The 144179-nt window shown below is 43.5% G+C and overlaps 1 protein-coding gene across 1 annotated transcript; it reads right to left on the minus strand.

Annotated features, from left to right (window-relative positions):
* Positions 1 to 4962: 4962 nt before the first annotated feature.
* LOC106605067 (nuclear factor of activated T-cells, cytoplasmic 1) lies at positions 4963 to 67240 on the minus strand. The gene is made up of 10 exons (XM_045718333.2): positions 66656 to 67240; positions 61658 to 62774; positions 59578 to 59734; positions 49731 to 49933; positions 45141 to 45313; positions 43676 to 43816; positions 35693 to 35748; positions 33278 to 33410; positions 25407 to 26081; positions 4963 to 6578 (listed from the first exon to the last, which is right to left on the minus strand). Exons 1-10 carry the CDS (start codon positions 66786 to 66788, stop codon positions 6523 to 6525), a joined length of 2844 nt encoding a protein of 947 aa, XP_045574289.1. The 5' UTR covers positions 66789 to 67240; the 3' UTR covers positions 4963 to 6522.
* Between the last annotated feature and the right edge of the window lie 76939 nt (positions 67241 to 144179).

Below are 144179 nucleotides of genomic sequence, written 5' to 3' on the forward strand. Positions count from 1 at the left end.
TTGAATCCTTGCATGACATGTCACGCATCGCAAAAGAGAGAAAGAGTGAATCAAGTTGAATGATTGCAGATGAAGAAAAGATACGCACACAGTTTTTCCAGTCCATCTGGCTCTGTCTTTTCGAGTGTCTCTTTAAAGTCACTTTTAAAAGGGGATTCGTCTTTGTGACCGCAGTGATGTGACCGTGTCAGTGGGTCATCTGTTGCGCCTGTCACGTGTCCAGAGGGCCCATGTGGAGAGAGAGTGCACCTGTGGATTCCCCAGACACACACATGCACGCACACACACACACACACACACACACACACACACACACACACACACACACACACACACACACACACACACACACACACACACACACACACACACACACACACACACACACACACACACACACACACACACACACACACACACACACACAGAGAGACCCTATCAACCCTCAGCCCCTCCTTCTCCGCTCCCTATAAGGGGCAATATAATCATTCATTCTCTTCACGGGCAGTAGATGCTGATCAGAGACCAGCATTAATATCGTCACTATCCCGCTAAATCTGCATAACGACATACCCTTATGCCTCTGTGATCCCGGACAAAAATATCCATGCAGTTTTCTCCTTTACCCAAAATAGAAAAACATCATAAACATCTCTATTGCTTAGAATGACAGAATATCAAAGTCCAACCGTATGCATGGTCAAGCAATCATCTCTTAAAGCATCTCTTAAAGTCGCCCCCATGGCTCTCTCAACATGCCCTTCATAACAGAGGTAAGTTATATCCCGGATTTACGATCTGCAGATGGCTGGACTGGAGGAGAGGAGAAGAGAGGGCAAGAGCTGAACCACTGTGCCTAGCTATGCATTCACTTTATAAAAGCAGAAATCAAGGGCTCAGTGGGAATACAATGAGAGACGAAGCGGAGCCATAAAGAACCTGTAAATCTACCCTCTGAAACGACTTAGCCGTGCCCCGTGCCAGGTGAAGGGTGCATGAGCGCCCCAGGGACCAAATGGCACGAGCTAGAATCATTACGATTTTCACTGGGATCTTTTTTCACTTACAAAGGAAGCACATAGAATCAAGCCACATAGGTACACATGTTAAATCTGTCGATGTATCTCACGCTGTCTTAGGCCACTTCATCAATAAATGATAAATGCCCCTATAACATGAACATGATAGGACCATTGCTATTTGTTTGTCAGTTAGATTTTTCTTCTAAATCAACTATATGGGTCCTCTAATAAAATGATACCGGTTTCAATGATTACTCAACTGTGTCAAAGGGAAGCTGGCTCCGTCAGAGGAAGATCTAGGTGAGAGCGGGCGCCAGGAAAAAGAGGCGTGACCGCATCTGTAAATAGAGGGGCTATTTTGGGACTGCCGTGGGTGTACAGGGGAGCACCGCCCAGGCCTGCCCGCCTGATTTCTGTCACTATGACGATGGGCCATTCGGAACTTTGCTGCTAGATGGAAAAAGTCTGGAGGACTGGCAGGTGGTACACAGGAGCATGGTACAGCTCCCTTGGTGAGAAACACTATGCCACTCCCATAACCGCCCACTCCGCACATGCAAAACTGTACTGTAGGCTATACACGTCCTTGCAAAGACATGCACCTGAAGGAAATGCATGTTAAATCGAGTATAGCAGCTAGTCATGCTAGTCAGGTCAATCTGAATTACAGTTTTTTCCAACTGCTTACACACAAAATCTTTTCATGTCACACGATTTTTGAAACCTCTCACTCAAAGTGCAAAACTACACACCAAATATCCAAAACCATAAGCTATTTCTCAGCCTTTGACTCAGTTGTCAATTGCCTAAAACACTTTTTTCAAAACACTACACACAATTTTCTACCTAAAACACAAAAATCTAACAGGAAGTGACTTGCTTTCCTTTTCCAAACACAACCAATCAAAATGTTACACTTATTCACCAGGTCACACACACACTCCTCACATGTGCAAACACTAATTGCTTAACTGATCACTAACCAATCACTGCTTTACTGTAGTATAGGCTTATAAATAGGTCAAAGGTCAGATTACCTGTTTTGAACAATGGATGCCAACAATGGACAGAGAGCAAGAGGAGTAGGAGGGAGACGCAGGGGACAACAACGAGGACAAATTCAAAGACGAAGAGTTGGAAGAGGAGGAGGAAGAGGAAGAAGAGGATGAGGGCAAAGAAGAGAAGGAAGGAGAGCCATCTCTGATGAGATTAGGGCAACACTTGTTGATCATGTGATCAACCACGGTGTGACCATGAGAGAGGCTGGACTGAGAGTCCAGCCCAACTTGAGTCGATTTACAGTGGCGTCCATAATTCGAACCTTCAGAAATGAGAACAGGTATGCAACTATCTAATGACTATTTTAGCATTACAGTAATGTACTGTCAAATACGTATGACTGCATAGTACTGCATAAATATTTGTAACTCTAAGCCAGCCATTTACTGCACTGCATTGAATGAATGAGGTTGGTTATCATGCTGTACTACATTGTTTTGTACATTGTTTATGCTGAACACATAGTGTTTGAATTCTGTACAGAGTGGAAAGGCAAAGACATCATGGAGGACGAGGACGCTTGTTTACAGATGTACAAGAGACTGCAATTATAAATATGGTTTTGGCCAACAATGCAATTAGGATTCAAGAGATAAGAGAGCATATCTTGAATAATGACACCATATTTAACAACATCAATGCTGTAAGCCTGTCGACCATACAACGCATCCTCCAACGGCACCGAGTGACGATGAAACAACTTTACAAGGTGCCATTTGAGAGAAACTCTGACAGAGTCAAAAATATGCGACATGACTTTGTAGAGGTATGTATGCAACACTACTTCCAGTACTTCAGACATACCATATTTACTCATCTGTATATACTTTTGTCTGTTACAGAGAGTTTTGGAGCTGGATGCCCATGTAATTCGGCATTAATTTATTTATGTGGATGAGGTTGGCTTCAACCTCACCAAAACCAGGCACCGTGGAATTAATGTAATAGGACAGAGGGCAATTACCAATGTCCCTGGACAGCGTGGGGGTAATATAACTATGTGTGCTGCCGTCACTCAAAACGGGGTCCTCCATCACAATGCCACACTGGGTCCGTACAACACCGGCCATATGCTCACTTTTCTGGATGCAATTTACACAATGCTTGTCCCTGATCCAGATCAGGAGCCTGCTAGATTTGTGGTTTTATGGGACAATGTTAGTTTTCACCGGGCTGTTCTGGTCCAAAACTGGTTTGCCACCCATCCACAATTTGTAGTTTTGTACCTACCCCCATATTCACCTTTTCTAAATCCCATAGAGGAATTCTTCTCAGCCTGGCGCTGGAAAGTGTGTGATTGCCAACCCTATGCCCGCATGCCGCTTCTCCAGGCAATGGAGGACGCATGTGGGGACATAGAGGTTGCCTCTGTCCAAGTTGGATACGCCATGCTAGGAGATACTTCCCTCGATGTTTGGCAAGAGAAAATGTATCTTGTGATGTGGACGAAGTATTGTGGCCAGACCCAGCCCGGAGAAGAGATGAAGCGTAGCTTAGCACTGGTGACTGCCCCCCCCCCACCAATTCCTGGACTGCCCCCCCCGGGACCCCACACACACAATTTTGTTCTTTACTGTATTCTAAAGAATATACTTTTAGTTTACATATGTTTATGGTTTTGTTGTATGCTACTGTATACAACAGTAATGTTTGGCCTAATACATATTTTCTGTTTCTACATTGCATTGGTGTTTACAGTGTACTTGTTACCCCTCTCAGCAGATTACTTTCACTGTAGAACACTGTACTGAAATGTAGATATAAGCCTATGAAAGACCAAAGAGCTTTAGATTTAGAATGACAGTGTTTACATGGTATATCCAAAAATGTACTATTATGAAAGCAGTGTTTGCCATTTGATGCGAATGCTTCATTTTGACACGTGTTTATGGCATTTTGAATGCAGTGTTACATTTTGAAGGAGATGTGAGGAATTTTGCATTTTGTGTGTGCAGTTTAGGGAATTGTGTGTAGAGTTTTGAGAAAAAAAGGAGACAATTTTGAAAACGTGTGTAAGCAGTTGGAAAAAACTGTAATGTAAAGGCTTGGATGTATGCCTTGAATTGTAGAAGTATAATTATGACCAAACAATGCCTGCTATTTGCTGTTCATTTATGTAAATACCTTGTTGCATTTCCACCCCCCCCCCCCCCCCAAAAAAAAATAACTGCCAATCAAAAATGTCCATATATTTGAATTCTATTTCAACATTTTGTTAATAAATAGGCCATATATGTAGACTACTGTATTGTGCCTTGTAAGAGACCTTGGGGAAAAAAAGAGACCTTAGAGGAAATGAATTCATCAGAGTTTGCATAAAGCCATGGGAAGATAATTGAATTTGGCCCATACACGTCAAGGTCCTGCTGTGTCCATTTCAAGCTTTATTAGACATACGGGGACAGGTTAGAACCATCCAAGGTTTACCATGGTCAAATACTATAACACAAGAAAACCAAAAGCTGTTGAGTTATAGAGAAAGTCTTAAACTAAAGCATAGCCATATGGAGCATGGATGGATAAGGCAGAGAACGAGTTCAGTGTGCTTAGAGAGACGCATTTCGTAAGTAATTGATTCTGTATCGCTGTATGGAAAATACTGTTTCAGTGTTGAGGGTAAATTAGATATCTAAAAATGTTATGTCATTCCAGACAGTCGGAGGGATAAAACACCATATATGATTTCTGGTGATGATTTGTGCCAAAAGGAAAGGGTTTTTATAGCACACGCATAGATTCATGGACAATGCCATCTGGTAAAGACAGCAATACGAAACAGCTAGAGTATCACTGCATGTGTGTGCGTGTGTGTGTGTGTGTGTGTAAAATGCTCAACGTTAAAATCAAATTAAAATCCTAATAACAGCAATGCACATGTCAGTATTGTCATTATCATGTCATTTATTCATTCATTTTTTTTTTTATAGAACACATTGAGTGTACATAAAACACCATTTCAATTTCCATAAATATTTCATATTAAAGAGGAAATATGTTTCACCTTTGTGCCTGGATAGAAAATGATTAAGAGTTCCAATCATGTTGTAGCAGAGAGACAATAGAGAATAAGGCACAATACATCAATCTGTTACATAGAGCCATGCTATCATATAGTCCACATGTATTCATGAAGCTATTTAACGGTATAGTAAAGCTAAATCATATATATCATTAGTATTCTCCGCATGCTGAAGAAAGACATTGTACTTGACGACATAGAAAACGATTGCAGATCTGTCATCCTTTATAAGAAGAGACTCCGTAGCTCAGTAAGGGCTGTCTGTCCTATCATACTAAGTATATGAATCTAGATCCTATAACATTTGGTCACGACGGAGGAGAAACCTTGTGCCGTTACTATGGTAAAGTGCATTACATACTGTCTGAAGCCTACTGAGCCACTGTCTCTAACAGTAAAGAAGAAGCTTGAACAATAATCAGGTCAAATCCTTTCATATGCGGAAATCAATTATTGCCAAGCTGACGGCTCAACCCTTCTCTAGCTGTATTATACAGGACAGGGGAATAAGGTATGTGAATAAGATACGTGTAGTAGGCTCTTTCCTGATGGTCTAAGCATTTCTGAATATTTTCAAAAAAGAAGGGAAGAGGGAGAGGGAGGCCAGAGCGGAAGGATAGAAGAGGCACTAGGTGTCAAGACAGATGCTAGCAACGAGGTGGAGCACATTGGATCATTAGAAAAAGGAAGACACTGGAAGAAAAAAAACGAGGAGCTAAACCGCAAAACTGCATAATAGATTTAAGGCATACGCAAAGTACATTTCAAATACATGTTTATACAAAGAATATCATACACAACATTCAGTATAAATGGACAAGGACATAATTAAAAAAAACTGATACACAATTCTAACCTATACACATCTCTATTTATTTTCCAGACATTTTTTAGTTTCCCTGTAAACGAATGATTGAAGTGATCGAAATGATATTGCATTCTAGTCAGTGAGTGATGTTGTAAGGCACCGCCTGGGTTGCTGTGGTTTGCCAGGACGCTCTGACCAACATATGACACACCCATTGGCTTGTCCGTATATTAGAGTCCAACACACATAAAGAAGAGGTCATCAGTAAAGAAACGAGTATTCAGTCTTACTGAGCTGTTTGGTCCATGGAAGAGCAAGAGTCGTCATTTAAGGCAAGTGTAGTAATTGTCACAGTCCCTCCCATTATATCTAAGGCCATCTCACGTTATACTATAACATTCGTTCATATGGAGCTTTGCAGTTTCCTGTCAATGACCACCAGTCGGCCAATCGTTCTGCAGTGTAACGAGGGGCAAGCGAATCAGGCATCTGGGAAATGTAGCAATGAGGAAGTGGTAATGTGAAAGCTCTCTGTTAAGGGGTTCCTCATGTGGATATAGGAGCTTTGGTTTGTGGTCCCTTTGCCTCTGTCCCTTTTTGTATCTGCAGAGAGTTTATGTACTGAGATGCACTGAGATGCTGGACAGGTCGTTTCGGATGATCTCATTGACTGTGGAGACAAAAGGAGAGATATTGTTACTCGAAAACCCATCCAAAATATACTTCTCATTATAACATCATTGTCACAACATTCATCTTCGTCATCTTCACCATCATCATCACCATCATCATCACCATTTTCTGCGGCTGCACCTGTACCGCATGAGATTTGGTGGTTAAAAGTTTGTCACTGTGATTTCTGCGGATTCAAGTAAGAATAATATCTCCACTTTCTCAATAGCAGCACAATTGCAAAGTGAAAAATATGTAACTCATTCTAAATCTCTTTTGACACAGCAATAAAATTGCTTTTCTTTAAGAATTTTCAGTGAATCACCACTGTGGGATTTAGACACAATTACACACTCACACACACCCTTATTCTCTTTCTTGCCTTTCCTGTTCTAGATCCTGTGCCCGCGTGTTTCCCACAGTCAGGCAGACGGAGAGAAGTCCCCTCTCTTTATCTGCTGTGTGCTTTGGCACATTGGGGGGGAAGTGACTGACCCGGGCCCTAGGACTGGGAGCAAACAAGAGGCTCCTCAAGGCACTCTAATGTAAAGCAGAGGAACAGAGAGAGAAAGAGAGAGAGATAGAAAGACAGAGAGAGAGACAGAGAAAGAGAGAAGGGCCACTCAGTCTGGAACTCAGTGAGGTCACGATCCACATCACTGGAGGCGGGAAAGGAAGTCTGCACCCTCCTCATATCCACTCTGCACCCACAGACCAGGGCAGACTGGGCAGACTACTTTATCAGCTCCTGGTCCACTGGACAAACAGGCATACAATGGAGACAACCTACCCACACAGATATCGCAACCCCCCCCCCCCCCCCCCCTCCCCCAAACACACAGACACAGACATCACCACCCTACACACAGGGAGAGAGGAGGGGGGGACCAAATGAGGGCACCCTTTCATTTATTGTGGCAGTAGAAGTGTTTACATGATTAAATACTGTATTTTCCTGGTGTTTCTATGAATATGAATGTTTATGGATATGAGTTCTGATAAATGAGTTCAGTGTTTGAATTATGATCGACTGAAACAGCTTGGTAGAGGTAAAAAAAATGAAATAATTCTGAATATGAATGCACGGACGTATACACGCACGCACACGTGCGCACACACGCACACACACGCACACACACACACACACACACACACACACACACACACACACACACACACACACACACACACACACACACACACACACACACACACACACACACACACACACACACACACACACACACACACACACACACACAGAGTTGGGGCTCACCTCCCTCACCTCCCTTTCAACTCCCACTGGAAAAAGTCAACCTGAGCCGCTCGCTGGCTGTTTTTACCAGTAATTCCGCTCAAGGCTAAACAGGCTTTTACACGTTGCGGTTATTTTTAGTTACGCCTCCTCGGGACAAAAAAAAAAGGCACACAAGCGTGTTACAATTAAATGATCAAACTTTAATGCCAGTCTTCAATTCCATGGTTGTGAGAGAAACAAGAAAATAGCTTGGGGCAGAGAAGAATTGTCGAGGGAGGGAAAATCCAACACCTCAGCAGCGTATGCCACAAATGTACCTTTTCTCTGAGAGAAAAGCAGTAGCTTCCTCTCTTCTTGTCAGTCAGGATAAAAACACTGACATCTCAACACCCACGTAGTAACCACAGTGTTTTTTTTCTACGCTTTATCAACTAATATTTTCCACTTTCGAGGCACAGCGAAAAAAATAAAAACTGTACAGGTAGTTCAACTGAACTGCCCCTGACAGCCTCCTATCTGAGCCCTGTTGACCTTCAGAAAGCCACCGTAACAGGATGTGGCCAACTGTTACACCACACAACTATCACAAACAGTTATAACTAGCTAATGCCATCAGTTATCTGTATCTCAAGGGGAAAATAATAATTCTTCGGTAGGCCTCAAAATAATTGACTGACCAGGGACAAATTCGTTTGTATTCGTGTTTGGTGTTTTTCCTGTGCTTAGAGATCCCCATAAGATGTCATGTGAAACTTTATTGCATTATTCTAGGTCCACTCTATTATGAAGTCTGTCTCTAATTATATACACGTGTTACTAGGTATGGGCTGTCCTAAGTTGTAGGCTAGTATCAAGGCTAAGGCGTCAAGCCCTGGATCTTGTTCATGGTAATAGCTTTGGAAATGGTGATGGAAATGGTTTCAAATAATAATCTATGTTCCTCATTGGACAAGTAAAAGTAGTCCTTCCCTATTTCAGGCGGTTTTCTTCCATGTGGTACCTAATGGACATGATCCAGTTGTATTACTGTACCCTAGGCCACCCTGTCTAGTCCTTGAGGAGAAACACATTCTTCTGAGGCGAGGAAAGAAGGGAAACGGGGTCAGAGGTCAGCCTAGGTCCTCTCATTGCATTCTTCTTCCATGACGCAACACTAACCCAGATGACAGTGCTTTACTCACTTCACTCCCCACATCCACCTTACTTGCTCTCATATGAAGGAGGCAAGCATGAAAACACAGTAAAATGATGAGAAGTCCTATTTGAGGGCGAACATTGTGTTTGAAATGGAATTTTGCTATAAATCAAGGCAGTTCAAGGTGTTACACAACCTTGTGAGTTAGTGCAAGACTGCAATGTCTCCTCACAGACTGAGTAAGACCCTATCAAATATGCCCAACTGACAAAATAGAAACATGATGATACTTCATGCGTATGATAATGTGAATCTCTGGTAGATAGGCAGTCAGTATCAAATGTAGTTACATTATTTATAAAGTCATATTCATTTAGGTTCTGAAAATATTATTGCAACCACGACAGATGTTAATGTGTGACTCTCCTTTGGATCAAACTCTGATTGATGATGACACTACTATTGTCATTCCAACCTGCTTGACAAGCTTCTCAACAGCATCGGAAAGTTATTTCCTTTTCGGTTCCGGTTTGTCATGTATGGAAAGCTATAAGTGTGAGAAGTCCTTTGTTGAATAAACAAAAACAGTGGAAAATTCAACTGAACATATTCCACTCATGCAAAACAACACAATCCTCGCCCCCCCCAAAAAAGCGGCATCCTTTATTACCTTAAGTACCTCTAATCGCGTCCAAACCACAGCCATAGCTGTCAGCCTGTTTAGCAGCTCATTTTGGAAGTTGTGAGAGTGACAGAGGGCTGAATCTCAATTGTGATCTTTTGATTTCTCAACTCCTCGCCTCTTTCAGAGGGGAGAAAATGTTGATTTTCTCCTACAATCAGTATGGTTACATGCACACAATAACCTGATTATTGTGGCTAGTCAGATTAATATAATAGTTTGTTTAAAACATTGACACATTTTGCAAGAATAACGATTTCCCTAATAATCCTATTTACATGGACACATCTGAATTTAGGGGCACAGTGTAGAAAATCGGCAAATCAAAATAAACCTTTATACCACAGAGAAGCCTTTCTGATTCTGAGTTTCCCGACACATAAAGTTCTGTGAAAACTAAACTTCTAAGATTCATACTTTCAGTTTTTCCAAACTCACTCCACTCGCGCAAAAGAGGGAGGCTTGCGCTACAGCTGCTGGCACATGCAGATCAAATACACAGTTTGGAACCCTGATTAAGCTGTTTCTGTGTCCTAATAATTTGAAAGATTACTCAGAAAACCAGGTGTTTTAATCGGCGTGTGCTTAATTCGATTTTGACCGTACGCCGATGAAGGTAAGCAAAGTGTTTGCATGACTATTGCCATAATCAGCCTACTGCCATAATCCATTTTATATTCAAATGATTTACTGTGCATGCAAACGTACTTAATGTTTGGAGAAGGAGAGAAGGTAGTATGGAAATATAGTGTGTCAATGAAGCAGCCATCGCTCCTACCCACCTCTATAATTATCCTGCTGCAGTACTTTCTATGTGTTTGTGCGGTGGGGAGTACACGTCTAACCATGTTTCTACGGATGGACAGGCAAAAGATGGATGTATCTATGGGATTGGCTTGGGTTGGGCTTTCTAATCTCTCTGCTACAGTACATCAGGGAAGAAGCAGCTTTCCCTCCGGGGTGTGGCCCTACTGAACAAGTGTATAGAGCGCTCTCCAAGGTACTCTCTCTGTCGGCATAAACAGTCATTAAAAAGACTTCCCTCATCTCAAGGAGGAGCTACCAGGCACCTCTGAAAGGGCCCAAAGTGCACAGCAGAGGGACTGCAATGCCATATAATTAAATTTCAAGCTTTGACTAAACCATGTTTGTCAGTTGTACATGAAATTAGAACACAGCACCAAGTGAACCGAGAGGTTTAGATTACAGGCTGCTGTTAGGTTAAGCTACCGTAATGTGCCTGAAATGGCCACCAAGGCAGTAGGCACCCAAAAGGTTAACGAGCTTGTCAATGTTCAATTCTGATAAAGACTGATCCGAGACCAACAGCGAAGTCCATCGGAGCAGCAGTGGAGCAATTTGGCCCTATTTTGATTTAGTTATCCAGGCAGAAGCATTATGACTTCATTTGGGCGAGGAGAACGCGCCACCCGAGCTCCCCCAGCCAAACCTGACCTGCGCGGGGATTGAGTTAGCCGAGGTTAGCAGATAGCGTTGGCGTCGGGGTTCGATAACATCCAGGCTATCCTCTGAGAACAGAGGATAGCCATGCGGTTAGAGGAGACGGAGAGGAGAGCCTCCCGGGCCGCAAAAACACTCGGTGGTCCCTGCAAGCGTAACCCGATTCCCCCTTTACCCAATCAACGACTGGCAATGACCTGGCACTAGCGCTGACTTCACTTCACCTTCTTCCTGCTCAACTTTCTAAACATACCCTTTGAACTCTGAGTTGTAAGCGTTGTAAGAGAGGCATCCTGCTTGGGAGTTTCTATTCTCTCCGGTCTCCGGCTGCCCATGAAGGAAGGCATAGCTAACTTTCACAGGGTGGATAAACTACATTAACTCCAGTGGTGTTAGGGTTAGAAACCTCGGTGCTGTACATAGGCGTACTCTTCCTCTGCTTACACTTCTCCCGGGCCCTCGAGTGCCCCATCATGCCTTGTCAGAAAGCCAAGCACAAGCTTCCACCTATTGTGTTCTGGCTCCCTACTGCATATGAAGAAGCTGATCTGAATCATAATGGTCATTCACATCGACATGGACACACACCGGCATGCAGGCACACAAGCGCACCAACACATACAGACAGCATCCGTGAGTGCACGCACGCACACAGACACAAACAGGCACACACAAAGGAGCACGCATGCAGACACACATGCAAACCATGGCATGAAAATCCAGATGATTTAGGAACAATAGCGTAATGCAACAAAATGCATTACCCTTCTCTATTTCAAAATACTGTAATAGGCAGAAGAGGGGAGTACAGCCATTTGGACATCCACAAAACAAATGCTCAACCTCGTTTGAACTCAACGTGTATGTGAAATTGATTTGGTGAGGAAGCTGAACTGGAGTTTGAAGCTGCTAAAGAGAGACAATTGAATTTCCTGCTACATATTACTTTTGTTTCCCTACAATATCAAATCTGCTCTCGGTTTCAGCAGAAACGCTTAATGGACAATTTGCAGCCTCCCACGCAGGTTCGCAACAGCTAGAGGGAGAGGCTGGATGCACGTCACTCACTCCTCTTCTCCTAAGAATCTGTCAGAACCAGTGTTGTGAAAGGGTCAGAGCATGCAGACAGGTACACACATACCAATGCACGCATGCACGCACGCACGCACGCACAAACAGACAGACAGACAGACAGACAGACAGACAGACAGACAGACAGACAGACAGACAGACACATGCACTCGCAGCACACGCACACGCATATACAAACTCATCCCTATAGATAAACACAGTTGGACACAGAGAAATTACACTAAGCTAATTCTTCACCGTGATTGAACACTTCATAAATTCATCTCAGACTAGCAGGTAGACAACAGAGACTGATACCCTGGGAAGCCCTGTGGGTGTAATGATGTGATTATATGTGCAGATGGGGATATATCATCCCCACAACTCTGCTAATGTGTGAAGCCTGCCTTTCCCCATGTGGAAGCACTCAGCCTCACGACTGACCGGAGGAGACGAAAGAAAAAGTTAGTGTGTTGGAGAGAGAGAGAGAGAGAGTGAGAGAGTGGAGAGCGGGGGGGGGGGGGGTTGAAGCTGGAGTCGACTGTGAGGGTCTCTGCTCGAGTTTTACAACCCTTCCGGCAGCAGCTGGGCGCTGCGCAGACGTTGCTGTGTGCCCTGGGCCTCGGCCAATGCGCTTCCTCCACTGCCAAGGTGCACACTAATGGTAAGGGGGGGGAGAGGAGTAATGGTTAACAGAGGCTGAGCCACGCTGGCGGAGAGAGGGAGTCCTTGGATCTCCAGGAATACTTTCCTCTGATGGCTGCTACTGCTTGCAGGACCTCCGAGTATTGCTCCACGGTGGAGAGCAAGGAGTGGGGAGACAGCGAGATAAAGTGAAGTGCTGCTCTCATCTCATCTCCACCTGTGTCTTCCTACGTGAGTCTCCGATGTGCTCCTCATCTCAGACAGCTTGCTTTATTGGTCTCCGAAGTCAGATGAACCCCGCTCGTTGCCAGGCTAAACGGGTGGACCCCTAGAGAGCTAGCGAGCATCTGCTCTGTGCTCAGGCCAGACGGAAAACACCAGGCAGTAGCCAGAGGGCTGCAACCGCCGCCTCGCAGACCGAAACAGGCTGAAAAAACAATAGCCAGCCACCCCAAAATTACACAGCCAATCTAAAAACAACAGCTTTTTTTTTAACTGAAAACCGACCGACACTGATTTGCTTGTTTTGGCAAGGCACTTTCTCTTTGATCTTCCATGGTGTGTTGCTACTGCTGCCTCTCCTCCCTATCTTACTTCTCTGTGAGATGCCGCCGCCGCCGCCCGTTCCTCTCCTCCTCTCACTTCCTCTAAGGCCCTGGGGGCGGTGGGTGTGTTCGCTGGGGCCCGTCTCCGGGGACGAGGCCGGTGAGGTGTTTACATGGTTAGGGCTGCTCTCCTGTGAGCTCATCATTGATGGACTGAAATGAGTCACTTGATCGTCTTCGCTGTGTCCTCCCCCAGTTCCTCGACTACTAACAGTACAAAGTAAAGCAGCGGTACCAAGATTTCATGATATATTTGATAGACAAATTAAACAGGGGGCTTTAATCTCCTTCTGCATGCTATGGTAATGCGATATGTGTTTCTTTACATGTAAAGCTGCAATAAAGCGCAAGCCCAACCAAGCCCAACCAATCACAACGTCTACAAATATCTGAGTGAGAGAGTGAGTGAAACACACGTCTGCATGGTGGAGATATGAAAGGAGTCGGATTTAAAAAGTTCAGCATGCCTCATTGACTTAAAGTTTCATGCTAAAATAACGATGGCCATCAGATACGCCCGGTCTGATTGATGCCGAATTGGAAAGGCATGAGGCAACGGTGGCTAATGCACATGGATTGAGATCTCCCCTTTTTGAATATGGCGGAAAAAGCATTGACATATTGAAGCTATCATACTTTGCGAGATTACAGCCACCTGAGTGAGAATTTGGCCGTACACCTGCATATAATGGGATTTATGACATCAGCATTTGTATTCTGCCTCTTTAAATCACCTGTTCCCTGTCAGTTGTAAAGTGGGATTTTGGAATCCACGTTTTATATAGAAAACCACATTCCCTGCTTCCAAAAAGGCATACCTCAGTGCAAGTTTTATTAGACCCTATCTATCATAGACATGAGGCTTTGAGAGGTACCTTATCGTTTGAGTGTATGTGAGTGTGTGTGTGTGTGTGTGTGTGTGTGTGTGTGTGTGTGTGTGTGTGTGTGTGTGTGTGTGTGTGTGTGTGTGTGTGTGTGTGTGTGTGTGTGTGTGTGCGTGCGTGTGTGTGCATGTGTGTGTGCGTGTGCGTGCGTGTGCGTGTGTGTGTGTGCGTGTGTGTGCGTGTGTGCCTGTGTGTGCGTGTGCGTGTGCGTGCGTGTGTAGAGAGCCTGGCGCTTGGCCTTCGACTGGACCGTTGCTCTTTCCATCCCGGTGAAGAGGTATGAGCTCTTGTTCTTCACAATCTCTTTCATGCATTTACAAAAGGGAGCCTTTGAACTTTACAATATACTCCTGGAGCGACCCATCCCAATGCCAGCAGGGATACTGTCTCAATCTGCCTCGCAATGTTGGATATACAGCGAAGACCTTGCCATGAGGAACTTCCGGGAGTCACAGCACATCACAGCGCAGCACTAAAACTCAGACGGATGGACACTGAATCCACAAAAGGCTCAAGCAGTGCAGAGAAACTCCTCCTGTCTCCTGTCTCCAACACTCCTGCTGAGATCTCGCAGCTGACCTACAAGGTCAGACTTATATTTACTGTAAGTCTCAGATCTGATTCACTCCCAGTCCACTGACCTGGAATCTGCTCTGAGTCTACACTGTTTTAAATCTTCTCCCACCTACTATGATTGGTAGACTGAGAGGCAAAAGGGTCAAGTTAGGGTGACTCATGGACTTACTTACCTGGGCTAGGGTTAAAGGGAAGGGGGTGGGTTGGCTTGGCAAGTCCTCTCCTCACGTCAACCTCTTTTTTGATTTACCTAGTGTGCAGACAGACAACCTTCCTACATCTGGAGGTTCTGATCCATCCAGCCATCCTAGATACTATAACACTATAACATCTATAGGGATCCCAGGATATCTGTTCCAACTTCTTCCTACACACATCACAGCAACCATGCGCACACATGCTAACTAACAGACACAGACAGACACACACATGAACGCAAGCGCACACACACACATACAAACAAAAACCTATCTGAGCCGTCATTGGTTAATCATAGCTGGCGGTTTCACCTGATTATGGCCTATACGACTTCATCACCTGTAGATTTAATGCTTGCCATCGCTCGGGGAGTTCGCCACATGAACGTCTTAGCAGAGAGGGAGTCCCGCTCTTTCTCCTAAATACATTAAATCTTACTGATTCAATTAAAACATACGTGACATCGCCGCTCACCTGGAGCGTTAACAACTGACCTTATCTGACTCGAGGAACGTGTGAGCGGATTTGACATGAGGGATTCATAATACCTAACAGAGAGAATCACAATTTACCCCATCTGAAGAGATATAAACTAACCTTTTAAAGAGTGCAGCTTTGCAATCTCATATCACCTCCGAGTTTTAACCTGGACTCCCCTGACTAGCTAGGTCTTACCTCTTAGTGAGGTATGGCAGTAGACAGGGTCGGCTTAGCTTCCACCTTCTATCCATGTTAATGTCGAGATGAGAACTTAAAATTGTAGTATGAGAGAAAGAGGTCAGTCTGGGCAGTCAAGGGACTAATTGAGGTTTATATCCTCCACGGTTCATAAGCCAGCAATGGGACACTGAACGCTCACCGCTTCTGAACGATCCTTAAAAGCAAACCCATTGAACCTCAGCGTGGTAATTCTCTGCTCTACAGGTGCTCAGTGGGAAAATGAGAGAAATACACTCCTCCACTCTGAGCCGTGTTTTTCTTTCTTAGACTTCTATCGATTCAGTTAATAACAGCTTCAGCCCAGTCAGAAGCAAGTATGTTCGGTCTGCGTGTGAAGTACAGGGGATTTGGGAGAAACTGCCAGGGAATCTAACCAGAGATTGCATGCTTCTTGCTTCACCCTCACATTTTCCCCTCTCACTCTCAGTATGTCTGTCAGCCTTCTTGTGAGTCTGCCCTGTGCGTGTCTGACTGAATATCCCTGGATCTAAGCAGGTGTTGAGCGTGCCTGCAGCACATATACATGCCCGTCTGAAGTTTGCCAATGAACATCTGAATGATTCAGAGGACAACTGGGTGAAAGTGTTGTGGTCAGATGAGACCAAAATGGAGCTCTTTGGCATCAACTCAACTCGCCGTGTTTGGAGGAGGAGGAATGCTGCCTATGACCCCAAGAACACCATCCCCACCATCAAACATGGAGGTGGAAAAATTATGCTTTGGGGGTGTTTTTCTGCTAAGGGGACAGGACAACTTCACCGCATCAAAGGGACGATGGACGGGGCCATGTACCGTCAAATCTTGGGTGAGAACCTCCTTCCCTCAGCCAGGGCATTGAAAATGGGTCGTGGATGGGTATTCCAGCATGACAATGACCCAAAATACACGGCCAAGGCAACAAAGGAGTGGCTCAATAAGAAGCACATTACGGTCCTGGAGTGGCCTAGCCAGTATCCAGATCTTAATCCCATAGAAAATCTGTGGAGGGAGCTGAAGGTTTGAGTTGCCAAACATCAGCCTCGAAACCTTAATGACTTGGAGAAGATCTGCAAAGAGGAGTGGGACAAAATCCCTCCTGAGATGTGTGCAAACCTGGTGGCCAACTACAAGAAACGTCCGACCTCTGTGATTGCCAAGAAGGGTTTTGCCACCAAGTACCAAGTCATGTTTTGCAGAGGGGTCAAATACTTATTTCCCTCATTGAAATGCAAATTAATGTATAACATTTTTGATATGTGTTTTTGGGGATTTTTTTGTTGTTATTCTGTCTCTCACTGTTCAAATAAACCTACCATTCAAATTATAGACTGATAATTTCTTTGTCAGTGGGCAAACGTACAAAATCAGCAGGGGATCAAATACTTTTTTCCCTCACTATATTGTTGATTTCATGTTGGATTCACACTTAGTTCACAACCAAATGTAAATAAAAACTAGATGTTGAACTGAGGTCTGTGCCCAGTGGGTTACAGTCAAGCATGCACACACTACATTTCTCTCTCTCTCTCTCTCTCTCTGTCTCTGTCTCTCTCTGTCTCTCTCTGTCTCTTTCTTTATCTACGATTCCCATTCCACAAGAAGAATATATACTCTAAAGTAGAAAATATCTCCCGTGATCCTGACGCTAAAACTTGACATGATTACAGAAAGAAATACAGAAGTAATCGATAAATAACTGTACGATTATAAATGTGTATAAGAGAAAACTCCTTTTCACTCTGTTGAATCATCTCTGGAGAGGATGACTGGTGTAATGGCCTGCACCATTGAAACAGGGGGTGATGTGCAGTTAGTTTATAGGCCAGTGACAGAAGCTACTGGGGGACTACTCGTTCTTCCCCACTCTCTCTCTCCTCTCTGTCCCCATCTCCCGCTCGCTCCCTCTACTCTCTCCCTCTTCTCTCTCTCTCTCCCCATCTCTCTCTTTAACCCCCCTACTCCCTCCCCTCAGCAGAACACAATGGAGACAGGGTGATTTTCCAAGAGCAGCAAACCCCACGTCATTCCCCATCTTGCCTGGCTGGAACAGCCCTCTTCTGTTGACATCCGTCACTACAGGATACTATATCACTGAGCGAATACATTTCAGATGGGGCCTATTATTAACGAGTCTGAAATGAGAGATCTGTTTCTGTTTACCGATGCCACAGGTATTTACATTCCCCAACAAACTAACAACAACAACAAAAACACCGGTATGAAGAGTGTGAGAGTGAGGACTTACAGTGTGGCAGTGGCCGACCCGCTTTGTAAAGGGGGACTTAACACACAGGAATGTGTGTTTGTCTGCCTGTGTGTGTATCTACGCGTGGGCGTAGATTGTGTTGTGTGTGTGCCAGCATACAATCACAGCAGTGAGAAAAGATTTAGCGTGAATCCATTCAGAAGCCAATATGTCAGTGGTCTGGAGAAGAGGAAGCTACAATCATATCTAGAATAATGTCTTTGCCAGGCTACAGATAACCTCAACGGCTCACAGGCCAAAAGGGAGTCAAATGGGAGTCAATCAAAGAACAATATAGATCATCCTGTCAGTGTTGTAAACCGCATGCACATCAATCATCTTTAGATGCTGTGGAGAGAATGCATGGGGCTATGGGGCGCAGAGGTACCACCACCACCACCTCACCCAGATGCATGGCCCATCCCAGGCCAAGCCACAGGCCTCTCTTTGGGGCTTGACCCGCTGCGAATCGCGTGGCTCCGTGGCTTCTGAATGTGTACTCTCGGAGCCTCGGAATGCAAGCCACAGAAACCAGCCATCTAAACAGCTGCGTCAGGAGAATCTGCATAAACACACATCACATGCCCATCCAGGCAAGTACAAATGATAGAGTAATGAAAAGTCCTACCGACACACATACACACACACTCACACGCGCATCCGCACACGACACACACACCTTACTTTCATTAGATCAATTATGAGAAAGCACAGCTAGCCACAGTGTCAATTGGCCACTCTTCAAAGAAACGGAGCTTGTGATGCCATAGATTGGCGTCTACCTAAATCAGTTCATGTACTGTACCTAACCATGTGCACACAGCATGGAATAATTAGACAATAATCAGACACTCTCACAGTAGCAAATCGTCTAGAAGCATTCCTGACATCTGAGCATTCTTTCATAAACACAAAACCCATTAAAAAGGAAATCTGGTCTCGCATCTAATTACATCAGGCCTCTGACATGGAGAGACCCAATTTGTTTAGATATAGAACTGCAGTTAGGTGGTAGACGGATTCTTTCACAGTGACTGTGGATATTATGACGGAGCGGCCGAAAGACTACTGTGGTTAAGCTGCTGGGCCTGTAGGAACACATTTGAAAATACCCAGAGCCCAATGGAACTTAATAGGTTGACATTTAAAGAGAATAAACAGAACTTTTGTCTTTGGGGGTGCTCTTGAGACAAAAGAGGTCCCCTAAATATAAATATTGGCCAGAAATGACCTAATTGGACAGAAAGGGACACATATTCCCACACCCGTGAGCAAAAGCATACATTGTTAGCTTACAACTAAGGATTGTGTGGTTTTATAAAAAAAATGGATGAACGCTATATTAATGAATACAAAAAAATATATCTAACTTCCATATAGTATGTTTAAAGTTAGAGTCTTCATACAGCTCATCCCGCCAATCACCTTCCTTATGAGTTTACTGCAAGGATATTACAATTCAAAGCTTGATGGTGACAGCCTATCATACTTTCACCATTATATGTAACCACTTAAATAGGACTATTTCCCCTTTCCTCATTATCTTGGACCAGAGAGCCCATAACACCATGACATGTCATAATAGGGGGAAATGTGTAGAAAGCAGCTGATCCCAAACAGCAACCAGAGACCTTCTCAAGCCTGGCCAAGAGGACAGAGGTAAAAGCACACTGAGAGGAAACAGAACACAGTGCTAAAGGTAATCCAAAGTGCTTCACACACACGCACACACACACACACACACATACACACGCACACAGTGCAAAGGTAACCTATTCCTCAAAGCTTGATGGGATCTCGCTATGTCCATGAGATCATGGTATATTCTGATATCAGGGTTTCATTAAGTCCAGCATGCATTTATTATATTACAGAACATCAAATAGTTACATTAAAAGTGTAAGGAGTGAAGAGATCGCTCTGAAGGCTTTCCTTGCTTTGGACTTAATCCTATTTCTAAGTCATTGCATATCATATCCTACTATATGCATAAATAATGTGAAAAGCAAAGAAAGGATATTAATCGTGACTAGTAGTACATTGGGCCAGTCTATGATAACAATAGTAAAATGAGATAAATAATTGTTTAAATCGCGGGGTACAAGACATGGTTTTGATTCTACTAGGAGAAATTTGCAGTTGACACAATGTCCTAGTGATCTTCATCGTCTCTCTAACCACCTCCTAAGCCGTCAACGGCTCTCAGAGGCCTATCATACGGCCTTGTATTATTTTTTCCAACCATTATAAAACTTCCCAAAAGCCTACACCCTCCTTTATCCACCGTCAGTTCAAGGTCCTGCCAGGAAAACAAGATTCCTAACACGAAAACGCAGCAATAACAACAATATTAAAAAGTCCACATCCTCTCTGAAGTCATAAATAATAAAGAAGCCATCCCCCTTCTATTATACCTGTCAATAACATGAAGCATAAGCCGTGGGGATAGGAGGTCTTGACACTGCACTTAACCAACAGAGAGTGTTGCTCTCCCGCCTCTATTAGCCCAGGCTCCGCCCCCTCCCAGCAGAGCTGGGGGTCAAAGGGTGAGTGTTGTGAAAGCACAGGCTCTAACCACAAACGGCTGACCGTCAGATGGTCTACCTTTCCTCCTCACACACACACGCAGGCTCGCAGACACAGACACACACATACACGGAGGCAGGACGCACGCGTGCAAGCACACACACACACACACACACACACACACACACACACACACACACACACACACACACACACACACACACACACACACACACACACACACACACACGAGAGCAACTCAATAACAGCAGCTCATAGAGTCCGTCCCATTGGACAACCCTCACCCCAACCGCAGCTTCTTTAATGAACCCCCTCACCTCAACTCCGCGCCAGTCTCGCGACACACACTCCGATGTTAGAGACTCAGCATGTTTTCAGAGTGGTGTGGACACGCTCTCAATCATCATTAGGGGTTTTGCAGAGTCCTGGGGTCTGGGCACCTATCCAGGATGTGTAAAAGTTTCCATGAGAAAAGCTTGAGTTGCCGTTGGAGGGGAACGGTCGCGGACAAGGATCCTTAGAAATGTTAGAATTCTGTATTGTTGTTGGGGAATGGATTGAGGGAGAGAGAGAGAGAGAGAGAGAGAGGGAGAGAGAGAGAAAGAAAGAGAGCGAGGAAAGACGAGGTCTCTCTAGAAACCTGTTGCCACTGACGTCTGCCTCTCTGCCTCATGCAACACCAGGTCTGTCTTCAGTTTAGAAAAAAAAAGCGTTTCAATTGTACAAGATTTGAGTTGAGGAGGAAACAACAACTGGAAAGCTGACCCTGAAATATAAGGCAATCAGAATACACATGTCAAGTGTCAGAAATCAGCAGTGTACATTTGGTTGTGTTTTTCTCATGTGGGTGAATAAGGCCCCACTGTATTCAGCTGTAACCAGATGGTAAGAGTCTGGCTGGCTGATTAGCGTTAGCCCTGTGCTAGTTCAGCTGCGCTTCATTATATCACCCATCACACCAGAAGCTAATGAGAGAAGACACACAGCGGCAGCCTCGCTGGATCAGACAGATGTCCAAGCCAGTATACTATGACTGCATTACACACATGCGTGCACGCGCACACACACACACACACACACACAGACATGCACACACACACACACGCACACACACACACACACACGCACACACACAAGCGCACACACACGCACACACACACACAAGCGCGCGCACACACACACACACACACACACACACACACACACGCACACACACAAGCGCACACAAGTGCGCGCACACACACACACACACACACACACACACACACACACACACACCACACGCACACACACACACTAGCGCGCGCACACACACACACACACACACACACACACACACACACACACACACACACACACACACACAAAGAGGCCTTCACAAGCACCCTGGATCGAGTGCTGGGGGTGCGTAATGTGGCTCAAAGCCTTCAAATCTGCTGTGTAAACAGCAGCCAAGTCTAGGATCAAAGCGGATATGCGTGTGCGTGTGACAGGAGGGGGTAATGATGTCACCTCAACTGCAGCTCGGCTAGGACGTGTGACAAAACGTGGCGTCATCCCAGCCCCCTGTTTTATGGGCTAATTAGCCAGGCTAACAAGGTAAGCGTAAATATACTGCCCTCCTCATTCTTCATAACTTCTATTGTTTTTATTGATGTCGTTTGCATGACATTGTGCTCAATGCCATATGTATTGTAAATCGGCCCGGATTAGAGGGAGCGAGGCGTATGACTCAATGTGAAAGGTATTTTTTTTTTTACTTGAGAGACTTCTGTTTAATGTAAACCTCACATTAGATATGTATATATTGCGTTTGGCGTATGACAATGGGCCAGAAACAATACAAAGATCTCTAGGGCTAGCTTTTGAAAATTCACTTTAACATACATCTTGCTTCCATTCCCCCTAACCATCAATCCATGGACCTTGGTCCAGGTTTATTCGCTCACTCAACTCTTCTGGCTATCCTGAGACAGACAGACCCCTGCTGCAGTGAACCAATGGCAGCCGCAGGCCAGCAGTCCTAAATACATCCCCAGCACAAGCCAACAGATCATTCATCAATTTAAATACAATCGCAAATCCTGGACATTACCCAAAAAGCCTTGGGGCACCCTTTTACAGACAGACAGTGCGTAATGTCCTGCAGTTAGCTAGCCTCGAGGCTCCAATGCTCCATCACAGAAGTAGTGGATGAAGTGGTGCTAGCTGGGAGGGGGTAGGGGGTTAGGGGGTTGAAGGGCAGTTAGAGGGGCTTATGTTCAACTTGTCATCCCCTCCCCCTCTAGATCTCCTACATATCTACCCCACACTGACAACAGAGCTCCTTGCGGTACAGTAGCTCAGCCTGTTGATAGGTTGAGTGATTTCTCTGGGGCTGGGTTAGCAGTGCGAGCCAAAGGCCAGTGAGAGATATTTCCTCTGGCTGATGAGAGCCCGAGGCCTGAGCGTGGGAGGCGCTCCACTCTGGGGAAGCTCAAGTGTCGTCCCGCTGCAGAGCTCAAATCACTGGCTCCAAACCGGCCAGGCTGGGACTCTATGCTACGCGGCTAACGCTAAATCACCACCGCCCGCCCAACCGCCTGGTGAGGTCATCCCCTACCGTCGCCCCTCTAATGGAGCAACTCGCTAACATATGATAATAACGGACGGTAATGACTGTGGAAAGGGAGCTCGCCACTCACCGACTTCTCCCAGCTGTAATATTTTTTTTTTTAATCTCAGGCTCATTTGAGGGGTCTGGAATTGTCCGGAATGGGGCCGGTGGACCTGACCGGTACAGCATGCAGATGCCTTTGGAGTATGCTGTTACCACCACACACTTACCGGTACTCCAGGAGCACAGTTAGCCCACCACAGATGCTCATTCAAGACATTAGATGAGGCGAGATTGCAGCGGGCCAAGGTTTTACCAGGGACGCCTTGGTAGGCCTCTGCCAATCAATACGCATTCCTGTGAGTCTCTAATGCATCTGTAATCACAGGCCCAATAACATTTGGTCACTTGGTCCAGAGATATGGGCACCGCTAAAGTGACAGTGGATGGGGTGGTGTTGGCGGTGGTGAAGCATGAAGACATGGTTACTACCAAGGGTTCTAACTTTAGCAGAGGGCAAATGCTGAATATTTCCACACTGTACAAATGATGGCGTAAAATGACCCCCTAACGACCTTTTACCTAGCGCAAAATAAAGCTTGGGTTTCACTCTTACTCGATTAATTCTCATACTCTGGCTCCTTTGCCTGTCCATAACTACTGAGAATTTTGAAAAGGAATTAGACATGTACATGACAATGCTAATCGTATTTCCTTTGGATTTAGCGCCAGTGTTCTCTTGTTTCAATCTACAGTAAGGGGAAATACATCAGGAGCTGGCGCGGAGTCAGAAGATAAATGCTAGCTCTGGATGTGTGAAGTGACAAAGACTTGTAGAATGTCCTATTTGAGTGTTGCGCTCATTTTACGGAGTTGATAACAGACAGACGTCCTCACTTCTCGCTGTTTTCTGTTTACGAGGTGAGGACTAATGGGACTCATCAGGCTGGACAGATTTGCTGACAACCACGTTTCAACTCAATTACAGCACTGCTACTAAACCCCTCGGCCCCCAATGCCCATCACGCCTGTGCTCCCTTGGCTCTTGAGCACGCATGCAAACACACACACACACACACACACACACACACACACACACACACACACACACACACACACACACACACACACACACACACACACACACACACACACACACACACACACACACTAATGCACACACACAGTGCTATAGGTCTGCTGCGGTTTACAGTTGGAGTGAAACAAAAGGTGCACAGGAAGAGGGATGTTCCTGAGTTGAGTGGGGACTCGCCTTGTTCCCCCTGTTTGGATGCAAGGGGACTTTATCTCTTCTGGCATACCGCCACGTATGCTGCATACCGCACAATCAGAGCATAACAACAATGTGATGAGCAACCCCGACAGGGCCATAACAGGCTGGGAGTGACCAGAAGGAGGGATGATTCTGAGGAGGGGGGGGGGCACATGGAGAGTTAATAGTGGGTTTACACACAAACGCTGCGTTCCCCCATTCCCCTGGCTGTGTCTGGGCTCACATCCAGTGGGGCTCTGGTGACCCCCCCCCCCCCGGCCTCCCCAGCCTCCCTCGATGACGTCAGCTCCAACACTACACCCTCCGCAGGGAAAACACGGGAAAACAAAGCGCCTCCTGCCTCCTGACATCCCTCGCACCGAGGGGGGAAAAAAGCGTTGCAGCTCAGGAAACCCCTACCCATTGTTTTGCTTCCTTCATTAGTCCTTGTGTCAACAGTCGGGGCCGGCACGCGTGCGCCACTGTTTTTGTTCTCTTGCTCCCTGCCTGACCTCGTTGCTTCTGATGTTTTGACAGATTGTTTCGAAATCCCATCAAGGCCCAATTGACTGTTAAAATGAAGCCGTTACTAACTCAGACAACATACACGGTAGTTGCGAAAACAAAAAGAATATGTGATGTCTAAAATGAACAAATCTGACATAAACCCATGGTTGATAGCGCTGCAATTCGCCAGGAAAGAAGGAGAGGCGGGGGAAAGGGTGTGGGAGGGTGTGGGTGTGTAGATAAGCAAAGGTGTAAAGTTAACGTCATGTGCACTGTAAATGGAACGTTCTAGAGAGAAACGAGAATCGTGTTTTTTATGACCCTTTGTTTTCATAAGGAAAAACAACACCAATGTGATAATGACAATGATGATGTGATGTCACTAGCTAATGGAGAGCTCTGATTGACAGGTCTAGGTAGATAAACCTTGTTCTTGTGACTCACCATCGTCCAGGTACATCTGGTCCAGATCCTGGGGTTCCCGTTTGACGGTGACGGCTAGGGAGCGGGGGCTGGGATCCACCGGCAGCAGGCTGGGAGGGCTGCTCCTGGCCTGAGTCTGGCTCTGTCCCTGGGTGGGGCTGTAATCTGGTGCCAGGGCGAACGGGCTCTCTGCTGCCCCCCCTGGAGTGGAGGGGTGGGACCCTGGGGAGGTGGAGGGGCTGCTGTTGTGGTAGAGCGGGTGGAAGCCATGGGGACTGGGGTTACCAAGGTGATGTGGGCTGTTGCCCTGGGAGTGAAGCATGCCCAGTGGAGCTTGCTCGGGTGAGGAAGGGCAGACCAGCGGTGCTGGGCGCAGCCCTGGCGTCTCTTGGATGGCGGACACCAAGGGGCCATTGTGGGCGTGCGTAGGGCTGGTGGAGAGGCACTTGGGGTAAGCCACGGGGGACAGGTCGTGCAGTGTTGGGCTGGAACTGGGGGAGGAGGCGGGCATGCTGCCAATGCTGCCATGGCGAGGCGGGCAGGGAGAATAAACCCCGACTAGGCATGTGTCAGCGTCCCCCACAGGTATGATAGGAGTGAGCCTGGGTTGGCCATAGTAAGGCTTGGAATGAACAGACAGCCCCTGAGCCCCCAGATGCTCATATTCATCATTCGGTTCTGTCTTTATTATCGGGACTGGAAAAAGAGAGAGAGAGAGAGAGAGAGAGAGAGAGAGAGAGAGAGAGAGAGAGAGAGAGAGAGCGAGAGAGAGTGAGAGAAAGAGAGAGAAAAAAGACAGATTAGAAACGTGAGGTAGGTCCACGTGGCTGAACGAGCAACTGAGTGTATGAGTAAAGGAGTTGGTGTAGTGAGATGGATTGTGGGTAGGATACCCTCCAAAACCAAACAAACAACCAGCGATTAAAAGAGACACTGTGTCATTGGCTTGGCCTCTCAAACTCCAGCTCAGAACCCCCCCCCCCCCCCCAATAAAAATAGATGAGTCATCAAAGCAGAAAGCCACAGCTGGCTCTAATCATGAAACAACGCTATTTTCTTTGGACTCTCCTTCAGCTCTGATACCCTATGAAAGAGTGCTTTAAAGCGTCTGGGCTGCTGCTCCAAAAGCAATTGTTGCTCTCAGGACAAAAAGAGAGAGAGAGAGGGAGAGAGAGAGAGAGAGAGAGAGAGAGAGAGAGAAAAAGGATGATTTGATTGGGGTGGTCCGTGCTCCTTAAGAGAGCATGGTATGCCTGCGGTTTCAGGAGCTCTGACTTCAGCTAATGCAGGAGGAGAGTGCTATGACCCCACTTGCTCATGCCGCCGTCTTCCAACTCACTCAGAGTCCATTTGGGAGATGTTTCCGCCATTTCCTGATTAGTTTGGACTGACAATCATTGTACAGTAAGTTTCCTGGCTGTGTGATCAAGATCAGTTTTCATCTTTCAGAGACTGACCATGACGTGTGCACTATTTATTGAATATGTAAACATATCCTCCAGTTGCGCACACACACACACACACACACACACACACACACACACACACACACACACACACACACACACACACACACACACACACACACACACACACACAAAGAGCCTAAGGAAAAGATGAAAAGACCCAGTTGCTCTAAGAAAACCCTTTATAAACCCCCACATGCACCGATTCTGCCACGAGTACTGTGGCACAACTACTGTAGGCTTGAATTAAGACACCCAGATGAATAACAAAAAGCTTCTGAGTCACAATACATGCACTGTCTGTTGCTATTTCTGCACACAGTGAAATGTGTTAATGGGTGCGGTTAGTGTTTGATGCCAATCATAAGTGTTTTGGCAAAGTCTAAATCACTCTATATGTCTTCTGACACTATTCAGCTTACTAGATGTCTTCTGACACTCTATTCAGCCTACTAAATGTCTTCTGACACTATTCAGCTTACTAGATGTCTTCTGACACTCTATTCAGCCTACTAAATGTCTTCTGACACTCTATTCAGCCTACTAAATGTCTTCTGACACTATTCAGCTTACTAGATGTCTTCTGACACTCTATTCAGCCTACTAAATGTCTTCTGACACTCTATTCAGCCTACTAAATGTCTTCTGACACTCTATTCAGCCTACTAAATGTCTTCTGACACTCTATTCAGCCTACTAAATGTCTTCTGACATTCTATTCAGCCTACTAAATGTCTTCTGACACTCTATTCAGCCTACAAATAGGCCACCATAAGTGTATTTCTTAAAATAGTTAGTTTTTACTAACAAAGTAAGAATAAGGTAATCCTGATGAAATCATAATAATACTAATAAGCACTTCTACTTCCATTGTCTGAATAAATGATTGTTTTGATTAGATGAAAAACAGCCCTATCGTGATGTTATGATGTTATTATTGTTGGGACAGGACGTAACTGAGAGATTAACTTTCACACCCCCAGTCTCCTTTGGGGAGAGATGAGCTGGTGTGATTACCCAGTGGGAAGCTCATTTACGTCAGTCTTGTCAGAGCCACGGGGCCAGTCCATCTGTCTTAGAGGCTCCCTAGGTAAGGTCTGTATCCTTAAGAAAGTCCCAGGATGACACCTCCATACACTTACTAGGGAATATCATACTAAGCCTTGTAACAGGCTCTCCATAGTCCAGACCTGGGTTTACGCTAGGTCTAGTATTTCTTTTCTGTTCTCTATACTTTAGCTGCATTTAATTGAGCTTGCCTATTGCAATGGAACCAATGGAATAGTCCCAAAAGTGTAAACCCTACATACATAGCAATACATAGAATACTTAGCAATCTTATTTATTCTGTAAAGCTTCATAGTCTCCCACCATCTCCCACTTTCCCTGAGACTCAAACGCTCTGTCACACATTCCCCCTCTCCTACAGTATCTGCAGAACGAGATCCTTTGAGGGATCCTCCCTCGCCTCTCCTCCATCCAGCTCTATTTGTCTCCCCCACTCTAACCGATCATTCCTTAATATGTCTCCCCCCCGTCTCTCTGACCACTCCTTCCAGCTATCTGTGTGTGTCCCCCCCCCCCCTCCAAACACACACCCTCCCCCTTCTCAGTTCCATGAAAGCAGATTCACCCTGTGAGTCCCATCCCCAGCTGGCTTCTATTTCCTCCCAACCTGCGGGTTATGGCCCACATCTTTTTCTCCACGTCTCTGCCTGTCTGTGTCTGTCTGCTCGCATTAAAGTGATCAGGCCCGATCGGAGTATTTATTAGGAACTGGTTTCCTCCCAGGGATGGGGGTGATGGTTCGAGGATGGGTTTGCGGGGTGTTGAGCACAGAGGGCCTAGGCCCAGTAAGTTGTCGTGTGAAGGGAAGAGACAGCCGGGCAAGAGGGTTTTCTGGGATGCACTCTGATTCTCATTACGATTGGCTGCTCTGCTCTCAGAGTGGAACTATGGAGTGGATGATCTACTGTCTCCATAAAAGAGCTGGTTTGATTGCACTGTGGAAAGAGTGTGCACAATGCATTATACCTAGGGTCCTGAGTTTTTCCTGACCATGTGACCTGACTAGGCCCTAGTTTTAGCGACCAGGTGGTGCTTCATGGTGGTAGTCATCAACTCGCAGGTGTCTAATTCACTACGTCCCACTGTGGTCGCAATCTGGCTGACGGCTGGTGTCCTAGTCTACGTGTGTCTGCGTGTGTTTACGTGTGCGTGTCTGTCACGGCCCTAACTTGGAAACAAGGAAACGTCTCAGTCTCCAGTTTGGCTAAGTTCACGGCGTGCGGTTCGTTAAGTTTTCATGTATGTGTCTCTCTTGTTTCTTCTGAACATACCCCTCTCTCTCTCTCTCCTCCCTCCCACGTCTCAGACCACAAACCTACGGCCAGGAATCAGCAGCAGACCCGTTTGGTGTTAATAATAGAACCCGATCTACACGAGGAACCTCCAAACGGCTTGGGAAATGAAAGCCATTCCGAGAACTGACTTTGGTTGGGCTTTCGTCAGCGCCAGCACTTTTGGCGTTTGTTGTTTTATGTGGTTCCGTGAAACTGTTTCTTCTTTAAAGAGAAGAAATGGGCGGCGTGTCACGTCTTTACTCTCCAATGATTGGAAATGAGCTCGGAAAAGGAAAGTAACGCTCACTCACACACACTAGGAGGTAGACAAGGACACTTGTGCCGTATGTTCGTCGCTACATCGGATATGTGGTGATTTATACAAACCAGAACTGCTGCCAACAGCTCATTTTAGAGTCTACAAAAAAGAGTAACTTCAGAGTGACGTATTGCTTAGATTCTTGGATCTTTCTCCTCTGAAATTGTAACTCATGACAATGCACTTTCCGGACAAGCTTATTCAGCTTTAGTCATCAAATTCATTGGACTAACGTGACATTGTAAAGCAAATTGAGGACAAGGAAGAGCATTTTGAGAAACACAAAGACAAATGTAAAAAAAATTGTTTCATAAGACAATCTACATTCTATTCTTTGGCATCAATATGCAACGGCATTATTGCCACGCTAATTGCCAATTTGAAAAACTCCCTGTATGAAATTCGGGAAGAATATTACCGATAACATCTGGAAAAAGTAACGGTTCAAATCCGCTACTCCTTTCTTGCTTGTGTAGGACAAAACAGGCCTACGACAGGCTTGTCATTCATGCTTATCTTCACCTGTCAAACCTGGCAAAGACTCAATCGTTTCCAATCCTCCAGACTGCATCTGATACTAATATCCGTACTTGCTCTGAGGCGTGACTAAAATAAAAGGGGAGATACGAATCAGATGATGTTTCCACGACAGAAACAATGCCTCTCCCGTGAGATATGACTGAGCTATTTAGAGGACGGAGAGGAAACGATTCGAATACATATTATCTCTTGTTTCCTTACTTGGGCATTTAGCTGCTCCGTACAGGTTTGAGGTTCTACAGTGAAAGCTTTGGGCTGTCAACAAGTTCAATAAACCTTTTCACACACTTGTCTGATACCGTTTTGACATGAATGAGCAGAGAAAACATCACGTGACTACAGTGGGAAAATGCACGTTGTTTTCAATAGCCATCGGAGGACCGCAGATCGTTTGTTTCGTCCTTTCACTTTTACAAACTATTTTAAGTGCCGGTTTCTAGATGACTACAGAGACGAGCACACACCCGAGCGTGAATGAGAAGTTATTTTTAGAAAGCATAATTGACGACCACAACTGTGATTAAAGTGGGCCAGAGCACCGGAAGCCCCACTCAGATGGGTGAAGGAGGAAGTGATGAGAACGACACACACCACCACCACCCCCCTTACCTGGCCACAGTGTTCAAACACTCTCACACAGTGAAAGCCTCAAAAGCAAACAACCAGGTTTTCCTCTCCTTTGCTATTTATATATCACTGTTATAATTATCCTCATTGTGACTTAGAGATCTCTTTGCTTTGATGACATCCTGCATCTTATCTTGGACAGATATAATTAGGGCTTCTCTTTGACCTCAGCACAGTTGAAATGGCTCTGTTTGCTGAAGTCATATACAGTAGCGGCCAGTTTCACCCAGACACGTGCCCATGGGCAGACAGACATGGATTCAAACTAGATGAGTGGTAAACTCAGAGACTTTCAGGGACTACGGATGGAAATGAGCTCTGTAGCAAAATGCACCACTATTGCTACTCAGTATTGTCTGAGTTGTTTATTATTGCTTGTTGACTATTGTGTTGAATAAATTATATTGAAGTGTTAAGGCCCGAGGAGGTGTGGTATACAGCCAATATACCACGGCTAAGTTTATAATACCTTATTGCTATTAGAAACGTGTTACCAGTGTAATTAAAACTGTAAAAATGACTTTTTTTGTAATACCTGTGGTAGTTACATTTACATTACATTTAAGTCATTTAGCAGACGCTCTTATCCAGAGCGACTTACAAATTGGTGCATTCACCTTATGATATCCAGTGGAACAACCACTTTACAATAGTGCATCTAAGTCTTTTAAGGGGGGGGTTAGAAGGATTACTTTATCCTATCCTAGGTATTCCTTAAAGAGGTGGGGTTTCAGGTGTCTCCGGAAGGTGGTGATTGACTCCGCTGTCCTGGCGTCGTGAGGGAGCTTGTTCCACCATTGGGGTGCCAGAGCAGCGAACAGTTTTGACTGGGCTGAGCGGGAACTGTACTTCCTCAGCGGTAGGGAGGCGAGCAGGCCAGTTCACAGCTTTCAGCCAATCAGCATTCAGGGCTCAACCTACCCAGTTTATAATAGATGAATAAATATCAAAATAAGAAATAAGAAGATCTGGTGAACCACAGCAAGTGCCTTTGACTGTGACTCTAGTGGTACATTATGTTCCGTCGTAAAGACACTGCCCCTGCTTGTGTGGTCCTCACTGTAATTTAGTTTACTTGGCACCGTAATAGAGAGCACACCCCATTCATCTGTTAACTGGATCATGTTGACTCTCTGTGAAACTGACTTGAAGATGCAATTGGTCAAAGCGTGATAAGTCTTCTCCTTGTACAGCTTATCTCCTTGTCTGTCTCCCTGGTTCGTATGGGGCTGCCAAATATGGCCAGAGTTTGTCTGTCCTCCCACCAACGCTCGCTCTCTCTGCTAAGGTCAGTTACCCCAAAATGTCCTGTCTCTCCCTCTCTCCCTCTTTCCCTCCCCCTCTCTCTCCCTTCCCCCTCTCTCGCTGTACTCCCCCCTCCTCACCTCTCCCTTTCTCAATCTCTTTCTCACTCACTCTCTCGTTCACTCTCTTGCTCCCATCAACCATCTCCAAATAGGGCCCTCTGTTCGTTGTCAAGGTGGTGATGCGGTCTCTCTCTCAGAGTCCCGTCCAAAAGCCTGAATCATTGCTTCTTATCTCTTCTGGGCTACAATAGCGGCCGGTGATCATTGAATTGTTTAGGGAGTCTAAGAATCACATTTTGTCAGTTTAAAGGTGAAGGCTGCCTTAAAGCACTATTGGACCTGATTCTTAATTTAACATGGGATATAAAGAGAGAGAGACATTTGAAATGTCTTTATTCTTTTGGAACTTCTGTGAGTGTAATGTTTACAGTTAATTTTTATTGTTTATTTCACTTTTGTTTATTAACTACTTCACTTCCTTTGGCAATGTTAACTTATGTTTCCCATGCCAATAACGCCCTTACATTGAATTGACAGAGAGAGAAAGAGAGCGAGAGAGAGAGAGAGAGAGAGAGAGAGAGAGAGAGAGAGAGAGAGAGAGAGAGAGAGAGATGCAGCAAGCAGTGAATAATTAACAATGTTGTTTCTAGCAGCATCAATGGATTTCAATCAATATCAATGTGTCTATGCATGAAACTTGGATTTGGCCAATTTACTCTGAGCCCAGAATGAGAGGTATTTAGTTGGTGATGTAAGACTGTGAAATGACTCCTAATCCCAATAACGTCTTCACATTCCAATGTGTCAAGCCAACTATAAATGTGGAGACCAGGGAGCACGTGAGCGTGTAGTGCAGAACGTGAGTTGTGTGTGATGGATGTTCCCATGAGTTGTGTGTGAGGTCGACGGTCCAGGGATTGACTTCTGAAATTTAACGTCAACATTGCCCAGAGGCTCTGTCAGTCAACCCTTCACACCTCATCACTGGAGAACGCAAGCTCGCAACCAAATAAACACAAGTCACATCTTCTGCTTCACTTCTGCCCTCGCTCAACAGAGCCAGTGATGCAGCGGTGTAAGGCACTACCGAAGCTACAACAGATTGCGTGTGTTTTTGTGGAGCGAAATTGATTCAGGAGGAAACGCTGAACGGTACAATTGGGTAACATTGCAGGTATAATGCATGAGCATGTACGACCCCTTTATAATTTATCAAGCAACACTAGTAGGAAACATAAACCCCCAAACCACGTGTAAGTGAGGGGGTAAACCTGAAGGTTTGTGGGTTTACCATTTGGTGAGAGATAGGTGAAGCTCTGGTACTGGCTCCTCTTTCTCTTGCCATTGCAGACGTAGAAGTTGACCTGCACTGGGCTGGATATTCTCTGGTTCCTGTAGGGAGGGATCTCCACAACCAGCGCTGTCTACAACACACAGAAACAGCACAGAATGGATACACGTACAGTACAAACCCTCCAGCTGTCAAAAAACATGCATTACCTAAACATTATGAAATCAGACTAATTTGGCATGGTGAAGATTTTAGTTTGAACTTCCATCACTAGCTTAGGCCTACGACCCCTTTCAATGCTCTTCTAAGACACAAACAGAACTCCTACTGTACGTAAGTGTCAGCTCATGAATTAGCAGGTATGCTTGTTTTGCTTTCAGGGAACCCTGGAAGAGTGTTCTGAACAAGCTTTCTGAGCTGTCTTCGGCCCAATCTGGATGGGCTCAGCAGGAACCCCAGTGTGTGTACCACGCCCCTGTTTGTGTCTGTCTGAAGCCCTGAGGGCCTGGGGTTTGAACCCTATCCCTGGACTACTACAGGGGAGAGATGTGGGCCTTTGGCATTGTTTTCACAGCCCCTGACCAGTGTGTCGCTCCAGGCCCAGGGTGAGACCTAATCCTGGATGTGAACTTTGGAAGCTGCAGAGCAGGGATAGAGGTGCATGACAAAGGCACCGTTGGGACATGACTGAGTGTCTGCCTGCCTAGAGCCTGTCTGTCTCTCTCTCTCTCTCTCTCTCTCTCTCTCTCTCTCTCTGGGGGCCAGCTCAGGCCATATGGGGTGGTGGAGCAGAACAGGAAGCCATTCCCTGTTGCTCAGCATATTTTGTGGGGTCTGTCTACGTGTCTGTGTGTCTGTTTATAGGCCAGGTCTGCCCCGGACTGACGGGGTCAAAGACAGCGCAGACACAGGTGTCGATGACCTAACACCACCCCCCCCATCCTCCCACCCAGTGAGCAGAGCGATCCAAACAGGAATAATGAAAACATATGGCAGGCGGAGCATGGGTGACCTAACGGTGGCCGGTGGCAGCAGGGGAGAAAAGGCCAGCAACACTGTGGCTTGTTTGTCGGTACGCCAAATAAGCACACTGTACTATTTGTCTTTCACCTACCTAACCCAACCCCTCTCTGTAATTTTCCAACATGTGGGACTAGCCTTAACATCAGCCAGCCCTTAAGGCCAATTAAACATTGAAGCATCAGAGGGGAGGAGGCCGTATTCAACACCCCTGATGCAACAAAGCCAGTCACCTGAACGTGAAAACACATGACATCAAAAACATCATCACCATTGAAATGCCGCCGTATTTCAACACATGTTCCACGGGCGATGGTTTATTCTAGACCCCTGCAATTGTCAATGACAGCAGTTAGTTTACAGGGAGACAGAGGGATGGTGAGACCCGGCGGATGAAAGAGAAGAGAAAGGGAGGGGGCATGGATGATTCGAAACGCATTGTCATCCCACACCCTAATGTGCACCCGAAGACACAGACGCACACAGGCAAACACACACTCGCACAGACCTTACGAGTCTCTCCTCACCATAAGTACTTCTTAATTAACTCCAGAAGCACATGTAGCTTTTCTGTGGACACGTACAACATTTACCATCCCCTCTGACGAATCCCCTTTGCCTTGTTTTTATGAACAGAACGTAGGCCTAAATGTGTGACTGGGCATCAGTAGAAAGGTGCACTGGTTTATTTTCTCACTTCTCTTGTGAAAACAGCAGGTAAAAAGGGAAGGAGATAATCCACTCTTGGCCAGGCCTCAAGCGGAAGGCCGAGCTCAGACAAAGTGTTTAAGCGCTCCTCCTCCCTGAACCAGAAGTTGAACAGTGAACGAAATGTCTGGCTACGCTGGCTGAGGTGTTTGGTAGGGCAACTGGGCTTGCGTCAGTATTCATTAGGCAACAAACTGAAGAAAATGCACTGAAACTGGGAGGGACTACCTAAACTTGTCCATTGAGAAACATCCTTTTTCGTTTTCCATTACAAAATGGTTTGCGATGGTGTGCCCTAATGAACATGACCTACAGTAGCAGCGAGAAGGTGGTGGTGTGTGTGTTTATGGAGGGGTGCTTGTTGATGATGAAGCAAGATACTCTAGGCGCAATCACTCTGTTTACTGTGAGAGAGAAAAATGGGTGAAAATTCCATTCAGGATTGCATGGACTAATCAACACGACTAATCTCTCTCCTTGGTAATGTCTTAGCAAAGGTTACATCAGCAAAGTGAGTAAGGGGAAGTGAGGGAGGTGAGGGAAGGAAATACAGGGGGAGAGAGGGGGGAGAAAAAGAGAGAGAGAGCCAGAGAGAGCGAGAGAGAGAGAGAGAGAGAGAGAGAGAGAGAGAGAGGACTACAACTAATACAGTACTGTGTTTTACTGAAAACACTGAGGAATACTTACAGACTTGAAGGAGTCCTTGTCAACTTTGGCTTCTGTCTCCCATAGGTGGTGTCCATCTATAAAAAAAAAGGACAACAGAAAATATGAAACACTACATAATCACACGCAATATAATTGCTTAAACTAAACTTACGAACGGGAAGCATAGAAATAGCGCACATAGAACAGATCTACTGCTTCTTAGACTTTCTTTCCTATCATGCAATAAAAGCCCAGGGATCTGCAGCAGCTGCCGGGATTCTGTAGCTGTAGCAGTTCTCTCACATTCTTTGGGTCTCTCCGGGATTTCATGCCACACCTTCGCGAACAGACGCTCTTGTGCTCTGTTTATACAATCAGGCCCAAACCACAGCACATTTTCTTACAGCCTATGACTCTGTAAGTGGCTGTCAGAAATAGAAATGACAATATCCATCCTTTGTGTGTCTGTGTCACTGCCAGTGTCTGTGTGTATGGCACTGCCATGCTGGCTGGCAATGTAGTTTTGTCTGTGGCACTACCATGCAGTGTTGGCTGGCAATAGAGTTGTGCCAGTGTGTGTCTGTGGCACTGTCCTGATGTCTATGGCACTGGCTGACTATATCATTCTGTTGGTGGTCCTAATTTTACAAGGACTGTGAGATATGTGTGAAGTAACAAACACGAAATATGTTATGGCCATTGGGCAGCTGTACTAGTATAACTAAAGAGCCAAGTAATAAGATGTGGTCTCTACACCAAATTGTTCTCCCCAAAGTGTTCTTTTTTTCACAACGCAAAAAGAGAAGAAAAGATCCCCATCATGCTAGGTCTGCTATCACTCGTGAAGAAGGGTGGGAGCTGGGGTTGGGAGAGAGCTTCGGAGGATGGAAGTCACCATGTATCTATTTCCAAAAAGGCAATATTAAAAGTGAGGAAAAGAGAAGAACAGACATTGAAAAAGATCACAGACAGATGTCTTTATTTTGAGTTCAGGCAGAAGTGAGTAAATAGACAACTGTGATATTTCAGTAGGGTGACGAGTACGCCTATACGACCGTGTAACGCTATGTGCAGGTGATCATAATGTGCCATGGAACTGATATGCTCGTCAGGCTGTGAGATGGGAAGAGAGAGAGAGAAAGAGAGAGAGATGACAGGGAATGCTCATTCCTCATATTACATCTGGGGAACCAAGAGGGAATCTCGCCCACCCCGGCACTGGGACTCCCTCCAAGAGGGGAAACCTTAGACGTCAACCCTCCACAAGTAAACATGTTTTTCAGGCTTCTCTCTCTTTCTCTCTCTCTCTCTCTCTCTCTCTCTCTCTTATTTTCTTTCCCCATCTGTCTTCTTCTCCCTCTCTTTCCTACTCTTACTCGTCTCAATCCCGTTGACATTCTCTTTCGAATTCACCTCACTTTCACCCTCTGTCTGTTTGTCATCTACAGAAGCAGCAATTAAACAGACCCTCCTACTCTTTAAAAAAAGATGAAACAAGATGAAACAAAAAGAGTAAAAGCAGTCATTTCCCCCTCTTCTCTCTCCTTCACCTTCGCTGAATCGGGAGACAGCCACATATGTGGCATGCAAACCTTTTCAAGTCAGCGTGCCGGAGGACTGAACCGCAAAACGTTACGTTCTCTCTATCTCCCCCTCCCTCTCTCTCCCTCTCTCCTGCCCTCTCTCTCTCTCTCTCTCTCTCTCTCTCTCTCTCTGTGCAACATCTGCAAAACGCTTCTGTTCCGTCAACGGGACCGCCCCTCCCTACTTCGCAGAGCCCCCAACCACACACAACCCCTCCCTCCATCTCCATCTCTACCTCGGCCTCCTAAACTCTCCCTCTATCAGACTGCTCACAGCTCAGGGCAGTGGTAGTAGGAGGCATAGCAACTCCCTATACGGGTCAATAACAATTGCACTCAACACATTTACATCGAAAGATTTACACACACACACACACACACCACACACACACACACACACACACACACACACACACACACACACACACACACACACACACCACACACACACACACACACACACACACACACACACACCATTGTCTCAAGTAAAGTCCTTTGGGGAAAGATCAGCCAGCTGCCTTTTACTGTGTCTAAACTGGTGGGAAGAGTCCAAAAGACTCACATTGCACAGTAACACACACCAAAGGACCTACTGATGAATGAAGCATCATCAGGACACAGTTTAAACAGCCTAACCACAACTCAGTCAACTCCCAGGACTAAGTATTTCAAAGCAACAATACAGTCCCTATGTTAATTCTATGATTCATATAATACAGTGTATGCTGCCACATGACTACAATAACAATAACCTCCCACGTGTTTTCTTTCTCTACAGTAATTGCTTGGAGATTTGGTTAATGACAGGAGACACAATGTGGAACGCCAGACAGGATGGTGGGACCACTCTGGTATTTATTGAAGAACTCTTCTTATCAGGTCTCTCTTACACTTGTCCCTGCACTGACCTGTGGTTGGTTTACATCCAAATACAGAGAGAGAGACAGAGAGAGAGAGAGCGAGAGAGAGACAACTCTCACCCTACTAAAACATAGGGAAAGGTGCATACCAACAACAGAACAACTTCCACTGGCCTAAGAATGTTCACTTTGGTGGTTTTGGGAATGGAAAATATGATTCACCCCGACTTAATTGCAGAGGCACTCGTGAAACAAGCCATCCTTATTTTTCGACTTTCGTCCTTCCCAGAGATCATTTTGGGGGTGTCTTTTATCTCTCTCTATCCCTCTTTCCTGTTTATATAATACAGTCAGTTATCACATTTGTCAAAATTCTGCTGCCACCTGTCTGGCAAAAACTGTCAGGCAAAATCGCAGGCCAGACCAGGGGTTGGCTTCTGCTTCTCTAGGACACCTGGTACAGTACCTGCCAGTCCTTATACCGGTGAAACCTGACAAATCTGTCAACAGAGGTGGTAGGGTGGGAAAGTTAGAAGTGGGATCCAGGGTAGAGGTGCTGGGCTAGGGGTAGACCTGACTTCTCTTTCCCTGCTGTGGAGCTATATCTGTGCTGTATGCTCCAGACCTCCAGGCACAGCTCCAATCACACCAGATGTAAAAGCTATCCTGCTCACAAGGGAATTCCCTCCCTCCCCTCTGAGTCAGAGTGTAGGCTTTCCCCAGCACACCCTCCCTCCTCTCCTCCTTCCCCAACTCCCTCCATGCATGGAAATCAGGGCAAGCCAGAACACACACTCGATGAGGTGCACCAGGTATGCCTTTCTGCTCCCGTGCCAAAACGAGAGGGTTGAGCAAAGACAAAACTCACACACATGCATGCACATTCGCACACACGCATGCACACACACAAACACACACACACACGCACAAACACGCAACCCCCCCTCCCCCTACACACACACCGCCGTAATAAAAAATAACAGAGACATCATAGCTAATCCAACTGATCAGCAACACAAAACGAAATGGAAAGTCTCTGAGATATGGAAAGGAAAAATAATCACTCCGAACGCCTATAAAACAGTACTTACTGGTACTGAGCGTGAGACTCTCAAACACTGCAAAACAATTCTCCGTTAAACACATCAACTATGATCACTCTCAACCCACATGGGGCATGCAAAGGGTAGCATCATACTTATGAATCAACTGATAACTTCAAAAGTTCTCTCAACAAAACTTGGGTGAAATATCACAGATCGGTCTCAGAGCTTGGAGTGCAAAGATAATAGCCATCTTCAAAACGTTGTTGGAACTCATTCACTAAGCAGAGAGTCAGCAGGGAGAATCAACAGTGAGAGTCAACAATGTGAAACACACCCAAGGAACGGATGCAGGACATCCACTAGTGGACAATATCCGCCTCTCCTGCCCCTGGCTTTCCTGAACAGCACTTTGTCTCACCCTGCCTGTGCACCCTCCCCTCTTCTCCTCCTCCCTCCCTCCCTCCTCCCCCTCTGTTCTCGTCTGTTCCTCTTCGCCTTTCTTCAGGGAATCCTTCGCAGATGAGTCACTGAAAACACTTCCTACTGAACACACAAACAGGCCCGTAGGCTAGCTACCCTACCCCTCAGCGGCAGCACACACACAGACATGTACACACACACATGCACACACACACAAACATGCATATGCTGTTTGCATCAGTCATCCTGCGGGTCCTTGATACAGAGCAATGGGGACGGCCTTAGTATTTGAAAAGTAGAAGTAATTATTTTTCTGGGCGCATTAAACTCTCCCGCAGTGCCACCATCCATGAGCTTTGCTCTTTTGTTACCGAGAGGGAGTCTCAGCGGGATCGAGAAACAAGCAAAACAACACACGAGAGAGGAAGAGAGAGGGAGAGAGAGGGAGAGAGAGAGGAACAGAAAGATAGTCCATTATGAGCCTCTTAAATGGATACTGGTCGACTACAAATCTTAACCACTGTTATTGTAACAATAAATCAATCACTTTTTGTTGGAAAATGGACAATTCATTATCTAGTTGAAATCAAGCTTCTATACGTTTATTGCCAAATCAAACTATATCTCGGTACAGATAATGAAGTTTTAGTTTGAACAACAGATGCGGTAAAAAGGTCAATGGCACGCAGGATTCTGTGATATATCCGATTTGGATATATTTGGCTGTTTTCGCTGCATAACATTTCACAGTGGTCCCGTTTCAGGTTTAGAAGAAGTGACTGCTAACTCAAGTTCATATGAGCTGGTAGCATAGCTAGTGTACAGAAATCGGTGGTTGTAGCCGTGTTTAACTGTAACGCACTTGATTGGGGACGATGACATGAACATATATTGGGGTTGACATCCATCCAAGTATTTTACTACGATTTTAACCTTAACATATTGTGAAATACACCAATAAACGTAGATTTGATTTGATTTACAATACACATATGACTCATTTTGCTGGGGGGCAATATGTAGATTCGGGATCTTTCTCCCATGGCATCTTTCCCAACCCCACGTGTTACCATGGCAATTCCATTGTTTTGGTCGAGTTCCATTGACCTCTTTACCCCATCTATTGAACATCCTACCAATAAAGACTGTAGAGCACCAGGTAGAACTCTATAACCAAAGAAAATGGCAAAATATCAAATATGGGCATTGAAGTACAGCATGAAGGAGGTGCCCTCTCTGTGCAGCAATGGAATACAGTACCATTCCATAGTTTGGTATAGAAAGCTCAAGTTAGGTCAAGTTAAGTCCTGTCTATTGCTCTTTTGTAGCTCTTAAAGAATAGCTCTTTGGAATTTTCCGGGAGGTGTTTATTGGCACACATTCTAGAAAATGAGCAGCTCTCCTCACCTTTAATCACTGCAGCAGTAATGGATGTCACCACTGGAACACAAGCAGTGATGGCTATAGTGTGTGGTTGTGTCTGTGCGCATGTGTGTAATTAGTGTAATGCTATGAATTTTACTCATGAACTTTTTCCAGTGTAATATAAAACCTGATTTACGGCATACAACTTTAATATGAATATATTTCATTGGATAGCTTTTCAATGTCTTTCCTCTTTAGTCTTCCCGACCTAAATCAACAATAAGAGATTTTCCAAACTCAAAAACGTTTCTCAAACTGCAATATTATGTGATCAAAATGCCAAGATTTCATTCTATATAAAACATTTAAATAGAGCATAAGAACATTTCTACAGATGTATCAACTCCTGTGAAGTGACTATTATACAAAGGTTTGTGTTTGTGTTTGTGTTGTGTGTGTGTGTGTGTGTGTGTGTGTGTGTGTGTGTGTGTGTGTGTGTGTGTGTGTGTGTGTGTGTGTGTGTGTGTGTGTGTGTGTGTGTGTGTGTGTGTGTGTGTGTGTGTGTGTGCGTGTCGTACTGTGATAATGAGCTTTGAGCTGGGAGACCCTTGGAAGTACTGGGTCCTTTATTGCTTACATAAGAGCAGACAAAGCAGACAAGACACTGAGACAGGGTCAGGGAGAAGGAGGGGGCATGAAAAGAAATCCTTCACTTTGTGCACCTTCTCAGAAGTCTCACTCCCTGGACGCCACTGAGAAGGAAAACAAGCCACTGAAATTGTCGATAGCAGGCAGTCGTGTGGGGATCCCTGGAGCACAGAACTCCAAACCACATTGGCTAATTGCTTTAACGGGCTGACGAGTAGAGAGAAAGATAGTGAGGACAGGGCTGGGAGAGAGCAAGAGAGAACGAGAGAGCAGAAGGAGTAGGAGGGGAAAAAGGCATGGGGGATGAAAAGTGAAGGGGGTAAAAGGGGTTCTAGACTAGACAGGGCTTCCCTCTCTTCCCTCTCTTCAGGGATCCCCCTTCATGTGGAGTTAGTCCCAGCACATTAACAAGTCAATCTCTCCTCCTCCCCTCACCCCGGTGGGCTCTAAGGGGCTGAGGGGTGAGCCAGCCATCAGGGCGAGAGAGACACAATGACACAGCTGTGGAAGGGTAAGGGGTTGATAAAGGGGTTTCGGGGAGTGGGAGGGGATGGGGGAGAGGTTACTCTTGGCAGCAGGGGTGTTTTCATGACAGGGAGACTCCAAGGCCAATAATACCAGGCGTGGGGAAATCCTCTCCAAGAAACAGGAGCAAATACCTCGCTGAGAGCTGATCAAGCAGCTGCAGAGTGCCATCTTCACCCAATAGAAAACAGACACCCTCTCAGGACATAATGACGCGTCAGGGCTGATGCTTCAAGTCTGGTACCAGCCTACTGAGTTCTCCTGGAGTTGGAATGTACCTGTAGTCATCTTTCTGAATAGCCCCTCCTCTATAGCTTGTCTAGCAACTCCAAATCATTCCTACGAGGGTAAATGAAGATATTATGAAAAACTTCTAAAATATAACTTTCTCTTCTTACAGAACAAACGTCTTGAAACACGAGCAGCAAGTATCAGTTAACAAATGCCAAGAAACACCACAGACAGTATATCTATATAAACCTATAATGAAGAAAGGTAGGATTTTCCTCTTTCCTTGGAAAATGTCTACCACTATCCACTACCTCCTCATGATCATCATCATCAACATCATCACATGTGTTTACACAGGCCATACTTGGCCAGTACAGTTGCCTTTGATTCACTGGACCCAATCAAGGAAATGACTGTTTGTAAACTTGATCACCAGTGTCTTCACATAGTCATCTCTCCTCTCCCTCCCACACAAAGAGGAAATGAATGGGAAAAATATGAAATGTAAATAATAAGTAATAACAAATCACACCGCAGGAAGGGGGAGACGGTGTGTGTGTGCATGTGTATGTGGCAGCATGAGAGAGAGATAATGAGTGTGAGATAGAGAGCAAGAGAGGGAGAAAGAGAGAGAGAGTGTGTGAGAGAGAGAGAGAGAGAGAGAGAGAGAGAGAGAGAGCGAGATAGAGAGAGAGAGAGAGAGAATACAGGAGAAATGGTGGGACAGAGGTACAGATGCCATGTCTTCATTTGATCATCCTGTTGTTGCAGGAAATGCCCTTACAAAAAATGTATCAACCCCTACTAAAATGTAAATTAATTATAATCCTGTTGCTGCAGGATTATTTTCCTGTTGTAGCAAACTGTCTCAAATTAAGATCCTACATCTGTACGAAGGTAACTTGAAAGACTTGAAAGAGAGAGAGAGAGAGAGAGAGAGAGAGAGAGAGAGAGAGAGAGAGAGAGAGAGAGAGCGAGAGAGAGAGAGAGAAGCAAAACAAAGAAAGAGAGGTTGCACATGCCCCGCTTGTGATTCATTCCTTAACTTGTGGCGAGCGTCACTATACAGGCAATGGAAACTTCTACAAATGTAAATACGGTTTGGTTAAAAATATAGTTCCTTAATGCACACCACATGTGGCTCTCTGGCAGACCCTGCTCTATTTTGACGGGAGGAGACCGAGGGAACGCAATGAAGGGAGAGAGAGAGAGAGAGGCAGACAGAGGGATAAATTAAAAGTGAGATATTAAGGAAAAGTGTGAGAGAAAGACAGATATATAGAGAACGATACAGAGCGATAGTGATAGAGTGTGCAGCTGCTCTGTTGCGTCCTAACTTACCTTGGGCCTTCTCCACGAACACCACCTTAGAGTCTGGCAGAAAGTTGTGTCCACTCAGGAGGATCTTCTTTCCCCCCGTGGCGGGGTAGCTGTCCAGGCTCTGCTTCTCTATCAGGGGCAGCTCCTGGGCCGAGCGCTGGGCTGGAGGAGGGACAGACAGAGAAACAGACAGGCAGACAGACAGACAGACAGACACGAGGAGAGAGTGTTAATTCATATCCAACTTGGCACAATAGCTGGACAAAAAAAGAAAAACAGTGAGCGGATATACACTTTATACTACCTATACAACAGCACGCTATACTGCTAAAGCTTTCCTTACCCACTCCCCATCCGCCCCCGGTCCTCCAGATCCCCTACCTCCCCAACTCTGCCATGTCACAGCAGGAGTTGGTTAGCAACAGTCTTATCCGTTTTCAAATGGCTTTTAAACACCACTGGCAATTTTCAGATTTTCAGACAACAGATGTTTTTTTTTTAAAACATCAAATATATAAAAATGGATGAAAACAATTTTATCTGGTGACCCAATCAGCTTTTTTACTTTCTAGATTCATTATTTTTCATATTCACTCAGGGAGGAACAACCCAAATAACGAGCCATACTTTGGTCATGCTTTATCCACCACCTGTCTCTGCTTTTATCAATGTACCTCGGGGTTCTTGGTTATCAAGACTATGTTCACAGCCAGACACACAATGCTCCGTCATTACATCACTGTGAAATGTACTTGATTCATTAATCTGTAATAATGATCCATCAGACCATTGTAAAAAAATGTAGTAACCAATCAAAAATGTGTCATCATCAACCTTGGACTATAAACTACAAGACTGGCACATTCCTACCATCTACCACACATAGTCTATCTCCTCAGGATGGACATGACCACACACGCATGCGCGCACGCACACACACACACACACACACACACATGCACGCGCACACACAAACGCACAGACACACTCAACTGATTGACATAGTTAGTGGTTTCCATACACTCTTCCAACCCCGCCAGATCTAGGGCTGGGAAATGACCCTTCATAAACCTGGGATAATAGGATAGCCTCACCACAATAAGTTAGGCATAAAGTCATAAAATGCACTGAGGGGTAAATAACATATGTGCCTGACCTCACAGTTATCAATTAAAGTACAATGCATTCAATGACTTGGCAAATAGCTTTCATCATATAAAGATTTGAATTGGGTCCAAAAGGCCACCTCATACTGATTTCCATGCTAAGAGTGTTATTGGGTTTGTGTGTGTGCACCTGTGGATATGTGTGTTCATAAGGAACAGTCATTGTGTGTGTGTGTGTGTGTGTGTGTGTGTGTGTGTGTGTGTGTGTGTGTGTGTATGTGGCTGTGTTTGTGTGTGGGGGTGTATGTGTGTGTGTACATGCGATGGTGAGTCCATGTGTGTGTATATGTGTGTGTGCGCACATATGCGTGTATACTCACAGCACTCGATAGGGTTGGAGGAGGCCTGTAGGGAGATGGTCCTGCCATTGGGCTGGTTGATGTGCACACGGAACACCATCCTCACGCGCGTGTTTTTGCGCCCGATGTCCGTCTCGCCCTTGCGCAGCTCGATGTCGGAGTTCCGCAGCTTCAGAATCCCTGCACAGTCAATGCTGTCACACAGGGGAGAGGATCCATTTTAGCATCAGCATACTGGTACTGAGCAATATACTGTCTGTAGGAGCACTATGCTACAGCTTGTCTCAAGAATCCTGAGTTATTATAGGCCATGATCATGAGACTATATCGAGACATACATTACAGATGGAATATACTGTATCATACTGTATCATCATATAACATAAACATAACAAGTACAGCATGTTATTATTAGGACATCATCATTAGACCACAGAGACTATCTGTGATGCAGATGTACAATATGTTCACTGTCACGAACAAGTCCTGGAGCTCTATTTGATCAAAGAGACTAGGGCCAGATCCACAAAGCCTCTCCCAAGGTAAGAGTGCATATAATATGATTAATTATGATCTAAAAGGCAAAACTGACCCTAGATCAGCACTCCTACTCTGAGACGTCTCGTCTAAAGTTCCGGGTCACAGATATCGGAAGTCCCGCAGAACACTACTGAGTCGCTCCCCATCCGTAGCTAGGTTCTTCTTAGAACAACGTTACATTTTTTGATGTGACTTTTAATGTTCCTGGTGCCCCAGAATACAGCTCTCTGGAGCAATCTTCAGGGCCGTGTTCATTAGGGCAAGTAACAGAACACGCTTTAAAACGATTTGCAACTGTTTCACTCAGTTTATCGTCTATTTGGTACCTGATGAACACGGCCCAGGCCATTGGTTTCTCCACTGTCTCCTCCAGAGGAAAACCCCATTGGCTACCGCTTGCGTTCTCACAGCCACTTTAGAACCCTCTGCCTTTCCTAAAAAAAAACATGCTCCCTCTACACTGTTCATACTTTTAACATTTCAAACATTTACGGTTTCAACCTTACTAACCAATGTCACATTTAGCTGCAGATGTATTTCTTTTCTATGCTGTCTTTATTTATTTTATTTAATTGAATATATTTTTTTGGCGGGAGGATTTTCCTTAGAGGAAAAAGGCATCACTTTCCAGACTGGCCTTTCAAGAAATTAAACTAAAACCAAAACGTTGCTGGTAAAAAGTCAGAAAATACATATGGGATATGGCTTGGCATTTCAATTATTTTACATTGTAGCTTTTTGGGTGGAATTCCTGCAACATGTCAAGTTTTACACAAATCCATTTTTCCCCCTTCATTTTGGTCTATCTGAATGAGATTCTATTTTTTTAAGAAAAAATTTCGACAAGTTTCTTTAGTGGCTCATGCATGACGTAAGTGTTCAGTCATGCAGTTATGGTTTTAAAACAAAAACATCAGAGGTAGTGTGCCATGATCTACTTGACTGTCAAATGACTGTTGGAATGAACATTAGTGTCTCTCTTCATGAACTATGGTGTGGAGCAGCCAGTCACGGCTTGTAGCAGTGATATGGTGAAGTCAGCTCAAAGTAAAGATCTGTAGGCGACAGCATGGCGACTGTTGGTCATAATAACACTGCAAGATGGATCCTACATTTGTGGTGGAACAGTGTCAACGAAGCATTAAGTCACTGACTTAATTTAGGTGCGATGGGGAAGAAACCAACAGAAATAGGGCCTATTGGTGGAAAGGGAAAGGGAAAGGGGGGATACCTAGTCAGTTGTACAGGAAAGGTGGCAGGAAAGGGTTACCGAACAAAAAAACTTGAGTTGCATGTTGATGGTTTATTTTACATTTGAACTCACACATTTTGACTAGTTGAGTGGAATATTTTTTTTTTTTCGACAACAACTCTACTTGTTCAGTGAATGTTACATGATTCGAAATCATAGTATAGAAGTAGCCCAGCATTTTCTAGATTCTCAGAGACAACATACTGTGTAATAAAGCAGAAGCTACTGGCTACTATCCATTTCAATGGGTGGATACTAAACAACAGATACCATTTTATCAGCAACAATAGGGAAGAAAGAGATAGATTGATATGGGTCTGGAGTCTGACATCGGTTGTCTACAGTACCGTCTATGTAACGTCCCACACAGTGAGTGAGCGAGAGAGAGCTGGCGTGAGAGCAAAGGGCTAGCCGGAGTGTTATCAGGCTGACTGTTAACAGCTCAATGGAAAGACTCCGTCAGCGGCCGACCCTCCTTAGACAGACCCTGGCCTTCCAGCCAGTCGGTAGAGAGAGAAAACATGGGCTGTGTTCATTAGACACCAAAGAGATAAAAACAGACTGAAACAGGGAAGGACTACCTGGACCAAGAAATGCTCATTTACTTTTTCCGCTGCGATACACTTTAAAACGTTTTCAGTAATGTGACCTAATGGACACTAACCTGGCCTACACTGTTCTACCCCGACCCTGAGGCTCCGTTCTACTATATCCTTTCACTGCTTTCTCTCCTCTAGTTTATACGGTGATGACAAAAGGGAAAACCTGACGTCATCTGAATAGTTTTCTCGAATATAAGATTTATCCATGGTGCCCTGTAAAGTGTAATGGCTGAAGTTACGCAAAGTATCACCTGTCTGGATTTGATACATTATAAAAGGTCAGCATTTACATTTTAGTCATTTAGCAGACGCTCTTATCCAGAGCGACTTACAGTAGTGAATGCATACATTTCATTTTCATTTCATACATTTTTTTAATTTATTTATTTTTTCCTTCTTTTTGTACTTGGCCCCCCGTGGGAATCGAACCCACAACCCTGGCGTTGCAAACACCATGCTCTACCAACTGAGCTACGGGGAAGGCATAGCATTGTTGGAAATCAAAAGGTGTATGCATGTTAGGCTCAACCATGTTAAACCAACAAAGTTCCTTTTCTAGTCAAAGACATCTGATATCTCATGGTGCTTGCCAAATATCTTTGTAACCTCCCACAATATCCAAACAAATATTAAAATACGCTTTAACTTAATATAAACCCATTCAATCTACATCAGGTCTTCTAAAAAGTACATTGCTGGTGCTTCTATACCTACATTGCTTTCTGTTTGGGGTTTTAGGCTGGGTTTCTGTACAGCACTTTGAGATATCAGCTGATGTAAGAAGGGCTATATAAATCCATTTGATTTGATTTTGATTTGATTATACCGATGAAACACAGAGGAGGATAAAGCTACAGTTCAGTAGGTGGTGATGGAGCTTATATAACCGGGGTTGAGTTGAGATTTAGCTGCCTTCTCCATCAGAGAAAGTCCTGGGCCTCGGGACAGCAGACCAATTGTGGCGTGAACAGAGCCCCAGGGCAGGAGCTGCTGCCTGGGTACCCTGCGGAGAACAACCTTCTGACCTGCTGGAGATCCGGAGTTGGAGAGTGGTTTAAAACTGCACATAAGGATATAGTGATTTCAGGAATTGGATATGTTTATGCACACGGCAGATTAGGTGCGATGGGGAAGAAACCAACAGAAATAGGGCCTATTGGATTTCATGGGCATTATTCCTTTCAGACTCTACATTATGTACTGCACTGTATTAGGCATGCTTTGGTTGTCTTTCTTCCTGAATTCCAACACACACTGTTGGTGATCATTGCAAATACTGCAATGGTACCATTTTTAACACTAGAAGCGCAGAGGCAGTCCTTTTGACTGCATAGTTATTTAAAATCGAAAAATCTCTGCCATTGTTAGTCATGCCCCCCTCCTAAATAAGTCCGTTGTTAGAATTTTGTTAGAATTTCGATGTCACAAACAGAATTTGTGTTATAAGCAGTTTTAAGAGGACATGCCTTATTTTTTTTGCAGGAAAGACGTTTTGAATTCAATATAATATCAGAACGAGCAGATTCTGAGGTTTCCAAAACCCTTTTGTCAAATAACTCTTGAAAATTGAATACGCTCAAAATATAAATCTTTCCAAGAATAACCGCTGTTTCATGCGCTCCACATGTGAGCGTGCAGCAGCAGATAGCTTACTGCAGGGTTATCCAACAGGCAGCCCGCAGGTGATTTTATTTGTCCCCACCCAAGTTTTGCGAGCAAAAAAAAACAAAGTAAAAAAATATATATTGTATAATAAAATACCAGATAATCAGCTCCAAGTTATTTTAATTTTGGAAATCTGTTCCCAAGTGTTCCCACACACAATAGAAAGACACATGATCGTATAGAAATGTAAGCAAGGTTTGAAATGTCAAATATTACATCTGTTTGGGCTTCTTGCGGTCAATTTGCAGTCTACATATTATTTGTAATTATGTACCTGTCCCCTGATCAAGGAAAAATCTGCCTGTGGCTAAATCTAGTTGAGTATCCCTGGCCTACAGTAACATCAACGAATGAAAATGCTATTGTGTTTTAATGCTATCCAAGACCTTCATAAACACAACCAAATTATAATTAAATATGTAATGCATTTATTACACTGTTAGAATATTGCAGTCAAAATGCTTGCTCGTTGCTTCAAAGTGGGGTCCTTCGAGGCCTAGCTTTTCTAGTGTTAAGAGCGAGAGACAGGAGAGTGAAAGGACAAGCACTCACATGGCTCTCATGTTGTTCTCGGGCAGCAGAGGGATCTCCAGCACCTTGGTGTTGGACTGCAGGGCCTCGTGGCTGGCGGTAGAGACAGTCTTGCCCGTGATGCGGTGGACCTGGTAGAAGGCGTGCGGTCGCAGGAGGCGGTCGTCTGCGGTCCCGATGAACAGCTGCAGGGTAAGGGGCTCGCTCTCCATGTAACCGTAGAGCTGGCGGGAGAACAAAGAGATCCAGGTGAGACTCAACATCAGGTTTTAAAGCACCTCATAAACAACCCGTCATTTTGGGGAAATAGAGATTGAACATCACATCAGCTACTGATAGTTAAGAAGCCCTTTAATGAAGGTTTTTAGGGGAGAGGTTTCAGAAAATAGGCCCTTTGGTCGGATTTGTTTTCCGGTTGGGTTGGAGACCCGTTTCCAGATTCTTGGTATCTTCTGTTTTTTGAATTTGGGAGCGGTTTGTTAATGTACATCCCTTTAGGAGAGGGTTAAAGAGGGTTTTGATATTTTGGAGGTAGTCTGTCTGGGGTAGAGATCTTCTGGGCAGCCAGACACACAAGTGCTGATGGAGAGGTTGGCTTCCCATCACTTCACTGTTCATTAAAACCTCACAGGCGCCATAAAAAAAAGTGCCCAAGGAGAGGATAGCAGTCGACAGTGACTCAATGGAAAGTGACCATTTTGGAGACCAAATAGAAAACCAAGATGATAATTTAAAAGTCTGCCTCTGAGCATAATGCACAATGTTTATGAGGATTTGATCCCCTCAGCTATGGACTAACGTTAGTAAACATTAATTTCCATGTCAGTTTAGGAGTTGAATTCATAAGGGGTAATCATAAACAGTATTTTGGCAATCTATGTTGAATATTTCTGCTGGTGCACCATACGTATTAAGTATTTTAAATGCAATCCTTCATAGAATTGCTTTTTAATGTGATCAGCAATATCTCAAGAACAATAAATCCTAGATGATTAGTAGCTCCACACATGTGTTCAATAAATGACTAGTACACACAATATCAAAATACTAATGTTTATGAGAAAATATCAATTCTGGTCAAAAGTCACGCACACTCAGCTGAAACAAAACGTCATGACTCTTTATCGATTTGTTCATATTTCTTAGGTTGTCTGTTTGTTCTACATGGTTGACTACATTCTTCTGCGTTTGGTCCCAGGAATTTATAAACTTAGTTCGATCCCTGGCCGAGTCATACCAAAGACTGTAAAAATGGGTCCCAATGCGTCTCTGCTTGGCACTCAGGAGATTGATTGAGGATAAGGCCCTGCGATAGACTAGTGTCCTGTCATATTAAGCTGCCTCACACTACAGAAGCAGGAGATAGGCTCAAGCTACTTACTTTTGGATTGCAAAATACAGAAGAAAACTCTATCCACATTTACTTGGATAGCTTGACTTTCACACAAAGAAAACACCAGATCACAGTGAAGCAAGGCTAGCTTAATCTCTACAAGTAGCTTACTCCCTTTAAAAACATTCACATACTTGTGCCTAGCATGCTGACAGCATACAACCCCTTGGCCTCTGGGCATTTATGAACCTGCATTATGATTTTCATTAAGGCCTATGAAGCTCTGAAGCGGAACCAGAGACGGTGTCACACAGAGATGAAAGAGGCTCCTGTATTGGAACCACCACTTCAAACAGTTTTACACTTCCCCTCTTCCTCTCACAGACCACCTTAAGCTGCTACTGATTCCCCAATAAAAGCAAGTACACCAAAAAACAGGGATGGTTACTACATCTTCTAGATAGTACAATAGACTTAGCAGACAGTGTTGCTCAGTGTGATCTCCAATGGCCCCAATAGCCAAACAAGAGATAGGTGAGAAGGCGATGCCTGTCAGTTCATTGAACATTTAGTCAACCTTGGAACAACTAGAATAATCTAAAACAACCATAAACCAACCAGGACAACCATCTAGAACAGCAACAAAAACACCTAGAACAACCATAAAACAACCAGGACAACCATGTGGAACAGAGCTCTACAACCCTGTTCCTGGAGAGCTAACATCCTGTAGGTTTTCACTCCAACCCTATTCTAGCGCATCTAGTTCTAATAATTAGCTGGTTGATAAGCTAAATCAAGTTAGTTACAACTGGGGTTGGAGCGAAAACCTAGCAGAGGGTATCTCTCCAGGAACAGGGTTGGAGAGCCCTGATCTAGAACAACTGCAACCATCTACAACAACACTGTCTGCAGAAAGAAGCATGGGGGATGGTTGAAACCCATTTGGAGAGGGGCAAATTACTTAAACCTCAGGAGAAATTGGCAGAGGTGCACATTCCTCAATGTGGTGAATGTTTTCCAGATATTTTCAGGTAAGAATCCTGACCCAGGCCCATTTGCTAACCCAATGGACCATTTCTGGTGCAACCAAATTTCTAGACCTCCCAGCTCCCAGGCAACGTTTGTTCAAGTGTGTGTGTGTGTGGTGTGTGTGTGTGTGTGTGTGTGTGTGTGTGTGTGTGTGTGTGTGTGTGTGTGTGTGTGTGTGTGTGTGTGTGTACGTGCGAATGTGCATTTAATGTGGACTTGGAATAATCTCCAAACCTAGAAACCCTCCACAAATTGGGGATCCGTTCCGAACAGTCAACAGGCAAATCTCGCACTGGGTAACGATGGACAGACCTCCATGGCTTCACACAGCTAGGTCCTTGACCACATCAGAGACCGTCACAAAAAATCACTTCCACTAGACAGGTCTAACCAAACAACGTCCATCTGAAAAAAATCCCACATATTGCTCAATTATCTCCCCAAATAAAAGTGTATCATTTCAAAATCCCCTTCTTCAAGTTCAGTCTTATGGAAGTTCAGCGCTGCTGTGTCCGAGTGAAAACAGCGTGTCAAACGGAATAAGCGACTCCGTGTTTATTTAACGGATTGAGTCATAGAACAAAACACAGACCACATGTAACCTATGACATCATCTGATTAATGGATTTATAATTACCTTTGCGAGGGGTCAGGGATTGGGGAGTAAGTGAAGGTAGAGAAATACGTCATTGGAATATTGTGTCTACAGTAATTTGTCTGCCTTGTTGGCCATGTTGACACTTGGTAACAACCAATAATTAGGACCCCAGTCTGCCAAACACAAAGGGGAATGACCAACCGAAGACACAATCTGCACGCATCTATGAAGGCAGTGAAGAAAGACTGAGGTCATTTTGCTCTGGTGAGACAAACTGACGACAAACTTGCCAGGTGACTGTGAAAACAAGTGAGGTGAGGTGAGATGATCTACAAACTGAAGGCATAATTTGGCTGGTGCGACATATTGAGTTATGCTCACGCCTGCTAATGCAGTAGCTCTCTGTTGGTGATTCTCAACACAGCACAGTACAGTATAGCACAGTACTAGACGTATGCTATCCAAGGGTCTCAATAATGGACAAACCAGCAGCAATCACCACAAAACGATCTGGGTTTCTACTTCTCGACTTGACATCATCACTTGTTTGATTCAGATATCAAGGGAACTAGTTAAGCAGGCTATACTCTCCTTTCCTCCTTCACTTTCCCCTTTTTTTCGTCTTCACAGCTCCACACAGTGTCTCTCCAGCAGCTGTCCTAAGCTGTGTGCTAGTCACACATGCTAGTCATCAGTGAGTTACGCTGGGGTCAGGCGCTTCTTGAAGTCTCTGTGTCTCCAGAGAGCACTTCATCCATGCAGTGATCTCACCAGCAGACCCCTCTCTCTCCGCTCGCCTTGTTATATTTTACTTACGGTGTCACCAGTGGTAATTACGCTTAGCCGCCACATGCTACCAGTTACTTACGCATAGACAAGTCGACCGAGAAGGAAGGAAAAAGTTGTACCATCATGCTACAACGGAACCGATGGAACCGGGAATGAGGTACCAATTTGAAAACGCAGAACGGTCTGTTAGAAATTGCATAATTTCTTTATGATTTAATAAAAGGCAGGCTGCCACTCTGCTAAGCCTGTATCCTCTGTCCCTTTTGAGCTTTGCTCCTCGGTAGACTTTGCTATTGCATTTCTTTGTGACCTCCAACCATTACCTCAGCCTCAGCCTTCATGTGTCTGCATATGGATAAACCACAAGAGGTGAAGTGTGTGTGTTGGGGGTAGTCTTTATCCCTTCACTCGGCAATGCTGCGGTAGCGCACGATGACGGTGGCGTCCTCCGGTGGGGTCGGGAAGTGATTAATGACTTCAAGCAACCCTCAGTGATGCTGGTCTTCCCAACAGCCAAGGAACGTGGTAGGGTCCCCCCTGGGCGACCTCCCTCAATAAATGTACCATATGTGCTTCCTCAGCCCTCAGCCCTCCTCTCCCATATCCCCTCTACCTCTTTCCCTCTCTGCTCCTGTGACGTTCCCTAGTCCACACACACCAACCACAAGCTGAGCGCAAAATGTACTTCTTCATTTTAAATCCTCACAAGGGCAATAAGAAAAGACAAAGTTGAGGAACCGTCGTAAAGTTTAAGTGTGGTTCAACGAGAGAGGCTTCGCACACCTGTGAATCCGAATTCATATTTGTGTCCCTAGCCATCTATGAGTCTTGATACCAAGCCTAATCTTGACCAGATGAGTTTAGCTAAGCTATGAATGTAGTCAAGCTGGGCTACGTATATTTATCTTTGAGATCTTCTAAACCGAATTTGAATCGAAGCGTAATTTGCTGCAGTCACACTACACCAGCTTCTGACACCGCATGAGCCAAATTCATTTACACCTCTAACCACCATCTACTGGCAAGTTAGACAGCCTCTCCTCTTCCAACACGTGCCATGCAGGATAGACCGAAATGTCAAATTAAACAGTTTGTACATGTCAGCTGAAGCATTAATTGTTGTACACAGCTGGGTTGTCTAGGTCAGACTGGGTTTTGATGATGTGTAACTCTGAGGGTGTTGAGCTCAGAACCAGAGCTCACCCCGTCCTTTTCCACCATTCATTTCACATGAACCATTACAGATCCATCATCACGGCTGCTAAAACTCAGCCCTGAGATGGTGGTGCTCTGAAGAGGTTTTTCCTATGGGCTTTCAAACCGTGTTTGCTATGTCCTCTTAATGAGAATCACGTGTCCTTGTCAGTGATAGTTTAATGAAGTTGTTTTTCATTATTTCTTTGTAGCTGTTGCTTTATTACCTTGGTTTACTTTCTGTTTACATAAAAACTTGACTTCACACTTGTGTTACGCTCAAGATCTAGAGACAGACCTAGTTGAAAAATGGCAGAGAAAAGATTTGCACATGTTTGTTTAAGAAAGTGACTTGCTGGTGAGTAGCAGCACAGTCTGGGCTGTGGGGAGAGTGTGAATATGGGGCTGCACAGGAACACTCTCTTCCCCTCTGACTCTTTCCAGCTCCCAGAGATTTCATCACCGCCTGGAGAAATGTCATGACTCGTAGTCCACGTGGCGCATGCAGCGGAGGGGAGAGAAGACTGGAAGCAGGGGAGAAGGGAGAGGAGGGAGGGCAGCTCAGGTTCCCCCCCCCCCATTTTCACGCTCCCTCTCTCAAGTGCTGACAGTCACACGGCGAGACTTCGCTGTACCCAATTCAAACACTCGTCCAAGTTGTCTCTCTCCCTCCATGCTGTCTTCATTATCCCCTTTCTCCTCCTCTTTCTCCAGTGCCTCATAGTCATACGGTATGCATATATCAACATGTGAATTGTTAATGTATTGGGTTTCCCTAGTTCCAAATGGCACTTCTTTATACAAGCGACAAAGTGGCTATATTCCTCAAAGTGTGTATTTAAGTGTATTCCCCAATGTTATGTAATCAAGGGCAACGTTTCAAGTCCTGGCCCATGTCTAGACCAGCAAAGTCCAAATTCCAAATAAAAGAACAACTTGTTACCAAGATGTCTAGGCATTACGTTTTAGCCCAGGTACAGGGTATTATATTTGGGCAGAGTGAGGTGTAGATGGTTTCAGTCTACCCCTGATATAAAGGCTGGCAACCAGTGTTTTGCCTCATAAATCTGGCGGCTTCTGGTCCTCACCTCAAACCAGTGAAAATGCAGTCATTTAGTCCAATTCTTTCCAGTTGCTGTTCAATGGTAATTAGTGGTTGCCCAATATACCAAGGCTGTGAGTAAGGGAAGCCCCTCGGAGGGCTAAAACACAGTTTCATGGGAGCCTAACTGCTCCTCGGGGAACAGACGAACAGCCATGACTGCCTCTTGTAGAGCAGTACATGGTCGTGTTCAGTAGGGACAAAACGAAAAAAGAAAAACGCTCTCGAAATGAAATGAAACAGGGAGGTACTATCAGAACTTGTCCAATAAGAAATGCTCATTTTCATATCTGTTGCGAAACGTTTCACTACGGTGTTCGTCAATGAACACAATCCGGGAGTCTGCGTGGAAGAACAAAAGGCATCTTTCATGTTTTAAACAAGAGGCGGCACCAGATTTAAAACACAATAAATGACAGTCTTCGCAGCGAACGTACATTTACTGTAGCTGTTGCCGAAGATATTACACAGCCAGCATAGATGTCAAGGTGAAACGGCACATGTTCAACCAGCGGCACATATGCTAAGGTTCTTCATGTCATTCTAGATATACTCTATCCATATGTAGTTCTTACTATAACACTGTGTGATGGGTCTAATATTCTACAGGTGTTGTCTAACACTGTGTGCCCTGTGCGTGTCTACGTGTTTCCTATGGTTTCTTGTCTCAATGTATACCTGAATGAAATTCCCCGAAAGGGTCACGTCCCAGGTCGCTACCACTCAATGCAAATATAATTCCATGTAATTCCACTTTGGCAATCATTCAATTCCATCATAATATCGGTTTCTTTGGAAAAACCCATCTCATCGTGACGTGGTGGTCTTTGGTGTAAAGGAAGGTAGAAGATCAGGTTTGGATTTTTCCTGAGCATGCCTTTGGAAACCATGTTGTAGACGTTGGACATAACTGTGGTGAGAGGAGGGGAGCCTGGTGAATCATCAGGGGGGGAACTGGGAGGGTAGTTGGGGTAGAGCAGAGGACCCTCCATCCCGTTAATGGGCGCTGTGGTCTGCAGCCAGTAAGTAAAGTGGAAAAGTGGCCGCGGGGGTCAGGACGTGGGACATCATCATGAGAAGGGGCTGCGCTGTAGCGATCTCCAAAAACAAATTATGGAATTTTTGATCGAGGAGCCAGAAAGCAAACCGGTGGGGGTGAGAGGATACTGACAGCAAAGTGCAGTCAGTGTACCCCATAATCTGGAGGTTACCATGAGTGTGCGGCTGCGGCAGCGGGCTGCAGCTCGGGGCCTCCCCAGATTTACATCTTCATCCTGCAAGAGGGGCTGGTGGAGAGCGGTATGGTGGAGGAGACGGAGCTAAGAGCTGAGCATGATGTCACTGTTACAAAGGGACGTTTCCTAAACAAAGGGGAGCCTGTGTGTTTGGCAGCCGGGATTAGAAAAACACCTCCGTTCATTAAGTAGGAGCAACAGGAGGACTTCCGTGATAGCAAATTGAGCGGTCATGAAGACAGCAACAGTGGCGCTGTAAAGGTAGCAAACACTGTTTTGAGTAACTGTTTTTCAGTCAGGTGTTTGTCAGTCAGTGCTCTTGGGGTCATAGCGTGTACTGCAACGCTTCATTAACTGATAGGTTAGAGACACAGTGTCTCATCATGTTTTTCAACATGTTATTTTTAAACTGTTGTGCACAGCAATGGGATATGTCACAATCACTCACAGATGTTGTGCCTGTCCAACCCTGAGCCAAAACCCCAGTGCTGGTGTTTGTGCAGGTTTAGCCAGCATTGGGAATGTCGGTGTGGGAGAGAGGTTTGAGGAATGAGTGGCTCACGAGGAGCAACATCGGCAGTGATGCGGAGGCCCACTGGGCCAGGATGGTGGTGGGGGAGGAGACATCGGATGGGCTCTGGGACTAGTCTCACCTCACCCTACCCCTCCTCCTCTCCCTCCACCAAACCCCATGGCCACCCGGGCCCTAATCAGCAGGAAGCAGAGTCTCTCTGGGGGTAACACAGCCGAGACCCAGCTGCCTGCCTGCCTGGTGACTCCCTGTGCCCTCCCTCTCTCCCTCTTTCCTCTGAGCCACTCCCTACGCCTCCCTCTGCCCTCCCTACACCCTTCCACCGCCTCACTCTCTCCGTCTGCCCTCATCACATCTCTCTCTGCATGTGCTCTCTCTCCCTCCATCTCCCTCTCTCCCTGTACTCCCTGTTCTCCCTCCCTCCCTCCCACATCACTAAACACTCACCCATTCTCCATGATTGCACCACCCACCAATTGCCTGCCACTCATTTCTCATAACAGCAGGGCACCCCAGGGACTACAACATGCCCTATCACCCCTATCCAGCCTCCCTGGGGACTGCACAGGATGAGTGGAGAGAGAGAGAGAGAGAGAGAGAGAGAGAGAGAAAGAAAGAAAGAAAGAAAGAAAGAAAGAAAGAAAGAAAGAAAGAAAGAAAGAAAGAAAGAAAGAAAGAAAGAAAGAAAGAAAGAAAGAAAGAAAGAAAGAACTATGTGCCCCCACATCCTACACACAGGGAAGAGATATGATGAAGTCCTGTCTTCATTTTGCTAACGTTGTGTGTGTGTGTGTGTATCAAGTATTTACCTGATCTTCTGCATGAATCGTTCTCTGCCAACAAACTTCCAGTCAGTCCAATACAGCTAGAGAAGGAGGCGAGGAGATAGGTTCTGAGGAATCAAAAACGGGCCTCGAAAAAAAAAGGGCCTCGATGCTTGATGCTCTCAATAGACATTCGTCAGGGTTTATGCAGGCTTTAGTGTGTTGGGAGTTTCTTTTCAATTCACTTCACTAAAGTATCTGTGTAGTAAGACAGTAACTCATCAATACCATCACCCACTTTGGAAAAGTTTCCCACACGTACACACACAGGACGCTAATTCCCTACTCCTGACTCACTCCTTAGACCCCAGCCTGACATACAGCCTGTCACAAAGTGGTATAAACTAAACTAAATCAAGTTCAGTTTCACCTGCCAAAACACTGAACGTTGGTCAAAGTCTCTCAGTGCAACAGAGTACAATGTCAACAGTGCACTTTTATGTCGTTATACAAAGGGTTTTAATGAAGGGGTGTAATTACTTTAATTTAGAGAGAGAAACTGAAACTTGACAGGCTATGTCTACAACACCTTGTTGGGCGCAACAGCTGTTGTCAGACTTGAAACTCAGCATGTTAAGTTGTGTTGAAAAGATCTATTTGGAAAACGGGCTGCAGTGCTAACAACACATGTTGAGTGTTTTGGAGAGAAGTAGGAACCATCAAGCTGGACCAAGAGAAGAGGGTTTGCTCAGCCCTTCTAATAGGCAATGTGCTACGCTATACTGTATTTGCTATGAATTTATATATAAGCTATGTGTTGTTATATTTATTCACAGTACATATATAATGACACACACACATAAATAATGACCCCCCCCCCCATACACACACTACTGTCTTAGCAGCTTACCAGGGTCCCCACCTTGAGTAAATCAGCGTGACGGCCTTAGAGAGAAAGGAGCTCTGTGTTGGACCGCTGTGGTGAGAGTGACGTGAGCTCTAGAAGCATTGCCAAGCACAATAACGAGAGGTGATGGTCCTGCTCCATGCTAATTGTGTCAATATGTGCAACTGCTAGCCACAGTGACCTCTTACTGAAGTAGGTTGACTCCTGGCTTCAAGGGACATTAATAATAGAGAACACACGTACGCATGTATGCACGCACAGGTGCACACACACACACACACACACACACACACACACACACACACACACACACACACACACACACACACACACACACACACACACACACACACACACACACACACATTATTGAGAAAGGTACCTGTACGACTGGATGACCTCCGGATGGAGCTTTGACTGCCCCGCGGCTGCCCTCTGTCTCGTAGTGGGCACGGTGGTGGGACTTGGGCTGCACCTCGATCTGCAGACTGTACGGGCCAGAGCAAGATGGCAGCTGCCAATCCAGGGCGGGCAGGGAGCTATGAGGAAGAGAGATCGTGCTTGGTATTGTGTGGAACATACAGATAGTATTTATAATATAATAATATAAATACGAATCTACAGAATAGCTTGGTCCCAGCTGTATGAGCCGTAGCCAACTCTTCTGTAGACATCATGCAATACATGGACACATATGCATGGCATGACAATGAACGAAACCAGAAAGGAGTTGGATAAAATACAAACAGACAGGACCACCAGGCTACCTACAAGCACGCACGCATGCACAATGACGGATCCATTTCACTTAAATCCAGATCTCTGTTTCCCTTGTTAAATAATGTCCTGATCCTTTCCATTTCATCATTGGCTCTAATCTAATCAATGGAAGTCCTAGCCTGACGTATGTAATTCCTAAAGCCTGGGCAATAACGGCTCTTTTGATGAAAACTAAATGAAACTAAATGAAAGAAGCATGTGGTCTGGTTAGTCTGCTGTGTGGTTTTTATATTGCTGTGACAGGTGTCGATAAGTGGACTCTTAGAAAAAAAGGGTTCCAAAAGGGTTCTTCGGCTGTCCCCATAAGGAGAACCCTTTTTGGTTCCAGGTAAAACCCTTTTTGGTTCCAGGTAGAACCATTTTGGGTTCCATGTTCCAACAAAGGGTTCTCCTATGGGGACAGCCAAAGACCCCTTTCAGGTTTTAGATTGCTCATTTTTTCCTATGTGTGTGGAGGGGGCATAGTCATTTCAGCAGCACAATGATACAGCATGCCTAAAGGCTTAACATAGATAACCTAAGTGCATTGGCGGTATCAATAATAGAAGTAGAGCTATCATCAAAAATCATTGAATCCCACTCAGTCTTTTATTTTTAAATAAACAACTCACCAAGTAACCAGACAACTGTCTGACAACCCGAAAGACCATGGTATCTCAGAAAGTGTCACAGCTGGCCACTCATAATATCATTGTTCAGATGCCGCCAGGGAATTAGCCTATCTTCCCATGTGAAGACTGCAGAGATATTGAACCAAAACAAACATTTGCGAGACAATATTTCACTGCGCCGGATGCCTGTGAAGCATAAAACCCCTGACCTAAAGGCTGGCCATGAAAAGCAATCTCTGGCATCCTCTTGGAACTTTCAGAGTGTTTGTTGACCCAAAACTAACTGATTTCCCTCCTCTCAGGCTTTATCTGTTCTGGCCGAACATTACATCATGTTTAGTGGCCAAAGAGGAGAGGGGGCACACGACAGCACAGGGAAGCCGGTTGTGTGATTACCCCACCAACTGTTTCCTTGAGCAAGCTTGTCACCATCACTTCCTGTCTCTACATTATCTTAATCAAACATTTGATTTCCAACAGGAAAGTGTGCCAGGGCAGGAAAGAGAAAACGGAGAAAGGGTCGCCGTGAACTGAAAAGGTTGCCTTGTTAAGAAGGGAGTCTGTCTGTGTGTATGTCTATCCGTGTGTATTGTTTGTGCGGGGGTTTCTATGGTAACAGGGCACATGTGCTCCACTACTCCTCCCTGAGAAATATGATTTATGAAATGTTTTGTATCTTCAAAGAGAAGCCCTCTTGGAAGCGATACCGCGACTACGTTTCGACTGCTGCCTTTCTCTGCGGTCTATGAAGACAAAAACAATTTGGCACTTGCAATAAATAAACAGGTCTATATTTGGAAAAAGACAAGACAAAACCTGGGATGGCAAAATAGCGGTGCAAGTGGAGGAACTGTTTTTCGTGTGGGAAAAAGGAGTAGACGGGTTGGATGTTAGTCCATAAATCTTTCGAAATAAGTAAACACCTCCATGAGCTTCATTGTCTTTTTCATGGCCTAATAACACTTAACAATGCTGCCTTATGTTCTAAGTGAATTCCCTGGCACCGTCAAAATTACTTTGTTTTAAACTGTTGATAATAAATTATTATAGCAATATTTTATTTCCACCTACCTGAGGTAGGGCTTTGGCTTGGACCAGGAGTAGGGGTGCTGGGGCACGTCTAGGAAGCCCCCACAGTAGCTCTCCTTCTTGAAAGGCAGGCGGGAGATGTAGTCCTCCTGGGTGAGCTCACTCCCAGGGCCCATCTCCTCTCCTCCTGGCTCCGTCTTCAGGCTCATGGTGGGGCTGTGGTCTAGGTTGGTCTTGCGGGCCTTGACGGGGACGCCCTCGCCCATGTCGACCAGTCCGTCGGTGGTGAGGGCGTTGATGGCCGCCACAATGGCAGAGTTGGTGTACTGGTTGGTGTTGGCCAGCCAGCTGTCGTCTGTGACACTGACCCTGGGCGAGCCGCGCGGGGAAGGCGTGGACGACTGGTTGGGCGAGTAGGTTGGCTGTCTGTAGGTGGTGCCGTTGAAGCTGTATTTTCTCTTCCCCACGCCAACACCGCCACCTCCTCCGCTGCAAGCCGGGGAGTTGGGCCTGGAGCTTCCACAGGGCCCCTGTCCCACCCAGCCCTCTTCGGCTTGGGCCCCGATCTGGGGGGAGGTGGATGGCGAGTGGCGGGGGGAGGTCGAGGGGGGGCCGAGAGGAGCGTGTGGGCAGGAGAGGAGAGAGGACGAGCCTTTCGGAGAGACACAAGGAGACTGCCATGGCGAGTTCTGGGATGAGTTGTCATAGTTGTAAAAGCCAGACTCGTAGGACGACGCATCCGAGTTGCAGCTACGTGATGACACGCTGCTGGCCGGGCTGAGGCAACTGGGGTCGCGGTAGCCATCGGCGTTTGGCAGCGTCAGGGTCACAATGGAGTTGACCCCCCTCTTGTGGTGGACGATGTGGTCCATACTGCTGCTCTCCTCCACCTCCTCCTCAGGGTACTGGTGGTAGGCTGTGATCTCGATGCGAGGACTCTCCAGGGCCGGGGCACCGTTAGGCCTCAGGCCGTGGGACATGTAGTAGCCCTGGGCTGGGTTGTGGTTGTTGTGATCGTGGAGACCGTAGCCTGTCTGGTGGCAGGAGGACACGGAGATAATGGGGCTGGACTGCAGTGTGTGGTACTGGGTGGCCAGACAGGGATTTCCCATGCCCAGTGGCAGGGACAGGCTGACGTTTGGAGTGTAGCTATATGCATCTGGAAAATACAAACACACAAGGGCACTGTAAATATAGGCCACCATAGACACATATTTTTTTACAAATTTCATGCTTTGTAAAATGCACCTTTTCTCACTTCTGAATCCAAGACATCACAAACAGTATTTTTCATTAAGTTTTGGTAACAATTTACTTTAGGTCACCTATGTATTCATAACGCCTTTATAAAAGCTATATTACAGGTTATAAAACATAGCAGGCTAGCAGATACCCATAGACGTCCAGTCATTGTGCTAATGCTTGTTAGCATTAGCTCTCAAAACTACCTCTAACTTCCTTCATACTGGACACAGAGACATAAACATGGTATCCAGGAGTTCATCTGACTTTGGGGGAGTAGATAATAGGCTGCATTGCCAAAATCCCCAAATGATCCCTTAAACCCTACGCCTATTGAACTGATCAAGGTCCAATGAAATGTGTGAGATATCAGCAGATTGTTAACAGTCCATCTGGAGCTGTGCAGAGATCCATGGTGTGCTCTCTAGACTATAGAACCTCCTCCAGCAAAGCAGTGATGGATACCTTATTTGATTGATCGCTTCACTCACTGAGTGAATTAGGGCTCGCCCATGTTGAACGCTAACAGCACTCTGCTTTGCTTTGAGCTCGTGATTAAGTCAGAGAGTTTACAGCTGTTGAGGCATCACACACATACAGAATACATGCTCAGACACAAATTGTTGGACACAGATTCACACAGACACACACAGACATGTATACTGCACACATAAACACAAAGACATACAGTACATACACACATTATCTGCCACACAGACACACACAAACACAGAAACATTTACTTGAACAATTCACACAATTGCGACAATATAATGATTTCTGTCTGATAAGGGTCATTTTATTTTACAATCTCAAATGAATACCAATCAAATGTTGTGCAGTGTACTAGAGTAGGGCAATCCCCTTCCAGCTTGTGTGCTATATTTGTTAACCACAACTCTACGCAAACAGCACATCACATGAAATGATGAACCTGTCATGCACCACAGAATACGTGGGTAGACTGTCTAAAATTAGGTCACGACGGACTATTTCCAGAAACAGTGGCAGGTTAAATTCTAATTGTATCTAGTAGTTCATAAAGTTTTTTTTTTTTGCTCAATGAAGCATTTAACAGTAGTATGAAACGTTACAGGCGCACAAACTTACATTAAAGCACACTATGGTGGAGAAAGCAAAGGAAGGGTATGCAAATGTAAAATGTTCTTAGCAAAAGGGCACTAACGAAGCTTGTAATAATATGGGAAGCAAACATAACTAAATGATTAGATTGTCTAATATCTGTAATCATAATAAATTACAAGCTCAAATGCCACTATGTAAATTATTCCGCTAAGCAAGATAGGACAACAAAATATTTATGGTCCTATACTTATTATGGTCTAAGTAGCCTATGTATTATTAATTACACACCAAAAACATGAAAAAACGCATGGGAATAAGTCAGCTCTGACAAACAGATGAAAATAATCACACTAGGCTCAACTGCATAATGTAAAACATACACACAGAGCAAAAGAAATCCCCCAAACCGTTTGAGCTACCACAAGTTCAGGAAGACACACCAACCCCTATCCAGAGATCCTTCACCACCCACCTCTGTCAGGCCTGTGGCCACACTCTCCCCCTTGGCTGTACTCAAACAAAAAGTTGAAGTCAAACTCTGGTTCTTCACGAAGGGAGCTCATCTTTGCCTCAGCTTAAGGGTGATGAGAACAGCCTCCAACACCTCAGCTCAAACTGTTGCCTGTCTATCTCTGTCGGTCTGATTTGTCTTCTCCTTTTCTCTTTAGGGATGCTGTTCTTTTCTGGTGCTCGTTCCTGACAGACCCTCCACTAGTGCCGAGGATGCAGATCTCTTTCTCACTCCACCTAATGTGACTTAGAGGAGGGGTGGTACACACCTACTGACTACAGGGCTGACTGCAAGTTGTTTTTCCCTCTTCTCTCTCTCTCTCTCTCTGTGTGTGTGTGTGTGTGTGTGTGTGTGTGTGTGTGTGTGTGTGTGTGTGTGTGTGTGTGTGTGTGTGTGTGTGTGTATGTGTGTGTGTGTGTGTGTGTGTGTGTGTGTGTGTGTGCGTGTGGTGTGTGTGTGTGTGTGTGTGTGTGTGTGTGTGTGTGTGTGTGTCGCACACTATGCCTCAGCACACTCTCTGTTTCTAACACATGAGCTACATCCACCCACACACATCGGGACTTTCACTCATTTGTGTTATCTCTGCCGATCTTGAGCTTTGCATTTCCAGGTTTTGTCTGCTGAACGCCTGAACTAACAAAGTGACAGATAGCAAATTGGGGGTGAGAGCTCTATGAAATGATGATATCTCAAATCCCAGGAAAATAATCACTGATGCTCTGTTTCGGAGACTTGCTTTTAGGATTTTTTTATGACGGTAAGTAATAACATCTGCAAATTCATGGCACTATTAATACTGTATACACGTTTGCAGTTTAAAGTGCCTCACATGGCATGCTTTTCTCTCTCATCACCATATTCCAAAATGTTTTCACTCTGGTTTTGTTATTACCATCCATAAATCCTTTCCCCCAGCACATGGGACAAAGTCAATCTGCATGTCTCTAAATACAATCTGGTTTTATTCACACCGATAGTGGGGTTCTGCTAGGCCCAGTCAGAGTGAACCTCTGGAAGAGCTAGGTGGTCACAGATAAAGTCATCTGTAGGCTCAGAAAATCAGAGGCTTCGTTGGCTTGCAGTCGGTTATCACGAGCACCTTTTTTTGTGGCTAAGTCACCTTAGAGAGAGGGGTTGCGTGTGTGTGGGCATGATGGTACAGGCTACCATACAGGGTCACAGGGAAAGGAGTCTGACTGTATGTCTGCAATACTGCAGTTGTCAGCAGACTGGTGAAGCAGAGTGGTTATGCATTTACCCCAGCCAAGCAAGCTACACACACACACACACACACACCAAGCGGGCATGCGACACACACACACACACACACACACACACACACACACACACACACACACACACACACACACACACACACACACACACACACACACACACACACACACACACACAAACGCACATGTGCCTGCTATTAATTATGAGTCTTACGAGGGACTGAAATGAATAAATAACACAGCCCTCACCCGTCCACGTCTCGAAACCTCAAAGACAAATGAAATCCTCAAACCACAAAAAGTCCATGACATCAGCACTGGAATACTTCCTGTAGCCTAGGCTACATCATGAATTAAGTGTCAAGGCAGACAGAGCACCTTCAGTGAGGTGGATGGTCCAAGTATGTGTGCATGCATGACGTAGATTTGTCAAGGTTGAAAAGCACAACCATGAAAACATACATAAATATTTTCAATCAACATGGTCAAATAAATACATCAAAATGTGGGCTGTGAATGATTGATTATTGACAATAAGGGCATTGTGAAGCCTGGGGAAAAAACATACAAATGAGTGTATCCTACCAAAAACATCGTTCCTTGCACTCAAATGTCGCCAACACATTGCTATAAAAGTGTCACTCACGCACTTCGGGCTCTGGTTATCATATGGATGCCCCTTACCGCGTCAGGTATAGCGCGACACGCACAGCATCAATTGCGCGCTTAGGAGACTCCTGTATTGAAAACACCGACACCTATTGGTAGCTGAAGAAACCTTCCCAGACGGTTGCAACTATTGTAGTGTATAACGTCATAATAATAAGCATGATTTCATTGATAGCAACTCACGATTTAAGAATCATTAAAGTAAACATGACACAAGCACTCCAGTCAGATAATAACATTTGAACATTGCCACGTCAAATTAACGGAAAATATAGGCTAGACAGTGAAGCCGGTTACCTTCTTCTGCAGACTTCATCTCGGTAGCGAGTGACTTGAGAAACTGCAATCCTCGTTCCTTTCCCAAAGCCGCTGGGAGGACTGGTCCAAAGTTGAATTTGGAGCTGAGTCTCAAACAGCTGATATCCTGCATTCAACTTGCGATTGGTCTACTTTTGTGGTTGTGACGGTTGACAATAATATCACAGGTAGTATCATATGAGTACTGCGAGAGAAAAAAAACCATTTCAGGCTGTAGAAATGTGCATTAATCAAAACAAAAATAAACGCATTATTTGTCAATAAAAAAGTAAACTCGAATGCTGATTTGAGATTAATTCAAACACTTTCATCTACGTGACAGCACTCCAAGAGAAACTGACATGGAAAAGAGAGCAGAGTATGCGAAAGGGTTATCTTCACAGCACTTCTCACACACTCGGGGTTGGTCTGATGGTTAGATGAGTTTTTCTGTCGTTTTGTTATGCTTTAGCCTTATTAAGATTTCCAGAGACTCCCGGTAGCTGTGACACAGGGCTTGTCAGAAGGGGCTGGCTCCATCCCTTTTAAAGCTGGAAAACACCTCCTGTTCAGCGCGCCGCCCCTCTAGGAATGACGTTATCGCTGCCTACAAGCTCCTTTCTGGAGGACTGACGATGCTTGAGCGAGTTCGCCAAGAGATTCCATTGTTGTATACGTGGGAGGGAGTCGGGAGGTGTTTTGAAAACCCTCGACTATTTATTTGGGTCTTTCATTGCTCACCTTTCAGGTCTTTTTGGGCAGTTTTGAATACAGATAGCCTAGTTCAGGAGTATTCAACCGGTGGTCCGAGGCCCCCTAGAGGTCCGCCGATGCACTGCAAGGGGTCCGCAAAAATACAAAAACAAAAGAAAATGGAACAAATATTTTGTATTTATTTCAATGTTGTTATGACTATCGCTAGCAGCAACATAATAAATACATGTTTTATTAGATACCTACAGTAGAAAATAGGATAATATCTTCTTTCTAACTTTCTATTTCTCAACTACTAATATTGAGGAAATAGGCTTGGTCGCTGGCTGCTGTTAAGCTTTCTTGACTTGGACATACATTTTTGCCAACACACTAACCTTTGTTTAACCAGCTAAACAGCTGCTCTTAGCGAAAATGCGTTTGGCGTGGCCTTTCTAGCTAATTGGCTATGTTAGTTTACACTTCCTCTTCCAATAAAAACAGAACATCTTCTGCCAACTTGCTACCCATGGCCCGGCTAGCTGTCTGAATCGCCGTGACCGCAACCGACCTCACTACTCACTGGACCCTTTTGACCACTTGGCTAAGCATGCCTCTCCTTAATGTCAATATGCCTTGTCCATTGCTGTTCTGGTTAGTGTTTATTTGCTTATTTCACTGTAGAGCCTCTAGCCCTGCTCATTATACCTTATCCAACCTCTCAGTTCCACCACCCACACATGCGATGACATCACCTGGTTTCAATGATGTTTCTAGAGACAATATCTCTCTCATCATCACTCAATGCCTAGGTTTACCTCCACTGTATTCACATCCTACCATACCTTTGTCTGTACATTATACCTTGAAGCTATTTTATCGCCCCCAGAAACCTGCTCCTTTTACTCTCTGTTCCAGATGTCCTAGACGACCAATTCTTATAGCTTTTACCCATACTCTTATCCTACTCCTCCTCTGTTCCTCTGACGATGTTGAGGTGAATCCAGGCCCTGCAGTGCCTAGCTCCACTCCTATTCCCCAGGCGCTCTCTTTTGATGACTTCTGTAACCGTAATAGCCTTGGTTTCATGCATGTTAACATTAGAAGCCTCCTCCCTAAGTTTGTTTTATTCACTGCTTTAGCACACTCTGCCAACCCGGATGTCCTAGCCGTGTCTGAATCCTGGCTTAGGAAGACCACCAAAAACTCTGAAATCTCCATCCCTAACTACAACATTTTCAGACAAGATAGAACTGCCAAAGGGGGCGGTGTTGCAATCTACTGCAGAGATAGCCTGCAGAGTTCTGTCCTACTATCCAGGTCTGTACCCAAACAATTTGAACTTCTACTTTTAAAAATCCACCTCTCTAAAAACAAGTATTTTACCGTTGCCGCCTGCTATAGATCACCCTCTGCCCCCAGCTGTGCTCTTGACACCATTTGTGAACTGATTGCCCCCCATCTATCTTCAGAGCTCGTGCTGCTAGGTGTCCTAAACTGGGACATGCTTAACACCCCAGCCATCCTACAATCTAAGCTTGATGCCCTCAATCTCACACAAATGATCAATGAACCTACCAGCTACCACCCCAAAGCCGTAAACACGGGCACCCTCATAGATATCAATCTAACCAACTTGCCCTCTAAATACACCTTTGCTGTTTTCAACCAAGATCTCAGCGATCACTGCTTCATTGCCTGCATCCGTAATGGGTCAGCGGTCAAACGACCTCCACTCATCAATGTCAAACGCTCCCTAAAACATTCAGCGAGCAGGCCTTTCTAATCGACCTGGCCCAGGTATCCTTGAAGGATATTGACCTCATCCCTTCAGTAGAGGATGCCTGTTTATTTTCTTTAAATGCCTTCCTCACCATCTTAAATAAGCATGCCCCATTCAAGAAATGTAGAACCAGGAACAGATATAGCCCTTGGTTCTCTCCAGACCTGACTGCCCTTAACCAACACAAAAACATCATGTGGCGTTCTGCATTAGCATCGAACAGCCCCCGTGATATGCAACTTTTCAGGGAAGTTAGAAACCAATATACACAGGCAGTTAGAAAAGCCAAGGCTAGCTTTTTCAAGCAGAAATGTACTTCCTGCAACACAAACTCAAAAAAGTTGTGGGACACTGTAAAGTCCTTGGAGAATAAGAGCACCTCCTCCCAGCTGCCCACTGCACTGAGGATAGGAAACTCTGTCACCACCGACAAATCCACTATAATTGAGAATTTCAATAAGCATTTTTCTACGACTGGCCATGCTTTCCACCTGGCTACCCCTACCCCGGTCAACAGCCCTGCACTCCCCACAGCAACTCGCCCAAGCCTTCCCCATTTCTCCTTCTCTCAAATCCAGTCAGCTGATGTTCTGAAAGAGCTGCAAAATCTGGACCCCTACAAATCAGCCAGGCTAGAAAATCTGGACCCTTTCTTTCTAAAAATATCTGCAGAAATTGTTGCAACCCCTATTACTAGCCTGTTCAACCTCTCTTTCGTATTGTCTGAGATTCCCAAAGATTGGAAAGCAGCTGCGGTCATCCTCCTCTTCAAAGGGGGGGGACACTCTTGACTCAAACTGCTACAGACCTATATCTATCCTACCCTGCCTTTCTAAAGTCTTTGAAAGCCAAGTCAACAAACAGATTACCGACCATTTCGAATCCCACCGCACCTTCTCCGCTATGCAATCTCAGGTCCTAAACGATATCTTAACCGCCATCGATAAGAAACAATACTGTGCAGCCGTATTCATCGACCTGGCCAAGGCTTTTGACTCTGTCAATCACCACATCCTTAGTCGGCAGACTCAATAGCCTTGGTTTCTCAAATGATTGCCTCGCCTAGTTCACCAACTACTTCTCTGATAGAGTTCAGTGTGTCAAATCGGAGGGCCTGTTGTCCGGGCCTCTGGAAGTCTCTATGGGGGTGCCACAGGGTTCAATTCTTGGGCCGACTCTTTTCTCTGTATACATCAATGATGTTGCTCTTTCTGCTGGTGTGTCTCTGATCCACCTCTATGCAGACGACACCATTCTGTATACTTCTGGCCCTTCTTGGACACTGTGTTAACTACCATCCAGACGAGCTTCAATGCCATACAACTCTCCTTCCGTGGCCTCCAACTGCTCTTAAATACAAGTAAAACTAAATGCATGCTCTTCAACCGATTGCTGCCTGCACCTGCCCGCCCGTCCAGCATCACTACTCTGGACGGTTCTGACTTAGAATATGTCGACAACTACAAATACCTAGGTGTCTGGCTAGACTGTAAACTCTCCTTCCAGACTCACATCAAACATCTCCAATCCAAAGTTAAATCTAGAATTGGCTTCCTATTTTGCAACAAAGCATCTTTCACTCATGCTGCCAAACATACCCTCGTAAAACTGACCATCCTACCGATCCTCGACTTCGGTGATGTCATTTTCAAAATAGCCTCCAATACCCTACTCAATAAATTGGATGCAGTCTATCACAGTGCCATCCGTTTTGTCACCAAAGCCCCATATACTACCCACCATTGCAACCTGTACGCTCTCATTGGCTGGCCTTCGCTTCATACTCGTCGCCAAACCCACTGGCTCCAGGTCATCTACAAGACCCTACTAGGTAAAGTTCCTCCTTATCTCAGCTCGCTGGTCACCATAGCAGCACCCACCCGTAGCACACGCTCCAGCAGGTATATCTCTCTGGTCACCCCCAAAGCCAATTCCTCCTTCGGCCGACTCTCATTCCAGTTCTCTGCTGCCAATGACTGGAACGAACTACAAAAATCTCTAAAACTGGAAACACTTATCTCCCTCACTAGCTTTAAGCACCAGCTGTCAGAGCAGCTCACAGATTACTGCACCTGTACATAGCCCATCTATAATTTAGCCCAAACAACTACCTCTTCCCCTACTGTATTTATTTTGCTCCTTTGCACCCCATTATTTCTATTTCTACTTTGCACTTTCTTCCACTGCAAATCTACTATTCCAGTGTTTTACTTGCTATATTGTATTTACTTCGCCACCATGGCCTTTTTTGCCTTTACCTCCCTTATCTCACCTCATTTGCTCACTTTGTATATAGACTTATTTTTCTACTATATTATTGACTGTATGTTTGTTTTACTCCATGTGTAACTCTGTGTTGTTGTATGTGTCAAACTGCTTTGCTTTATCTTGGCCAGGTCGCAATTGTAAATGAGAACTTGTTCTCAACTTGCCTACCTGGTTAAATAAAGGTAAAACAAATAATGTGGGGAGGTCAAAATAATCTTGGGAGGTCAAAATAATGAAAAAGGATCAACTAAACCTATTTATTTTAAAATGTTGATTACTTCTACTTTCCATTATCATTTACCTGATGATAAGACAAGACGTGAATTAAAACAAAACATTCTGGGCCTCCTGAGTGGCGCAGCAGTCTAAGGCATCACTACGGATACCGGTTCGATCCCGGGCTGTGTCGCCACGACCGGGAGACACATGAGGCAGAGCACAATTGGCCCAGCGTCGTCTGGGTTATGGGAGGGTTTGGCCAGCTGGGATGTCCTTGTCCCATCACTCTATAGCGACTCCTTGTGGTGGCCAGGTGCATGCACGCTGACATTGGTGTGGCTGGCTTCCGGGTTAGTCAAGAGGCAGTGCGGCTTGGCAGGGTCGTTTTTCAGGGGACGCATGGCTCTCGGGGGACGCATGAGTCCGTACGGGAGTTGCAGTGATGGGACAAGACTGTAAACTATCAATTGGATATCATGAAAAAGGGTAAAAAGTACAATAAACATATTAATAATAATACAAAGGAATTCTAATGTATGATGGGGATCCCTGGGCAAGAAAAGGTTGACGACCCCTGGCCTACTTCATAAATAACTTGAACATCCATAGCCACGGTTACAAGTGTATGACCTCATTAGAATTGTATTACAACATAAGAGCCAGGTGAATGCAAATAATATTGACCTGGGTAAAAAAGTGAAAATATATTCACCTCACAAATACCAAAACTAGACTAGCCTAACCCACCATATACATTACAGAGGTCTTGAAATTGTGCTGAACAGAAATATAAATGCAACATGTAATGTATTTCTCTCAAATTTTATGCACACATTTGTTTACATCCCTGTTAGTGAGCATTTCTCTTTTGCCAAGATAATCCATCCACCTGACAGGTGTGACATATCAAGAAGCTGATTAAACCGCATGATCATTACACAGGTGCCCCTTGTGCTGGGGACAACAAAAGGTCACTAAAATGTGCAGTTTTGTAACACAACACAAGGCTACAGATGTCTTAAGTTTTGAGGGAGCCTGCAATTGGCATGCTGACTGCAGGAATGTCCACCAGAGCTGTTGCCAGAGAATTGAATGTTAATTTCGCTATCATACGTCACCTCCAACGTCGTTTTAGAGAATTTGGCAGTACATCCAACCAACCTCACAACAGCAGACCACGTGTAACCACACCAGCTCAGGACCTCCACATCTGGCTTCTTGACCTGAGTGATCGTTTGAGACCAGCCACCCGGACAGCTGATGAAACTGGGTTTACACAACTGAAGAATTTCTGCACAAACTGTCAGAAACCGTCTCAGGGAAGCTCATCTGCGTGCTCGTCGTCCTCACCAGGGTCTTGACCTGACTTCAGTTTGGCAAATGCTCAACTTCGATGGCTACTGGCACACTGGAGAGGTGTGCTCTTCATGGATGAATCTGGTTTTCAACTGTACCGGGCAGATGACAGGACAGCGTGTATGGCATTATGTGGGCGAGCGGTTTGCTGATGGCAATGTTGTGAACAAAGTGCCCCATGGTAGTGGTGGGGTTATGGTATGGGTAGGCATAAGCTACGGACAAAGAACACAATTGCCTTTTATTGATAGCAATTTCAATGCACAGAGATACCATGAAGCTGAAAATGTCCCAGTTTTTCCACGGCCTGCATACTCACCAGACATGTCACCTATTGAGCATGTTTGCGATGCTCTGGATCGACATGTATGACAGCCAACCAAGTTCCTCAAAAATGGTCAAAGACTCCAGTAACCGAAGTCATAGACTGTTCGCTCTTTTACCGCATTGCAAGAGGCACCGGAGCACCAAGTCTAGGTCCAAAATGCTCCTTAAGAGCTTCTACCCCCAACATTTTAAGACTGCTAAACAATTAATCACATGGCCACCCCCCTTGTTTTTAAACTGCTGCTACCCGCTGTTTATTATCTATGCATAGTCACTTTACCCCTACCTACATGTACAAATTACCTCGACTAACCTGTACCCCACACATTGACTCGGTACCGGTACCCCCTGTACATAGCCTCGCTATTGTTATGTCATTTTATTGTGCTACTTTTTATTAAATGTTTTACTTTAGTTCATTTAGTCAATATTTTTACTTTTATTTATTTATTTATTGAATATCCGAAACATGCAATATACTTGCAGTGAAGCCGCTCAACAACTACATCATACCAGTCATCCAACAGATTCCCAATCAAAGCGACACACAGAAGCATCCAGGGTCAATGCCCTGCTCAAGGGCACGTTGACAAATCTACCACCAGGCTAAAAAATGTGAACCCGAACCTTCCAAGATCCCCCCACAGTTCCCCAATAGCTGTCCCTCAACCATTCGAGACCCATCCCACAGTCCCCCCCCAAGAAGAAAATATAAAATACAATTAATTTCATTCCCCACCCCCCAAGAACCCCCCCAATGCACCAACAACCAAAAGAATGAACGTAAAAGGAAAAGTCATTCAAACTGACTTTTTATTATGTATTCTTTTTCTTTATTCTTTTTTAACTTTTATCTTTGTCCATCAGTCAATATTCTCTTAACTCTATTTCTTAAACTGCATTGTTGGTTAAGGGCTTGTTAGTAAATATTTCACAGTAAGGTCTACATGTGTTGTATTCGGCGCATGTGACAAATAACATTTGATTTGATTTGATTTATAATATCCAGCAACTTCGCACAGCCATTGAAGAGGATTGGGACAACATTTCACAGGCCACAGTCAACAACCTGATCAACTCTATGCGAAGGAGATGTGTCGTGCTGCATGAGGTGGTCACACCAGACACTGACTGGTTTTCTGATCCATGCCCCTAGTTTTTCTTAAAGGTTTCTGTGACCAACAGATACATATATGTATTCCCAGTCAGGTGAAATCCATTGATTAGGGCCTAATTAATTTATTTAAATTGAATCGCAGTTAAATATTTTAAATTATTGCATATTGTATTTATATTTTGATCAGTGTAGTTTGTTTGTAATAAACACACAGGCCTACCAGTGTTGGCAATTCTGATCTTTTTTTCACTAATAGTTTTTTTGACCAATCAGATCAGCACTGAACAAGATCTGATGTGAAAAGATCTGATTGGTCAAAAGACCAATTAGTGGAAAAAAGATCAGAATTGGGCTGCCTGTGTTGACGCACACATACAGTATAGGCCTACAACAAAAATAACAGGCTTGACTTTGGCATTAAACAAAAGTACATAAACTAAACTGAATGAAACCTTAAGTAAAATCTCAATAGAAACCCAGCCTTCAATTAGACCTGGCTGTAACCCAGCAGCATGTCAATCTGTCTGCTGTTTGAAGACGAGAATCGCGGGTTGGCAATGTTGTAGCCAATCATTTAGCCTAAAATGTAAAGTATTTGCCACGATTTGCCTCATTATTGAAGAGAGTTTTTCCGGTTCCTGGTCGGAGGTTGACAGTCAAACAGCGGTGCATTCTGGAGCGCAAGGTTTATCCTGTTTTGCAAGTATGAGTGCAAAGGTTACCATTTCCCAGGGGGAGGACATGTTTGTATCCCTGAGCTATGTGTGTTTAAATCATGATTCAATCACTTTTGTTGACATTCAACATGTGTTACTTGAATGTGTATAAACCTAGCGGTAACCTATGTTCCATGGGTACTTTACATAGGCTACCGCTTGCCTATTAGCAACACTTCACACGGGCAACAAAAAAAGGCTTTACACACATTCAGGTAACACATGATAAATATCAACAAGTCATCGTGACGTCTTCAAGTTCGTCACCCCTCACCCTCACCCCGTCCGTTGGTTGGTTGTGCCTGTTGGTCTGCCCTGTACGGCGTTACCTAGTTTAAATATCAACAGTACGTGGCACAGCAGCACAACATTTGATTGACACCTGATACCACTTGATTTACATCATCATCAATATTCGGTCTGGTTGGCAGATATGCACAGAAGAGACTCAACTCCATCCCTTTTTCAGTCAGGAGTTGCACATGTCAAGGCAGCAGCAACACAGGTAGTCTAGACTCTAGCTAACCACCATATATATATAGAAAACTATCCACACAAGCCACTAGCCAGGCATATATCAAGAGTTAGAAGATTATTACTAATATACTATGAAGCTATTATTTAAGAATGTAAGAGCAGTTAAGATAAATCACAATCAGAACATTTTTGGAGCTAGCTAACTAGCAGATTTACATCAATCGACATCAGTGATCAGCTGATAGCCCACCCTCTTTTCCGGTGTCAATCATGTGTTTAGGAGGCACTCTAACTAGCTTGCTTACAATATGTGATGAATGCGTTGTTGCATAAATATACAGGCCTTTCCTAAAACATTGGGGAAAAAATGGCTACAGAGGCAGTTTGTATGTTATGAATTTCGAGACATGAATTATCTGAAAGGTCTGTTCCCCCTGAAAGGTCTGTGCATGGCCCTGTGTAACTCCATTTATTGAGACCGGGGGCCAGGGCTGGGGCATCTTACCTTGCAAGGGCCATTGGGAGACTTTCATTCATGCCAAGCAACAAAAAAACAGTCATGTAGTTTCACCCACACCAGGCACTGTAGCATGATATTGCCCACATGGTAGGACCTGTAATCAAATCAATCAATCAATCAAATGTATTTATAAAGCCCTTCTTACCTCAGCTGATGTCACAAAGTGCTGTACTGAAACCCAGCCTAAAACTCCAAACAGCAAGCAATGCAGGTGTAGAAGCACGGTGGCTAGGAAAAACTCCCTAGAAAGGCCAGAACCTAGGAAGAAACCTAGACAGGAACCAGGCTATGAGGGGTGGCTAGTCCTCTTCCGGCTGTGCCGGGTGGAGATTATAACAGAAAATGGCCAAGATGTTTAAATGTTCATAGATGACCAGCAGGGTCAAATAATAATAATCAGAGTGGTTGTCGAGGGTGCAACTGGTCAGCACCTCAGGAGTAAATGTCAGTTGGCTTTTCATAGCCGATCATTCAGAGTATCTCTACCGCTCCTGCTGTCTCAAGAGAGTTGAAAACAGCAGGTCTGGGACAGGTAGCACGTCCGGTGAACAGGTCAGGGTTCCATAGCTGCAGGCAGAACAGTTGAAACTGGAGCAGCAGCACGGCCAGGTGGACTGGGTACAGCAAGGAGTCATCAGGCCAGGTAGTCCTGAGGCATGGTCCTAGGGCTAAGGTCCTCCGAGAGAGAGAAAGCATGAAAGAAAGAAAGAAAGAAAGAAAGAAAGAAAGAAAGAAAGAAAGAAAGAAAGAAAGAAAGAAAGAAAGAAAGAGAGAAAAAGAGAGAAAGAGAGAGAGAATTAGACAGAGCATACTTAAATTCACACAGGACACCGGATAAGACAGGAGAAATATAAGAACAAAATAAGAATTTGTTCTTAACCTCTCTGGGCTAGGTGGCACCAAATCGTCCCACCTACGTAACAGCCAGTGCAATCCCGTGGCGCGTTATTCAAAAACCTTAGAAATGCAAAACCTTCAATTTTTCAAACATATGACTATTTTACACCATTTTAAAGATAAGACTCTCGTTAATCTAACCACACTGTCCGATTTCAAAAAGGCTTTACAACGAAAGCAAAACATTAGATCATGTCAGCAGAGTACCCAGCCAGAAATAATCAGACACCCATTTTTCAAGCTAGCCTGTAATGTCACATAAACCCAAACCACAGCTAAATGTAGCACTAACTTTTGATGATCTTCATCAGATGACAACCCTAGGACATTATGTTATACAATACATGCATGTTTTGTTCAATCAAGTTCATATTTATATCAAAAACCAGCTTTTTACATTAGCATGTGACTAGCATGTGACTAGCATTCCCACCGAACACTGCCGGTGAATTTACTAAATTACTCACGATAAACGTTCACAAAAAGCACAACAATTATTTTAAGAATTATAGATACAGAACTCCTCTATGCACTCGATATGTCCGATTTTAAAATAGCTTTTCGGTGAAAGCACATTTTGCAATAATCTCAGTAGATAGCCCGGCATCACAGGGCTAGCTATTTAGACACCCAGCAAGTTTAGCACTCATCAAAGTCAGATTTACTATAAGAAAAATGTTATTACCTTTGCTGTCTTCGTCAGAATGCAGTCCCAGGACTTCTACTTCAATAACAAATGTTGGTTTGGTCCAAAATAATCCATCGTTATATCCAAACAGCGGCGTTTTGTTCATGCGTTCAAGACAATATCCGAAAGGGTAAATAAGGGTTACGAGCATGGCGCAATTCGTGACCAAAAAATATCGAAATATTCCATTACCGTACTTCGAAGCATGTCAACCGCTGTTTAAAATCCATTTTTATGCCATTTTTCTCGTAAAAAAGCGATAATATTCCGACCGGGAATCTGCATTTAGGTAAACAGACGGAAAAAAATAAAGCATTCGGTCGACTCGGGCACGCGCCTAAGCCCACAGTACTCTGAGCGGCCACTTGCCAAACGCGATAAAGTGTTTCAGCCAGAGCCTGCCTCGATATCGTTCAGCTTTTTCCCGGGCTCTGAGAGCCTATGGGAGCCGTAGGAAGTGTCACGTTAGAGCAAAGATCCTAAATCTTCAATAAAAACAGCCTAGATGAAACACATCTTGTCAGACAGGCCACTTCCTGCATGGAATCTTCTCAGGTTTTGGCCTGCCATATGAGTTCTGTTATACTCACAGACACCATTCAAACAGTTTTAGAAACTTTAGGGTGTTTTCTATCCAAAGCCAATAATTATATGCATATTCTAGTTACTGGGCAGGAGTAGTAACCAGATTAAATCGGGTACGTTTTTTATCCGGTTGTGTCAATACTGCCCCCTAGCCCTAACAGGTTAACTGATTTGCCTAGTTAAATAAAGGTGAAATTAATAAATAAATATAATTTACATAATATATAAGGCCTATCAAAACATGTTCAGAAGTATGTTTTCCACATCAGAGGGTGAAATGTGCTTTCTACCAGACTTTCCACAAAGCAACACAGAATTGTAGGAGAAACTGTGTGAATACACCAATCCCTGCTCTCCCCCACTTCAATCATAAAACCTATCCATAATAAATGGATTGGCAGGACACCCTGTGCTCTTCTGTCTCTGGCTCCCCATGTTAGCACTCCTTCTGACGGAGATCAGAAATATTGCTATCGGTGCTGCTACTCCCAGGACTCCATAATTAGTGACAGTTTGAATAATCTACGGAGTAATTCCTCTTGAACCGGAGCCAGTCCTGAAAAACCCTGGATTCCCCCTTAACCTGAAAAACTAGCTGGCAAGTTAAGCAAAGAGGATCATCACACATAATCACCAGCAGACATCCCGGGCCTTGTGGGGCGGGCGGTGTATGGTTGGGGCAACGTAAGCACTCTGCTAGAGGGGAAAGTATACGCAGTGTTTTCTTTGCCTACAGTAGATTTCTGGTTTCGACTGTGGCTTGGCTGTTTCTCTTCTCGGAGCTTCTGGGTGAAAAGCCACATCACATACTTTAGAAGATAAATTATGGTAACAACCATTGGTAGGAAAAAAGGAGCTGTAGACAATTGAGGAAAGGCTCAATGACCGGGTCCGTTACCGCTTGTTTACAACTGCAGTCACACCAGGAATCATTGCTCCCTGGCGAGTGGAATTGGAACTTCAGTCTTGTGAATGTGCTATTGATTGTAATTGTAACATCGGTGTCTGACACCAGCTGAATCAGGGGAGAGAAGGCCATGATACCTATTGATGCCCCGACTGTTTCAGTTTCCCAGTCTGGGTTCCATACAGTATTTATTCATGTATGTCTTTCTCATCTCAAAGTGTCATTAAAATAATTCATAATTGTGTTTTTACGTAAGTTTAATGATACACTTCCTGGGAAGACATCATAATTTATAACGCTTCTACATCTGGCCCAATGGCATCCCCCCCCCCACACACACACACACACACACACACACACACACACACACACACACACACACACACACACACACACACACACACACACACACACACACACACACACTCACGCACAGCACAGCACAGCACAGCGCAGCAAAGAGCAACCACATGGAATGTTTTGCGCTGAGATTTACGAGCAGTCTGCTCCTCACTTGTGTTTTCATGCAAAATGATTATTGCTCTGTCTTGTAAACAGACATTCACTCCCTCAACATTTACGCATTGAAGACTGCTGCTGCGGTTGGTTTTACTGGTACTCTTCCTACGGTCATTTCTGGATGCAAGCTTAATGGTTCAAGTGCACACTCGAGAACATACACACATGCACATTATACACACAGTCACAGACACACACACACATGCCATGCACTTGAAACACACGCACACGCACACACACACACACACACACTCGCACACACGCACAGAGAGGCTGTCAACTTTAGCGGCCAGTTGATCTTGGCTGAAGACTTCTGAAGTGTGTTTGAGTGTGTCTGTCTGTTGGAGGGTTTTAGATGTTCAGTGCTACGTGTGTGTACGCAGCACTAAACATCTGAACATCTAAAACTCTCCAACAGACAGACTCACTCAAACACACTCCAACAGACAATATCAACTGGCCGCAAATTGTAACATCGGTGTCTGACACCAGCTGAATCAGTGGAGAGAAAGGCCATGACACTTATTGATGCCTCGACAGTTTGTACTCTTCAGCCCCTCTTGTCTCTAATCAAATCTAAAATACATGCTAAGTATTCATACTTTACTGGGATCCATCCAGTTGATGAAAGATAGAAATGTAATGGCATTCATTTGAGAATAACAGAACAATAATGTTTTTATTGCTGTGTTACCATTTTATTATGTACTTTCTAAGTAAATACTTGGTCATTTATGTGCCATAAGATAAAGTGATACTAACCATTTTACTAGATGCTAGCTGGTACCTCCTACAGTAATGGTCACACTCACTTGTGCAGTGGAGACTGGATTGTGACTGAGAGAGCACACTCCAAACAGAGTAAACAAATGTTATAAACAACTGTCCTGAGAGGTGTATTATATACTCAAATTAAAGATAGTTTGGGAAGATTGAGCAATGGATTTGTGTTTAACATCATTTTTGAATGGCAACCACACTCTGTACCCCACACATGCAATTATCTGTAAAAGCAGTCAAGCAGTGAATTTCAAATACAGATTTAACCATAAAGACCAGGAAGGTTTTCCAATGCCTCGCAAAGAAGGGAGTAATGGGAGCATGGTGAAGTTATTCACTACACTTTGGGTGATGTATCAATACATCTAGTCACGAACTCAGTTGCTGGAGAGGAAAGAAATCGCTCAAGGATTTCACCATGAGGCCAATGGTGACTTTAAAACATTTACAGCGTTTAATGACTGTGATAGGAGAAAACTTAGGAAGGATCAACAACATTGTTGCTGGAAGGAAGCCTGTACAGAATAACACTACATGCTTGTTTGCAATAAGGCACTAAATTAAAACTGCAAAAAATGTGGCAAAGAAATTAACTTCATGTCCTGAATACAAAGCATTATATTTTGGGCAAATCCAACATAACACATCACTGAGTACCACTCTTCAGATTTTCAAGCATGGTGGTGGCTGCATCATGTTATGGGTATTTTGTCATCGGCAAGGATCAGGGAGTTTTTTTTGGGATAAACAGAAACTGAGTAGAGCTAAGCACAGGCAAATCCTAGAGGGAAACCTGGTTCAGTGTGCTTTCCAACAGACACTGGGAGACAAATTCACCTTCCAGCAGGATAATAACATATAACACAAGGTAAAATATACACTGGAGCTGCTTACCAAGATGACATTGAATATTCCTGAGTGGCCTAGTTACAATTTGGACTTAAATTGACTTGAAGATCTATGGGAGGACTTGAAAATGGCTGTCTAGCAATGATCAGCAACCAACTTAATAGAGCTAGAATAATGTTTTAAATAATAATTAGCAAATATTGTACAATCCAGGTGTGCAAAGCTCTTAGACACTTAACCAGAAAGACTCACAGCTGTAATCACTGCCAACGGTGATTCTAACATGTATTGACTAGGGGTGTGAATACGTATATAAATTAGATATTTCTGTATTTCATTTTCAATACATTAAAAAAAATATATAAAATGTTTTCACTTTGTCATTATTGGCTATTGTGTGTAGATGAGTGATTTTTTAAAATTTAAACAATTTCTTAATTAAGGTTTTAACACAACAAAATGTGGAATAAGTCAAGTGGTATAAATATGAAGGCACTGTACATGGCAGTTGTAGGAACTAAACATAACTCTACATACATTTTAGCACCTCAAATAAGCAAATACTTATTTCAGTCCGTAACATCAATAAACTTATTCTACAGTAGCTGTACATGTCAATATATACTTGAGTAGTGTGTAGACCTATTGTACAAAAATGTACATTGCTGATAATTTGTTGAAAGCACGGGACGATCAATTCCACAGGCATCACATGGTTCTGTCGTGTGACACTTGTTACTTAGGCTACCGTTGTAACAAAGGGAAGCCCCCTTTTTGTCTCACTTCCTTATGTCCTCTCCGAGGGTATCTAGTAGAGTGGCTCTGAAGACAGCAGAATTCTGTTGTTGATACAGAAAACAAGGTGTGAATGATTGTGTTAGCTCCGTCGCTGTTAATGGTGCCTGTAGCGCCTACTCATTGACAACCCAGGGCCTGAAGCTACAAACCTCACACTCTTTTTCCTCTGTTACTATTTATGGAGCTGCATAATTCACTGTCTTACAGCTCACAATGAAGAACTGCTGGAAGCTATCTTAGGCATGTCTGGACATCACAGTATGTTTAGCAACAGACTTAAAAAAAAAAATGTATTCCTCATATGGGTATGAAGTGAGGTGCTGTGTTTGTCTGGCGTGTACACTCAGAGAACAGGATGGTCATTGTCACACAGCCATTGACTAAGATGTAATCTATAGACCTGTCAGAATTAGGACCAGTTTGCTGTGCTGGTGTGTTGGCAAGGCGATGGAACGACTTGATTCATAAAAATGTGCATACTATTCTCAAATCCTGTTTAAAAGATCAGTCACATTTTAGTCATCTTATCCAGAGCGACTTACAGTAGTGAATGCATACATTTCATAAAAATTTTCTCCGTACTGGTCCCCTGTGGGAATTGCACCCACAACCCTGGCGTTGCAAAAACCATGCTCTACCAACTGAGCCACACGGGACCTTATACAAACTGTATTTTGTTTAATGTATTTATGGTTTATGCTGCAATGAGATCATATTTAGCTAGATTAACTATAATGTAGCTAATAATATGCTAAAAGTAAGCTAGCTTGCTGCTAACATTAACAATATGCTAAAACTAGCTACATTATCCATATTGTCAAAGTTTGACATTGTAAAAATGGATTTGCTTTATCATTTTAATGGTTGAAACGGTGAAAGGTAAGTGATTAAACGGGTCAACTCCTAAAACCGGGTCAATTAAATCGGTCCAATTCATAATTCAGACTTCAAGGGTCGTTCAAGTGATGATTTCCTAGTGTGACCTCCTTTGTGGCTCAGTTGGTAGAGAATGGCACTTGCAATGCTCGGGTTGTGGGTCTGATTCCCACTGAGGACTACTATGCAAAAGTAAAAACGTATATGCACTCCCTATTGTAAATCACTCTGGATAAGATTTTATTTTAAATTAAACTTGTTTATTCACTTTCTGACAGCAACTGAAGGCAGCATTAGTATACAGAATTTGCATTGTCAACAATACAACATATTTTTGAACTTTAGTCTGTAACACATCTGTATCACCAGATGTGAAGTAAGTTAGATTCTGTTGTATTGTACCATCTTGATCTTCCGTGACTGGGACAGTCTGTTGTGTTGTAAAATATACTGTGGATAACCAAAGCAACATGTACGCATGTGTGTTTTATCCAAACCTGTAGCCAATAATATGCTATGTCAAGTCACATAGACCCAATTTTCCAACAGGAGATTTAACATGGAGAATCATTTGGCGAGCCGGACGAGAAAGACCATAATGTCAGTTTCAGACAAGATGATATTATATAAATACACGTTTTCCCTCAAAAAATGTGTATTAGTTTAGTTTTGTTGCAAATCCAGTAATGATATGGGATTATGAGCGTGGATGGTTTCATTTTCCTTGGGCTATGACTGTCACATCAGGATCTATTACAATGATTTAAATCCAGGCACATATGCCAAGGCCATTTTTATGACGGGGTTCTCCAGGCTTTCTGTAGTGCATTTAAATGCCTTTATAGAGTCTAGTGCAGTGAGAGCCCTGGTTATGCCGATGTAAAGGGTCACTCACAAATTCAGGTTCAATCTCCGAATCCTGAAGCGGTGTCTGTAGGCCACTCTTTGAATCAAGCTGCACTCTCTCCTTTGACATTGGGGTTGACTAGTTGTCACATGCAGCCAGGTTTCATGGCTATTTCATGGCTATTTTTTCTAACCATAGTTTCCATAGTTTCCATTAAGTGTACAACAGGTGAGGAGATGTGAAAAACACTGCACTGTATGTAGCCTACATCACAGCATTGTCAGAATGATCGAGCAGTTCTGGCTCAATGCTGAACGCAAAGACATTGCACATTTAACTCTGTCTTTCTATTGTTCCAGATTTTGTTTTATTGAACATACCACTGCGATGAAGGCAATGCCATGAAGAGTGCCTTGGTACTCCTTTGTTTTTCAGTGACCAATAACCCCACGAAGAGCACCTTCAATTAGGTTGTTGATGATCTACTACTGTATCCTTCTGGCGCTTTACGTCCTTCTTCTTTTTTCCCACTTGATATATTGTATTTTTTTTCTCTGCAAGTTGTTCTTGCTGGTCAAAAATATAGGACACCCTCTGCTGAGTTTGTTGCATTTGCCTCCACTTCCAAAATATATGACTGTCTGAATACTTTATGATCCGTTCAGGTCACAAACTCATGCTCTACACGGTACGTTATGTTGGTGTTTTCACCTCTGTTTCCCTTGTTGAATGAATGAGTAGTGAGTACAATCCTGCTCAGGCAGAGTAGGGCACTTGTACAGAGACAAGCCTAAACAGTACCTTATCGTGCTCTCTACTGTACGGGGAACTTCACTTCGTATATGTAGTTAGATTAGAAGAGCGATATGTTTCCGAATCTGAAATTCACACATAGTTTGGAGTACAGAACAATGACTATGAACCAGAATATGGGCTATTTCTGTTGTGTGTACTGTACTTTGTTTACAAGGAGAGTGGGACCAATGTGTGCACATGTGACTGTGATTCCATGACCTGTCCTTTGCTGTCCCTAGTGACCTGCAGTAAAAATAGTAAAAATTGATTTGCCAAGGCTGGTTTTGTAGTAGTAAGTCATATTCTTGTTAAGCCTCTAAGAGCTTGTCACACTATCGTGCCAACCCGAACCAATTTGTGCTGGCTTGGATATTTTCTTTCCACAACTTAATTCCACATTCCCTATTTCAGTATGGATCAGTACAGCTTGGCTCCTCTTGGCTCAGTGAAAAAGGTATATCTGGTCAGGTTGTATAGGAGCAGAACTTGGCACTATGAAGTGGTCTCTAAAACATAGGGTAGATATTTGTGTGTGGAGGATGAGAATACAAGGTTGCCCTCTGTTTTCCTGTTTCTAGTCAAGGCTTTTTCTTTCTCGCAGGTCCTGGGACGGAATCCCTCGTCTGTTTCTTGCTGTTTGAGGGTTGCTGGGAAACCGTGGCAGCTGTACAGTTTGGAGTGTGTTTTCTGAAGTCACGTGAGGGCTGTGGGGTTAGCGGGTCAGGTGTGTGTGTGAGGGGAGTTTGATTATGGGAATTTTTTATTGTGTTTCATGTTTTTGGTACAGAAAAAGAGGAACACTCGATATACATTCTTGATGTTGTCAGAAGAGAATAGGATAAATAATTGTCTAATAGTAATGGGTGTCTCTTGTGTAAACCAAAGTCATTTAGCTACTGCTCTTTTACTAAGAGGAAAAAATTACCAAAATATGCTCCAGACACTGTTAGAAATATAGCGTTGTGACTCACATTATATTTATAGACGACCCTTTGTTTGATTCACTTCCATCTGGTTTTGATATGACATGAGCCAGTATCACATGAGGAATTTACTGTATGATCCTCAAAGGTTCAACAGCCTTACAGAGACCATAGAGACCCTGTGGGCAGCAGGTAGCCCAGAGGTTAAGCGCATTGCTGGTTCAAATCCCTGAGACAACTAGGTGAAAAATCTTTGAGCAAGGCACTTAACCCCCAATTGCTGCTTGCATAAGAGATTCTGCTAAATGATGTAAATGCATGCCTTCTGAGAGGTCCATTGGACCACAGTGTAAGGTTTATTTAAACACATGCATAGTACCACAGATGTGTGCACACACATGATTGGCTCTTTAGGCTTACATATAGTACTTGTACTGTTGGAGTGTCCTTTCTTGCCATTAAATAACAATAGGATTTCAATTTCACTTTAGATTGTAATTACAAATGACTTGATTTATCAGAGCACATATCCCACAGAACTGAACTTATTTCACCTTAGCTCCACTTGTAGATAGTAAGCGAGGTACAGTAAGATGGAAGAGACGCACACATACACACGAGCACACAGTGTGAGAACATCTCTGCATCAAGATAAACGTATCATCAAGACATTGTGACTCAGAGGGCATGCATTCCATTTAGTCAATCTCACAAACACATATATGCACGCAGGCACGGACACAGATACAGACACTGACACAAACACACGCACAAGCACACGCACACGCACACGCACACACCACACACACACACACACACACACACACACACACACACACCACACACACACACACACACACACACACACACACACACACACACACACACACACACACACACACACACACGAACACACAGCTGTGGTGGTGTAGTATAAAACAAATTGGGCTCTTATTTCCATTCAGTCACATCTACATGATAGACTTACAGTACAGATGTAGCATCTTCATTTGAGCTAGTTTGCTACAGCAGGAAAATAATCCTGCAGCAACAGGAGATGTTAATTATTATGTGGATTGTAATTAATGGCCATTTTTGTATGTGTTAATACATTTTTCGTAAGGGAAAAACAATTCTGAAATTACCAAGTGGAAATTACAAACTTCAGAAGCCTTCGTAAACCTCAAATATACTACAAGTTCTTCTGCAACAGGGTGATCAAATTAATATCCTACATCTGTAGATCAGCTTACCAAAGCAAAGGACAATAATTATTGTCTGCTGAAAGATATCCCTTCATTGGGAATATAGGTCAAATCTTTGTGAATACATTTTAAGTTATATCCACCTTGCAGCCAAAAGCTATGGTGTGTTTTTCCCTTTTTGAGAGCAGTGCTCCTAAGCCCAGACAATGATCCCAATCAAGTGGAATACCACTGATGCTGCAGTTTGCTCCCTCTACACTGAAACCAAATAGTATAATGGTATAATGAGTGGCCTTCCTCCATGGAAAACATTGGAAAATCCTACCACTACTACTGCAGATAACTTAGTATGTCTCTCTTGGTCTATCCCAGTCAGCTTGGTGTACAGTGGTGGTACCAAAACATTCAACATTTGTATTGTACAGTGAGGGAAAAAAGTATTTGATCCCCTGCTGATTTTGTACGTTTGCCCACTGACAAAGAAATGATCTGTCTATAATTTTAATGGTAGGTTTATTTGAACAGTGAGAGACAGAATAACAACAACAAAAATCCAGAAAAACGCATGTCAAAAATGTAATAAATTGATTTGCATTTTAATGAGGGAAATAAGTATTTGACCCCCTCTCAATCAGAAAGATTTCTGGCTCCCAGGTGTCTTTTATACAGGTAACGAGCTGAGATTAGGAGAACACTCTTAAAGGGAGTGCTCCTAATCTCAGCTTGTTACCTGTATAAAAGACACCTGTCCACAGAAGCAATCAATCAATCAGATTCCAAACTCTCCACCATGGCCAAGACCAAAGAGCTCTCCAAGGATGTCAGGGACAAGATTGTAGATGTACACAAGGCTGGAATGGGCTACAAGACCACCGCCAAGCAGCTTGGTGAAAAGGTGACAACAGTTTGTGCGATTATTCGCAAATCGAAGAAACACAAAAGAACTGTCAATCTCCCTCGGCCTGGGGCTCCATGCAAGTGCTCACCTTATGGAGTTGCAATGATCATGAGAACGGTGAGGAATCAGCCCAGAACTACACGGGAGGATCTTGTCAATGATCTCAAGGCAGCTGGGACCATAGTCACCAAGACAACAATTGGTAACACACTACGCCGTGAAGGACTGAAATCCTGCAGCGCCCGCAAGGTCCCCCTGCTCAAGAAAGCACATATGCATGCCAGTCTGAAGTTTGCCAATGAACATCTGAATGATTCAGAGGACAACTGGGTGAAAGTGTTGTGGTCAGATGAGACCAAAATGGAGCTCTTTGGCATCAACTCAACTCGCCGTGTCTGGAGGAGGAGGAATGCTGCCCATGACCCAAAGGTCACCATCCCCACCGTCAAACATGGAGGTGGAAACATTATGCTTTGGGGTGTTTTTCTGCTAAGGGGACAGGGCAACTTCACCGCATCAAAGGGACGATGGACGGGTCCATGTACCGTCAAATCTTGGGTGAGAACCTCCTTCCCTCAGCCAGGGCATTGAAAATGGGTCGTGGATGGGTATTCCAGCATGACAATGACCCAAAACACACGGCCAAGGCATCAAAGGAGTGGCTCAAGAAGAAGCACATTAAGGTCCTGGAGTGGCCTAGCCAGTCTCCAGACCTTAATCCCATAGAAAATCTGTGGAGGGAGCTGAAGGTTCGAGTTTCCAAACGTCAGCCTCGAAACCTTAATGACTTGGAGAAGATCTGCAAAGAGGAGTGGGACAAAATCCCTCCTGAGATGTGTGCAAACCTGGTGGCCAACTACAAGAAACGTCTGACCTCTGTGATTGCCAACAAGGGTTTTGCCACCAAGTACTAAGTCATGTTTTGCAGAGGGGTCAAATACTTATTTCCCTCATTAAAATGCAAATAATTTTATAACATCTTTGACATGCGTTTTCACGATTTTTTTGTTGTTATTCTGTCTCTCACTGTTCAAATAAACCTACCATTAAAATTATAGACTGATCATTTCTTTGTCAGTGGGCAAACGTACAAAATCAGCAGGGGATCAAATACTTGTTTCCCTCACTGTATAATTCATATTTCACATCAAATATGAAACTAAGTTGTTGTTTTAAGAACTAGCATTCAATTAAAAACAGTACTCACAATGTTATATTGTCATGTTAAATCTTTGTTTTGGCAGATCTATTGACCGATGCAACTGTTGGATTTGCACGAGTTTTAGTCTAACCTTGTTATAGCCTTCAATACACAATCAGAGTAAACTATGTTGTTTGATAAAAAAAACACTCAGATAAACAGATGACTGAATTTGGTTGCCCTGGGAAGACTTGTGGTAAGTCTAGGACTAGTTTCAGTACAGAGTGAAAACAGGATACATTGTATATCGCCTCCTCTCGTCCCCTCTCCTCCCCTTTCCTCTCCTTGTCCTCTCCTCTTTCCAGGATTAGCTCAGACGGACTGACCTTCAGTAGCTAAGCAGAGAGGAACTGTGCATCTGGCTCAGGGTGGGTTTATTGACACGACATGCAGGAGATGTGTGTTTAAGCAATGGGAACTCAGTCCTCTACAAACAAAAGGTATCCTAATGTTTCTTCATGAGACATGGCTGGATTTGAATTGATTACGGATATGGAACACATAACTTTCATTTCAGGAACATGACAGTAATACTTCAAGTGAATGACAGTGTCTTGTTTGATTTGCTGTGTAGATTCTGCAGTGTAACATTGTTGATACGGCCTCCTTTCTAGGGTAAAGCATTGTTAAACACTTGCTCTCTGAATGAGGTTGTTGACGTTTGATGCAGAATGCTTTTCCCTTGGTTAAATTCAGAAGCGCAACTTTCACTGGGGACCCCCCCCCCCCCTCCACATTCTGAATTTGCATTTTTGTCCCCCCCAGATTTATGATTGCATTGTGATATGAAAAATGCAAATGTGTGCTTTAGGACTATGCGGACTGAAGTTCTGTTTGAAGTGAATGAACTTGCTAGCTAGCTAGTAGCTACAGTACCACAGCCAGTTCCGCTGTAGCCTCTAGCTATTTCTCAGGTAGCAGTATCTAACAGCTATTGTGTGCATGCAAATGTTTTGTAGCCGTTGTTTTGTCGCATTTCAACAGAAGTAAATTAACTTGGCTCTATTTTGCCAGTTGATGTACCATTAGAGCTAGCCAAAAGTTGGCTAATGTTAGATATAATTTTTGCCCCAATCACAGTCAGTATAGCAATGTAACGTTATTGATCTGTAAGTTTCCCTAACTAATTCCCTGCTGTTCACACTGAAACGGTATAAACAGCTCTACAGGCTACACTGTCATGGTGCACAGTCAGTACACAACACTATACTCATCATGTCTTAGCAGGATCAGATGGTGACAGGTGTCTCAGCAGGCATCAGACAGCCAGGGAAGACCAGTCTATGGAGCTCAGGTGAATTTTTCAGCATATTATAACAATCAGTGAATGGATACAAAGTTCCATCTTGAGTTGATATGCATTCAACAATCTGGGATCTGGGAATAATGGTAATTTCAATTATTGAACCACTGATTCTATTATTGGATAATATAATGTATACATGTACACTAAGATAATTCTTTGTCATGCCTCATCTAAGCAGGATCAGAGGTCTCAGCAGGGTCAGGCAACCAGGAAAGACCAGTCTGACTGCGCTGAGGTGGACCCTCTGCAGATGCAACACTTAATTATCTCTATGCAGCAAACACTGGACAAGCCAGAAGCTTCAAAGATTGAAATTATTTTAAGGCAGTCTGACAAACCTATAAAGTTGATTTCCAAACAGTATCTCGAGTTGATAGAGGCTTTTCCCGAGTACACGAAACATGTACCACAAAAATGTGAGGAAGACCTTGGAGACACTACTGATGATGATATAGATATGTTTGAACGCCAAGCCATGTTCATATAGTCTCAGACATAAATTACTACAATTTAAGACCATTCATAGAACATACTATATACAGGTGAAACTGAATATCATGCACTCAGAAATCTAATTCCTCGGCTGTGGGTGTAAAACACAAAAAGGGGACATATTTCATTATGTTAGGCTCTTGTGAAGGCTGGCTGATTTCTGGCAAAGAGTATGTTCTTTTATCTGCATGCCTACAGATTCTACCTTCTCCCTGTTTTTGTTTGCTTGGATATATTGATACTGGAGACTGTTATCAGAAGAAACTGTGTAAGCTAGCGTTTGTAGCGGCTAAGAAATGCATTGCCATTTATTGGAAGGTTGGTTATCCTCCCACAATGTCACAGTGGATGGCAGGAATGTCAAGTTATGTATCATTATATTTGATTTATTACAAGATTAAGGGTATTCTGTGCAACTTTCATAAGGTCTGGATGCCTAATATATAGAATATTTTACGACATAAGGAGTCTGAATTGAAAACATACCCACCTCAGGGGAGATACCTATTTAGGCAATCCCTAGCTGCTGGGCTGCTCAGTCCTGGCCCTGGGGGTCTGCCAAACTGTTGGTTTTTACTCCATATATTTTCCCTGACACCCAAAAGTATTAATTTCAAATTTGAATGCTTAGCAGTACAGGAAAAAGGTCCAATTCACACACTTATCAAGAGAACGTCCCTGTTCATCCCTACTACCTCTGATCTGGTGGACTCACTAAACATAAATGCTTCCTTTGTAAATTATGTCTGAGTGTTGGAGTTGCCCCTAGCTGTAAAAGAAAAGTAATGAAAAAGGAAATTGTGCCATCTGGTTTGCTAAATATAAGGAATTTGATGTATAGCATTTACTTTTACTTTGTACTTTAACTCAAGTATGACAATTGAGTACTTTTCCACTGTACTTACAGTAAGTATATTTAAATCTGATACTTTTAGACTTTTACTCAAGTAGTATTTTACTGGGCTACTTGAGTCATTTTATATTAAGGTATCTTTACTTTTACTCAAGTATGACAATTGAGTACGTTTTCCACCTCTATGTGCAAGTAAAAAGAGCTCTACAGTACTTTTAGGCCTATGATATGAATTACAGTGACCTCCGTACTTTTTTTCTTCTGTTGGCTCTGTATACAAAAGTTTGGAATTAAAATAGAAAAATAACAAGGAAGTTAAAGTGTTGATGGTCAGCTTTCAATTGAGGATAGTTTCATCAATATCAGGTGAACCTTTAAGAAATTACAGCACTTTGTGTACATAGTCCCCCCATTTTAGGCGAGCAAAATTATTGGGACAAATTCACTTGTATGAATATTAAATTAGAAAAAGTTAAGTATTCGGGCCCATATTCATAGCACGCAATGACTACATCAAGCTGGATATTTGATGCATTTGCTGTTTATTTTGGTTGAGTTTCAGATAATTTTATTGCCCAATAGAAATTCATGTTAAATAATGTATTGTGTCATTTTGGAGTTACTTTTATTGTAAATAACAATAAAATGTGTTTCTAAACACTTCTACATTAATCTGGATGCTACCACAATGACAGATAATCCTGAATAAATAGGGAATAGTGATGAGTGAGAACATTACAGACACACAAATATCATACCCCCAAGACATTCTAACCAATACAATAACAGGGGAGGTTAGTATTTTTTGGTGGGGTATGTTATTTTTGCGTCTATAGCTTTCTCACTCATCATTATTCACAATTCATTCAGGATCATCCATAATCATGGTTGCATCCACATTCATTTCCAAGTGTTTAGAAACATGTTCTATTCTTATTTACAAAAAGGGTCATATTAGATTGTGTAGAAATGCAGAAAATTAGCTTTAGATGCCCAAAAGATTCGGAGGGAGGACCTTCAGACCCCCCCACCCACCAGGTAAAGCCCCTTCCCCCCACTTCTAAAACCAAAGTTGCGCCCCTGGTTAAATTCCTCATCCACATACAGTACGCTATCCATTATTTAACAGATTAAGAGAACCATTAGTGCGCTAGTTGAAGGATGGAGTATTTTCACAGGAGCGCTGGCATTATAATGCCTTACTATATACTACATCCATTTGAGATGACACATCTCTCCCCAGTGCATTCCAGGTTGGGTAAGAGGTTGTGAAAGTCTGCATGTCTTCACGGTTTGTTAGCTTGGCCTATCTGGCAGCAGGAGGCACTGTTACTCAGCAGCTCCCATGTGTCAAGACACCGCTGGCTGTATGTCTGAATGTTTGAATGTGTGTGTGTGTGTGTGTGTGTGTGTGTGTCACGGCTCACGGCTGCTACCTACGTAACCCTGGGGCTTCTGGGAAACCGTCTGGGCCCTTAATCATTCTCTTGTAAAGAGAGATTGAGGAGAGCAATGCTGCCAGACAAATATGCAGACAGACTAACATACAAAAATACTAACGCACGCACGGAGGTGCGTGCAAACACACACAGACACGCACATACAAACACACACACACACACACACACACACACACACACACACACACAGACACATGCAAATGCAAACATGCACACACATTCAGACAATACACTCGACGCCGTAATGAGTTATCAAGTCAGACTTTTGCATTTGGGAAGATTGAAGAGTGTCATAGTTGTTGGTTTGTTTATGCTGCTCTTATTTAACAGCTTGTGCGGAATGGGGGTTAGATGACGTCTGTGCTGTTCTTATGTCACAGTGATACACACGCAGGCAGTAAATTGTGTAGCTGGCCGAGCGCACTCAAGATTTGTCTCACTCACTCGGTCACTCATTCTCTCTCTTGCTCTCTCGCTCTTCTCAATCGCCCCTCTCTCTCTCTCCCCCCCCCCCCCACACACACACACACACACACACACACACACACACACACACACACACACACACACACACACACACACACACACACACACACACACACACACACACACGCACACGCACACGCACACACACACACCTTTCATGCAAACTTCCCGTTAACCCCTCCCTCTACAGAAGTCCTGATTAGCAAGGCTTTAGGTCTTGTCAGAGGGAATCCCTGCTAGCCAGACTGAGAAAAGACATGCTCCACACTGGCCTCCACCGACTCAATACTCCCCATCTAAAAGTCTCTAATGGCTCTGACTCAAAGTCGAGTGACTCAGTGTGGCTCGCTTTCCACACTTCCCAGAAAGAAATACCAGGGTCTGGTTAGAGAGTTCTCCAGAGGTCTCCAGTCCTCTGTTGGGACACATTAGTGTTTTGAGTTTGCGTGTGCGTGTTTACTTCTAAAAGCCCCTCAGACCCTGAGTTGAGCTGAAGGTGGAAAACGGCCTCTGAAATCCATTACATCTCATCATGCATGTGAACTGGCTGGCTGGCTGGAGTGGAGAAGTGGTCTCATATTAAGGCTGCTAGACTGGCATGGCGGCGCTGGCCCAATGTCTAGACGGTTATGAAACTCGCTCACCAAACGCATTATTATAACCCAGTTATGTCTCCGTGATGTGGTTTTTGGAGGGAAACTGGCACCAACCTCTATTTTAGAGGGAGATCCTCGTTGTCTCCCACCATTCGCTCATTGCCCAGAATGGTAAAGTGTGTCTGGGCGTTTCTCCGGGACTGACGCTAGGCCATGGAGGTCCCCTGGACCCCAGATAGACAGTCAAATGTGGGTGTAATGTGTTGTTGTATCCCCTGGCATATCCTGATACTTCATGTACAGTACACTTGTGTTCTGTCCTTGTTGTGTGTTAAATAAAAAATATATAGTTTTGCTTGGCTTCCTTGGATTAAAGTAGTAGAAAATGTTATTATTTTCTGTTATACTTTGGTGTAACAGACACATTATCATTGTCTGACACTGCACATCCACCACTGGCTTCAATCTGATCTACTTTAAACAAGGACCATGTTACTGTTAGGATACCATTATACTTGAATATTAGTAGAAAATCACACTGTCCTTTTGAACTGTGACACATACGTACACATACTGTATGTTTGAACATGAGCACATGTCCAGATGTGTGTTTTTGAGTGTGTAGCGCAGCAGGAAAAACAGGCAGGACAGTGTTAGTAGTGTGCCACATTCACCACGCCACCCACCCTCACTGCATTCTAGGTATGCGGATTTGACTGGCAAAATAGTTGGACTCTCCACTAGGAAAACACTGCAGTATTGTTCTCTGTGCCCAAGCTGAGGTCGTCTTTTTTTCCTACACTCATTGTGGTGGTGAACTGTGGACACTGTCCAAGTTATGTGCACAAAATTACACACATCCTGTACATAGCATCAATGTATACCACCTTAAATTAACACATGAAGCGAGGTCAAAGGGCGATTGGTTGGCTAAACATTGTTTTCTTGTTATTTCAACTCCATTTAACAATTTAATCAAGTTTGCAGTTACTCTTAATTTTGTGTCATATTAACCCAGATTACAACCATAAATCGACAATGGGGCTTCCAACAGTTTATTTCACATTGAATAAAATATCAAAATTGGAAGTTGTTCTGATGTCTTTGCTCAGTGAGCCACAGTTATATTGGTCATAGGTTTATTCATCATAACTTTCCATTTGTAATATTGCAGATAATGAGAAACAATGTCTTCATTTGAATAGATTCCCAGATGAAGGCGCTTACAAATTCACAGAGGCTATCTGGAGTATATTTTTGACCAGAGACCAAAGGAGCTAGTACACTCTAGGAACAGACATTAGCAGATAAAGATGTGCTTTAATATCTCAGTCTCAAGGATATCGCGTTACACATCTCATGACAGAGCGAGACCACAAACTTTTAATCACAGGAACAATCGTGACAGTACTGCATCATGGCATCGTAGAGATGTGTGAATCAATCAGATGAGGGCTTAAAGGAAAGAACATTGGATATGAGCAGATGGAAAGTTGTGGGTGTCTGGATCGCTGACTGGAATCAGACAAGAGTAATTAAAATACCATCAGTCAGGTTGGAGAAGTGTTTGATATAACTCACCCTGGTCTGAGGGGCTGGGGGTTGGAGGGGGGGCGATGTGGAAGGGGAGTGGTGGAAGGGGGAGCAGGATGTCACTTCAGCTGCCTACCACATGGGGTAGAGGGTCCTTAACCTTGGCACGTCCAGACACCCACAGGCCACAGACAGACGACACCAAGCAGATGTACTGTGCTGCCAAATGACACTGAGAATGCATCTGGATTTAAGAGTTTTATAATAGTGGACATGGTAGTACTCAGTTCTGGATAATCACATTTTTATAGCCTGAATGGCTCTTGTTGATTGACAGTTCCTAAGATGATCTAAGGATGTAAAGTCACTTTGGTACCAGTTATTTTATGGATAGCTAATACTGTATATGCTCACACAGCACAAGAAGTCAAATACAGGTCAATATTGAAATTGAGTGTCGTGAACCAAAAAACGCTGCATCTTTGATTCATGTGCCATTGGCGCAATCTACTGGTCATTATAAGTACTGCATGAAAATGTGTCATTCCAATGTCTTTCATTACACCTCCTGGTGGACATTCAATCAATGGACACTGTCTTTTTGTTGTTTTGTCCACTGCAGTGATGAGTGAAATTCAGGGATAGTGCACTGTACAGTTGTTCTTTGGTAAGCGTGTAATAATTGTGTAGCATAGGGATATGGCATATGGGAAGGGATATGGGAAGAGAAGCTATGCCATAGCCAATAAACTACTCTTCATCCAGTGTTGATTCAGTGGATGGACCTAGATACACGGAGTGTACAAAAAATTAGGAACACCTTCCTAATATTGAGTTGAACCCCCTTTTGCCCTCAGAATTGCCTCCATTCGTTGGGGCGTGGACTCTACAAGGTGTCGGAAGCGTTCCACAGAGATGCTGGCCCATGTTGACTCCAGTGCTTCCCACAGTTGTGTCAAGTTGTCTGGATGTGCTTTAGGTGGTGGACCATTCTTGATACACACGGGAAACTGTTGAGTGTGAAAAACCCTGCAGCATTGTAGTTGTTGACACACTCAAACCGGTGTGCCTGGCACCTACTACCCCGTTCAAAGGCACTTACATCTTTTGTCTTGTCCCCCTCTAAATGGCACACATACATAATCCATGTCTCAATTGTCTCAAGGCTTAAAATATCCTTATTTAACCTGTTTCCTCCCCTTCATCTACACTGATTGAAATGGATTTATCAGGTGACATCAATAGGGAATCATAGATTTCACCTGGATTCACCTGGCCAGTCTGTCATGGAAAGAGCTGATGTTTTGTACACTCAGGCTTCAAAGGATGTGAGAAAGAATGAACAACTAAATGTTCCTCCCATTGAACTATATCCAGCCTTACCCTCCTCAGATCTATTTTCACTCCATATCTGTGTTACTCAATTCTGATCTGTATTTATACTTTTAAATGTCTTTAGGCCTCTACTGTACACTCTTAGAAAAAAGGTGCAATCTAGAACCAAAAAGAGTTTTCCGACTTGAAGAACTCCTCCCTTTTGGTTCTTTTGGAACCCGATATAGTTCTACCTGGAACCAAAATGGGTTCTACTTGGAACCAAAAAAGGGTTATCCCATGGGGACAGCCTCAGAACCCTTTTAGAACCCTTTTTTTCTAAGAGTGTACAGTATTTGTAAAACATTTCCATGACAGTTATCCTCTGTCTCTTCAGTTTTCTTTTTTCATTGAGAGGACTGATTTTTACCCAGTGGATGACCTCTCTTCATTCTTTTACTTCATGCGTATGTGCGTGCACGCTCACACGCATATGTGTGCGTACGAATAAGTCTTAGGCTACATGATGGAGAAACTTGAGAAGTACAGTTGAAGTCAATGAGTTGAAAATGCCTTCCTTAATGTGTGCTGGGCCTCCTTGTGAAATCCACCTGGGTAAGAAAGACTCTACTGTATTTCCACGGTCTCTCATATTCACAGCAGTCTCCATTCACAGCACTTTCCTCTCTCCACCGCCCTGGCTCTAACGCTGTCTGACTGATCACATCATTGTATATTCACATGTATGACACATTCCATGGATGCAGACTGTGAAATAAGGGAAACGCGATAGTGACTGAAATTCAAATATCCGCTCATATTTCTCATCCTGCCATTTTGGTTTTTAATTAAAAGCAGACGTGGTGATGTCATGCGTAGATGGGGACCAGGGATACTTTTGAGAGTTGTGTCAGTTTGCATAAAATAGTGAAATATCAATTTACCCGCCAACAAAGAGAAGTGTGCTACTTATGCAGACGTTGGGTAACCTAACCTACTGAGAAACGCACAGGGAGCAGTGGTTGAGGGAAGGAGGACTGATGGAGACATTTGAAAGAGCTCAAAATCCTGAGAAGAGTTTGGTAGTAACCTGCCGTGGTATCTTTCACTTTCTGATTTGAAGAGGAACACAATGTTTTTGATGACAGTTGGATTTAGCCTTCCCAGTCAGCAAAATTGGTTAAACATATTTTTACCCAAAATATGTATTTTCAACGTCTTGTGCTCATAGGGCCAAAACAAATTTTATTGGTCACACGCACCAAATACAACATGTAGACTTTATAGTGAAATAGTCATGGGTGAACAGGGAGTACAGGAGGAGACTGAGCACGCATCCCTGAGTGGCCCCTGTGTTGAGGGTCAGTGTGGTGGACGTGTTGTTGCATAGGCGCCTGGGAGCGGCCAGGCAGGAAGTCCAGGATCTAGTTGAAGAGGGAGGTGTTCAGTCCCAGGGTCCTTAGCTTAGTGATGAGCTTGGAGGGCACTATAGTGTTGAACGCTGAGCTGTAGTCAATTACCAGCATTCTCACCTCGGTGTTCTTGTGGAGTACAATAGAGATTGCGTCCTCTGCGGATCTGTTGGGGCAGTATGCAAACCCTGTTATGAATTACAATTCATATGACATGTTATGAATCTGCAAAATGTAAAACATGTTATGAATTCGCAAAACGTATGATGTGGTATGAATTCCAATTTGTTGTGGCTAACGTAATCTACTGAAGGTGACTAGGTGGCTAAAACAAATTTTAGCTAGCTGGCAAATGTTAGCTTGGCTAGGGGTTAGGGTTAGGGGTTAAAGTTACGAGTTAGGTTAAAGGGTTAAGGTTAAGGGAAGGGTTAGTTAAAAGTGTTAGGGGAAGGGTTAGCTAACATGCTAAGTAGTTGCAAGGTAGATGAACAGTAGTAAGTCGTTGAAAATGTATAATTATCTAAAATGCTAAAGTTGTCCGTGATGACATTGAACATGCAACCTTTGGGTTTCTAGGATGATGGTGTTGATGTGAGCCATGACAAGCCTTTCAAACATTTCATGGCAACAGATGTGAGCACTAAGGGACGGTAGTCATTTAGATAGGTTACCTTGCCATTCTTAGACACAGGGACTATGTTGGTTTGCTTGAAACCTGTAGGTATTACAGACTGGGTCAGAGAGAGGTTGAAAATGTCAGTGAAGACACTTGCCTTCTGGTTAGCGCATGCTCTGAATATTAACCTGTTAAACGGTCTTATTCACATCGGCTACGAAGAGCGTGATCATATAGTAGTCCAGAACAGCTGGTGCTCTCACGTATGGTTCAGTGTTGCTTGCCTTGAAGCGAGCATAGAAGGCATTTAGCTAGTCTGGTAGGCTCGTGTCACTGGGCAGTCCTCGGCTGGGTTTCCCTTTGTAATCCGTAATTGTTTGCAAGCCCTACCACAGATGTTGAATGTCAGAGCTGGTTTAGTAGGATTCAATCTTAGTCCTGTATTGACCCTTTGTCTTTTTGATGGTTCGCCGGAGGGCGTTGCGGAATTTCTTATATGCTCTAGCCTTTAGCTCAGTGCAGATCTTGCCTGTAATCCATGGCTTCTGTTGGGATATGCACATACAGTGCATTCGGAAAATATTCACACCCTTTGACTTTTTCCACATTTTGTTACATTTTCAGCTTTATTCTAAAATGGATAAAAATATATCCTCATCAAGTTTTTGCTTGTAAGCAGGAATCAGGAGTATAGAGTTATGGTCCGATTTCACAAATCGAGGGCTGGGGAGAGCTTTGTATGCATCTCTGTGTGTGGAATTAAGGTGATCTAGAGTTTTATCCCTCTAGTTGCACTTGTTGACATGCTGGTAGAAATGAGGTAAAATGGATTTCAGTTTTCCTGCATTAAAATCATTGGTCACTAGTAGTGCCGCCTCTGGATCAGCATTTTCTTATTTTCTTATGGCCCTATACAGCTCGTTGAGTGTGGTCTTAGTGCTAGCATTGGTTTGTGGTGGTAAATAGACAGATACAAAAAATACAGATGAAAAGATGAAAACTCTCTTGGTAAATAGTGTGGTCTACAGCGTATCATGAGGTATTCTAACTCAGGCGAGCAGAACCTCGAGACTTCCTTAATATTAGAGATTGCGCACCAGCTGTGTACAACAGGCCAGAAGTTGTTTAGGCCCTGCCCATTGGCATTTTGGGGTACAGGCACAATGCAGGAGTATTTTCACGGAATAGGTACAATGGAGGTAGACAGTGACTGCATACAGATAAAGTGCAGGATTCAGCACTGCTGCTCAGCACAGTTCTTGAGCACCTGGGGTTTGACTCCATCCGGACCCACAGCCATCCTGGCATTGGTCAGTTTGAACTGTTTTGATTTGGTTTGATTTATTCAGCTCCCCATTAGCTTTTGCCGAAGCAGCAGCTAATCTTCCTCGGGTCACACAAAAAACATAAAACACAACGAGTAATACAACACTGATACACTGATAGATAAGAACAGTCACACAAATGTAAAATACAACAATATTCAAACAATATAACTAAATAATAATATGTGTGTAGATTGTGTGTGTTAGAATGTGATAGTGTGTCATTTTACAGTCCCTATTGTTGTTTTATACCTTTTTATAAATCATTTTGCTGTTTGCTTGAATAATTGGAGACGGAAGGGAGTTCCATGCGATCATGGCTGTACAATACTGCCCGTTGTATCATTTCGTTGAACCATACAATTTTTCAACAGTAATCACAGTCTCATAACAGGTGCATGCTTGTCAACAATTGGCATGAATAACTTTACAAATGCTTCCATTGCATCTGGATTCACTTCCTCATACACATCAGACCAACATACATTTTTTATATCTTCAACAAAAGACTCCTGAAAGAACATTTTGTATAATCTTTTATAAATTACTTTAGGTCCAACCTTTGGCACTTTGGCTTTCCTTGTTATTGCCACAATGTTATGATCACTACAGCCAATGGGAACTGTAGCATTAGTGAAAATATGATCAACAAAAGTGGATGTCACAGATCCAACACTATTGGCATGCACTCTCTGTAGTTGTTTGAGTGATAACATGGGTCATATTACAGACATTAGTCACAGTTGTAAATACTGACTGTTAGTACTTGGTGGCCTATAGCAGCATGCTAAAATAAGAAGCTTTACATGAGGCAGGTTAACTTGCAACCACAACACTTTAACTACTGTACATTTGACATGAGATCCTCGCTAAACTTTACAGGAATATGGCTCTGAACATACACAGCAACCCCTCCCCCATAGGCATTCCTGTCTTTTGTGTAGATGTCATACTATTATACTGCTACTGCTGTATCATCAAAGGAAGGAGTTTCAGAAATGGCCAGTATATGAATGTTATCCGACGTTAGCAAGTTATTGATTGCATTCTAAGGCTACATACACTAATATGGGCTGTTCTTAGCACTTTCCTGGGTACTGTAGCTTATCGGAGATACACATAATATGGAGCATTTTTTTATTTTTTTATTAACTTGCTTGACTTGTGCAGGAGTTCAAAGGAGCTGAGTACCGGCACTGCACATTTTCTACTGGTTGAACTCCTGTTCCTCTTATAGAATATTAGCTCAAAAGTATTGTGGAGCTCCTGCACCTACTGTAAATATAAACAGTAACAGCAGCCCAAATTAATATCGGAACCTATTTCACTCCAAGTTGAGCACTGCTTGTGAGTTTCAGTTGGTATACAGTATGTATGTGTGTATATGTGTTTGTGTGTGTGTGTAATGTTGGGCTGAAGCTACTGACCCAGAAGCTTGGCTCTTTCACTCCTCACAGGACAGTTGTATCACCTGGTCAACAGTCAGAGCAATAGTCAGGCTGGTCCCAGACTCCGCTGCTGTAACCTCTCCACAGACTCCCGTCTTTCTGTGGAGGAATCACAGTTGTCGAAGCGTGCGAAGAACTGGTTGAGCTCATTAGCTGGTGCATCCACAGTTCTCTCAGTTGGCCTCCCACCGTATCCATCATCCCTTTCCACACCTCCCTGATGAATGTCGCTCAGTCTTGTTCTTGTAGACCCGCTTTCAAGCCCGGATCAGTTGTTTTAATTCCTTCTGTATCCCTTTTCCATGTCACACCTCAGGAATGCTTGTGTTTTTTTTCTTCATATTGAGTGTGTTCTTAATGTCTTTTGTAATCCATGGTTTGTTATTGGGGGAGCACTTCACCGTTCTCTAATGAACAACAATTTCCACACAGAAGTTGATATAGTCAGAAACACTGTTGGATAGAAGGTGTCACCACCAGAGGCATCAATGAATGTATTCCATGTAGTACATTCTTGGTCACCAACCGTTTCTGAGTCAAGAACACTTTCACATTCAAAAAGCAAGCCGAGATCTACCGCACAGATTTTTTTTTTTACATTTCTTAAAAAATGTAACATTAACCTAATAAATACAGTTTGGTAGGAATGAGGTTTGTACAGTAGGCCTTGTAGTCTACATTATCACAGCATATCGGCTACATGCCTGGCCTGACAATATTGTTCTTCTCAGACCATATTATATTTCAAAACTCGACTTTGATAACAAAATAGATCAGTTGGTGTAGCACTTGCCAGGCACAGCTGTGCATAAATTTAAATAATTTGCAAATAATTCGCTTTTTTATTTTACTGGACTGATGGTACCTGCATCTGACTGTCATGGTGGTTTCAAGAGAAGTGGGAACTCTGGGAAAAAAAACTAGGTCATATCATGATGTCAGTGATCTTCAGGTCAGAAAGTCAGAGCTCTAGAAAGATGCCAGAGTTTAATGTCAGAATTTTTGACTTGAAATTCCGAGTTGGATGACCGTTCAAAACAATTTTCCCCGTCCAATCTTGTTTTTTCCGAGTTGTCTTGAATGCACTGAAATCGGACGTCGGAGATTTCCAAGTTCCGAGTTGTTTTGACCATGGCATTAGACTCAGCAGAGGGAGGGAGAGAGCAGCAAAAGGCCCGCCTCTCAGGGTAACTGACCAGAGAGAGGAGAAACCGTCTTCCACCTCAAGGCCAAACTCGAGTTGCACCGCATCAGCAAAAATTCACGTTGTTCCTATGACCATTGAAAGTTAAATATTCCTTGATAATAAAATGGACACGACGAGCTGCTAACAATAATAAAAACACAGGGCTATCGATACACTTGGCTACTCATTCCTTGCAGCCCAAGTGGAAGTAGGGAGAAGCAAGTTTTATGTTTTGTAATAGTGTTGAATAAAAACAGTGTTGACAGTGCTGAATAACTTCTTATGAGTAAACTGACTCATAAAAACAGCAGCTTTTTGCGTTATTCTTTGACAGTCTCTCTCTGGGAATTGCATGTACCGTAATTTCCGGACTATTAAGTGCCCCTGAATATAAGCCGCACCCACTGAATAAAAAAAAAATATTATGTCTATAAGCCGCAGGTGCCTACCGGTACATTGAAACAAATGAACTTTACACAGGCTTCAACGAAACACGGCTTGTAACAAAAATAAATAGGCTTTAACGAAACGCGGCTTGTAACAAAAATAAATAGGCTTTAACGAAACACGGCTTGTAACAAAAAATTAAAAATTAGCAGTAAGCTTTAGTTGTCTTTTTGCACTGAGTCAATTCCTCACGCTGCTGTTTCCAACGTCTTATCATCGACTCATTAAGACCAAGCTCCCGTGCAGCAGCTCTATTTCCTTTTCCAACAGCCAGATCAATCGCTTTCAACTTGAAAGCTGCATCATATGTATTTCTCCGTGTCTTTGCCATGATGAGGGTGACAAAATGACTACCGTAATCAGAATGATGGGAAGTTTGAGAGCGCTCGATTTAATCTAAACAGTAAACAAAAAAGTTGTTTGGCCTTAACCTGTTCGGCAATTTCATTGGTCTAATGAAAGCTTCATGCCGCCAAAAAACTGAGCACGTCACAGAATGTGTTTTTTTGGAGAAAAACATTGTCATTGTTTAAGCCGCGAGGTTCAAAGCTGGGAAAAAAGTTGCGTCTTATAGTCCGGAATTTACGGTAGGCCAGTATCAAACTGTGCTGTGTCGAGTTCATTATAGCTGTAGGAACAGTGATTTTACCTATTCAATTGGCCAGTGCAGTAGGCTAACTCGATTTAGTTAAAGATCTCCCGGTCTGCCTGGCAGGTGGAGTTTGTCTTTCATACAAATGAAAGGGCTTCTGAATCAAATCAACAGCGTAACACGAATAATAATAAATATGAGCACAAGCCTTTATTATTGGCTTTTCTACAGAAATGTCTGCTGATCGACTTGGAATGCCTTGAAGATCGACCAATTGACCGGTTGCTGACCACTGCCATAGAATCCTTTTGGGTTCCATGTAGGACTCTTTCCACAGAGGGTTCTACATGGAACACAAAAGGGTTCTAGTTGGAACTGAAAAGGGTTCTCCCTGGAACCAAAAAGTGTTCTTCTATTGTGACAATTGAAGAACCATTTTGGAACCCTTTTTTCTAAGTGTACTCTCAAAGCATTCCCTCAGAGTTTTACAGCTGTCCTGTGACCATTTTCATACCATTATGGTTTTGGGCTTCTGGCACTGGACAATTGATCTGCACTTCAGTAGGAGTTTAATCATATTGTGGTCAGACTGCCCCAAAGGGGGGAGGCCACTGGATAAGTATGCATATTTACATTAGCATACAGTAAGTCAATAGTCTTATAATTGTGAGTGGGGCATTTAACAAATTACCTGAAGTTGGAGAGAACAAACGATAGAGAGCAGTGGTTAAAATCCCCAGAGTTTAAAATAAATCCACCTGGACATGCCCTCTGCAGGTCCTCTATGATTGTTTGTTTACTATCCATGGCACACTTTGCATTCTCTGACGGAGTGATGTAAGTGACAAGGGCAATCACATTTGTGAACTCATAATGAAGGTATTATGGTCTACAGCTAACAGCTAAAACGTCAACATACGGAGTACATAATATCTGTTTGATTGTGATATGTCCAGCATGACACCATCTGTTGTTGACATACAAACATACTCCGCCCCACACTTTTTTTTACCCATACTGTTGTAGTCTCTATCCAACCGCACAAGAGAAAACCTATCAAAAGTCATTGATTCAACAAGTGCATCCTCCCTTAGCCAAGTTTCGGGGGGAAACAAAACAAGCTTATATCGCGAAAGTCCCGTTGGAATTTAATGTTCGCTGACAGCTCATCTACCTTGTTGAGCAGTAAGTGCACGTCATAGCAGGTATGATCCAGTCATGGGATTCTGTCTATCATTTATTAGTTGTTCCTGCATATTAAATATACATTAATTTCATTTCAATTAGAACAAATTTCATGTATTCAATTTCAATCACACATTACTCAGAACCTCACAATCTATACACTTCCGATTCTCTTCCCAATCCAGACAGCTGTATCTAATAAGACACTACAGCAAACTCAGCGTATTACTTACACCTGTTTTTACTATTGATGTGCATACGTCAAATTTAGGGTTGGGGTACACATTTGAATTTCTGGTCTTTTCCCACTATTTCCAGTACAAAATATTTAACTTACCACGTCGTCATTGTACGTTTTATAAATGATCTATGAATGGCTTATACATGAAAGGTATTATAACATGTTTTCTTGATTTCTCTTGCTATGACTTGAGTGAGTCCCTACCCCATTGTGCTTTATCTGTGATGCGTGCTGACTGATGATAACTCTCATTGGTCTCTTGTGAAGCAACACTAACGGGTAATGAGCATGTGTGTCTGTCAGCCAAACGTCTGATACATGACTAATAAACATTCAGGCTACATGGGGATATTTTAGGGCCATAAATGAAGGCGTTTGGACAAGAGGGTATTTTTCCCGTCCCTCCACCTCTCAGCCCAGTGTCAGTCGGTGTCAGCTGCAGAACACGACAGCACGCACGCACGCACGCACGCACGCACGCACGCACGCACGCACACACACACACACACACACACACACACACACACACACACACACACACACACACACACACAGACAGACAAAAACAGACAGACAGTCACAACACTGCCACCACGTGGACATCTGTGGACATTTCCACTTCCTTTAGATGTGCTGTGTTCTAGGAGCGTGTGGCCAAAACACATACAGTGCCTTGAGAAATTATTCATACCCCTTGAATTATTTCAAATTGCGTTGTGTTATAACCTGAATTAATAAAATTGATATTTTTGGGGACCCATCTACACACAATAACAAATCATGTTTTTAGAAATTTTTGCAAGTGTATTGAAAATGAAATACAGAAATATCTATACATAATATATATACATAAGTATTCACACCCCTGAGTCAATACATGTTAGAATCACCTTTGGCAGTGATTACAGCTATGAGTCTTTCTGGTTAAGTCTCTAAGCGCTTTGCACACCTGGATTGTACAATATTTGTACATTATTCTTCAAGCTCTGTCAAGTTGGTTGTTGAACATTGCCAGGTAGCAATTTTCAATTACTGCCATAGATTTTCAAGCCAATTTACACTACAAGACCAAAAGCATGTGGACTCCTGAATGGCTATGAAAGGTTGGTCATGGCTCGCATCAACACCATCATCCTGGAAACACTAGACCCAGTCAATTCACATACCTCCCCAACAGATCCACATATGACACAATCTCAAACGCACTCCACACTGCCCTTTCCCACCTGGACAAAACTAACACCTATTTGAGAATGCTGTTCATTGACTACTGCTCAGCCTTCAACACCATAGTACACACAAAGGTAATCATTAAGCTAAGGACCCTGGGACGAAACACCTCCCTCTGCAACTGGATATTGGACTTCCTGACGTGCCGCCCCCAGGTGGTAAGGGTAGGCAACAATACATCTGCCACGCTGATCCTCAACACTAGGGCCCCTCAAGGGTGCATGCTTAGTCCCCTCATGTACTCCCTGTTCACCCATTACTGCGTGGCCAAGCACGACTCCAACACCATCATTAAGTTTGCTGACGACACACCAGTGGTAGGCCTGATCACCGACAACGATGAGACAGCCTATACGAAGGAGGTCAAAGACCTGGCAGTGTGGTACCAGGACAACAACCTCTTCCTCAATGTGAGCAAGACAAAGTAGCTGATCGTTGACTACAGGAAAAGGAGGGGCGAACATGTCCCTATTAACATCGACGGGGCTGCAGTGGAGTGGGTTGAGAGTTTAAAGTTCCTTGGTGTCCACATCACCAGCAGACTATCATGGTCCAAACACACCAAGACAGTCATGAAGAGGCCAGGACAACACCTTTGCCCCCTCAGGAGACTGAAAAGATTTGGCATGGGTCCCAAGAACGTCAAAAAGTTATTCAGCTGCACCATCGAGAGCATCCTGACTGGTTGAATCACCGCCTAGTATGGCAACTGCTCGGTATCCGACCATAAGGGGCTACAGAGGTTAGTGTGTACGGCCCAGTACATCACTGGGGCCAAGCTTCCTGCTATCCAGGACCTATATACTAGGAGGTGTCAGAGGAAGGCCTTAAAAAATGCCAAAGACTCCAGCCACCCTAGTCATAGACTGTTTTCTCTGCCACCACACGGCAAGCAGTACCTGAGCGCCAAGTCTAGGTCGAAGAGGCTTCTAAACAGCTTCTATCCCCAAGCCATAAGACTCCTGAATATCTAATCAAACGGCTACCCAGACTATTTGCATTGCCCCCCGCCCTCCCTTTACACCGCTGCTGCTCTCTGTTGTTATCACCTATGCATAGTCACTTTAATAACTCTATTTACATGTACATATTACCTCAATTACCTCAACTAACCGGTGCCCCTGAACATTGACTCTGTACCGGTACCCCCCTGTATATTGTCTCGCTATTGATATTTTACTGCTGCTCTTTAATTACTAATTATTTCTTATTCTTTATCGTATTTAAAAAATATATATATTTTTTTTGTCTTTTTTTTAAACTGCATTGTTGGTTAGGGGTTTGTAAGTAAGCATTTCATTGTAATCACTGTTGTTTTCGACGCATGTGACTAAGAACATTTGATTTGATTCTATGATTTTTCCTGTGCTTAGCTCTATTCCATTTATTTTTATCCTAAAAAAAACTCCCTAGTCCTTGCCAATGGCATGCATACACATAACATGATGAAGCCACCACCATGCTTAAAAATATGAAGAGCGGCAGTAGCTACTTTTCCTGGGGTCCTGCAGAATTAACCTCCCTGGGCAAGGTGGGACGTTTGCGTCCCACCTAGTCAACAGCCAGTGGAATCGTGTGGCGCGAAATACAAATACCTCATAAATGCTATAACTTCAATTTCTCAAACATATGACTATTTTACACAATTTTAAAGACAAGACTCTCGTTAATCTAACCACACTGCCCGATTTCAAAAAGGCTTTACAGCGAAAGCAAAACATTAGATTATGTCAGGAGAGTACCCTGCCAAAAATAATCACACAGCCATTTTCAAAGCATGCATATATGTCACAAAAACCAAAACCACAGCTAAATGCAGCGCTAACCTTTGATGATCTTCATCAGATGACACTCCTCGGACATTATGTTATACAATACATGCATGTTTTGTTCAATCAAGTTCATATTTATATCAAAAACCTGCTTTTTACATTAGCATGTATGTTTTTACATTAGCACCGCAAACTTCCGGTGAATTTACTTAATTACTCACGATTAACGTTCACAACATACATAACAATTATTTTAAGAATTATAGATACAGAACTCCTTTATGCAATCGCGGTGTCAGATTTTAAAATAGCTTTTCGGCGAAAGCACATTTTGCAATATTCTGAGTAGATAGCCCGGCCATCACGGCTAGCTAATTTGACACCCACCAAGTTTGGCCCTCACCAAACTCAGATTTACTATTAGAAAAATTGGATTACCTTTGCTGTTCTTCATCAGAATGCACTCCCAGAACTTCTACTTCAACAACAAATGTTGTTTTGGTTCGAAATAATCCATAGTTATATTGAAATAGCTCCGTTTTGTTCGTGCGTTGAGGTCAGTATCTGAAGGGTGACGTGCGGGCGCATTTCGTGACAAAAAAATTCAAAATATTCCATTACCGTACTTCGAAGCATGTCAAACGCTGTTTAAAATCAATTTATATGCGATTTTTCTCGTAAAATAGCGATAATATTCCAACCGGGCGACGTTGTATTCGTTCAAAGAGAGAAAGAAAAAAATGGAGTCCTCTCGTGCACGCGCGCTCCAGTGTCAGTGTTCCCTGCCTGACCACTCACAAACACTCCTGCTGTTTTTCGCCCAGAGACTGCAGAGCTCTCATTCCACTTTCTGGCGCCTTCTTAGAGCCAATGGAAGCCTTAGAAAATGTCACGTTACAGCAGAGATGCTGTATTTTTGATACAGATGCCCTAGAAGGACAACAAATTGTCAGACAGGGCACTTCCTGCATGGAATCTTCTCAGGTTTTGGCCTGCCATATGAGTTCTGTTATACTCACAGACACCATTCAAACAGTTTTAGAAACTTTAGAGTGTTTTCTATCCAAATCTACTAATTATATGCATATTGTCATTTCTGGGTAAGAGTAGTAACCAGTTTAAATCGGGTATGTTTTTTATCCGGACGTGAAAATACTGCCCCCTAGCCCCAACAGGTTTAAGGTAGTTATACAATTTAAAAAACATTACAATACATTAATTACAGAATTCACAACCCACTAAGTGTGCGCCATCAGGCCCGTACTTCACTACCACATATCTACAACACAAAATCCATGTGTACGTGTGTGTATAGTGAGTATGTTATCATGTGTGTGTATGCATGTGTCTATGTTTGTGTTACTTCACAGTCCCCGCTGTTCCATAAAGTGTATTTTTACCTGCTTTTTAAATCTGATTCTACTGCTTGCATCAGTTATCGGATGTGGAATAAAGTTCCATGTAGTCATGGCTCTATGTAGTACTGTGCGCCTCCCATCGTCTGTTCTAGACTCTTCACAGCTCGGACTGTGAAGAGACCTTTGGCAGCATGTCTGGTGGGGTATGCATGGGTGTCCAAGCTGTGTGCTAGTATTTTAAACAGACAGCTCGGTACCTTCAGCTTGTCAACACCTCTTAACGAAATAAATTAATGATGATGTCAATCTCTCTTTCACTTTGAACCATGAGAGATTGACATGCATGTATTTAATGTTAGCTCTCCATGTACTTTTAGGGGCCAGTCGTGCTGCCCTGTTCTGAGCCAACTGCACAGTAGTGACTGTGTATATTGACACACCATCCAAAGTGTAATTCATAACTTCACCATGCTAAAAGGGATATTTAATGTCTGCTTGAAAATTAAAGAAAAAAGATCCATCTACCAATAGGTGCTCTTCTTTGGGAGGCACTGTAAAACCACCCTGGTATTTGCGGTTGAACCTGTGTTGATAATTCACAGCTAGACTGAGGGACCTTACAGACAATTGTATGTGTGGGATAGGCTTTTGTGTTTTGTGTTCTTTGTTCTGTCAACTAACGTCCTCTAACAATTCCCTTAAAAACCTGTACAGGAGCATATACTGTACAAGGGACCTTACAGACAATTGTATGTGTGGGATAGGCTTTTGTGTTTTGTGTTCTTTGTTCTGTCAACTAACGTCCTCTAACAATTCCCTTAAAAACCTGTACAGGAGCATATACTGTACAATATATAATATATCAAATATCATAGAGCAAACTGTGTACTGTATTACTACTGCACCTATCAGCCTAATTCATGTTACACATACTTTAATTTAAAATATCTTGCATGTTAATGTTTGTTTCCATATTGCATGCCAATATTATTGCATAGAGAGTGAGTCCATGCAACTAATTATGTGACTTGTTAAGGAGATTTTTACTTCTGAAGTTATTTAGGCTTTCCATAACAAAGGGGCTAAATACTTATTGACTCGAGTCTTTTCAGCTTTTCATTTCCCAAAATTTCAAAAAACATAATTCCACTTTGACATGATGGGGTATTCTGTGTAGGCCAGTGACAGAACATTTCAATTTAATCCATTTTAAATTCAGTCTGTAACACAACAAAATGTGGAAAAAGTCAAGGGGTGGGAGTACTTTCTGAAGGCACTGTATACACTCACACTTGCATGTTCAAAGGCTGGCATGCAATATAGAAACAAACATTAACATGCAAGATATTTTAAATTAAAGTATGTGTAACATGAATTAGGCTGATAGGTGCAGTAGTAATACAGTACACAGTTTGCTCTATGATATTTGATATATTATATATTGTACAGTATATGCTCCTGTACAGGTTTTTAAGGGAATTGTTAGAGGACGTTAGTTGACAGAACAAAGAACACAAAACACAAAAGCCTATTCCCCCTCAGAAAACAAAAATAATTTGGCATGGGTCCTCAGATCTTCAAAAGGTTCTACAGCTGCAACTTCGAGAGCATCCTGGTTGCATAACTGCCTAGTACGGCAACTGCTCAGCCTCCCAACGCAAGGCACTACAGAGGGTAGTGCGTACGGCCCAGTACATCACTTGGTGCTAAGCTGCCTGCCATCCAGGACCTCTACACCAGGCACTGTCAGAGGAAGGCCCTAAAAATTGTCAAAGACCCCAGCCACCCCAGTCATAGACTGTTCTCTCTACTACCGCATGGCAAGCGGTACTGGAGCGCCAAGTCTAGGACCAAAAGTCTTCTCAACAGTTTTTACCCCCAAGCCATAAGATTCCTGAACAGGTAATCAAGTGGCTACCTGGACTATTTGCATTGTGTGCCCCCACCCCCCCAACCCCTCTTTTACGCTGCTGCTACTCTCTGTTTATCATATATGCATAGTCACTTTAACTATACATAACTACACATTCATGTACATACTACCTCAATTAGCCCGACTAATGCCCCCGCTTCGACAAATAAACTTTGATTTGATTTGAAAAGGACTGTGAATAACCACTGATAAACAGAATGTCAGCCCAAGCAGGCTTGTTCTTTTACCTTCCCTGAGCTCAGAAGGTCAAGAAGAAATTGTACTTGAATATAATCAGCGGCTTTAACATTTTAATTGTAAATTGCAGTCTTGAGGGTGTCATTTACGACTATGGTGTATTTATCTTATTTATTTATTTTCCACACAAAACACATTTATATGTAAATTATATCAAAATAATTTATGTGGGCAAATTAATTAGCTTCCTTGTAGTACATTTTGGGTTTAGGGATTATTCCCCCAATATAAAAGTCACCAAAAACATCCCTCTCATTTTCACACGAATTTGCAAAGGCTAAATGTCAACTTTGCCAAAAATTTGATGTGATTGTGTTATTTCATTAAGTCGTACAGACAGAGTCAGAGTCATCCCGTTTTTCTACGTGCGCTCTGAAGATATGAATATCGGAGCTTCAGGCAGCCCGGGCCCACCTCTTTAGACATGCATGTGTCTGCTGCTAACCTCCTGTCTGCCACCTGTCAACAGTCCTATATAAAACAAAGACAACAACAACTCCACAGTTATATATGATTGCTAAATAAATTAGTTGAAAAAAGGGTGAAAAAAAGTATTTTGTCTGATGGCGTGGGACGTTTTTGCTCCTTTTAATTTTAAACTAAAACAATGAATTATAGATAAAAATAAAAATGTATGTAATAAAAATAAATGTATATAGTGGCGTTGTTCAATTTAATAATCTTTCTAAAATAATACACATTCAAAATGATCTTACCCCCAAAAGTCAATAATTAGAAAAGTAAGAATGAGAAACAGATAATAATCAAAACTCAATAATATAGCAGGATGTGGATAATGATTAGTATGACTTGACAGACGCGCACGCACGCACGCACACACACACACACACACACACACACACACACACACACACACACACACACACACACACACACACACACACACAGAGTGGATATTACAGTGATCTGTACATCATTAACACCATTGTTATGATTATGACATATGGCTTCATCCATCTACTCCTGGGAAAAGCTCCTAATCACAGGCCACTAATTAAATTAAGTTGCCCTCAGCTTGTATTGACTCACAAATATAGCCAATGCAATTATGACCATACGCCTGCCACTCTACTCAGTGAGCTAGCCAGCCCCTGAAATAACTGTAATATATCCAATCGTGTTAGCCCCACATTGATTGCCTCTGCTGACATAATGCATAGAGCCCATAATATATTGGAACGGCAGGATAATTATGAGGCACTACAACAAGGTTGCTAGGCTGAAGAGGAGAGGATAAATAACCCAGTACCTCACGCTGTAAAACACATGTTAGACACGTCACACTCGCCCCCTGTTTGCATACTGTAATTGGCGAAATAGACAAAGGACGTAGTCATTAAAGCATGTACACTGCATCATTTCATCTAGAGATTTCTATGTACAGTTCAGTGATGCTGAAAGCTTTTAATCCGCTAATCGGCTTAATACAGTAACCAGACACATACAATTATGTTATAAAACCTGATTTGCACTGGCATGTGTTGCTTGCCAAAACTATGATGGCAGCTCAGAAGCATTAACCCTTCAGAGTTTGAATCGAGAGATATACTTCTCAACTATTATTTAAGTGAGGAGTACGAAACGATATATATTTCAGTATAACAGCATTTTCTGATCATTGTTCGCAAAACAAACTCCGTCACTATCACACACACGCACACACAGACACTCACACACACACACACACGCACGTGCACACGCACACACACATGCACGCACACAGACCCTTTGGCACATATGGATCGTTACTGTTCACACAGACAATAGAGTTAATTCTCTGCTGTTCTGACAGGATATGAAGATAGTGGGGACTTATCCTACAGGGGTCTACAGCTGTCCTGGAATTCACTGCACACAGCCAACTGAGGAGCAGTAAGGAACATCCAGCATCTAGTCAGGGGGTAGGAACACACACGCACGTAAGCGTGCGCACACACACACACATGCGCGTGCATGCACAGATGTACGCATAAACATTACACATATCACACACACACACACACACACACACACACACACACACACACACACACACACACACACACACACACACACACACACACAGCATGTGTGGAACCACCCTTTACTCCCCTGTCTATTAGGAGTAATTTGCATACTAACACACACATTCAGAGTCGCATTTACTTACACAAACGAGCAATACACTGCATTGGATATGGAGGACAAGGAGCTTGTGTCCCTGTCAACTAGAACAATGCCTTCTCACTGTGTTGTGGTGAGGACTGTCAATTACTATAGGTCCTCTATATGTCTGAGAGCAATAATTGTACCCCGCAAAAACTGAGAGACAGTGAGACAGCGAGAGAGAGAGAGAGAGAGAGAGAGAGAGAGAGAGAGAGAGAGAGAGAGAGAGAGAGAGAGAGAGAGAACAGCCTCCTCCACTTCCTCTCCTCCCCTCTCAACGTGACATTACTCACCATGTGGGCTAATATGCACCGCTTATTCATGTATTTAATACTAATCCACAAATGATTCTTAATCTGTAACATGATTAACCGTGGAGCAATTTAGAAATACTCTGTTAGCATTTACATATAACAATACAGGGGCCTATTCTCAAGGGAGGTGGGAGAGGGCTTGAGCTTTGCTGATCGGCAATGACATCTGTCGTTTTCTTTTAAATGTATTTTTCAAGGAAGCGTTAAGACCCCGGTGTGACAGAAACCCTGAGAGGGCATGACCCAGGTCAGAGGTCAAACTGTAATTTATGTCAAAGCCTCACATTGATATGGCCTGATGCATGATTAGTTAGATATGTACATTTAGATAATGTGTTTGCCCCATTATATATTAGGGACCTCTCTGCATGCTCTTCGCCCCAGGACCCTAATGCACTTAAATGTATTTATGGTCAATAAATAATTAAAATGGAAAAGCATGCATTAAAACCGCTCGCTACTTAACAGATCTTAACTAATGAGATTAGGATAATGAATAGGCCACTTTATGAGGACTGGCCCCAGTACAGTGGTCATTTTGCTGACAGCTGCTAAATATGACAAGGTTAGCATTATACGCCTTTTGCACTGAGGGTTTTAGGCCTGGAATAATTCTCTCAGAACAGTAGGAAAGAGGCCAGCGATTTGTATAAATGCATTCATCAGGAAAATCAGGAGGAAAATAACTCCGGACCTGGGCTCCTTGTCAGGAAATCATAATTCGATGAAAAATGACTGGCATTTTGTTTGTCTGGAACAAAACAAATACATTAAGCTGTTCTATTTGTTTATATTTGTTATGTGGAGCTGGTTGGAATTATGGTCAGTGGAAAAACAACAGACTAACCCTGATCTTAGCTAATATGTGGTTAAATAAAATATATGTGGGATTGAGAGAACCAAGGAACTCCAGAGTGGTGTCTCCACTGCCTCAATGCTCAATTTGCTCAATCTCCGCCTGACTTCCTTGACTAAAATTGCTCTTGAAGAGTGCACACATTTAAAATAAAGCCCGTAGAGTCATAATACATATGATCCGGTTTCATCACCGTACCTTCCTCCTCTCCTTCCTTTCAGCATTTTTCTCTCCGCAGAAGCAGTGTCTGCCTGCCCTGCACAAGCAGACGGCATCAGCTGCGGCTAATTCAATACCCCAAAGGTTAATTTTCAATTTGCACAGTGAAAGGTTACCATTACATTTTGACCTGCAAATTGTATCTCCCCCGCTAATACCCTATCATTTCATTTTGGGTTCCTTTGTAGTGTTGGACTGGAGCTGGCTATATTTGGTGATGGCCATCTGTTTATTATTTGGGCCATGCTTGGCTGTGGCTGGGCAGCCTGTCGGAATGAGAGAGAGAGCGAGAGAGAGAGAGAGAGAGATGGCCAGTAGCACTACCTGGCTCTAGCAGGCTTTTTATCAGTCTTCATGGACTCATCATGTTCACTTTGATACTAGTTGGCCCAGATGTTGGCATCTGTGGAGGGTGAGATGGAGGAGGGCTTCTTGGCTGCTTTAACGTGCAGCGGTTTAATAAGGGGTCATAACATGATATAAAGCTGTGTGTGTGTGTGGCGTGTGACCATAATACTGCAATGAAACAAAGAAAAAAACAAAAAACATTGTGTTGAAAATGATTTGGTGGTTGCTTCACTGTCTGTTCTCACAAACGAAATTACATTCTATCGAATTGATCATTTTCAATGATTTACCACCTGTGAGCGCGGAGTGCTGCTTGTCTGATTAATATCTGCATGCATACCACAAAAAGTATGGGTTATTTGTGCATTTCTGAATGTTAAAATTATTTTTAAACAATGACCAATATTAAACTCCATTGCAATGATATTCTGCATCACTCAAGCCACTGCATTTCATTGTCATGTCAATACCAAATCATAAAAATACAATTCCATGTGAACATGATGACGTCACACAATCAATTTGATAACAGCCGGCGGTTGATAACAGCCAGTGTTTACTTAAATCCATTGCCATGGGATTTCTGAATCATAAAAATACACTTACATAGTCCCAGTCGGTATTAGGTAGAATGTTGTGGCCCCGCCCACCTGTGGGGAAAACCTGTGCTTACCTAGGTTACCCCATTTGCTCAAAGCAGAAATGTAGCCTTTTTTAATGCAATTTTCTTGTTGTCTTCTTGATTTAGTCAATTGCAATAACATGTCTAAAGATTACTTTTCAACATTGCTTGCTTCCGAGCTTTGACACTACTTAGAAAACGTAATTTTGTAGGGCTTCCCTCAAGTCCCTTTTGATGACTATGCTAGCAACCACGTGAGTGCTAGCTAGCTACTGACCGGAACATTAAGCTAGCCAATACCAACAACACAAACAAACTAACTATACATCTACAACTAGTGAGTGGAGTTACAAACGGACTATAATAAACAAGGAAAGGGTTTTACTTGTGATTAAATGTTTTCCACACACATAGCTAAGTGTAGCCTACTTGGACACCGGGTCCCCACATCTCCCAGTCTCCCACGGCGAATAGCCGGAAGCCACAGGGCTCTTCTCGCAGGCTCTATTTTCCTTCTTAGGAGCATTGCGAACCGAAGGTCTATATTTTTTACCTGGTTACATGTACATTGAACAACACAGCAGCTTTTCGGAATGTTTTGTTATTTCTGTATAAAAATAGACAACGAAGTTGGCTCTTTTACAGTGGGAACGAATATTTGTTTTCCCCAATTTGTGGGCGTGGTCGAGGGGAATTCCTTATAAGGTGAATATCGATTCTGAGTATAGATGCGGTAATGTGGTCAATGGAAATCGACCAAAACAATGGAAATGCCATGGAAACTAATGTGGGAATGATTCCGTGGAGGAAAGATCCCGAATCTCCTCATTTCCCCCAGAAAAATATGCCTATATTTAGGCTATTGTTTATATGTGTATTTCACACTATGTTGAGGTAAACATCATATAATGCTTGTATGGATGTCAACCCCAACACATGTTCCTGTCATTGTCACCAATTTGACTACCACCACTGATTTCTCTATGCTAGCTATGCTTACAGCTTATATTATGAACAGTTAGCATTTAGCAATCACTTCTTCTAAACCTGAAAAGGGACTACTTGTAAATGTAATGCAGTGAAAACAGCCAAATATATCCAAATCAGACATACACTACCATTCAAAAGTTTGGGGCCACTTAGAAATGTCCTTGTTATTGAAAAAAAAAATGAGTATATTAAAATAACATTAAATTGATCAGAAATACAATATAGACATTGTTAATGTTGTAAATTACTATTGTAGCTGGAAACGACAGATTTTTTTATGGAATTTCTACTTAGGTGTAAAGAGGCCCATTATCAGCAACCATCACTCCTGTGTTCCAATGGCACGTTGTGTTAGCTAGTCCAAGTTTATCATTTAAAAGGCTAATTGATCATTAGAAAACCCTTTTGCAATTATGTTAGCACAGCTGAAAACTGTTGTTCTGATTAAAGAAGCAATAAAACTGTAATTCTTTAGAGGAGTTGAGTATCTGGAGCATCAGCATTTGTTGGGTTCGAATACAAGCTCAAAATGTCCAGAAACAAAGTACTTTCTTCTGAAACTCGTCAGTCTATTCTTGTTCTGAGAAATTAAGGCTATTCAATGCGAGAAATTGCCAAGAAACTGAAGATCTTGTGCAACGATGTGTACTGCTCCCTTCACAGAACAGCGCAAACTGGCTAACCAGAATAGAAAGAGGAGTGCGAGGCACAACTGAGCAAAAGGACAAGTACATTAGAGTGTCTAGTATGAGAAACAGACGCCTCACAAGTCCTCAACTGGCAGCTTCATTAAATAGTACCCGCAAAACACCGTCAACAGTGAAGAGGCGAATCCGGGATGCTGGCCTTCTAGGCAGAGTTGCAAAGAAAAAGCCATATCTCAAACTAACTGGCCCAAAAAAATGTAAGATTAAGATGGACAAAATAACACAGACACTGGACAGAGGAACTCTGCTTAGAAGGCCAGCATCCCGGAGTCACCTCTTCACTGTTGACGTTGACACTGGTGTTTTGCGGGTACTATTTAATTAATGAAGCTGCCAGTTGAGGACATTTAGGCCGTTTCCAGCTACAATAGTCATTTGCAACATTAACAATGTCTACACTGTATTTCTGATCAATTTGATGTTATTTTAAATGGACAAAAAAAATTGCTTTTCTTTCAAAAACAAGATCATTTCTAAGTGACCCCAAACTTTTGAACGGTAGTGTAAGTAACTGTTACAATACATCAGTCAAGACAGATTTGACGAATTTCGACTTTATTAGAACAGATTTTTTGAATGTGCTCCAATCTGGCGTGCTTCTTCTATCCCCCACGGTTTGCGTTCCGTTGACCTCTTTACCGCATCTTAGAAACATGTCTGTATGTTCCTAATCCGCATCTATTGAATACAGTGACATCGCACTTGAATACAGCAATGTTTAAATGTAGAATCCTTTGTTGGTACTCAGTTTTGTTGTCAACGACACTTACTGTAGCTATGCAACTTGTTTCTGACATCCATGACTATCCATTTCTCAAGAATGGCTGCCTGCATTCAGCGAATCGACCAGTATGTACCATGGACCGGACAGACACAGAAGCCAGCCTCAATCCCCCCGAAGCCTACTTCATGTTTTTCGGCCTGCCTCCTCTACCTGATGTGATGCTTCCGTGCAGAAGGCCTCCCAGTCTCTTTCTGAGTTCTCCAGATGTGAAAAGCACTAGGAGGGTTGGTGCAGACAGACTACTTGGATCCAGTACAGCTACAACCAGCTTCTGTCTGAGCAGCAGAAGGCTTGGGTTGAGGACAATGAGGAGGAGGAGGAGGAGGAGGAGGAGGAGGAGTAAGAGGTAGTGGAGACTCCACAGGGCAGGCGGCATGTGAGCTCTGAGGATCAGGAAGGGGTGGAGTTGGCTGTGGCCTTTGGCTTCCTGTCTCTCCAAGTCGTCGATCTGAAACTTCTGATTGACAGCTCAAGTGATTTACTTTGTAGCAGTAGTAAGATAAGGTTAGATATTAGATCAAATAAATGTTATAGGCTAGAATAAGAAAACGTAAGTATGGAATATTTGGTAAGTGTAGGTTGGTATTTAAGGGAATATATTTTCGATAAATTAATGAACGTTTACAATACAAATTGTGATGCGTGTTTTTTGAGTGAGATATGTGTGTGGTACCTTAATTGGGGAGGACAGGCTCTTAGTAATTCACAGAATTAATGGAATGGTATCAAACACATGGAAACCGTGTTTTCTCCATTCCGGGCATTATTATGAGCCGTCCTCCTCTCAGCAGCATCCTCTGGTTTGCGCATGCGTGCATGTGTGTGTGGCTGGCTATTAATGGTTATTGGTTTCACAATGGCACCTAAGCCACATGTTCATGTGTTATAAGGGCGGGAGCCTCTGACTCAGAGACAGCGAGTGGCTGTGTTGGTACTACTCTGTCCCCATGAAACCTTATCCCAACACCACAAAGTCTTCTCTGATTCACTACTACAGATAGGAAGGAAAGAGTAATCCTTTGTTGAAGGAAATTCACTCAAGGATGTTGATAATCAGGAAATGAACAGGGGGAAAAAAATGTAAAACAAATTTGTATTGCTTTGCGTTTCCTCTTTTTACACCTATGTGTAAATTTGCCCCGGACAGAAAATATCTCACAATCCGCTCACAGGAAATAATAAATGGTATACAAAGGTAGTGCAGCTTTGCCGTTACCAGCATTTCATTCCTCCCTGGTTATATTGGAGTCACATGGTAAGAAAAGAAGTTGAATATCCCATCCATGTGAATATAGTATCACACAGTCTTCAGTCTCGCCACAACAGGTGCTTCTATGGCTCAACCATTAACATGACCACCTGGCATGATGCATCAGAGACCTCATGCAGCAGCACAACACCATTAGTCAACTATGTGGATCACCGATAGAGAGACAGAGAGCTAAAACAGGCCACTGCTTCACAGAGAGAGCTATAAAATAACAGGTTCCTTTTAAGTTGTCGAGATAACGTTTTTATCAGCGTCATTTTCTTTACGTTTCAAGGAAATGTATTTTCAAAGACGTGCAGGGAGAGGAAGATCATCATGAGTAATTCCGAGTGGCTGTGTATGAAATTTAAATTCCTCTCTCCAATTGAAAACAGAGGTTGAAATGACCCAGAAACCACCACCAACCATGTGGAATGAAATTCCTGGGTCCCTTCTGTGTCCGATTATCAGGGGGAGCTAATAAGAGAGGGGGTGCTGGCAGTGCCCTCAATCACACAGAAAGAGTCTCTATGGTCCCCAGTCAAAACGATGTTTCATGTGCATCTACTGTACCACTGATAACGCGCAGATATCATTTAGAGTTGAATAGATGCTTTTCATTCAGACTCTCCATGTGTGCCCCCCCCCCTCAATAAAAGCAAAATGTAAATGTTTATGTATAAATGCCTGTCAATTTTAAATGATATCTATGGGTTATTTATCCCATGAGAGCCAGGAGGTCAGGACAGTAATGGCTCATGTCATTGACAACGATTCACTGGTCTCAAATACATTGACAAAGGGACATGATTAGTTGGACCTGAGTAAGCAGTCGTTTCAGCACTTTATTGGCAGTGACCAGGGCGCACCTTGCTCATTTTCGTCCTTAGCAATGCAGTATTTTGTTCCATTATTTATTTTGACCAATGGGGCGGACATCTACTGACAAGGCATGATGGGAGTAGTTTGACCACTTACAGCTGGGGCACATTCAGCAGGACACAACGTTGTGGAACGATCAAATATAAATATTTTATGAAGAACAAACATGCCAATTGGACATTTAGAAATTATGTCAGCACAATTTTTAGGACATTATGTCCCCAATATTCCACAACGTTTTTCTATACTGGTTAATTTGACAGAACCCGTTAAAAGGGAATAACGTCAAATACAGGCCTAGATTCTACCATAAAACAAACAAGGCCAATAAGAAAAACAAAAACATTTTACTGTAATTTAATTTAATTTAAAAAAAAATGTATTCACTAGGAACCAAATGAACCAAACAGAAGCCAACAGAAGCAAACAGAACAAAACAGGGAGGGACCTACCTGTTGCAAAACGTTTTTTGTTTGTTTGGAGTAAAGGGTTTCCGTTGCAAAGCGTTTGGAACTGGTCGCTATGGTCTTGGTCTGAATGAATACACCCCAGGTGTTTAAGTCTACCCTCTGGCTCATGTACAGTAGAGACACACACACCACCCTGAGGCTGTTCTCCTGTAAGACCCCCCAGTTTCTGGGGTGAAAAATGACCCGTTCATGAGAGCCTTCGGTCATTAATGTCCACGTCCAAGCACTCACCTATGACCACTTGAGGTCAAAGGTCACCAAAGGGCCCTGTTCACAGCATGGCCTGCCAGCAGTGGGGTGCAGCGACTCTCTTTACGATCCCTCATTACATTAGGGGTCAGCCACAGCCTCCATCCCTCTATCCCTCCATCCCTTCTTCCGTCTCTCCCTCCATCCAACTGCTAAAGGGAATAATGATCCAAAGGGAATATTCATTTCTGCAAAAACATGGTCAACACAATAACAAAAGAGGTGAGAGAAAGAGAGAGAGAGAGAGAGTGAAAGGATGACTGGTAAGAAGAGACAGAGGAGGTGAGATGAGAAAGACAGAAGAAAGAGACAAAGATGCAGACGAGTGGGTGAAAGTATGAAGGCAAGATGGAGAGAGGTTTGCTGACTGTCAGACAGTGCAGTCTGATTTCTCTCCCTACTTCCTGTCCCAGAAAATTACATTTTGATCAATCTCACAAGCCCACAAACAATGTGGGAGATAAAGGAGAGTATTAGAAGGGAAATAAATAAATATACACTTACACCACCTGTCCAAAGCTGAGCTGGAGGGCTGGAGAAGGGGGAAAGGAATGCCAATTTCAGAGCTTGGGAAAATCGGGACAATCCATCAGCCACACCCTCATCATGGGAAAAGTGGTGTGATAGTGCGTGTGCCTTAGCCCAGCCAGTGTTTTTAACACGTTTTTTTTTTGCCCTGGCTGACAGTGAGCAAACAGACCCTCATCTCCAATTCGCTCTATCGGTTAAACTCTGAGCTCTTGCCAGCCTTTTTAATAATTAACAAGGCTTACATTTCTATAGGCCTCTCCTGATGCAGGATATGTATCTCCTGTCCCATCAGTGTCTCCTCTCCACGCCCATAGGGACAAGTCCTCAACATCAGACTTATAATGATGCAGCTTCAAATAAATGCTAGGTCAATGGACAGAGCCTTATTACTTCAGACTGGAGATCCCATTAGAACTACTGTGAATCTATATACAGGGAAGCCGCCTATTTCTAAGTAAATGCTGTCATTTAAATATTCCCCATTAGCCATTGGACACGGTGCCTTTTATCAAATCAAGGTTTTTAGTCAAATACATACAATTCACAAGTTTCTGTCTTAACTTGAATTATGTAAATAGGCCTACATCATGGTAAACAGGCAAAAGAAGAAGATTTAAAACATGTGGAAGTGTGTTTTTTTTCTTCATTATAGGCTATATATATAACTTTTGCCTCTGGGGGTGCTCTTGAGAAAAAAGGGGTCCCCAAAATGGACAGAAATATGGCCTAGAAATTACCTCATTGAACAGAAAGACACATCAATGTGCAAAAGTTTATATTGTTTGCCTAAAACCAATGATGTGTGTGGTTTCATGAGATACGAAGTGCATTTAATTGAAATACTGTGTATGCATATGAATCATTCAGATAACAATCAAATCAAAATGTGAGTTAAACATTCAGCAACTAAATATCCAAATTGCATCATTAGAAAAAACATAATACACCAGTCATCAGAATGGTATCACTCCCGGTGAGAAAATGAAGTGGCTTGAACCCAGATTTATGGTTATACTGGGAGATGTGGCAACGGCTGTCGGACTCTGAACCATACCACATATCACTGAATAATTAAGTGTTTGCATTACTTTCCCCACTGGCCATCGACCATCCCCCCCACCCCAAAATAGCTATTGAATATTGCTCCTTAAACAAATTATGATAGGGACCTTCCTCACCGATTGACCCCTGCTGACCCCTTATATCTTGGTTATTTATTGCTGTCCTTCCTGGGTTTCTCCCGATAACGCTGTGCTTACATTAAGCAGGCGGGAAGGCCGTAAATCCTGGTGTGGAGCAGCCGGGTGGCCGGTCATAAACACCAGCACTATAGGATTTCTACACAAAGAATGCTATGCAACAGCCTCGCTCTTCCTTCCTTCCTTCCTCCCTCCCTCTACTCCCAACCCCATCTCCTCCCCTCTCTTCCCCCCTCCATAGCCATGAACCGGAGAGATGCTATCGCTCCACTTAAGAAAGGAACAAACAAGATTATACTGTAAGTTATCCTCGATTACCGCTACAAATCTGGGGGGTGAAAGATGATAAAGTAAACCAGCCTGGTCTCTGTTCCTTTTCTTACCTCGCTGTTTTACCCTCCACGGCACATACGTATGGGATAAAGAAGAGGATCCATTCATATACAGTATCTTTCAAATACAGTTAGGTTGGCTGGAAAAAAATGTGACAACAGCTGGTGGTTTTTATGAGACTCATTTCATGTGTGTGTGTGTGTGTGTGTGTGTGTCAGTGTGTCTGTGTGTCTGTGTGTCTGTGTGTCTGTCTGTCTGTCTGTCTGTCTGTCTGTCTGTCTGTCTGTCTGTCTGTCTGTCTGTCTGTCTGTCTGTCTGTCTGTCTGTCTGTGTGTGAGTCTGTCTGCATGTCTGTGTTTGTGAGCGCATGCGTGTGTGTCTGTGTGTATTCCTGCATGCGTGCCTGTATGTGTGCATGTGTGTGTGCACGGGCACGTGTGAGCCTGCACTGCATAAACCCCTCTTCAGCATAGTTAACATTGTGGATGCACTTTATAAACATGTGTATTCTGACTGACAAAAAGAATCCTGTCAAAACAACTTGACAGCTCTGAGCGACCTCTGAAGGAACTCCTTCCATTTCAGCTTCACTCTATTCCCACGTCTCTTCCACAGCCCTCTCTACATCCGTGCTGCCTCGACTCTTGACTGTGATTCGTCACAAAACGAAAGAGCAGAACCAAATGTGACACCTAGAAGTCTATTCATGTCATACAGTAGAGCGAGGGGGATTTCCCCCCCTTCTCTCTCGCAACAACCATCAATTTAACGCTGTGGTGGACAGTCAGCGCCACTCTGTCCCAGCTGTGTTTGACACAATTTATCTGCTCTAGTGAAGCAGATCATTTTTGATTATTAACCTCCCACCCACAAAAGAAAAGCTCCTCCAAAGGTTAAGATGCAAAATGACAACCTTGCGCGATTCCCCACCCCAGACAATCAAACACTTGACTGTTACAGCTGCAGAGCTACTCCATCAAGCCCTCCCTCTCTCCCTCTCCGAGCACCACTCGACACACTCTCACAAGTCCCTCCCTCCCTCCCTCCCCCTTCCCTCCCTCCCTCCCCCCTCCCTCCCTCCCTCCCTCCCTCCCTCCCTCCCTCCCTCCCTCCCTCCCTCCCTCCCTCCCTCCCTCCCTCCCTCCCTCCCTCCCTCCCTCCCTCCCTCCCTCCCATTCTTCAATATGTTTTCACCACGCACCTTTTCATCCTTATTCTATTCCTCTGTCTCTATCCATCTCTATCTCTTTCTCACTGTCTCCCAATTTAATATTTTGGTTTTCCACTTTCGCTGTCTCCTTATCTCCCTCTCTCTCTAGCTCTCGCAGTCTGTCTATGTGTGTGTGTGCGTGCGTGCGCGCGTGCGTGTGTATACCATTCCCATTAAAGTATAGTCCTTTCAAATAAAAGGTTGAACTTTCTTTAGCCACTCATGTGGATGAAGAATCTGCAAGTCTCCTGCTGCTCCAAATTCCTCCCTTAGAACGTTGAGCACATACGCGCATGCTCTCACGCACAGTGCCTTCCAGTCAAGTCGTCTGCTACTCCATATTCATGCTCGCAGGACATTCATGTCACACATATAAACACACACACACACACACACACACACACACACACTTGGTGGATGCTGTATCTGCCAGCCCGCTGTTCTGAAGCCCTCTCCCTGACATCTTCATTCTACACACACCGGTGCCATTACGCCTACCCATCCAATAAATTAAGCCCATTTACTCTTCTGAATTATGTTATGTTTATTGATGCTCGTATAATTTAATTTCACACAAATTCCATTAAAGATTATGCTCTCCGTCACAGAGCGGCGCTTCCAGGAGAAGGAAATCTAATCGGGTTATAATGGATCTGTGCGCTGCATTACAGTGGGGACCCCGACAGACTATTGTCATCTTAATAACGCGAGGGACACTCAAAAAGAAAGCGCACAGATCGATGGGCCCCGTGACGATGCTGTGAAACTGCACTAAGTGACAGGTGGCTTTCATAGCCTGGATTACTTAGCGGAATAGGCAGAGGGCCTGTACACTGTACACAGAATATCACCTCTAGGGTAATATGGCAGGTAGCCTAGTGGTTAGAGCGTTGGACTAGTACCCGAAATGGTTGCAAGATCGAGTCCCCCGAGCTGACAAGGTAAAAATCTGTCGTTCTGCCCCTGAACAAGGCAGTTAACCCACTGTTCCTAGGCTGTCATTCTTAACTGACTTGCCTAGTTAAATAAAGGTATAAAAATACAATGACACCATCCATCCATTTCACATTAAATTAAACAACTGAAGTAGGGCTATGGATGTCTACAGGGCCGAATTCAGCAATACACAATATGATTAAGTAACAATAACTAATAATTTTGTTCACTGTACTCAATTCATGTAGTTGGATTGGCAGTTAACTTCTATACATATCAACTTCCTAGAGTGACTCAAGGTGTGTTTACGCATCCTTTGCCAGACACTGCTGATCGTCCTGTTCCCATCATGCAACAGCTGAAGCAGAGTAATAACTGGAATTAGGCGCTCAATGAGGATTCTGACGCGCTTGTGCTAAATGTCAGCCAATCCTGACTCATCTCTCCGAACCTTAATCTTCCACAACACTTTTTTGTGTGCTCCTCTCTGTCACGACAATAAGCATGCATTTTGTCATTGTCATGCTGATAGGAGGGAAACAGAGGGACTAAAGCAGAAACCTAATAAACGTGTGTATTGTACACTTATTGTGTATTGTGTGTGACTAATGGAAAAAAGTGCTTTGAATTCTCAAAAATGTTCTGAGGTAAAGTGGTAGACATGCATGTATTTTATATATAGATACTGTAAGTTTGTTGTTTCAATACTTTTCCCAAGCTGTGCTTCATAAAAAATTTACAGTATTATACATAACTTCATACCGATATGGCAGGTAAGCTTTTCCTGTGTTTAGGCCACACTGCAAACGGTTTGTGACGTCCAAAACATGAACAGCCCAACCAATAATCCCTGTCCTTTGTAACGTCTGCTTCCAACTCACACTCTCAAACAAGTAGATCCCCTGAACGCAGCTCACTTTCCAGCCCACTTTCCAGCTCACACTCTCAAACACATAGATCCCCTGAACACAGCTCACTCTCCAGATCCCAATCACCTGAATTCTGATCACCTGTTCACACACCTGTATGTCATTATCACACACTATTTAGTTCAGTTCTTTGCACCCCATCATTGTGAGGTATTGTTTGTTTTGTGACACACTTCTTTTCGGAGCGCTGGGTTTCCCCTGTGATTTAATCCTCCCATGTAGGATAGTTTTGGCCTGCCTCACTAACGACGCCTATTCCCTGCCTGTACTTTAGTCTATCGGATTTCCTGTTTTCAACATATTGCCTGTTCTCCCAGATGACGTTACTAGCCTTTTCCCTGCCTGTACTGTTGCCTTTTTGGACCCCCTGTGTATGACCTTTTGCCTGCCCCTGGACCCAGCTACCTGCCTCCTCCTGTGGTCCTTTGCAATAAACACCTGCTGTGCCCTGTGCTTGAAACCAGCCCTCTGTCTCCCCTCGTGTTCATTACATTCATACATATTAATGATTTTCTAAAGAGGCTATACATTTTTTTTTTGCCTCTGGCGAGACAAAAAGGGTCCCCTAAAAGGACAGAAATATTGTCTTGAAATGACCTAATTGGACAGAAAGGGACACACTTCCCTTAACTTAAGACACCATTTCTCCTGCTCAGTTCTTTGGTAAAATGGCAGGCTTATTGAGAATAACTTTCTCCCATGCTTCCCAATAAGCCGTTTATAAGGCCTTGGGTGGAGTTTATCAAGTCCCTGTAATAAGAAGCATGTAACCTCAGTCCACAGTGACTTTGTCTTCATTTACCTGCTACTGTAACATGTGTTAGATAGGATTAATTAGCTGCTTTCATGTATTAAAAATAGCCTGAGAGTTTCCAGTGGTGTGCTCCCCAAGGTAGATGACTTTAAAAGGAGCTTTTTCGTCATTCCAGCACTTAGGTTTATTACTGATTCCCAGACTGTCCAATTTGAAAGAAATATGCCTCTAAAATGAGAGGTTAATTGTTTTACCTTTTTGGTGGGGAAATACCGGCAATACCAGCCATATATAATCCAAGATGGCCTCTATAGAAAGGATCCTCTGGTTGCCCAGTAACACAAAAAAAGGAAAAGAGGGCAGAAAGAGAATGGGGATACACTTAAACATTTTCCTTGTCTCCAAACTAAAAGTCACATTTTATGTTACCTCATAGGGCCTTTTCAGCCAATGAAGGAGGAACTGTCACATTCAGCTGGCTTGTCTTATCGATGGTGACTAGGGAGATGGTGAGTGCTTCACTGAGGCCAAATAACACATCACATTCAACTGGCCTCATACTGCCTCAAGTGAGTGTAAACCACAGCTAGCCTCACAAATTCTCCTCTCTGGTTAGGCCAATCATTTTGCTGATAAAATATTGTTATTGTTATTATTGTTTGTCATTATGGCTGCAATAACAGACGAGAGGACGCCTAAACAAACAGTAAACTAAACAGTCGCTTATCTGTGTACATCTGGGACAAAAAAAAGTTTACACAAATACAAAACAAAAACCAAAGTCCATAAACTGGACATCACGGCACGTCAAACTAGACAGAAGATAGTACTTTATGTGAGTCTCTTCCTGTTGTCTCGTGTTGAGGTCTGTGTTTACCAGATACAGACGCAGACGCTAAGGAACATATTTGATATCAAAACTAAACAAAATGTTTCATGGGGACAGGCCATGACTTACTTGACGTAATCCTCTTGGGCCCCCTGGGAGCAATGGGATGTCCACATACGGTGCATTTGGAAAGTATTCAGACGCCTTCACTTTTTCCACATTTTGGTACGTTGCAGCCTTATTCTAAAATGGATTAAAACGGGTTTTTAGAAATGTTTGCAAATTTATGAAGAAACCCCCCCAGAAATATCACATTTATATAAGTGCTGTATTCAGACCTTTGTGGATGACACTACAAGCTTGGCACACCTGTTTTGGGGGAGTTTCTCCCATTCTTCTCTGCAGATCCTCTCAACCTCTGTCAGGTTGGATGGGGAGCATCACTGCACAGCTATTTTCAGGTCTGTTCCAGAGATGTTTGATCTGGCTTAAGTCCGGGCTCTGGCTCTGCCACTCAAGAACATTCAGAGACTTGTCTCGAAGCCACTCCTGTGTTGTCTTGGCTGTGTGCTTTGGGTCGTTGTCCTGTTGGAAGTTAAAACTTCGCCTCAGTCTGAGGTCCTGAGCGCTCTGGAGCAGGTTTTCATCAAAGATCTCTCTGTACTATGCTCCGTTCATCTTTCCCTATTTCCTGACTAGTCTCCCAGTCCCTGCCACTGAAAAACAGACCCACAGCATGATGCTGCCACCACCATACTTGACCGTAGGGATGGTGCCAGGTTTCCCCCAGACGTGACGCTTGGCATTCAGGCCAAAGAGTTCAATCTTGGTTTCATCAGACCAGAGAATCTTGTTTCTCATGGTCTGAGATACCTTTACGTGCCTTTTGGCAAACTCCAAGCGGGCTGTCATTTGCCTTTTACTGTTGGTCTTAAAGGGATATTTCACCTTCAAATCTGGTAATTTCTAACTCAATGGCTGTGTGACAGTCACATGTAGCCACACCTAAATATCCCTATCCTTCGCACTTTAACATTTATTTGCGCCAAACTTTTCATGCCCAATCAAATCAAATCAAATTCATATACCCACATTTAGCAGATGTTGCAAAATGCTTATGTTCCTAGCTCCAACAGTGCAGTAGTATCTAAAATTCACAACAATAGACATTAATCTAAAAGTAAAATAATGGAATTAAGAAATATATAAATATTAGATCGAGCAATGTCGGAGTGTCATTGACTAAAATACAGTAGAATAGAAAACAGTATGTACATATGAGATGAGTAAAGCAGTATGTAAACATTATTTAAACATTATGAAAGTGACTAGTGTTCCATTATTAAAGTGGCCAGTGATTCCAAGTCTATGTATATAGGGAAGCAGCCTCTAAGTTGTAGGTTTGTGTAACCGGGTGGAAGCTGGCTAGTGATGGCTATTTAACAGTCTGATAACCTTGGGATAGAAGTTGTTTTTTAGTCACCCGGTCCCAGCTTTGATGCACCTGTACTGACCTCGCCTTCTGGATGATAGCGGGGTGTAGAGGCCGTGGCTAGGGCGGTTGATGTCCTTGATGATCTTTTTGGCTTTCCTGTGACATCAGATGCTGTAGGTCAGGTAGTTTGCCCCCAGTGATGCGTTGGGCAGACTGCACCACCCTCTGAAGAGCCCTGCTGTTGCAGGCAGTGATACAGCCCAACAGGATGCTCTCAATTGTGCATCTGTAAAAGTGTGTGAAGGTTTTAGGGGACAAGCCACATTTCTTCATCCTCCTGAGGTTGACGAGGCGCTGTTGCGCGTTCTTCACCACACTGTCTGTGTGGGTGGGCCATTTCACATTGTCAGTAATGTGTACGCCGAGGAACTTTCAGCTTTCCTTCTTCTCATCTGCGGTTCCGTCGATGTGGATTTGGGCGTGCTCCCTCTGCTGTTTCCTGAAGTCCACGATCAGCTCCTGACGTTGAGTGAGAGGTTATTTTACTGGCACCACTCTCCCAGGGCCCTCACCTCCTCCCTGTAGGCTGTCTTGTCATTGTTGGTCTACTACTGTTGTGATAATGACCCAACATAGGGTGTTCATTTAAAATATCAAAGACACACCTTTAATGAATTGTTGCATATATTCATTCTAATTTGAGCGCACACTCTTAAATGTATATTTGTAACATCATCTTAATCTAATACTTATTTCTATGTTTTACCATTTTAGTTTTTGCAGGTTATTTCTGGTCCCTTGTCTACAGCTTGGTGACCAGGTCACGCTAGTTAGAGGGCGTGATGCTAAGTGGAATGTCCTATTATCCTGAAATGGAGGGGTGTGTTGGGTGATATACCTCCATCCAGCATAGGGAAAATGGATTTCCCAGGTTAAAATGTTACACTAGAATTGTCTATTTAAAATGCCTGTTAATTAGCACATGTATGCTTAAAATCACGTTAATGCTAAACATTTTAGGAATAGTTCCTTGATCATTTATGTGTATCTTTGTAACCTATCTACCTCAGATATTTGGAACTGGCCATTCCCTTTATATTCTGTGTGCTAACGTTATGGCTTGAGTTAACTTTTGGACTTGTGCCCGTTATGCTACGTAGACCTCAGTAATGCATGTATCTATGCTTGAGGACTTAGAACAGTTTTACTTTCATTCATTTACAGACCTTTAAGTACTCTTTTTGTGCCCTATGTTTTTTTTGATTTCTCTTACTTTGTAAACAACTTCAAGTTTGGGAAAATAGACCACTGAGTCGTCACTCGTTGCCTGCTTGATCATCCCCGACAAGTTCCTGAACCACAGATTGAAATGTGCTTCCTGCATTGTCTGTGTTCCAGCGAGTTCTTGCGGGAATACGACCAGGTCTCGTGGTAACGCTCATGAAAGGAATTTGAATCTGCGGTTTTGCAACAATCAGAGTAGTACGAAAGGTGTCGTATGTTTAGGCGGTGAAGAGAGTAGTAGAGTAAAATGGGTCCAGGGTGAGATCCTAAAAGGCTCCCTGTGAGTAGGCTGAGGCCAATAGAGAGTGATAGGAATAACGCGCTGTTCAGTAAGGTTGGCTTCTTAGCGTTCATAGCCATTGTTATCAACTGTACCGCAGAAATGGAACGTGAATCACAGAAAATAGATGTTGTGGTGGCAGCTGCAGAGAAGTACTTGGGTGTATGAGATTTTACTGCAGAAACGTTACAAGGTGTGTTGCTTACTGATTGGATGGAGAGTACGGAATAAATACAGTGGGACATGGACACAGCTCGACTTTACTACCCTCCCAAGGTATGAAAACGTCTGACAAAGTTTGATTAGCCCTTTAAGTATGTTATGTGACCACTGTGACACCCTCTCCTTGATGTTATATACTCTCTTGCGGTCTGTAAATATGGACCATATAGTTCATTAATGCAGTTCCCTATCCACTACTCCACATAGCCCAGGTGATTTTAGCGGCCTATGTTGGTGCTGCTTGCTGACACATACACGAGCTGTTTACAGCCCTCCAGTGATTACCTAGTTGAGGTAAGTGCCCTAGTGGCCTACTGGGTCAAACTCGGCCAACCTGAGCCTCTACCTCTTTACTTCAATGGCAGATTAACAACAAATGATGTGGCTCCTCATTTAAGCGCCATTAGTTCGTCTATCACATCGGGTCAGTGTCGATACACTCGAATAACAGATGTCTTCTGTTGTCTAAAGCCCGCCCCGCTTTATGTTTCACGCACCAGTGGTCACAGATGCACGTCGCTATGGTAACATCGTTCATCTCCAGATCGCACAGGAAACACGCTCCCCAATCAAACTTAATTATACCATATTGCTTTTCTTGTCCAACAATAAAGGAGGTTGCTAGGGGTGGAGGGGGGGGCGAGATTTAATGAAATTATTGGGACACTTCGTTTTCTGTTCAGCGCGGCGAGAGTGAGATGCGCCGTGATGGACGCCGCATGTCAAAATACCTATTGATGAAGCGCAAAAAAACCAATTTGTAGTCATAAGGCAACTACCTTCCAATTATGTTAGTGCCAGAGCATTCCTCAAGCCCAGCAACTTCAATCCTTCTCTCTTTTCTGAGTGGCTAGACCATTGCCCTTGGCAGACAGGTACCGAATGGGCTGCTCTCTACATGCTGCCTTTAATGTTTTATTGATTTGCTTAGCATACGCCCTGATTCAGCTCACATACTCCCACATTATTGCCCTTTGTACTCACCATGTGACCTGCCCCCCCCCCCCCCCCCCCTCCCCCAGGAAAATTACATTATTTAAATATGTTAACCCCCTTTCAGATTAAACCACATCTATTGATGGATCATTCCGAAGGCACAGTCCCTCACCAAGTTACTGTTTTCTACCTCATAAGAGTATCCCATTACTCACCCAATTGGTTGAATGAATCACGTGACATATTAAAGTGGAAATGAAAAACAACACTTCAAATGTACAAACGTTCCAATTCAAAATGCGTAATGGAAAAAAAGCTCATGCTCAGCACTTGGCCTGTGACGCATGTGGGTAAACGCATGTGGGATCCAACATTCCACCATATATACCACATTCCACCATATAAATAGCGATTCCTGGCAAGAGCTCTGCATTCGAATGGTCAAAATGAAGAGAGAGGGTAGGGGAGTGCTGGCTGTCACTAAATTCCAGTCCCTTCCTATAGTGTTCTTGACAACTGGGTGGTGATGAAGAGAGGCACAATATATTACAGATGCAAACATTACTGCTATTGATACATACTGTATGTACAGAACAGTGGCTCACTTGCCTCAGCTACGGTGCAAAAAAAGATTATCTTGACGTTTGTGGAAATTAAGTTTGGGAGGGAAGTGTAGAAGAGAAATGGAGGGGGCTGAGAGATGGAGACCATCATGTTACAACGACTAGACCCCTTTTGATTAAGGTGTGCTCAATTTTCAAGTCTCGCCTAAAGAGGACACGCCATTACATATTCAGTCAGTGTATAGGGGCCGTGCAAAAGACCCAATTACCCCAATCTAAAGAGACTATCAGCGAATTCAGAGTGAATATTTTACCATTATCTATCCAAACCCCATTAAAAGCTAAGAGATTGATCTAGTAGCTCCTCCTTGGATTAGTCTTTTGAACAAACACGACCAAAGGTTTGTGCGCTGAGGGTGATACACTGTGCTCATGTTGGTGTGCGTGTGCTTGTGTGTGTACTGTATGCATGCTCCAATGTTCATGATGAATATACGTCTGCCAGGTGGTCGGACACCCTCTGTCTCTGTGCGGCAGGCAGCTGAGGAAAAGAAGGGGATCTCAGACGGAATACACAACAGGGACAGACACAGCTTATCCCCAGACAATGTCAATAGCTCAAGGGCAAAATCATTTGTCACCTGGGTGAAATGGCTCTGAATGTATACATTTATTATTGTCGCTATTTAATTGATGACCGGGGTAGCCAAGAGAAATACCAAGGGTCTGTATTACTATCTCATTTACAAATCACACTCGGCAAAGCTTCAAGGGCATCTGGGGTTCTGCGCCCGAGAAAAATAGAAAAATATCCCTTTTCACTGCTCTCTGTTGTCATGTTACTCATTCATCTGTTTGTCCAATCAAAAATGGAAGTTTGGCATAAGATTCATACTAGTTTTTATAGTCGGAATAGTAGTTAATGTAGAAAACAGTTGAGAAAATATTATTCCATGACACATTTAGGATAAAATAAGCTTCTTCCCCAGATGAACAATGACTAAAGGTATTTTACAGAACAAATGTGTGGGATATGGGATATCAGGATCCCTGTTGTGTGTTATGACATTTTTGACAAACAATTGAGGTTTCAGTGTACCGTGCACAGGCGGGTTCTTCTTTATTCTTTTCATTGGATTTTGAGTATGACTGTGTAAAATACCTAATTTAATAAGACCTAGTCTCATAATTGTTTGCAATAAACTTAAAATCTGATTTTAAGACCATGTTTAAGGTCAAACAGTGACCCTATGACAAATGACCCGATGACGTCTCAGTAACTGGTGTCACTTTTTACTTCACTTGTTCTCCCAGCCATTCAGAGGCCTTCCTGCCCGTTAACAGGGCCCCATTGTAAGATGGCCCCATCAATCTATCCAGCATTGGAGGGGTTAACAGCTCTAATTTAATATCTCTCTGCATATGAAGCTATCAATCGTAAACATCACTCCCACCCCCACCCCCCCACTAAACCCCTTCTCCCCACCCACCACACACTCTCACACACACACGCACCCACCCACACACCCACACACAAGCACACGAGCACACACACACATGCGCACACACACACACACACACACACACACACATGCGCACACACACACACACACACACACTCTATTCTCAGAGGGACCACCCAGGTACATGGCAGTAATTATTTCAACAACTTTGTGTTACATCAACAAGGCCAGTCCTCTTCATCCTGCAGTACATCATCGCTACAGCGCGGGCTTATCAAAGCCTGACTTTCATTTAGTAACCTTCTGCGACAATCTATCACTCACATTCGTCTACTAACACAGTGTAGTATATTACTACTGTATTCTAGTCAATCACTCATCCATTTCACACATCCACCTATATGTAGTTTTCACCTACCAGTCAATTTGTCACTCTTATTCGTCTCATGGAATGAGTCATCTTGATTTATTCTTTGTAGCTTTTCTTTTTTTATTTCAAAGTGTTCTGACATTCTGAACATTGTCTTATCCAAATACTTTTCCTGACAGCCGCTATATTACAAATCATCTGCTGTTTGGGCCAGATTGTGGTGTCAGTAGAACACGACCTGATTCTGATTGGCGTGTGTGCCTGCATGCGCACGTGCGCGCTCAAGAGCAACGCAGCATCCCCCCTCATATTTACCTTTTATTGTGATCCTTTCCAATTGATTCTCTATGAGCCATTGCAAAGCTAATGGGCTGTGAGAAGCAGGGAGAACACAGGAGAGGAGGGGACCTATGGGAAAAGGTAGCAGATTGATAGAGTGACGAGATGAAAAGTACACAGGGAGATGAAAGGAGAGAACTCAGAACACAACGATCCCAATCTGCAGTAAGCCATCGCCACAGTCCTTAGCCATGATTATACTCCAAAGTACCAATTACACTACGTCAGAAAACTACGACCGAGTTGATACTCTACAATAAAGCAAATAATTTCCAGTCGGAGGGACAGAAAATGTTAATATGAGGGGTGGAAGATGGGGCGAGCATCTCTGCTAAAGGAAGTAGCTAATAAGGTTTAATGATGCGTGTCAGGAAGCCACAGTATGCAGGGGAAACACAGCTGGCTTCATTTTGTAAACTATTTGATATACACATCTATCCAGCTCACAATTATCAGCTTCTCACAGACCACTGGGGACAGTTTAGGAACTACAATCAGGGCATTTTCCCCCTTTCCCCAAATTACAAGGAAAATACATTAATATTATACTTCTGGTCCCAGCGTGCCCGGCCGCTCAACGCGCCCGCGCAACAGTACAGATGGGGACTCGTGACTGGTGTTATGTTGCCCTAGAGTTCGTAAGACATTTGTGATTATTGGATTTACATAGTAGTACAGATATGATTGCTAAGAGGAAGGACGGCGTTTGCAACCCTGTTATTAGATGTCAGGTAATGACAAAGCAGTGGAAGTGTGTTCAGCACCTTTAAGCCTTTTCCCTTCTTTTCTCGTAATGCTAAAAATGTAGTGATGCAGCAATGAAATGAAGAGATTGTAAGATTATTCAAGCTTTCCCAGACTACTCAAGTTATTCACCTCCCCTGCGTGTGAAAAGGATTTCCCCAGACCTAAAAAAAGGATGCTATCTGACTAGCCACTTGTGTTTCGATGGGCCTATTTTAAACTAGTATGTTATTGTGGTTTTCCGATCCCATTATAAATATTTGAGGGGAAGCATTTATCACTGAGATACTGTATATGAGGCCAGAAGAGTTTCCTGTGTAAGCAAAGGTCAGTGATTTGGAAGTGTAAACATATGAGTGACTGGGTAACCTTGTGTGCTGCCTGTGACCTGGACACGATGGTCACCAAGAGCATGGAATGCGGTCAACAAAATATTTTAGCATTATGAGAGACCACATGGTAGGAATTTTACCATTGCATTTTGATCTTTGATAATACATGTAGACCTTTGCTAATACATTTTAGAAAGAGGAAAAATATAATATATACATTAGCCCACTGTAGAAATACAGTAAACTATATCATATCTGAGATTCACCTTGATAAAAAAGGCTTAACTCTTAACCGTATTCCACAAACATTATTCCACAAATAAGCTTCTTCTGCCACTGAAAATTGAAGTACATCCTGAGATTGAAGTTCAAATGGAAGTCCCAAATGCCTACTTAAACAAATAGACAAAACTATCAAATATCAGAAATCACATTCAGACAAACACTCATGTATCTTGAGAAAACAGGCACCAAACCACTTTTCAGACATGACACTCTGTCAAGTCCGCTGACTTGGACCTCTCTGCCATGGTTGTGTCAGAGATGCGCTGCTAGGTGCACAGACTGCTTGGAGATTGTCCTTTTCACCAGTCAGTCGTGTCTGTGGGTCGCGTCGTGCGAGGAGGCCAATAATTAGAGCACTGTGTGATGGCCTGAGCATTTCCATTACACCTTGAGACCGCGTCCACTTCCCCTTTCTCCCTCTCTCTCCTCTGTTCTCTCTCTCTCCCACCAGCACCAGGGCTGTCTTAACAAGCGCTGCCGCACGCCCCGGCCCGCTGCTGGTAACTCTGAGTGTTTATAGCACTGCGCAATGTGCAGGTGACACTAATTATCAGCAGATGACAGTGGCAGTCCCCAATGTGGACCAGATGGTGATGCGAGGGTCATACACGTACAGTAGCGCCATTGGGGAGAGGGGAAGGGAGGAGGGAGGGGTTCTCCTACCGCTATCTCCTCTCCCCCTGCCTCCCCACGTCACAGGGTAAAACCACTAATGACAGGCTCGTTTTCAGAACACGAGAAGTGAAATGAGGGGGACGGCGGGCGACGGCTGAGCCACAGCATGCTTCAGATCAGGCCAACGGCTTGGGAAGGTTTGGGCAACATAAATTGGCAGCTTCCTGTGTATCCCTCCCGCACGCCCTATTGAGGCCATGTTGCCCTGCACGCCGCGTTAGCTCTCAAAGTCTGTGCACAGTGTGTTCCAGAGGTAAACGCGTCCACAAACACTCACGTACAAACGCATGCAAACAGTTGTAGGTACTGAGGCATGTATGCATACTTGCTCACACACGCACACACACACACACACACACACACACACACACACACACACACACACACACACACACACACACACACACACACACACACACACACACACACACACACACACACACACACACACCCACTGTCACACCCTGATCTGTTTTACCTGTCCTTGTTATTGTCACGACTTCGGCCGAAGTTGATGCCTCTCCTTGATCGGGTGGTGTTCGGCGGTCGTCGATCCATTTGTCATTTTCCATTTGTTTTGTCTCGTTTTCCCACACACCTGGTTTTCATTTCCTAATTACTGGTCATGTATTTAACCCTCTGTTTCCCCCATGTCTTTGTGTGTGATTGTTATTTGTTCAGGTCGGTATGTTTCGGCTGATTTGTACCGGGTGCTGTTTATCACCCATGCTTTGTGTGATAAACAGGCAACCGTTCTTTTTGCACTTTGTAAATTATTTATTTTGTGCTGTCGAGTAATGTGCGTTGTTTCACTCATCTCTGCTCTCCTGCGCCTGACTTTATACACCAGCTACACCCACCAACCTGACAGTTATTGTCTCCACCCCCTCCAGGTGTCGCTTGTTTTTTTATCCCTGTGTTTCCTGTCTCTCTGTGCCAGTTCGTCTTGTATTTTCCAAGTCAACCAGCGTTTTTTCCAGTTCTCCTGCCTTTGCTATTCTCCTTTTTCTAGTCCTCCCGGTTTAGGCCCTTGCCTGTTTCTGGACTTTGTACCCGCCTGCCTGACCATTCTGCCTGCCTTGACCTCGAGCTTGTCTGCCACTCTGTACCTCCTGGACTCTGAATTGGGTTTGACCTTTTGCCTGCCCACGACCATTCTCTTTCCTACTCCTTTTGGATTATTAAACATCTTAAATTCCAACCATCTGCCTCCTGTGTCTGCATCTGGGTCTCGCCTTGTGTCATGATACACACACACACACACACACACACACCACACACACACACACACACACACACACACACACACACACACACACACACACACACACACACAGACACACAGACACACACACCCCGTTGGAAAAGGCCAGGCATAGCTGGACTGCGTCATTGGAGTGTGGTGTAAGGAGCATTTAGACAGGAAGCCCTTTTGGAGGAAGGACTCATGCCTGTTACTGAATTTTCATGAAATTATGCCGGAAAACCGGCAGTGGTGGAAAAAATACCCAGTTGTCATACTTGAGTAAAAGTAAAGATACCTAAATGGAAAATGACTCAAAGAAAAGTGAAAGTTACCCAGTAAAATTCTACTTGAGTATGTCTAAAAGTGTTTGGTTTTAAATATACTTACGTATCAAAAGTAAAAGTATAAATCATTTCAAATTCCTTATATTAAGCAAACACAATTTTCTTGTTTTTTTAATTTACGGATAGCCAAGGGCACACTCCAAAACTCAGACATCATTAACAAACAAAGCATATGTGTTTAGTGAGTCCGCCATATCAGAGGTAGTAGGAATGACCAGGGATGTTCTCTTGAGAAGTGCGTGAATTGGATCATTTTCCAGTCCTGCTAAGCATTCAAAATGTAACGAGTACTTTTGGGCATCAGGGAAAAAGTATGGAGTAAAAAGTACATGATTTTCTTTAGGAATGTAGTGAAGTAAATGTATAAATTGTCAAAAATACAAAAAGTAAAGAAAGGTACAGATACCCCAAAAACGACTTAAGTAGTACTTTAAAGTATTTTCACTTAAGTATGTTACAACACTGAAAACCGGTCAAAAAAATAAATAACCACGACTTGTAAACAACGATACAGTGAGGGAAAAAAGTATTTGATCCCCTGCTGATTTTTTACGTTTGCCCACTGACAAAGAAATTATCAGTCTATAATTTTAATGGTAGGTTAATTTGAACAGTGAGAGACAGAATAACAACAAAAAAATCCAGAAAAACGCATTTCAAAAATGTTATAAAATGATTTGCATTTTAATGAGGGAAATAAGTATTTGACCCCTCTGCAAAACAGGACTTAGTACTTGGTGGCAAAACCCTTGTTGGCAATCACAGAGGTCAGATGTTTCTTGTAGTTGGCCACCAGGTTTGCACACATCTCAGGAGGGATTTTGTCCCTCACCTCTTTGCAGATCTTCTCCAAGTCATTAAGGTTTCGAGGCTGACTTTTGGCAGCTCGGACCTTCAGCTCCCTCCACAGATTTTCTATGGGATTAAGGTCTGGAGACTGGCTAGGCCACTCCAGGACCTTAATGTGCTTCTTCTTGAGCCACTCCTTTGTTGCCTTGGCCGTGTGCTTTGGGTCATTGTCATGCTGGAATACCCATCCACGACCCATTTTCAATGCCCTGGCTGAGGGAAGGAGGTTCTCACCCAAGATTTGACGGTATATGGCCCCGTCCATCGTCCCTTTGATGCGGTGAAGTTGTCCTGTCCCCTTAGCAGAAAAACACCCCCAAAGCATAATGTTTCCACCTTCATGTTTGACGGTGGGGATGGTGTTCTTGGGGTCATAGGCAGCATTCCTCCTCCTCCAGACACGGCGAGTTGAGTTGATGCCAAAGAGCTCCATTTTGGTCTCATCTGACTACAACACTTTCACCCAGTTGTCCTCTGAATCATTCAGATCTTCATTGGCAAACTTCAGACGGGCATGTATATTTGCTTTCTTGAGCAGGGGGACCTTGCGGGTGCTGCAGGATTTCAGTCCTTCACGGCATAGTGTGTTACCAATTGTTTTCTTGGTGACTATGGTCCCAGCTGCCTTGAGATCATTGACAAGATCCTCCCGTGTAGTTCTGGGCTGATTCCTCACCGTTCTCATGATCATTGCAACTCCACAAGGTGAGATCTTGCATGGAGCCCCAGGCCGAGGGAGATTGACAGTTCTTTTGTGTTTCTTCCATTTGCGAATAATCGCACCAACTGTTGTCAGCTTCTCACCAAGCTGCTTGGCGATGGTCTAGTAGCCCATTCCAGCCTTGTGTAGGTCTACAACCTTGTCTCTGATATCCTTGGAAAGCTCTTTGGTCTTGGCCATGGTGGAGAGTTTGGAATCTGATTGATTGATTGCTTCTGTGGACAGGTGTCTTTTATACAGGTAACAAGCTGAGACTAGGAGCACTCCCTTTAAGAGTGTGCTCCTAATCTCAGCTCGTTACCTATATAAAAGACACCTGCGAGCCAGAAATCTTTCTGATTGAGAGTGGGTCAAATACTTATTTCCCTCATTAAAATGCAAATCAATTTATAACATTTTTGATATGAGTTTTTCTGGATTTTGTTGTTGTTATTCTGTCTCTCACTGTTCAAATAAACCGACCATTAAAATTATAGACTGATCATTTCTTTGTCAGTGGGCAAACGTACAAAATAAGCAGGGGATCAAATACTTTTTTCCCTCACTTTAGCTGTCATGTCCATGTTCCATCACTAAGCTGAAGGAAAACAAGTGTGAATACTTCCTCTTGTAGCTTACATGTGGCAAGAATAGCTAAGTGTTTTTCATTCTAAAATAGGCCGTATCATGGTTTAAATATAAGTATAGACAGTTCATTCAGTTTAATTTTAATGAGACAGTTACATAACATCGTTGTTGATCCTCAGCCTTTCTTTACTTAAGTATCTTCCCCACTACCACCTATATTTAATTCCACTGTGTTCCTTAACCTTCTGCTCTGCAAGGTGTCTATGATTTGTGAAGAATTTATGTAGTGCTTATGAACCCTTTATGCATTCTATATAAAGCCTATATAAGTTGTACTTTGTTTAAGGTGGGAGCATTCGGTCTCTAGAATGTCTGATACTTGCTTTATACCTGTGTAGCCCAAGCATTGCTGCTTTGTATGCTGTGTGTCTGTGTTGAACTCTCACCTGTGAACTAGCCCTGACAGGTGCCCCCGAAGCACCTTCACAAAGCATTCCACACAGCAGGAGGCACTCACGATCTAGATATGATCTACCTCATCAATGTCAAAAAGAAAACAAAGATACTGAGACAAATTCTATCGCTAAATGTATTTCACTGAGAAAGTAATGAGAGGAGTACGTTAAGAAATCATTATGACAAAAGTTACCAAAAATTACCATTTCAATATATTACAGTTTTATTACCTGTTTCAAAAAGTGATAGCATCAATCATCATCACACAGTGTATCATACTGGTATCAGTTCGGGCCCATTGTTTCCAGCACATGGAAACTATATAGCAGTCTAAATATAAAATGCTCACTGTGCCATGCATAGGCTTAGGTGTCTTGGTTAAATGTCAAGCCTAAACCCCCGGTTACTTAATTCCCCTCCAGGTTAATTAACATCTGGAGCTGACCTTTCTCTTTGACAGGTGCAACTTTATCTAGAAAGTCAAGGTTACCAAACTATGTATCCAGACAGATTGATTACTGATTACTGTCTGTGGGGGAAGCAGTGGTGTCAAACAGCGGATATTGCCATTGTTTCAACCACTATACCCATTGGATTGCTATGCATCATTAGTAAAGTGTATCAGGTCATTACGTTGAAAAGGTGCTGTAAAAATACTGAATTTATGCTTTAGGCAACAACAAAAAATTGGTGATTCGTAAGGTGGAGGTCACGTCCAATCATTGTATAGGAATATTGTATAAGTCTTATGGAGACCTGTGAGTCAGTGGTGTTTCTCCATGACAACACTTCTGCATGACAACCACTTCCTTTTACTGAACGATGTCTTGATGCACATTCGGTCAAACACTATTCTCTGAGGAAAGGAGAGGAGAGGAGAGGAGAGGAGAGGAGAGGAGAGGAGAGGAGAGGAGAGGAGAGGAGAGAATATAGACTCTCAAACATCTACTCATACATAGTCCACACAGACCAATTGTTCTTGTTTAACAGCATTTCCTTTAACAGCATTGGCAGGTGACTTGAATTAAGCCTGCACTAGCACCAGGTTAGCTCCAGTATGGAGTATGGAGACCTCACATCACTCACCACTCTGACCCAGATCACCCCACCACAACACGGCCCTGCTGATCACCCCTGAGAATGAGCAGGGACGCAGCCATAGAAATAGATTTCCTAGGACTGATAATCCCATTCTATTTTTATATATTTCTATGGAAGCGGGCGTTAGACTGTGAGCTCATCCGGGCCCGGGGGAAGACCGATTAAGTCCTTCATTACGTCAAAACCTTGGAAGAGACATTTCTCGTACGACACCAGATGTCCAAATCAGCCGTGTTATTGCAGCGCTTACCATGCCCCACCTCCGCTGTCCCACCGTTTATTTACGTAGGGGAGCTTTGGCGGGCGGAGGGTAGTCCTTTTTAATTGTGAGCAGCTGTAATATCATGGGCCCTCATTAAGAGGGCAACGGCTTTGCACACACATTCATAATCCCCGCCCCGAATGGAATAGTGGCAGCTCAACGGCAGCTACTGAATTACCAGATTGTTAGCGTGGCCTAATTTTTACACATTGTTTATAAAAGCTTAAACCACTCGACATGATTAGCACCCACAACACTGATATTTCTCTCCCCTGGTGTTGTCCAGAGGGGAGACGGCATGGGCTCAAAGTTTGTACTGCGAGAGAGGGATGGATGCTAAAGCCATTAGTGAGGCAGAGAGAGAGAAGAGAGAGAGAGAGAGAAGAGAGAGAAGAGAGAGAAGAGAGAGAAGAGAGAGAGAGAGAGAGAGAGAGAGAGAGAGAGAGAGAGAGAGAGAGAGACACGTGTGTATGGCACCAAGCAATCCAGGCTCATTCTTACATAGGACATAAAGAATGTGGAATTCTAACACCAGATTCATAGCACGGTGGGTCAGTTTAGGTGTCGTAAACCCTTTTGATGCTTTCTGACACTTATAGCATTACAGGCTGCTTTGCAAAAAAAAGAAAGAAAGAAATATGATTGGTGATTATTTTAGTACTCACCATGCCCCACATACAGTAAATGCCAAACTGAAACCACAATAGCATACCTGTCATTCGTAAGTACAGGACTTACTGGACTCTTGTCTGAGCTGTTTTAAACCTGCTCATTTTCTCCTCTGTGAGGCTTTATTCACAGTGGTTGAAGAGAATGAGCTCTGTAAGCAACTAACCTATTGTATGTTCTTAGTAATAAATACAGTGTAGTCAAAGTAAGATCCATTGGCACTCAAGTACTCAGCCACAGTAGACCACTAAGGCAGATATCCAAACAAAAATCCCCCGAAAACACCTATGGCTAATGGCTCTTTCTCTCTCAGGGAATTTCCTAGGTTTATAAAGTAATCCTCGAAATAGAATGATAAAATATAGACCCATGAAGTCACGATAAACTTCATTTCATTTGTTAATGTTGGTTTATGCAAGCAATAGCAGGGGAGCTTTGGGTGCTCTTTTTGTCATATCTCCTTGTTGATATTTGAATTTGTCAGTGCATGTCAGGACTACTAAATGTTTTCATAACGTGGTTTTATTATAAGCAACAC

Source organism: Salmo salar, chromosome 05 (assembly GCF_965601325.2).
Source record: "Salmo salar chromosome 05, fSalSal1, whole genome shotgun sequence".
NCBI classification, from domain to species: Eukaryota; Metazoa; Chordata; class Actinopteri; order Salmoniformes; family Salmonidae; genus Salmo; species Salmo salar.

Excerpts from the sequence above, each read along its gene's own strand:
- LOC106605067 (XM_045718333.2), bottom strand. The coding sequence starts at position 66,788 with ATGCAGGATATCAGCTGTTTGAGACTCAGCTCCAAATTCAACTTTGGA. Across the intron at positions 59,735-61,657 it reads AAGCCAAAGCCCTACCTCAG|CTCCCTGCCCGCCCTGGATT; the intron begins GTAGGTGGAAAT and ends TCTTCCTCATAG. Across the intron at positions 33,411-35,692 it reads ACAAGGACTCCTTCAAGTCT|ACAGCGCTGGTTGTGGAGAT; the intron begins GTAAGTATTCCT and ends TGTGTGTTGTAG.